The sequence below is a fragment of the Meles meles genome, chromosome X, assembly GCF_922984935.1.
Source record: "Meles meles chromosome X, mMelMel3.1 paternal haplotype, whole genome shotgun sequence".
Classification (NCBI taxonomy): domain Eukaryota; kingdom Metazoa; phylum Chordata; class Mammalia; order Carnivora; family Mustelidae; genus Meles; species Meles meles.
Genome location: NC_060087.1, coordinates 43232328 through 43354749, shown reverse-complemented (window position 1 = coordinate 43354749; position 122422 = coordinate 43232328). Strand labels below are relative to the sequence as shown.

At 48.0% G+C, this 122422-nt stretch overlaps 5 protein-coding genes across 10 annotated transcripts in view; 4 read left to right on the top strand and 1 right to left on the bottom strand.

Moving 5' to 3' along the window:
• GPKOW (G-patch domain and KOW motifs) overlaps window positions 1-16922 on the top strand; it is a 17081-nt gene extending 159 nt beyond the window's left edge. The window contains exons 1-12 of one of the 3 annotated variants that reach the window (XM_045995460.1): window positions 1037-1080; window positions 8343-8775; window positions 9760-9914; window positions 10014-10138; window positions 11982-12091; window positions 12872-13085; window positions 13716-13848; window positions 14528-14657; window positions 14859-14982; window positions 15072-15141; window positions 15664-15749; window positions 15840-16922. In XM_045995460.1, coding sequence (XP_045851416.1) covers window positions 8609-8775; window positions 9760-9914; window positions 10014-10138; window positions 11982-12091; window positions 12872-13085; window positions 13716-13848; window positions 14528-14657; window positions 14859-14982; window positions 15072-15141; window positions 15664-15749; window positions 15840-15974 — 1449 coding nt within the window. In that variant the 5' untranslated portion in view covers window positions 1037-1080; window positions 8343-8608 and the 3' untranslated portion in view covers window positions 15975-16922. Of the gene's footprint in view, window positions 1-1036; window positions 1081-8342; window positions 8776-9759; window positions 9915-10013; window positions 10139-11981; window positions 12092-12871; window positions 13086-13715; window positions 13849-14527; window positions 14658-14858; window positions 14983-15071; window positions 15142-15663; window positions 15750-15839 lie in introns of those variants that run through there. The other 2 variants (XM_045995461.1, XM_045995459.1) reach the window with 2 other exon arrangements.
• A 31498-nt stretch (window positions 16923-48420) lies between these two features.
• Window positions 48421-53811, top strand: WDR45 (WD repeat domain 45). Of its 3 annotated transcripts, none has more exons than XM_045994966.1 (11): window positions 48421-48555; window positions 50175-50246; window positions 50379-50453; window positions 50543-50647; window positions 51539-51647; window positions 51770-51864; window positions 52310-52389; window positions 52506-52714; window positions 52803-52904; window positions 52989-53134; window positions 53395-53811. In XM_045994966.1, the coding sequence occupies exons 1-11, from the start codon at window positions 48522-48524 to the stop codon at window positions 53502-53504; spliced, it is 1137 nt and encodes a 378-aa protein (XP_045850922.1). In that variant the 5' UTR covers window positions 48421-48521; the 3' UTR covers window positions 53505-53811. The 3 variants fall into 3 exon arrangements, with proteins under 3 accessions (XP_045850922.1, XP_045850924.1, XP_045850925.1); XM_045994968.1 differs by having other exon boundaries at window positions 48428-48555; window positions 51542-51647; XM_045994969.1 differs by lacking the exon at window positions 48421-48555 and adding an exon at window positions 48596-48739.
• A 91-nt stretch (window positions 53812-53902) lies between these two features.
• PRAF2 (PRA1 domain family member 2) lies at window positions 53903-57169 on the top strand. Its single transcript, XM_045994970.1, has 3 exons — window positions 53903-54537; window positions 55697-55914; window positions 56337-57169. Exons 1-3 carry the CDS (start codon window positions 54359-54361, stop codon window positions 56474-56476), a joined length of 537 nt encoding a protein of 178 aa, XP_045850926.1. The 5' UTR covers window positions 53903-54358; the 3' UTR covers window positions 56477-57169.
• A 426-nt stretch (window positions 57170-57595) lies between these two features.
• On the bottom strand, window positions 57596-72255 carry CCDC120 (coiled-coil domain containing 120). The gene is given in 14 exon segments (XM_045994965.1): window positions 57596-58733; window positions 59233-60150; window positions 61179-61277; window positions 61405-61579; window positions 61850-61912; window positions 62265-62559; window positions 62914-63054; window positions 63737-63870; window positions 64016-64106; window positions 64237-64268; window positions 64271-64381; window positions 65083-65152; window positions 67734-67893; window positions 71944-72255. Coding segments are annotated over 11 exon segments (2091 nt in total). The 5' UTR covers window positions 64299-64381; window positions 65083-65152; window positions 67734-67893; window positions 71944-72255; the 3' UTR covers window positions 57596-58618.
• An 8969-nt stretch (window positions 72256-81224) lies between these two features.
• Window positions 81225-92569, top strand: TFE3 (transcription factor binding to IGHM enhancer 3). 2 transcript variants are annotated; one of them, XM_045995534.1, is made up of 10 exons: window positions 81225-81581; window positions 83898-84011; window positions 85034-85328; window positions 86136-86381; window positions 86464-86568; window positions 88047-88164; window positions 88530-88586; window positions 88759-88834; window positions 90132-90279; window positions 90728-92569. In XM_045995534.1, the coding sequence occupies exons 1-10, from the start codon at window positions 81466-81468 to the stop codon at window positions 91169-91171; spliced, it is 1719 nt and encodes a 572-aa protein (XP_045851490.1). In that variant the 5' UTR covers window positions 81225-81465; the 3' UTR covers window positions 91172-92569. The 2 variants fall into 2 exon arrangements, with proteins under 2 accessions (XP_045851490.1, XP_045851491.1); XM_045995535.1 differs by having other exon boundaries at window positions 81556-81581; window positions 85090-85328.
• Window positions 92570-122422: the final 29853 nt, after the last annotated feature.

Genomic DNA, 122422 nt, shown 5'->3' with positions numbered 1-122422 from the left:
GTGGGACTGGGCGCGTCCCTGACACCCCATGCCCCGCCTGTCGGCTCCTCACCTTTTCCTTCCGACAGGTGGTAAACAAAGCAGCCCTGGCGCCCAAGTGGCGGGCGGGTGCCGGGTGGCCGGGGTTGGGCTCCAGGTCCCCGACCCGCACCCGCACCGCACCGCACCGCGGGGCTGCGCACCAGACCCGGGGGCTCTCAGGAGTCTCCGGGGAGGTGTGCCAGAGGGGTCTGCCCGGGGTCACTGGGCACACCTGGCCACTCAGGGTCCGTAGTGAATGGCGGGGGGTTAGGCGGGGGCCTCCGGGGCTAAACGGAGCGGCAGTTGGGGCTACGTGGGCCGTCAGGGTTGCCTAGGATATCTGGAAGGGGACTCGGGGGTGCCGGGGCCACAGCGGGGGCAGACCGTCTTCTGTCGGGACATCTGGGGGAATCGGGGTCCCTCTCGCTACTGTGCGGGAAGAGTTTGGAATCTGGGGTTACGAAGGGGCAGTTGGAGACCTCCAGAGCTAGTCCCAGGGTGTTGGGACGTGTCCAGAAATATTTCGGTCAGCTAGGTCTCTCCAGGGATATCGTGGGCGCGGGCGGGGGTCCGCGGGCATACCCGCGATGGTGGGGGGTCGCGGGAGTTGAGAGGGGCCTGCGGAACTATCGAGGGAGTGGTCGGGGGACTCTGAAGGTCTTGAGGGGCATTCTGGGTCTTCCGACGTCGGGGAGAGTGGGGGCTCGCCGAGGCTCGGGCGGGTGCTGACCTGCTCTTTCCACCCGCGCAGGCAGGGGCCTCCCCCTGCAGTCTGGCTCCAGAGCTCGGGAGCTCCTGGCGCGCGCCCCCTGGCTGCCAGAGCTGCGGCCGACGTGGAGGCGCTGGTACGCCCCAAGGCGGGACGGGGGTGGGGGCGGGTAGGGCGGGGCCTCTCGGAGAACGGGATGTGAGTGGGGCCGGATTCAGGAGTGGCAGAACCGGGATTGCTGGTTACTTCTCTGGGTGGGGCCAAAGGGTGCGAAGGGCGGTGGGGCGGGGCTAGGAGGGCGCTTCGAGGAGGCGGAGCCTTGGCGTTATCCTAGAATATTCCTCCGGGAGGTGAGCCTGGAAAAGTGATTGCGATCCGTTAATGTCGCATTGGCTAGTTGTTGGTGCAGGTCTGGATGGTAATCTCTATCAGTTGGGGCTTTGTACGGCATTTCTGAAGAGGTGGGGCCTGGAGAGTTTGGGGGGCGGGCAGTTGGCTGAGGGGCGGGCCTGGAAAAAATGTACATTCTGTGGAGGTGGAGCCTATAAATTCCAGGAGGCGGGACTCGAAATGTCCGGAACGGGTTTAACTTTATAGGTCAGGACCCCAATCTTGCATTTGCACCCCGCTCCTCCAGGAAGGAACTAACGGTGCAATATGAGGAGCAGGATCGTCGCCTTGTTAGATGGATGTAGGAAGGTCTGGAGGTGTTTTCAAATAGCCGGGACCAGGCGTAGTTAGGAAGCGGGGGGGGGGGGGGGGGGATCTGGCTAGTTATTCATGTGAGTGACACTTGGAGAATTACTTGTTGGGGCACTGTCTAGGCAATTAAACTGTGGTCCAGGCTGGATGTGAGTCGGAAGAGCCGAGGCTAGAATGTAAATTTGGAGGGTTGCACCTAGGTTAGGAAAGTCACCAACAGCTTTCTTAGCCTCTTCCTTCCAGCAGTCTTTAGCATGCGATTCCTAAATGAACAGGACGATTACCTGTTGAAGAGGCACTTGCCTCAGGACCCTCTCATCTCTCATACAGAATTCCTGGTGTGGCAAATACAGAAAAACTTGGGAAAACCTGTGGATACTTTTGGAGTACTTGAACAGTCCCTGGTGCTGGAGACTTCCTTAATGAATCTTGGTAGCACAGGTTGAGGGAGGGGGTGGTAGATGACGATGGGAGCTGCAGGAGAGTAACCAAGGACCAGGTTGAGAATCCAGCACAGGGGTGGCCTGGGTGGCTCAGTGGGTTAGGCCGCTGCCTTCCGCTCAGGTCATGATCTCGGGGTCCTGGGATCGAGTCTCGCTTCGGACTCTTTGCTCAGCTGGGAGCCTGCTTCCCTCTCTCTCTCTGCCTGCCTCTCTATCTACTTGTGATCTCTCCCTGCCAAATAAATAAATAAATAATATATATATAAAAAAAAGAATCCAGCACAGGCCCTTAGTATTGCGTGTCTCTTCCTTTGACTTAAGTCTTTGTAATGTTTTTTCAATAAAAAGTTTTGTAGTTTTTGCAGTACAGTTTTCACAGTTCTTTTTTTAAAAAAAATCTATTCTGTGGCGCCTGGGTGGCTCAGTGGGTTAAGCCTCTGCCTTCGGCTCAGGTCATGATTTCAGGGTCCTGGGATGGAGCCCTGCATCCCGCTCTCTGCTCAGCAGGGAGCCTGCCTCCCCCTCTCTCTCTGCCGGCTGCTCTGCCTACTTGTGATCTCTCTCAGTCAAATAAATAAATACAATTTTTTAAAAAATTTTAAAAAAATATGGGGCTCCTGGGTGGCTCAGTGGGTTAAAGCTAAAGCCTCTGCCTTCAGCTCGGGTGGTGGTCCTGGGGTCCTGGAATCGAGCCCCACATCAGGCTCTCCCCACATCAGGCTCTCTGCTTGGTGGGGAGCCTGCTTCCCTTCCTCTCTCTGCCTGCCTCTCTGCCTAATTGTGATGTCTGTCAAATAAATAAATAAAATCTTAAAAAAAATAAAAACCTATTCCTGGGTATCTTATTATTTTAAGACTACTGTAAATTGAATTATTTTCTTAATTTCATCCTTATTTTATCTATAGAAACACAATGGAATTTTGTGTATATTGATTCTGTAACCTTGCCAAACTTGTTTACTAGTTCTAACACCCGCTAAGGGGCAAAAAAATAAAACTAAATGTGAAGATTTAATTTTTTTTAAAGACTTTTTATTTATTTGACGCAGAGAGAGAGAGAAAGTGAGAGAGGGAACACAAACAGGGGGAGGGGGCAAGGGAGAAGCAGGCTTCCCACTGGGCAGGGCACCGGATGCGATGCGGGGCTCAGTCCAGGACCCTGGGATCATGACCTGAACAGAAGGCAGATGCTTAATGACTGAGCCACCCAGGGGCTCCATATTTGGTTTTAGTAAGCGACTCATAAATTGGTGAGCATCTGACCTAACAAGTAGAGAGGAGGTCTGAGAGGAGGTATACAAAATGGAAGGTTTTCTTTTTTTTAAGATTTATTGATCCATTTTAGGGAGAGAGAGAGAGAGAACATGTGAGCAGGGGGAGGGGCAGAGGCAGAAAGAAAGAAGCAGACCCCATTGGGCATGGAGTTAGATGCAGGGCTCCATCTCAGGACCCTGAGATCATGACCTGAGCCAAACTGAAAGTCCAGTGCTTAAGCGAATGAGCCATGCAGGCACCCCCAAAATGGAAGGTTTTTATATGAAGGAAGATGGGGCAAGAAATTGTTAGCAACAGTAAAGAAAGTACCGTTTCAGGCAAGTTTGCTTCCCCTTGTGGGGAGAGGTAGGACAAGGGGGTTCTTACCATCCAGATTACCTGATCTTGCTTTGGGGAATGAGAGGGCCCCATGTGAGAGGTGACCTCTTTGGTGCAGACCAGAAAATTCCAGATTGGTTTAAAATTCCACTCCTGAAGAGGTTGAAATTGCAATTAATTTTGAGTTTGCTCTCCCGAGGGCCAGTGACTCCACCTTGGGCCTGTGGCTTTCCTTTTAACACTCTCAAGAATTCCAAAAGAATTACACCAAAATTCCGATGTGCTTCCAATAATAAAACAAAGGAGTACACTCACTAAGAGAAATGAGTACTGACCAAAAACACCAAAGTATTTAGGGGCGCCTGGGTGACTTAGTCATTGAGCTTCTGCTTTTGGCTGGGTCATGATCCCGGAGTCCTGGGATGGAGCCCCACATCGGACTCCCTGCTGGCAGGAAGCCTGCTTCTCCCCTTTACTCCCCTGCTTGTGTTCCCTCTCAAGCTGTGTCTCTGTCAAATAAATAAATTAAAATCTTAAAAAAAGAAGAACAAAAAAACAACATAAACATTTGAAAAAGAAGTCTTTAAACAGATCCTGAATAAAGTCAGAAAACTCAACCAAAGGGAGGGAGTTCAGAATCTTAAAGGAGACTCACCAACCCGGAAGTAAACTGTAACTCATATAAGTGATTAGGGCAGGGGGTTCCATGTGGGTACTTCACTTGATTCCCTGGATTATCATTCTTTGGGGGTCATCTCTTTTGGCTCCCACTTCTGACTCCGAGGAATGTCAACCTAAATAAAGAGGTAAACTGAGGCAAGCTCACAATGATGAGTTTATTTAGGAATAGCAGAGGAATTGGAATTTGGGACTCATCTGTAGCTTGCTATAGTTCGGGTGTCCAGGGTCAATCTTTGATATTCCCAAATTAACTAATCTTTTTGAGCTTGCCTCAGTTTGCCTCTTTATTTAGGTTGACATTTATAAAAGCTGCTTTGTAGTCTTTATCTGCTAGGTATCTTTAAGGATGCCCATGGCTTCTACGCCTGGAAATATGGCCACGAGATTGACTATTGTGCTTCCTGTTTTCAAGACTGTCCTGTGACCCGCCATATTATTCTGCTTTCCAAACATTGTGACTATGTCCCACTTTCATTTAAGCATACTTACAGCTTTACATTTAGAGATTCAGTATATGTGTTCCATCTAAGGAATGTGCTGTAATTCATTTATTATGTCCCCTTCTGTCCCCTTCTGTTGTTCATTTAAGTGGTTTTCAATGTTTTGCTACAAGAAATAATACCATGATGAATCTCATATAAAGATCTTTTTTGGGGCACCTGGGTGGCTCGGTGGGTTAAGCCTCTGCCTTCGGCTCAGGTCATGATCTCAGGGTCCTGGGATCGAGCCCCGCATTGGACTATCTGCTCAGCAGGGAGACTGCTTCCTCCTCTCTCTCTGCCTGCCTCTCTGCCTACTTGTGATCTCTCTCTCTGTGTCAAATAAATAAATAAAATCTTTAAAAAAATCTTTTTAGGGGGACATCTGGGTGGCTTAGTCGGTTAAGTGACTGCCTTTGTCTCAGGTCATGATCCTAGGAGGCCCTCTTGCTCAGCAGGGAGACTGCTTCTCCCTCTGCCTGCCCTTCCCCCTGCTTGTGCTCTCTCTCTCTCTGACAAATAAATAAAAATCTTACCAAAAAAAAAAAAGGAAAGAAAATACTAGAACTTCTATTTTTAAAAAATATTTTGGGGGGCATCTGGGTGGCTCAATAGGTTAAGGGGTCAACTCTTGATTTCAGCTCAGGTCATGATCTGGGGGTCAGGGGATTGAGCCCCTTGTCAGGCTCCCCAACTGGTGAGGAGTCTTCTTGAGATTCTCTTTCTCCCTCACCCTCTGCCCTCCCCCACCTATCTAAAATAAATAAATAAATAAATCTTTTTAAAAAAATCTTTTCGTGGGGCACCTGTCTGGCTCAGTTAGAGGAGCATGCAACTCCTGAACTCAGGGTGGTGAGTTCAAGCCCCACATTGGGTGCAGAGATTTTTTTTTAATTTTTTGTTTTTTATTTTTTATAAACATATAATGTATTTTTATCCCCAGGGGTACAGGTCTGTGAATCGCCAGGTTTACACACTTCACAGCACTCACCATAGCACATACCCTCCCCAATGTCCATAACCCCACTCCCCCTCTCCCAACCCCCAGGTGCAGAGATTTTTTTTTTAAGATTTTATTTTTATATATTTTTAAAAGACTTTATTTATTTAGTTAGAGAGAGAATGTGGGCACAAGCTGGGGGAGGGGCTGACAGGAGAGGGAGAGAAAGAATCCCAAGCCAGCTGTGCACTGGAACAAAGAGCCCATGCCGAGCTCATTCTCACAACCCTGAGATCACAACCCAAGCCGAAATCAAGAGCCAGATGCTCAACCAACTGAAGCATTCAGGCACCCATATAGATTTTAGTTTTTTAAATAATCTCTACCCACAACGTGGGGCTTGAACTCACCACTCTGAGATCGAGAGTCCCATGCTCTTCCAACTGAGCCAGCCAGGCGTCCCAAGTATAGAGATTTGTTAAATAAACTTAGAAAAATCTTTTCACACATCTTTAATGATTTCCTTGGGATGAATTCTCGGCAGATATCTAGTATTCTTTCTGGTGACTATTTAAGTATCAGTCTTCTAATTTACAAGCTCTTTTTTAAAAAAGATTTTTATTTATTTGACACAGAGAGAGAGACAGTGAGAGAGGAACACAAACAGGGAGAGTGGGAGAGGGAGAAGCAGGCTTCCCGCTGAGCAGGGCACCCGATGCAGGGCTCAATCCCAGGACCCTGGGATCATGACCGGAACCTAAGGTAGACACTTAAGGACTGAGCCACCCAGGCGCCCCTAATTTACAAGCTCTTAATGATGTGTGCAGGCTGGGTCTGAGGACCCAGAGGGGTTCCCGCAGGACCAGCCAAGAGAGTTCTTGGTGTCACACAGAACAGAAATCAAATGTGAGCCAAGAGGACGAAAGAGCAGAGTTTATTGACGATATAAAGAGAGTGCAGATACAGAGTTTCTGGGAGACTCAGAAGGAAAGGAGAGTGTCTTGTTTTTGCTTGGGTCTGGTGCTTTTACTGAGGATTGTAGTCTGATGTAAGTGTCCCCTCAGACACACAGAAACTGGTGAGAACTAGAAGGGTCCAGGTGTCCTCCATAAGTCACTAATAGGGAGTCTTGGCATCAAGATTCCAGCTCCGGTGGTCTAGAATATACACATAATGGCCTCACCTAGTCATTTATTAGAAGTTATCTATTGTGGGGCACCTGGGTGGCTCAGGTCATGGTCCCAGAGTCCAGGGATCGAGCCCCGTGTTGTGCTCCCTGCTCAGCAGGAAGCCTGCTTCTCCCTCTCCCACTTCCCCTGCTTGTGTTCCCTCTCTCGCTGTCTCTCTCTCTCTGTCAAGTAAATAAAATCTTAAAAAAAATAAATAATATGAAAAAAAAGAAGTTATCTGTTGTGCTGGAAGACTCCAAAGAAATCATTAACTCCTCGATCCTTACAAAGAGAACATACGTTGTTTGTATTACTAGGAAAGTGTAAGGCAGGTGTGCTGATCCTAGCAAGAATAGAAGCAGGAAAAGGGGTAAAACAGCAGTTCAAAAAACAGCCTTTGATGGGGCCCTTTCATTTTCCATATCCCTTTATGGTCTGACACAAGAGGAATCTGTCCCATTAATCTTTCAAAGCTTTAGAACCTCGCTCTCACAACATATTTAATGTTGGTAATATAAGCAGAAATAGTTAAGGATCCCTGGAAAAAGAAAGATAAGGCGTAGCTTTTTTTGACATGAGAAGAGTCACGTTAGGCCCCTGATCATCTTGTAATCTATGCCTGACCAGCACTACTTACCCAAAGCACATTTCTTTTTTTTTTTTAAGATTTTATTTATTTACTTGACAGAGACAGCAAGAGAGGGAACACAAGCAGGGCAAGTGGGGGAAGGAGAAGCAGGCTTCCCTCTGGGCAGGGAACCCGATACAGAGCTCAATCCCAGGACCCTAGGATCATGACCCAAGCTGAAGGCAGACGCTTAACGAACTGAGCCACCCAGGCGCCCCTAATTTTCTTTATTTTAAAAGACTATATTTATGTATTTGAGAGACAGAGAGAAAGAGGGATGACGGGGCGGGGGGCAAGGGAGGAGATGCAGACTTCCTGCTGAGCAGTGCGCCCAATGTAGAATTTGATCCCAGGACCCTGGGATCATGACCTGAGCTGACAGCAGACACTCAACCAACTGAGCCACCCAGGTGCCCTCAGCTCATGCCTTGATCTCAGGGTTGTGAGTTCAGGCCCTACTGTTGGGCTCCATGCTGAGCGTGGAGCCTACTTAAAAACAAATCATCAACAACATCCCCCCCCCCAAATACTACATGTAAGAAGAGAAATGTGTGTTAATCTACTGTTTATGTTATCATTAAGCTTTCCAGTTAACAGTAGGTTGTTAGTAATTAAGTTTTGGGGAGTCAAAAGTTACTCAAATTTTCACCTGTGGGGGCAGGGGATTGACCCCCCCAACCCCTGCATTGTTCAAGGGTCAGCTGTGTGTGTGTGTAAAATATCTGTTTAAGTGGTATTGTTCCCCACTGGAATATTTAGAAAGGAGGATGTCTATTTTATTAATATCTGAATCCAGAGCTTGTGTATTAAATCTGGCATTGGTAGGCACCATTTAAATGTCTGTCTGTTATTGTACACAACTGGCATTCACAGATTTTTTCCTTAATGATGTATTTTATCTACATTTCCCCATACCAGCAGGGCACAGTAACATGCACACGGTAGGTAATTAATAAATACTTGTTGATCTCCTATAGGAAGGAATACCTGGCAAGAATGAATCTACTTCTGCCCCACCTACCTCACCCAGGAACTACATTTCCCTTTATGCTTGGCGCGACGCGCTCCTACGAAGTAAAAAGGGCGACAATTACTTTCTAAGGCCCCCTTTTCAACTTCGCGGCTGATACCGCAGTGTTATGTGGGAAAGGTAGTTCCAGCGCTCGTCCTCTGGCCCCGGTCAAACTGAGCGCAAACTAAACTTTCCAGCAAGCAGCGCACTAGCTTGGGAAAGGGGGGCAAGATGGCGGATGCCGAAGAGGAAGCCTTGCGGCCGTCGGGATCTTCCGCTGCCCCAATTTCATTCAGTTTCAGTCGCACATCGGCCCGGAGACGGCTGGCGGACGACGCGGGTGCGGCTCCAGAGGAGAAGGATTTCTTAAAGACCGTGGAAGGGAGAGAGCTGCAAAGGTGAAGCGTCGGGTCTTTCATCCCTTGGAGTTCGGTTCGGTGGGTGCAAGCGGGAGGGTGGAATGTAAGTTGATTGTGTTGGTGGCAGTGGTCTGGAACGCCTGAAGCACAGCTTGGAGAAAGTTCGTGGAGGCGACAAGGAGGCAGTGTGGAACAGGAGAGGTGGGGGAATTGGGCCTGAGAGCCGTGGCATTTGAGAAAAGAGGATGTATTCCTGAGAGGGGCTGTTTTAGGACTTGAGGACCCTGAGGTATGTGCGTTCTGAGAGAAGGAAAAGAGTGAAGAACGAAAGGACCCCTAGTGTCTCAGCCGAAGCGGTGAAGCTTTCTAGTATGGGGAACGGGGTAGAATGGGCAGATTCAGGTTGGGAGAGGCCACAATCTGCTTAATTCAGAAAAGAGAGTCAGGGGCGCCTGGGTGGCTCAGTGGGTTAAGCCTCTGCCTTCAGCTCAGGTCATGATCTTAGGGTCCTGGGATCGAGCCCTGCGTCGGGCTCTCTGCTCACCGGGGAGCGCCCTCCCCCCCCCCCCCCCCCGCATACTTGTGATCTCTGTCTGTCAAATAAAATCTTTAAAAAATAAAAAAAAAAAGAAAGAAAGAAAAGAGAGTCAGAAGGAGAGGCTTCCAGAAGAAAATCAGCCAATTAGGAGATTGATGTGGACCCTGGATCTGGGAAGAGTCTGGGCTGAAGACCGTGATTTGTGAGTCATCATGAAGGTCATGGAAGTGCGTCTTGGGATGAGCAGAGGAGGGTCCAGGACTGAAGGCTGATTCCTCAAAGGCACTGACATTTAAGAGTTGGGGGTGAGGGAGAGAATCCCAAGAAAGCACCGTTAGAGGCCTTACAGGAGAGCAGAGGGTGTGGTCCAACTGGGGTGTGGGGGGGTGAGTTTGGCTCTTTTGTTTTCTCTGGAGGGAGGAGCGTGGCTCAGAACCCACTGACCATGCTACTCTCCCAACTTCACGACTCTGTGTCCACATCAGTGTGAAGCCCTCAGAAACCCCCAAGGAACTCGTCATCCCTTTGATCCAGAATGGCCGTCGCAGGCAGCCACCGACCCATGCTCCTGGGCCATCCACAAATACTGAGGCCTTGATGGATGGGGTGCTGTCCCAGGCTGTGAAGGAGCTCATTGAGGGTGAGTGATCCTCTCTTCGCTTCGCCCCAGTGAAGGAAGAGGGGGAGGAAAATGGAACGATAGGGTGGGACCTCATTGCACCCTCCCATTCTTCTTTAGACTCCAAGAAGTCCCTGGAGGAGAGAGAGAATTCGGGTGTCGACCCCACGCTTGCTATCCCCATGATCCAGAAAGGATGCATCCCTAACGGGGAAAGGGCAGACAGCGAGCCCCGGGCTGAGACAGTGAGCTGGCCCCTAACTCCTCCTACCCCAGCCTCTCTTTGCCCCATCTGCCAGGCTTGCCTCTCTGCACATAGCAGGGAAAGTCTGTGTGTGTACTAGAGGCCTGCTGCCTATCCCTTTCTTTTTCTGCCCTTTTTTGGAAGCATTAACAAATGAATCCAGATGCTGAGGTGTGGAAAACACTTGCATTCTGGGATTATCTAAGCTAGATGAGGAGCTAAGGGAACAGGAAATGCAAAGATCCTGAGGGTAGACTCAACCTGGGGCGTTTAACAACACCAAGGAGACCAGTGTAACTAGAGTGGAATGAATGAAGAGGAGGAGATGAAGTCAGACGTGGCAGGGGCTAAACTAAGCAGGGCCTTATGGACCATGGTGAGGACTTTGGCTTTTACCCTGAATGAAATGAGAGCCATGAGAGGCTTCTGAGCAGAGTGGGATCAGAACTTAAGATTTGACAGGATCTCTCTGGCTACTATGAGCACAATAGAGTAGTAAGCAAAGGCGGAAGCAAGGAGACCAGTAGCACAGGCTGGAAAGGATGGCCTCTCAGACCAGAGTGGTAGGAGTGAGGCCTGGAAGGACAGGTCAGCTTTAGTGAGTGAGGGAGGTGCAGGGTGGGTACTAATGGCAGCAGCAGCCTGAGCAGTGGCACAGTGGCAGTGGGTCAGTGTGGTGTAGGTCCATCAGTGAAGCAACCTGCAGCGTGTCTAGAATGAGTATAAAGAATTGAGGGGGGATAAAAAGGAGTTGAGGGAGTGAGGATGGGATGTGTAGATAACAGGGTACTTCCCTGGGGTGTGTCTAAAGAAGCAACCAAGTCTGTCTGTCATACCCATGGACCCTCCTTTTCACCACTTTATTCACAGTTCTTAGCAATGCTTCTTTGGGGCCTAGTTCTCCCACAGCCCTAGATCACCTCTTTCAACTGAACTGTTCTCATTGGCCTTCAACTGTCTTCTGGTTTCTTTCATCTTTTTTTCAATTTTTGTTTTAAAGATTTTATTTATTTATTTGACAGAGATCACGAGTAGGCGGAGAGGCAGGCAGAGAGAGAGAGAGAGGAAGAAGCAGGCTCCCCGCCGAGCAGCGAGCCCAGTGTGGTGGAGCTCGATCCCTGGACCCTGGGATCATGACCTGAGCCGAAGGCAGAGGCTTTAACCCACTGAGCCACCCTGGCGCCCTGGTTTCTTTCATCTTAAAAAAAGACCGTCACTTCACTTTCCATCCTATTCCCACTTTGGCCTCATTTCTCTCATTTCCTCTCCTTCCCCAGCCTGCAGCATCTCAGTGGATCACAGTTCCATCCATCCTTCCTGTCATTCAGCCTAAAAACCTTCGAGTCACTCTTGACTCTCTTCTTTGTTTCATACACCATATGCAGTCTTTCAGCAAAATCCTATTATCTCCCTTTGCAGAATACATCCAGAATCTAACCACTTCTCACCAGCACCTACCTACCACTCTGGTCTGAGCCACCAGCATCTCTCATCTGGACTGTTGTAGTAACTTCCTCACGGACCCCTTTTGGCGGCCCCCCTCCTACAGCTCCAGCCCAGACCTCCTGATCAATCCCTCACCGCCCCTCTCTGCCTCCACATCTCTTTTTCAGTCAGGTTGACTTTCATGATGCTCTTCCCACATACCAGGCTGGCCCTGCCTCAGGGCCTTTGGTCTTACTGTTTTCTCTGCTTGGACTCCCTGGTAAAGAAGTACCTGGTAAAGAAGCTGGTAAACTCCTGGTAAAGAAGCACCGAGGATCACCCATTGGGTGTTAGTAAGCATGCTTCCAAGGGCCCACTGTGGGCCCAGCCTGACCATCCTTTCTCTGCTGAACCTGTAGGTGCCGGAGGAAGCTGATTACGAGGCAGTCCCCGTAGAGGCCTATGGGCTGGCAATGTTACGAGGCATGGGCTGGAAACCTGGCGAGGGCATTGGCCGCACCTTCAATCAGTGAGTTCTAGGGTAGGGGCGTGGGGCAGCAGACAGGGCAGTGAACAAGACCCCCAAGGGTTACTGCCCATCCAGAACCATCCAGGCACGAAGAGGGCATATTACCACCCTAAGTAATTCGGTAAGCCTTTCCACTACCGTTTCAGTCTCCTCTTTGCCCTTTGAAACTCTGTAATGGGATCCCATTTATGTATTGGTTACCTTCCTGAGTATCCGCTTCCTCATCTGCAACATGGGGACAGTGACAATACTGGCTTCCCAGGTCTGTTGCAGAATTATGTGAAATTATCCACATAAAGTACTTAACAGCAGGGCCTGGCCCCAGATAAACATAGACGAGCCGTTTGCTGCCATTATCACACAGATTTAGGAGCCCTTCTTCTCAGTTCTCGACTCCAAAGAATTCTGAAAATCACACATTTTTTTCATAAGCCACTTAGCCAAAGATGACCTGAATTGATGCGGAACATATTACAGTTGATGTCTCCTGCTTGGTATGAATATTTGTATGACTTCCCCTGTGGAAATATTATTAGGGTATTTGAATTCAGGGCTCTGCCTCAGATCCCACTATAGATAATATGTAGTGGATGGTATACCCAGTGTGTTACTAGGTTGAACCAAAAAACCAGTCCTAATGTGAGATCGGGAAGGATATTCTTGAATATGTTAACAGCTGGGATTTGGGTGGCGTTGGGCGGGGGGACACGGAAGACTTGTGTTTCTCCCTCACCTCCCGTGCCCCCAGGCCAACAAGCTCACATACTGTGTTCCCTGCAGAGTGGTGAAGCCCCGTGTCAACTCACTGAGGCCGAAGGGGTTAGGGTTGGGCGCCAGCCTGAATGAGGTCCAGGCCCTGGTGTTCACTGGCACCCACCACCTACCAAAGCCAGATGAGAAGCAGGAGAAAGATAAGGAAGACCAGCCTCAAGGTCTGGTGCCTGGAGGGGCAGTGGTGGTTCTCTCTGGCCCTCACCGAGGGCTCTATGGGAAGGTAAGGAACCAGGCTATGCCTAGAGCCCAAAACAGGCAACAGAGAAGATTGATGGGAGGGGTCAGAGGGAGGAAGAGTTGGGTTTAGGATGGAAAGGCTGGGTGGGGTCCTTGTCTCTGAGGCCTGCCTGGCTTGCTGCCTCATCTGGTTAACTCAGAACCACTTGCTGGGCCTTTCTCGACCTTGGTTTCCAACTGAAAGAGGGAATGACAGATGCCAACATGTTCCTGTGGCTTAAATTCTTTAAAGTTTATCCTAAGCACACAGTCTGGTGGGGGAGACACATGGGCCAGGCCCAGTTCCAGACCTTGGGCCAGTCTGGTGGGGGAGACACAAGGGTCAGGCCTATTGGAGATAAGACTAGTCGACTTGGTCCTAGGAATGTGGGTTTAGGAGCACCTGGGTGGCTCAGAGGGTTAAGCATCTGCCTTCGGCTCAGGTCATAGTCTCAGAGTCCTGGGATCTAGTGCCGCATCGTACTCTGCTCGGTGGGGAGCCTGCTTCCCCCTCTCTCTACTTGTGGTCTCTCTATCTATCAAATAAATAAATAAATAATCTTTTAAAAAAATAAAAGGAATGTGGGTTTAGTCCTTTCAACCCCTGCCTAACTTCTTCCCCCCAACATTTCAGGTAGAAGGCCTTGATCCTGACAATGTCCGGGCCATGGTTCGCCTGGCTGTGGGGAACCGCATGGTGACTGTTAGTGAGTACTGCCTGCGGCCTGTCCCCCAGCAGGAGTTTGAGAAGAACTCCTTGGATCTCAGTGAGTGAGCCTCGTACCTTGCTGGGAGAGTTGGAGAAGCATTCCAGGGGGCGGTAGGGCCTGTCTCTGGGGGCAAGGCTTGGGCGGGGGGCAGGTGTCAGATCCGCAGAGGGGAAGGACAGCGGTCTGCCTGGCAGGTGTGATTTCTGGTCAGAAGTCAGGAGGTGAGAATGAAGATAAGTGATTTGAAGAAAAATTGATGCCGGCGCTTTAGCCTCTTTCTGAGAGAGAGAAAACAGGTTTGGAAACCTATGCCTGTGCTCAGGAGGTCTCTCTGTTCAAGGTGATGAGCCTCTCTTCTTCTAGAGCGAGAGAGCAGCTGGGACTAGGCCATGACCAAGGAGGAAGGCATTCTAGGCATGGCAGCAGGATGGGAGCAGTTTGGCAGATGCGAGACTGGTGCTGTCAGAGCTCTCGAATTTCCCTAGCCCACACTAGGGCATGGTGCCTCAGATCAGCACCGTGAGCACATGCTGGAGTGGCTGAGGAAGGTGTTCTGAAGGAAGCCCAGCAGTTGAGGGGAAGGGGAGAGCCTTCTAATGGCACCGACAAAGTTGTGATGGTGGGAGGGGACACTGAGGCAGCTGGGAGGAGGCCGGAGGCCAAGGTGTAGCCTCCCTGGTAAGAGAATGGTGCACTGAGGCTCCTTTCTGGTTCTCCTCCACATATCCTTGTACAGACCAGATGAACAAAATTTCCCCAGGACAACAGAACGGAACAGCCTCGTCATCATGGAAGGCCCTCCGGGATCAGGAGCTCCCCGGCCGGCGGGAAGACTCAGAGAGGAAGCGGAAACACTTTCCCAACCGGTGGGACCCTGGGCATCTGGGATTGGGGGAGAAGGCAAGGCTGTGGAAAGGTCCTAGCAGCCAGAGAAGGCTTCCAGGGCCAGGCAGGCACATAGAAGAAACTAGGGACGGCACTATGGGTGGGTGTCACAGCCGCAAAGGTGGGGTGACTGGAACGTGCCTCTGATCAGTTAAGCCTCGTGTTGGCCCCTTTTTGCACAGAGAGGGGGAGCCTGTAGCCAAGATTGAGAAGGTCGGTTCCCGGAGCCAGCACTGGTTGCACAGGGACCTGCGCGTGCGCTTTGTGGACAAGCAGCACAAGGGTGGCCAGTATTACAACACCAAGGTGGGAACCCTGCAACCTGGTGCCCCCTCCACCCCCAGGGACTAGGCCTTGTGAGTCTGACATTCTCACACCCCCGACCCTCTCCCCAGATGACGATTGAAGATGTCCTGAGCCCAGATACCTGTGTGTGTCGAACAGAGGAAGGCCGGATCCTGGAAGGTGAATGTGAGGATAATGTGGTCATTATCCTCCTGGAGGCCAAACGGGAAGCCTGTCTTCGACCAAGAGGCTGGCGTGGGCAAAGGCTGGGGGTTGGGCAGAACTCGGGTATTTTGCAAGGCCCAGAATCTTCTGACGGAACACGAGGCGCTTCTGAGATGGTGATTATCTGAGCCTCCCCGGGCAAACACTGGCATGGAAATGAGCTGTTTTCTCCCTCTGGGGACTGGGCCTTGTGCGGATTGTATGGAACTCCCCGTGCAGGGCAGGCGGCTGACATGCCCACAGTAAACGGGATCTGTTGTTGTCACCCATCATCTTCATGCATAAGTGCTCCCTTTATTAAGTTATTTCTACAACCTGCTCCTTAGGTGTCCTCACCTGTGAAATGGGGTGATGGGACCCCACTTGTCAACAGGGTGCAGGGTGTCTCTGGGGAATACAAGAAAGGCCTTCCGACAGGACCCTGGGTGGGCTGGCCCTGGCTAAGGGCCTCACTCAGTCCCCTTTCCTCATCTGCAGGCGTGAAGGAAGGCATGCTGGAGACCCTCGTCCCCAAGGTTGAGGGCAACCGGGTGATGGTGGTGCTGGGGCCACAGGCTGGAAGGGTGAGTCCCAGACCTGGGTGTGGGGGGGGCATGCCAGGGCTGCCTCAGTGTCTGGGTTGGCCTTGCTGACTCTCCCCACCAATGCTCCAGGTGGGCCGTCTGCTGGACTGGGACAGAGAACGGAACCAGGCTCTGGTGCAGCTGCGGAGAGAGAATCAGCTGGTGGAGCTTCACTATGATGCTGTCTGCCAGTACACGGGCCCCAGTGACTCCGACGAAGACTAACCTGCAGCCCCACCGCCGGGCTGCTGCCAGCTCTGTACAGTGTGCAAAGCCTGTCTTCGCAGAGGTGGGGAGGTCGTCATTCTGCCATCTGCTTGCACTGCAGCTCCAGGACAAGGACCGGGACAGGGCACGAGACAGATGGACCAGAAGAGAGGCTCGAAACTGACTGAGTCTTTTCCAGAAGTTAGCGTGTAATAAAAATCATTTCCCAAACTTAGCAGAATGATGAGATCGTAAATGTGTGCTGAGCTGAGTGGAAGCGGGAGCTGGGCTGACTGCAGTGGGAGCCATGCGGGCCTTCAGCCCCACCGCCCTGCAGGGCTGACAGACAAGCGAAAGGATCCGCCTGCTCACGAGCTCATTCTCAGAACACCAAAGCTAGGAAGTGCAGATACTTGAGCAGATACTAAGGAGTTTGGAATGCCACGTCTGCACAGCTTTCCAGGCGAGAATCCCAGCAGTGGCGCTGCTTTTACTCTTGGTCCAGATCAGATGTCCAGAGGCTATCTTGAGCCGTTGATGAGAGAGTCCAGAGGAAAGGGAGGCTTCTGCCCAACAAATAGGATGTGTTTGCTCTACCTCCCAGAGCAGCCAGTTAACTTTGGGGCCCCCATTTTAGTCCCCAAACTTAGGCTTGATGGTAAAAAAATTTTGTGTGTCCCGGGTAAAACTTCTCTGATTCTTCCAGGTAACTGGACTCTGAGAAAAGTTATTGTCGTACAGTCCTTAAACTTTTTCCTGTTTAACAGGCGGAGATAGAAAAGCAGCAAGGGAAGCCAGAACTTTAGGTACAATTGCTTCTAAATCACTAAGTTGTTGATGTAATAAACGGCGGTGAAGTTAGAGCTACGTCACTGGTATAAACTCATGACAGGACAGAACATGGCACAGCACTGGAGAATTTTTGTTTTAAATAATTGAATTATCACATTAAAGTTCTTACAACTCTTTTTTTTCTGATTAAATCTTCTTTAAAATGTTTTTTAATTGTTGAAGTATAATTGACGTCCAGTGTGATCTCAGTTTCAGGTGTACAGTGTAGTGGTGTGACAATTCTACCCACGACGCCGTGCCCAGCGCGCAGAGTGGCCTCACCAGACGTTATAACAACATTACCGACTCTTTTCTATGGTATACCTTTCATCTCCCTGACTTATTTATTTATTTGTTTATTTGTTGACTTATTTATTTATTTTTTGGTAACTGGGAGTTTGTACCTCTTAATCCCCTTCACATATTTTGCCCATCTGCCCTCCTCTTGGGCAGCCATCCCCCAGAGCATGACAATAAAAGCTAAGCAGCTGTCCCTGCCAAGCACAGGCCAGCTGTCGCTTCGAGCCAGAATCGAGCAAGTACAGAAAAGCAGCGAGTTGGCCAAATCAGCAGCCATATGCCGAGTAAGGAATCGGATGACCAGAAAACCTTTTCAGTCTCATACCCCACCAGCGTGAAGTACACTTGCAAAGACGAACTTTACGGACTGACTGATCTGTCATCCCTAATTCATTCCAGAACTCATCTGTTTTCAAGATTGGGAGCAGAGGACAAACCCCTAACCCCCAGTTGCTCCAGCTCCTGAGTCATAATGGTGATTGTCTACACTGCCCCCGGAATTCCTGGCTGGGTTATGTTTCTCATGTTGTGGGGAAGGGTCATGCCTTCTCAAGGTTCCCAATCTGACATGTGCAGTAGTCCTGTTGTATGTTCTACGCTCTGTCATGAAGGCCTCCTCTCTCCTCCGAATCATAATAAATTCATCTTGGTAACACCCTCGAGAAAAGCTGAAAGACTTTCAGCTGAGCAGGCTCAGGAGAAAACAGCAAGACTCTTTCTCTGTGTTCTCCCGAGCCTGTCTCCAAAAGACTTTGCAGGAAAGGCAGATGCTTGCTCACCCACATCTTGTTCATCCCTCATGACGCTGAGGAGGCCAGTCTGAACAAATTTTACGGTCATGGTCCTCGGCTTGTGTGTGGCCTGGGGAGAATTCACAGACTCACAGTTGTTGTTGCAGCAACTGTGCCAAAGGGGCGACCTTGGCAGCCGATGAGCACCAGGCAGAGAGCCGAGAGAGAACTGTGCAGCCTTGTTGTCTCTCCTTGTGCCCAATGGACAAGGGACAGATGGGGAAAGCCTCCTGATCCTGTGCACACTTCTTGAGATACGAGGAGCCTGTCTTGGAACTGAGGGATCAGGAGGGATCTACTGAGGGGAAGCACACAAAACCACAATGGTCTGTTGGGGGGCCAGATGCTCTGCTAGGGCTGCGTGTTCTGGACACAGGGGCGTATTTAAGAACTTCAGGCCCCGCGTTTGAAGACAGGCTCGAGAGAAAAGTCAACTCCACGAAACTAAAATCTGATGAAAGATCTGTTTTAAGTGTCATGGCACATGGAGGAGAGGAAGGGACTGTCTGAAACTGCCAGGTTATGCCACACTGCAGGGCAGAGACGGACCAGCGCAGACGGGACCAGTGGCAGCAGACGCAAGAAGCAGCCTCTTTGCCTTTCAGAGAGGAGCGAATTATTGGGGCGATTAGGACTATTGCCCAGGGCTGAGCTTGGTAGCAGAGAATAGGCAGTTAGATCCTCTTCTGACATTCCTTCCTCAGCCAGAGGCTCCTCCCCGCCACTCCCCACATTGGGCCCTCTTTTTTTTTTTTTTTAAGATTTTATTTACTTACTTGACACAGAGAGAGATCACAAGTAGGCAGAGAGAGAGAGAGAGGAAGGGAAGCAGGCTCCCTGCTGAGCAGAGAGCCTGACATGGGGCTCGATCCCAGGACCCCGGGATCATGACCTGAGCCGAAGGCAGAGGCTTTAACCCACTGAGCCCCCCAGGCGCCCCACATTGGGCCCTCTTAAGCTCCATGTTTTAGTACCATGCAGGAGGGGGAAGGATCCAACAACTTGGAAAGCTGCACGAGGGGCAGTCAGTCCCTATCCAGTGCCCTTATTTCCCCAATCCATTCAACAGGCGTCTCTCGAGCTTTTGCTGTGTTCCGGGTACCATTCTGCATGCTCGGGATACAGTAGAGTGTAAATCATTCAACAGATGAGTCCCTACCGTATGCCAGACATGATTCTAAGTACTGGGGATAAAGCCATTTACGAAACAGACAAAGATCATTGCCCCTGTGGAGCTGATATTCCAGTGGGGCAGAGAGACAAGCAGTAAGTACAAGAAGTAACTTACTTAGTAAGCTAGAAGGTGAGAAGAGCCATGGCGGAGAAAGGAAGAGCAGCAGGGTCAAAGGGATTTGGAGTGGGCAGATGGCACTATTTTTTTAAAAAAGATTTTATTTATTTGAGAGAGAGAGCGCAAACGGGGAGGGGCAAAGGGTGAGGGAGACGCAGGCTCCCCACTGAGTAGGCTCCATCCCAGGACCCTGAGTTCACGAGAGCTGAAGGCAGAGTCTTAACCCACTGAGCCACCCAGGTGCCCTGAGCCTATCCCCTTTTAAAAAGTGCTTGAAGGGGGCGCCTGGGTGTCTCAGTGGGTTAAAGCCTCTGCCTTCAGCTCGGGTCATGATCCCAGGGTCCTGGGATCGAGCCCCACATCGGGCTCTCTGCTCAGCAGAGAGCCTGCTTCCCTCCTCTCTCTGCCTGCCTCTCTGCTTACTTGTGATCTCTGTCTGTGAAATAAATAAATAAAATCTTTAAAAAAAAAAAAAGTGCTTTGGGGCGCCTGGGTGGCTCAGTGGGTTAAAGCCTCTGCCTTCGGCTCGGGTCATGGTCCCGGGGTCCTGGGATCGAGCCCCGCATGGGGCTCTCTGCTTGGCAGGGAGCCTGCTTCCTCCTCTCTCTCTCTCTCTCTGCTACTTGTGATCTCTCTGTCAAATAAATAAATAAAATCTTTAAAAAAAAAAAAAGTGCTTGAAGGGCGCCTGGGTGGCTCAGTGGGTTAAGCCTCAGCCTTTGGCTCAGGTCATGATCTCAGGGTCCTGCGATCGAGTCCTGTTTTGGGCTCTCTGCTTAGCAGGGAGCCTGCCTCTTTCTCTCTCTCTCTCTGCCTGCCTCTCTGCCTACTTGTGATCTCTGTTTGTCAAATAAATAAAATCTTTAAAAAAATTAAAACATGAAAAGTGCTTGAAGAATATGTCTTCATAGTGTCTTTACCATATACTATTTATAGATTGTTTTCAGAAAGCACTAATACGAAGATTCAGAATATGAACAGAAAGAATAAAATAACTTCTCATATTTGGGACCTAAGAGATGACTTTTTATGCCCTCTGTCAGAAACGTCGCAAAGAGACACGTGCACAGGAGATGGTGGTGGCCCAGGAAGGAGGAAGAGGGGTTGTATTATTTCTAAAATAACAGGTATACACCCAATGAAAACATCATCACAATCATGATGGTGAACATATCGTCACCGCCAAGTTTCCTCTGCCCCTTTATAATCCCTTCTTCCCGCCCCAGCCCCAACCCCACGCACCCACTGATTCACTTTTCTGTCACTATAGTTTAGTTGGCATTTTCTAGAGTTTTCTATAAGTGAATCATTGAGTATGTACTCTTTTCTGTCTGACAGACTCTAGAAAATTATTGGAGATTCATCCATGTAGTTCCATACATCAACAGGTCATTCCCTATTCCATTCCAATGGGGTTTTTTTGTAAGATAAAATCCACATACCGTAGAATCCACCCCTTTCAAGTATACAGTTCAGTGGTTTTCGTATATTCACAAGGTTGTGCAACCATCACCACTATCTCATTCCAGAACGTTTCATCACCCCGTACCGGAGGGGGTTGGGGAGAGGGTGACTGGGTGATGGACACTGAGGATGGTATGTGTTGTAATGAGCACTGGGTATTATATAAGACTGATGAATCACAGACCTGTGCCCCTGAAACAAATGCTATGTTATATGTTATTAAAAAAATAAAAAGAAACACTGTAGTAATTAGTATTCACTCTCCATTTTCCCCTTCCCCCAGCCCCTGGCAATTACTAATCTATTTTCTGTCTCTATAGATTTGCCTAGTCTGGATATTTTATATAAATGAACCATACAACATGTGACCTTTTGTGTGTGGCTTCCTTTGCTCAACATAATGTTTTCAAGGTTGGCACATTACAGCAGGTATCCGAACTTCATTCCTTTTTTTCTTTTAAAATATTTTATTTATTTATTTGACAGACAGAGATCACAAGTAGGCAGAGAGGCAGGCAGAGAGAGAGGAAGGGAAGCAGGCTCCCTGCTGAGCAGAGAGCCCGATGTGGGGCTCGATCCCAGGACCCTGGGATCATGACCTGAGCCGAAGGCAGAGGCTTAACCCACTGAGCCACCCAGGCGCCCCGGAACTTCATTCCTTTTTATGATGTAATATTTCATTGTATTGATATACCACCTTTTGTTTATTTACTTATCTGTTGTTGGAGATTAGCATACAAGTCTATGAATGGACATATGTTTCCTTTATCCTGGTAGACTTCTAGGGACAGAATACTGGATCATATAATAAGTATATGTTTAATATTTTAAGACACTGTTGGGGCACCTGGGTGGCTCAGTGGATTAAGCCTCTGCCTTCGGCTCAGGTCATGATCTCAGGGTCCTGGGATCGAGCCCCGCATCGGGATCTCTGCTCAGCGGGGAGCCTGCTTCCTCCTCTCTCTCTGCCTGCCTCTCTGCCTACTTGTGATCTCTCTCTCTCTCTCTGTCGAATAGATAAATAAAATTCAAAAAACATTAACCCTGTCAAACTGTCTCCCAAAGTGGTTGTACCATTTTACATTCCTACCAGTAGTGTACTTATTATTATTTCCTCCACATCCTCACCAGTTTTTGGTATGGTCAGTCAAATAGATTTTATCCATTCCAATATATGTTTCTGATATTCTTTGTGGTTTTAATTTTTCATATCCCTAACAACCAATGATATTGAGCATCTTTTCATGTGTTTAATTGCCACCTGTGTATCTTCTTTGATGAAGTAGCTGGTAAAATTCTTTGCCTCTCTTTTAAAAATGGACTCTTTGTTTTCTTATTGAGTTTTTAGAGCTCTTTATATATTTTGGAGAGAGATACTTTATCAGATAGATGCAAATATTTTCTCCCAGTGCACGGTTTGTCTTTTCATTCTCTCCGTAATGTCTTTTGAAAAGCAGAAATGTTGGGGTGCCTGGGTAGTCAGTCGGTTAAGTGCCTGCCTCTGGCTCAGGTCATGATCCCAGAGTCCTGGGATCAAGTCCTACATTAGGCTCCTTGCTCAGCCGGGAGCCTGCTTCTCCCTCTGCCTGCCACTCCCCCTCCTTGTGCTCTCCCTCTGACAAGTAAATTTAAAAAATCTTTTAAAAAAACGTACATGGGGCGCCTGGGTGGCTCAGTGGGTTAAGCCGCTGCCTTCGGCTCGGGTCGTGATCTCAGGGTCCTGGGATCGAGTCCCACATTGGGTTCTCTGCTCAGCAGGGAGCCTGCTTCCCTCTCTCTCTCTGCCTGCCTCTCTGTCTACTTGTGATCTCTCTCTGTCAAATAAATAAAATAAAAAATCTTTAAAAAAAATTAAAAAAATTAAAAAACGTACATAACAACAAAAAGATATGTATAAGAATGTTCACAGAATCAGCAGAAATGTTGGGGTGCCTGGGTGGTTCAGTCGGTTAAGTGCCTGCCTTTGGCTCAGGTCATGATCCCAGGGTCCTGGGGTGGATCCCTACATCAGGCTCCATGCTCAGTGGGAAGCCTGCCTCTCTACGTCTACCCCTCCCCCCATGCTTTCTCTCTCTCTCTCTCTCTCTCTCTCTCTCTCAAATAAATAATGTATTTTTAAAAATGTCTTAAAAAAAAAAAAAAGAAAAGCAGGGGTGCCTAGATGGCTCAGTGGGTTAAAGTCTCTGCCTTCAGCTTAGGTCATTATCTCAGGGTCCTGGGATGGAGCCCCACATCAAGCCCCGCATGGGGCTCTCTGCTCAGCAGGGAGCCTGCTTCTCCCTCTCTCTCTGCCAGCCTCTCTGCCTACTTGTGATCTCTCTCTCTGTGTCAAATAAATACATAAATACATAAATAAATAAAATCTTTTTTAAAATTTTATTTATTTATTTGACAGAGATCACAAGCAGGCAGAGAGGCAGGCAAAGAGAGAGAGGAAGAAGCAGGCTTCCCGCTGAGCAGAGCCCGATGCCGATGCGGGGCTCAATCCCAGGACCCCGGGATCATGACCCGAGCCGAAGGCAGAGGCTTTAACCCACTGAGCCATCCAGGCGCCCCAATAAATAAAATCTTTAAAAAAACAACAGAAATGTTAAATTTTGATGAAGTCAAATATATTGATTTGTTCTTTTAGGATTGTCCTTTTGATGTCATATCAAAAAGATCTTTGCCTAATCCAAGGTCACAAAGGATTTCTATAAGTCTTATGTTTTTAGATTATACATTTAGTTAACTTTGAATTAATTTTTGGGCATGGTGGGAGGTACAGATCCAGGTTCATTCTTTTGCATATGAATATCAAACTGTTCTAGTACCGTTTGTTGAAAAAACTATCCTTCCTCCACTGCATTGCTTTAAACCTTTGTCAAAAATTGGTTATCTAGGGTGCCTGGGTGGCTCAGTGGGTTAAAGCCTCTGCCTTTGGCTCAGGTCATGATCCCAGGGTCCTGGGATGGAGCCCCACATCGGGCTCTCTGCTTGGCAGGGAGCCTGCTCCCCCCACCCCCCGCCTGCCGCTCTGCCTACTTGTGATCTCTCTCTCTGTCACACAAAAAAACTATAAAAAAATCAGTTATCCACCAGAATGAAAAGAAAAAATTAGTTGTCCATATATGTATCGATTTGTTTCTGGACTCTATAATGTTCTGTTGATATATTTGTCCACCTGTATGTCAATATCATACTGTGTTGATTACTGTAGCTTTATAATGATTCCTGAGATCAGGTAGTGTTGGCCCTTCAACTTTATTATTCTTTTGCAAAGTTGATTTGGATATCCTAGAGCTTTTGTATTTCCATATGAATTTTTTTTTTAAAGATTTTATTTATTTATTTATTTGACAGAGAGAAATCACAAGAGAGGCAGGCAGAGAGAGAGGAAGGGAAGCAGGCTCACTGTTGAGCAGGGAGCCCGATGTGGGACTCGATCCCAGGACCCTGAGATCATGACCTGAGCTGAAGGCAGCGGCTTAATCCACTGAGCCACCCAGGCGCCCCTCCATATGAATTTTAAGAACTGTTTGTCAATCTACAGCAAAAGAGCCTACTGGATTTGGATCAAATCTACAGGTCAATTTGGGAAGAATTGGCATGTTAATAATATTTAGTCTTCTGACCCATGAATAAGGTTCATTTACTTATGCCTTCTTTAATTTCAGCAGTTTTTGTAGTCTTCGATATACAGGTTTTGCACATCTTTTGTCACATTTATCCCTAAGTATTTCATGTTTCTTTTTTTTTTTAATAAGCCCCAATGTGGGGCTTGAACTCACCACCCTGAGATTAAGAGTCATATGCTGTACTGACTGACCCAGCCGGGTGTCCCAGTATTTCTTATTTCTTGATATTATTGTACATATTATTTTAACCCACTGAGCCACCCAGGCGCCCCTATTGTACGTATTATTTTAAATTTCAACTTACAGTTGTTCATTGTTAATATATAGAAATACACTTGCTTTTTGTACATTGGTCATATCTTGCAACCTTGCGAAACATTCATTTTAGTAGCTATTTTTTTAGATTCCATTGAGTTTTCTACTAGATAATCATATTGTCTTCAAATAAAGACATTTTTATTTCTTTCTTATCAATCTGGTTGCCTTGTTGTTTTTTTTTCTTGCCTTGGTGCACTGACTAGAATCTTTAGTAAAATAGGAATGGTGAGAATAGATATCTGCTCCTGGTTTTAGGAAAAAAGCATTCAGTCTTTTGCCACTAAGTATAATGTTAATGGTGGTTTTTTTTTTCCCTCTCCAACATACCTGTCATTCATTAAACAACCATTTGTTACCAAGTAAGCTCAACATATTTTACTCATAAACCATAAACTCATCAAAGTCCCAGCTTCCTGTCCTTCTAGGGACTCTGGTCATACCTTGAATCAAAGAGTCCCTTTGTGGCAGATACAATACTCCAGGAGCAGAGTTCTATTACTTCGTAGTACCAGACAACCAGAGATGCTTGAAATGTGGACCCCAAACAAGCAGCATCAACATCATCTTGAAACAGTGAGGAAATGCAAATTTTCGGGCAACCTTCTGGATGTGAATTTGACATTCTGGGGTAGAGACCAGCACTCTATTATAATGAGGCCTTCAGAGAATTATAATATGAGCTCCAGTTAAGAAATGCTCTTCCAAAAACAAACAAAAAAAAAACAGCAGAGGTAGGTCTGTTTCAGAGTCAAGTCATGGGCAACAGGTCTAAGGACAAAGTCCACAGTCACAACTAGATTCTCACGTCTACTAATGCAAGATTGAGAGGGCCTCAAAAATATTTTAGCGAGGGGTGCCTGGCTGGCTCAGTCCGTTAAGCATCGACTCTTGATTTCTGTTCAGGTCATGATCTCAGGTTCGTGCGACAGAGCCCCATATCAGGCCCCATGTCAAAGTCTGCTTGAGATTCTCTCCTTCCCTTCTTTCTGCCCTTACCACCCCCCCTCACACACGCATGTGCTCTCTAAAATAAATAAATAAAATCTTTTTAAAAAGAACTTTAGGGGGTTACCTGGGTGGCTCAGTCTCTTAAGCTTCTGCCTTCGGCTCAGGTCATTATCTCAAGGTCCTGGGATCAAGTCCTGCATTGGGCTCTCTGCTCAGCGGGGACCCTGCTTCTCCCTCTGCCGGCTGCTCCCCCTGCTTGTGCTCTCTCTTTCTCTCTCTCTGACAAATAATCTAAAAAAAAAAAAAAAAACTTTAGGGTTTCAGTTGGGGCCATGATCTCAGTGCTGTGAGATTGGCCCACTCAGCAGAGTATCAACTTGAGATTCTCACCCTCTTCCCCTACCCCCCTACAAAATAAATAAATAAAATCTTTTTTTTTTTTTAAAGATTTTATTTATTAATTTTGACAGAGAGAGATCACAAGTAGGCAGAGAGGCAGGCAGAGAGAGTGAGAGGGAAGCAGGCTCCCTTCAGTGCAGAGAGCCCGACGTGGGACTCGATCCCAGGACCCTGAGATCATGACCTGAGCCGAAGGCAGCGGCTTAAACCACTGAGCCACCCAGGCGCCCAATAAATAAAATCTTAAAAAAAAAACTTTAGGCAATCCACATCTTTTTTTTCCTTCGAGGAGCTTTTATTTTTTTTAATTTTATTGTGGTAAGAACACAACATGAGATCTACCCTCTTGAAGTGTACAATACATAATTGTTGACTATAGACACAATGTTACATAACAGATCTTGAACTTACTCATCTTTTTTTTTTTTAGACTTTTTTTTAGGCTTCCCTAGAACTTACTCATCTTTTCTTTTTTTTTAAGATTTTATTTATTTATTTGACAGAGATCACAAGTAGGCAGAGAGGCAGGCAGAGAGAGAGGAGGAAGCAGGCTCCCTGCTGAGCAGAGAGCCCGATGCGGGGCTCGATCCCAGGACGCTGGGATCATGACCTGAGCCGAAGGCAGAGGCTTTAACCCACTGAGCCACCCAGGCGCCCCGAACTTACTCATCTTAACCTAACTGAAACTCTATACCTGTGGATTAGTAACTCCCCCTCCCTCTAACCTCTGATAACCACCATTCCAGTCTCTGATTTTGTGAATTTCACTATTTTACACACCTCACATAACTGGAATCATGTATCTTTCTGTGTCTAGCTTATTCACGTAGCAAATTGTCTTCAAGCCCATACACATGGTCGTATATGGCAGTATTTCCTTCTTTTTTAAGGCTAAATTGTATTCTATTGTATGTATGTGCTGCATTTTCTTTATCCATTCATCTGTCAACCCATATGCAAGTTATTTCCACATATTAGCTACCGTAAGTAATGCTTCAAGGAACACAAGAGTGCGTATATCTCTTCAAGATCCTGATTTCAATTCCTTTGGATAAATACCCAGAAGTGGGGTTGCTGGACCATACAGTAGTTCTATTGTTAATTTTTTGAGATTCCTTCATACTGTCTTCCACAATGGCTACACCAGTTTGCATTCCTCCCAACAGTGCATGAGGGTTCCCCTTTCTCTCAACATCCTCACCAGCACTTGTTGTTTCTTGTGTTTTTTTATTTTAGCCATTCTGACAGGTGTGAGGTGATACCTCATGGTTTTGATTCACATTTCCTTAATGATGAGTGGCAATAAGTACTTTTTCATGTACCTGTTGCATAGATCCTCTCCTTCAGGTTAAGGAAGTTATTTTCTATTCCTACTTCCCTTAGTGTTTTATCAGGAAATCATGTTTACTTTTTTTAAAATATTTTATTTATTTGACAGAGAGAAATCACAACTAGGCAGAGAGGCAGGCAGAGAGAGAGGAGGAAGCAGGCTCCCTGCGGAGCAGAGAGCCCGATGTGGGGCTCCATCCCAGGACCCTGGGATCATGACCTGAGCCAAAGGCAGAGGCTTTAACCCACTGAGCCACCCAGGCGCCCCAAATCATGTTTACTTTTATCAGCTTCTTTTTCTACACCTATTGAGATGATCATAATTTTTTTTTCTTTTGTTGTTTGTTAGTATGGGAAGTTACATTGACTGATTTTTGAAAGTTAAAGCAACCCGCATTCCTGGAATAAACTGCACATGGTTGTGATATATTATCTTTTTAATATATTGTTGGAATAAATTTGCTAAAATAATGTTTAGAATTTTGCATGTGTTCATAAGGGATATTGGTCTTTAGTTTTCTTTTTCTGTGATGTCTTTATCTGGTTTTGGTATTGTAGTAATGCTGGTCCCATTGAATGCCTAGGAAGTAGTATTCAAATTTTTGCAAGAGTTCGTGTAGAGTTGTTACTATTTCTTCCCTAAAATGCTTGATGGAATTCACCAGTGACAACTTCTAGGCCTGGAGTTTTCTTTGTAGGAAGGATTTTAACTGTAAAGTCCATTTCTTTAACAGATATAGGGTTATTCAGGCTATCTATTTCTTTTGTTTAATTGTGGCAAAATATGCATAGCATAAAGTTTCCCATTTGACCATTTTTAAGTGTACCATTCAGTGGCATTAAGTACACTTACGCTGTTGAGCAGCCGTCATTTGCCATCCATCTCCAGACTCTTTTCATCTTGCAAAATTGAAATTCTGTACCCATTAATTAGTTCTCATTCTTTCCATCCCCATGGCAACTATCTATGTCTTCTCCAGTGAGCTTTGGTAATTTGTATCTTTCAAGGAATTTGTACATTTTGATTAAGTTGTGGGATTTACTGGCGTAAGTTTTTTTTTAAATAGTCTATTTCTTTTCAGTAGGTAGCTGAGCGTGGGTCTTGAACTGACAACCCTGAGATTAAGACCTGAGCTGAGATCAAGAGTCTGACTGCTTAACCAGCTGAGCCACCCAGGTGCCTCTAAAAATATTCTTTTATCCTTTTCAGTTTCTGTAGAACTTGTAGTGATGTCACTTCTCATTCTTGATATTGGTAAGTAGTGTCTTCATTCTTTTCTTTCTTGTAAGTCTTCATGTTTATCAATTTTATTTATCTCAACTAACCAGCTTTTGGTTTCATTAATTTTCTCCATTGTTTTCCTGTTTTCTATTTTCATTAATTTCCACTTTGATCTTTATTATTTCTTTTCTTCTGCTTACTTTACATTTACTTCACTCTTCTTTTCCCAGTTTCTTTTTTTTTCTTTTCCTAGTTTCTTATGGTGGAAGCTGAGGTCATTGGTTTTAGACCTTTCTTACTTAGTCCTTTCTTCTTTTCTAATATTGGCATTTAATGCTATAAATTCACCTGCAAGTACTTCTTTAGCCATATCCCACAAATACTATGTTCACTTTTCAGTCTCCTTCAGTTCAAGATGTTTTCTGAGCCAATTTTGATTTCTTCTTTGATCCATGAGTTATTTTAAAGCATGTTACTTAATTTCCAAATATTTAGCAATTTTCCAGACATCTTCCTGTTATGGATTTCTTTTTTTTTTAAGATTTTTAAAAAATTTATTGACAGACAGAGATCACGAGTAGGCAGAGAGGCAGGTACTGGGGGCGGGGGGCAGGCTCCCTGCTAAGCAGAGCCCGATGCGGGGCTCAATCTCAGGATCCTGGGATCATGACCTGAGCCAAAGGTAGAGGCTTTAACCCACTGAGCCACCCAGGCACCTCCTGTTAGGGATTTCTAACTCAGTTCCACTGTAGTCAGAGAAAATCCTTTGTATAACCTGAACCCTTTTGCATCTACTGAGACTAATTTTGGGGGCCCAGAATAAAGTCTTTCTTGCAAATCATCTGCCCCTTTTGTTTTGATGTTGTCCTATGGGCCAAAAGATATGGGGAGCTGACATCTTTGCTACTCTTGTTTTTGCTATCTGTGTAAGTAATAAACTGAGTCTAGCAAAGGTTTGTTGTTTCTTGACTCGCCAAATATTTCAGCCTTGCAAATGTTCTGTGTGCCTTTGAGATGACTGTTTTCTGCTGGTGTGGGATGGAATGTATTATAAATATTGGTCAGGTCAAGTTGGTTGCTACTGTTGTTTTAAATCTGCCATATTCCTGCTGATTTCCTGCCTACTTTTTCTATGAATAATGTAGATAGGAATAAGGAAGTTTGGAACTGTAATTGTGATTTGTCCATTTCTCTTAGCAGTTCTATCAATTATTGCTTCATGTATTTTGAAGCTCTGTTATTATGTGTATGAATGCTTCAGATAAAAGTTTATCCCTAGTAATAGCCTTTAGTCTGAAACCTACTTTGTCTGATATCAGTATAGCAGTCCCTTAAAAAAAAAAAAAAGCTAATGTTAGGGTACCTGGGTGGCTCAGTGGTTAAGTGTCTGCTTTCAGTTCAGGTCATGATCCCAGGGTCCTGCGTTCGAGCCCCGCATCAGGCTCCCTGCTTGGAGGGAAGCCTGCTTCTTCCTCTCCCCTGCTTGTGTTCCCTCTCTCACTGTGTCTCTCTCTGTCAAATAAATAAAATCTTTACAAAGAAAACTAGTGTTAGCGTATCTTTTTTTTAGTGTTAGTATTCAGTTGATTTTTATGCAGTTTGACAATCTTTGTCTTTTAACTGGGATATTTAGGTCATTTACCTTAATATGATTAACAGGATAAGGTGATACAAAGTTGGGAGTGTGTCATCCTGCTGTTTTCTATTTGTTCCATCTCTTCTTTGTTCCCTTTTCTTACTTCTTCTGCCTTCTTTTGGAGTAATCAAATTTTTTTGTCGATTTCTTTTTCGCTCCTGCGTTAGTTTGTTATTTATATACCTTGGATTTGTTATTTTATTGGTTAGCTGGCACTTATAGTATACCTCTTTAACTTATAGTATACTGCTTTAACTTATAGTATATATTTCTTTAAGATTTATCTATTCAGGGGCACCTGGGTGGCTCAGTGGGTTAAGCCTCTGCCTTCAGCTTAGGTCATGATCTCAGGGTCCTGGGATCGAGCCCCACATCGGGCTCTCTGCTCAGCGGGGAGCCTGCTTCCTCCTCTCTTTCTGCCTGCCTCTCTGCTTACTCGTGATCTCTCTCTGTCAAATAAATAAATAAATAAATCTTTAAAAAAAAGATTTATCTATTCATTTATTTAAGGGAGAGACAGAGACAGAGGGCACAAGCAGGGGGAGGGGCAGAGGGCGAGGGGGAAGGAGAGAAGCAGACTCCCTGCTGAGGGCAGAGCCAGACACTGGACTTGATGCCACAACCCATGAGATCAGGACCTGAGCTGAAATCAAGAGTCAGATGCTCAACTGACTGAGCCACCCAGGCCCCTATGCTGCTGTCTTCATGCATTTTACTTTTACATGTTATCGACACCACAAAGTGTTGTTTTTGATTAAATGGTCAATTGTCCTTTTTTTTTAAGATTTTATTTGTTTGTTTGACACAGAGAGAGAGATCACAATTAGGCAGAGAGGCAGGCAGAGAGAGAGGGGGAAGCAGGCTCCCTGCTGAGCAGAGAGCTGGATGCGGGGCTGGGGCTCCATCCCAGGACCCTGAGGGCTTGAACCCAGGACCCTGAGATCATGACCTGAGCCGAAGGCAAGGCTTAACCCATTGAGCCACCAGGCGCTCTTCTTTTTCAGTATTTCAATATGTCATCCCATGGTCTTCTGGCCTCCCTGGTTTCTGGTGAGAAACCAATAGTCAATCTTATTGAAGATCATTTGTATGTCCTGCTTTTCAGATTCTCTTCCTTGATGCTTTCAAGATCCTTTTTCTTTGTGTTTTGAAAGTTTGCTTATGATGTGTCTGGGTATGGATCTCTTTAAATTTATCCTACTTAGAGCTCTTTAGTTTCCTGGATGTATAGATTGTTTTTCATTGATTAGGAGTTTTAGACCAGTATTTATTCTTTCCCTTTCTCTCATCTCTTCTTCTGGGACTCCCATTATGCATCCATAGGTACATTTGATAGTGTCCTACAAGCCTCTGAGGCCTATTTCTATTTTCTTCATTCATTTCTTTTTGTGTCTCAGACTATATACTCTCAACTGATCGATGTCGAGTTCAATTATTCTTTCTTCTGCCAGCTCAAATCTTCTGTTGAGCCACTCTAGTGAATTTTCATTTCAGTTATTTCAAATTTTCTTTCCATGTATATTATTTTAATAGTTATTTTAACTCCTGAATTTCTATTTCATTCCTTTTTTAATATTTTTTAAAGATTTTATTTATTTATTTGACAGTCAGAGATCATAAGTAGGCAGAGAGACAGGCAGAGAGAGAGGGAGAAGCAGGCTCCCTGCTGAGCAGAGAACCCAATGCAGGGCTTGATCCCAGGACACTGGGATCACGACCTGAGCTGAAGATAGAGGCTTAACCCACTGAGCCGCCCAGGCACCATTTTAAGATTTTTTTAAAAGATTTTATTTATTCATTCGAGATAGATACAGAGAGAGAGCATGAGCAGGGGGAGAGGAAGAAGCAGATTCCATGCTGAGGCAGGAGCCCCTATGTGGGACTCGATCCTTGGACCCTGGGATCCTGACCCGAGCCAAAGGCAGACACCCAACCATCTGAGCCACACAGGCACCCCTATATTTTCTTACTTTTTTTAAAAAAAATTATTTATTTATTTTTAAATTTTCTTTTCAGTGTACCAGAATTCATTGTTTATGTACCACACCCAGTGTTCCATGCAATACATGCCCTCCATAATAGCAGGCTCACACAATCTCCCAACCCCTGCCCCTCCAAAACCCTCAGATTGTTTTTCAGAGTCCATAGTCTCTCATGATGCGTCTCCCCCGATTTCCCCCCACTCCCTTCTCTTTCCCATCTCCCCATATCCTCAGTGTTATTTGTTATGCTCCACAAATAAGTGAAACCATATGATAATTGACTCTCTCTGCTTGACTTATTTCACTCAGCATAATCTCTTCTAGTCCCGTCCATGTTGCTACAAAAGTGGGGTATTCATCCTTTCTGATGGAGGCATAATACTCCATAGTGTATATATGGACCACATCTTCCTTATCCATTTGTCCATTGAAGGGCATCTTGGTTCTTTCCACAGTTTGGCGACTGTGGCCATAGCTGCTATGAACATTGGGGTACAGATGGCCCTTCATTTCACTACATCTGTATCTTTGGGGTAAATACCCAGTAGTGCAATTGCAGGGTCATAGGGAAGCTCTATTTTTAATTTCTTGAGGAATCTCCACTCTGTTTTCCAAAGTAACTGCACCAACTTGCATTCCCACCAACAGTGTAAGAGGGTTCCCCTTTTTCTACATCCTCTCCAACACACGTTGTTTACTGTCTTGTTAATTTTGGCCATTCTAACTGGTATAGGGTGGTATCTCCATGTGGTTTTCATTTGAATCTCCCTGATGGCTAGTGATGATGAGCATTTTTTCATGTGTCTGTTAGCCATTTGTAGGTCTTCATTGGAGAAGTGTCTGTTCATGTCTTCTGCCCATTTTTTGACATGATTATCTGTTTTGTGTGTGTTGAGTTTGAGGAGTTCTTTATAGATCCTGGATATCAACCTTTTGTTTGTACTGTCATTGGCGAATATCTTCTCCCATTCCATGGGTTGCTTCTTGTATTGTTGACTGTTCCCTTTGCTGTGCAGAAACTTTTGATCTTGATGAAGTCCCTAAAATTCATTTTTGCTTTTGTTTCCTTTGCCTTTGGAGACATATCTTGAAAGAAATTGCTGTGGCCGATATCGAAGAGGATACTATCTATGTTCTCCTCTAGGATTCTGATCGATTTCTGCCTCACGTTGAGGTCTTTTATCCATTTCAAGTTTATCTTTGTGTATGGTGTAAGAGAATGGTCAAGTTTCATTCTTCTAGATATAGCTGTCCAATTTTCCCAGCACCATTTATTGAAGAGACTGTCTTTTTTTTTCCCACTGTATATTTTTTCCTGCTTTGTTGAAGATTATTTGACCATAGAGTTGAGGGTCCGTATCTGGGCTCTCTACTCTGTTCCACTGGTCTATGTGTCTGTTTTTATGCCAGTACCATGCTGTCTTGGTGATCACACCTGTGTAGTAAAGCTTGAAATAAGGCAACGTGATGCCCCCACTTTTGTTTTTCTTTTTCAACATTTCCTTAGCAAATCGGAGTCTCTTCTGATTCCATACAAATTTTAGGATTGTTTGCTCCAGCTCTTTGAAAAATGCCAGTGGAATTTTGATTGGAATGGCATTGAAAGTTAGATTGCTCTAGGCAGTATAGACATTTTAACAATGTTTATTTTTCTGATACAGGAGCATGGAATGATCTTCCATCTTTTTGTGTCTTCTTCAATTTCATTCATGAGTGTTCTGTAGTTCCTCGAGTACAGATCCTTTACCTCTTTGGTTAGGTTTATTCCCAGGTATCTTATGGTTCTTGGTGCTATAGTAAATGGAATTGCTTCTCTAATTTCCTTTTCTGTGTTTTCATTATTAGTGTAGAAAGCAACTGATTACTGTACATTGACTTTGTATCCTGCCACATTTCTCAATTGCTGTATGAGCTCTATTAGTTTGTGGGTGGAGTCTTTTGGGTTTTCCCTATAAAGTATCATGTCATCTGCAAAGGGAGAGAGTTTGAGTTCTTCATTGCCAATTTGGATACCCTTTATTTCTATTTGTTCTCTGATTGCTCTTGCTAGGACTTCTAATACTATGTTGAACCAGAATGGTGAGAGTGGGCATCCTTGTCGTGTTCCTGATCTCAACGGGAAGGCTGTGAGCTTTTTCCCATTGAGGATGATATTTGCTGTGAATTTTTCATAGATAGATTTTATGAAGTTCAGGGATGTTCCCTCTATCCCTATACTTTGAAGCATTTTAATCAGGAACGGATGCTGGATTTTTCAAATGCTTTTTCTACATCAATTGAGAGGACCATGTGGTTCTTCTCTCTTCTCTTATTGATTTGTTCTATCACACTGATTGATTTGTGAATGTTGAACCAACCTTGCAACCCAGGGATGAATCCCACCTGGTCCTGGTGGATAATCTTTTTAATGTGCTGTTGGATCCTAGATGTTGAGAAATCTTAGCATCCATATTCATCAGGGATATTGGTCTGAAATTCTCCTTTTTGGTGGGGCCTTTGCCTGGTTTGGGGATCAGGGTAATGCTGGCTTCATATAATGAGTCTGGAAGTTTTCCTTCTGCTTCAATTTTTTGAAACAGCTTCAGGAGAATAGGTATTATTTCTTCTTTGAATGTTTGGTAGAATTCCCCAGAGAATCCGTCAGGTCCTGGGCTCTTGTTTTTTGATCACTGCTTCAATCTCATTACTAGATATCAGTCTATTCAGGTTCTCAATTTCTTCCTGGTTCAGTTTTGGAAGTTTATAGTTTTCCAGGAATGCATCAATTTCATCTAGGTTGCTTAACTTATTGGCATATAACTGTTGATAATAATTTCTGATGATTGTTTCTACTTCCTTGGTGTCAGTTGTGATCTCTCCCTTTTCATTTATAATTTTATTAATTTGGGCCTTCTCTCTTTTCTTGTGGATTAGTTTGGCCAATGGTTTATTAATCTTATTGATTCTTTAAAAAAAACCAGCTTCTAGTTTCATTGATGCATTCTACTGTATCTCTAGTTTCTATCTCATTGATCTCTGCTCTAATCTTGATTATTTCCCTTCTTGTGTATGGAGTTGGCTTAATTTGTTGTTGATTAGGTTTAAAGACAGCTGGCATATTCTGGATTTGTCAGTTTTGTTTTTTGTTTTTTTTTTTTTTTGAGTGAGGCTTGGATGGCTATGTATTTCCCTCTGAGGACCACCTTTGCTGTATCCCATAGGTTTTGGACGGAAGTGTCTTCATTCTCATTGATTTCCATGAATTGTTTAATCTCTTCTTTGATTTCCTGGTTAATCTAAGCATTCTTAAGCAAGATGATCTTTAGCTTTCAGGTGTTTGAATTCCTCCCAAACTTTTCCTTGTGGTTGAGCTCCAGTTTATTTATTTTTTTTTTTATTTGACAGAGAGAAATCACAAGTAGGCAGAGAGGCAGGAAGAGAGAGAGGAGGAAGCAGGCTCCCTGCTGAGCAGAGAGCCCGATGCGGGGCTCGATCCCAGGACCCTGAGATCATGACCTGAGCCGAAGGCAGAGGCTTTAACCCACTGAGCCACCCAGGTGCCCCTGAGCTCCAGTTTCAAAGCACTGTGATCTGAGAATATGCAGGGAATAATCTCAATCTTTTGGTATAGGTTGAGCCCTGATTTGTGACCCTGTATGTGGTCTATTCTGGGGAAGGTTCCATGTGCACTCAAGAAGAATGAGTATTCTGTCATTTTAGGGTGGAAGTTCTGTATATATCTATGAGGTCCTTCTGGTACGATGTGTCATTCAATGCTCTTGTTTCTTTCTTTTTTTTAAAGATTTTATTTATTTATTTGACAGAGAGAGATCACAAGCAGGCAGAGAGGCAGGCAGCGAGAGAGAGAGGGAAGCAGGCTCCCTGCCAAGCAGAGAGCCCGATGCGGGACTCGATCTCAGGACCCGGAGATCATGACCTGAGCCAAAGGCAGCGGCTTAACCCACTGAGCCACCCAGGTGCCCCAATGCTCTTGTTTCTTAATTGATTTTCTGCTTGGACGATCTGTCTATTACTGAGAGTGGCATGTTAAGATCTCCTACTATTAATATATTCATTTCAATATGACTCTTTATCTTGATTAACAGTTTTCTTATGTTATTGGGTGCTCCCATATTGGGGGCATAAATATTTACAATTGTTAGATCTTCTTGGTGGATAGTCCCTTTGATAATTATGTAGTTTCCTTCTGTATCTCTGACTACAGTCTTTAGTTTAAAATCTAATTTATCTGATATGAGAATTGCTACTCCAGGCTTCTTTTTAGGCCCATTGGCATGAAAGATGCTTCTCCATCCCTTTTCTTTCAGTCTGGATGTATCCTTAGGTTCAAAATGTGTCTCTTGTAGACATTATATGGATGGGTTCTGTCGTTTTATCCAATCTGCAACCCTGTGCCATTTTATGGGCGCATTTAGGCCATTCATGTTGAGAGTGACTATTGAGAGATATGTTTTTATTGACATCTTGTTACCTGTGAAGTCTTTATTTCGATAGATTGTCTCCATATATGTCTGTTCAATGATATTCTTGGTTTTTTTCCTCTTTTATAGAACCCCCCCTTAATATTTCTTGCAGTGCCAGCTTGGTGGTCACATACTCTTAAACCTTGCCTGTCTTGGGGCGCCTGGGTGGCTCAATGGGTTAAGGCCTCTGCCTTCAGCTCAGGTCGTGGTTCCGGGGTCCTGGAATCGAGCCCCGCATTGGGCTCCCTGCTTGGTGGGAAGCCTGCCTCCCCCCGTCTCTCTGCCTGTCTCTCTGCCTGCTTGTGATCTCTCTCTGTCAAATAAATAAATAAAATCTTTAAAAAAACAAAACAAAACAAAACCTTGCCAGTCTTGGAAGCTCTTTATCTCTCCATCCATTTTGAACATCAGTCTTGCTGGATAAGGTATTCTTGGCTGCGTGTTCTTCTCATTTAGTTCCCTTAATACATCTTTCCAGCCCTTTCTGGCTTGCCAGGTTTCTGTGGACAGGTCTGATGTTATTCTGATGGGCTTTCCTCTGTACATAAGGAATCTCTTCCCCCTAGCTGCTTTCAAAAGCTCCTGTCTAAAATTATGATTCATCAGGTGTCTCGAGGTCTTTCTAGATTCTATGATCCTGGGGGAGACCCTTCTGTCTCTAGCACTTGAACGCTGGTTCCATTCGCCAGATTGGGAAAATTTTCATGGAGAATTTGTTCAACTATATCCTCTAGTCTTCTTCAGGAATTCCAATAATTCTAACACTGGAACCTTTCATGGTGTCATTTATTTCCCTAATTCTGTTTTCATGGCTTCTAAACTGTTTGTTCCAGGTTTCCTCCTGATGCTTTTTCTCTATCAGTTTGTCCTTCAGATCACTAATTCTATCTTCTGCCTCCCTTACTCTAGCTTATAGAGAATTTAGATTAGATTGGAACTCATTGAGGGCATTGTTAACATCATCCCTGGTGGCTTTCACTTCTGCCCCAATCAATTTCATTTTGTCATCAAAGTCTTTCTCCAACCTAGCTGTTACCTGGATAATTGTTAGCCTGAATTCCCTTTTCAACATACTGTTTATGTCCATATCCAATAGCTCTGATAGAGAGGGCCCAGTCTCTGAATTTTTCCTCTGTTGGGCATTCCTCCTCCTAGTCATTTTGGTGAGAGATGGCTGAATGGATGTGTAACTGAATGTATCAACCATGCTGCAGGCAAGGTGCCCTCTGGAAGTCTTCTGAGCAATCAAGAGTCCCCACCAAAAAGAAAGAAAAAAGAAAAAAAAGAGAGAGACAAGAGAAAAAGAAAGAAAGAAAAAATAAAAGAGAAGGCCCAGCCCAAATGGGCCCCAAAGGTAAGATTTATGAAGTATACAAACAAAAATGGACAAAAAGGCTGACAAAAGTAGATGACAAGAAAATAAATAAATAAATACATAAATAAAAGAACTCAGCCAAAATGAACCCCAAGTATAAGATTTATACACTACCAGAACAAAAACATACACAGAAACACTGACAGAAGAAAAAGCTGGGAGAGTGGTTATAAATTCTCAGTGTGGGTGAGGATGGTTATTTTGATTCTTCCTGGATGTATCTTGATATATTTGTTAAAGGACTCAACTTTCCTGAGATAAAGGGGGATTAAAACTGGTTTATATATAGGGGTAGCATTGATTGGGGAAAGGGAACTTTGAAGCTTATCTCTATATGAATATTAAAAATGAAATAAAATAAATAGGAAAATAGAAAAGCAAAAGAAAAACACAGGTATACATATCAAAAACATTCAGGTTAAAAGGTTATTATGGAATTTGATGTACTGAACATCTCATTGTGATGGTAAATAGGCTAAAAAGTTATATAAAAAATGAAAAGAATGAGAATAGTGGGAACGAATTAAAAATAAAAGTTGTATCTATGAAGTAGTGGTGGTTGTCCTCTTGTTTGTTTGTTTTTCTGGCTGGCTTTCTGGGGGAGGGGCCTGCCATATGGTTTTTCAGGGAGTCTTGCTAGAGTTAAGTCTTCCCTCCCCCATCAAGGGGCTGGACTCTGAAGAAACCGGTTTTTCAGGCTTTTGTTCTCTGGATGTTTGTTGGTTTGTTTGTTTGTTGGTTTGTTTGTTTGTTTTTTCTCCCCTTGGCGGCTTTTGGTGGTTCTTTGGAGGTTCAGAGGAAAGCAAACTGCACCCAGACCTCCCTCTCAGAGAAGCCTCAGTCTGTTCCCCTCTGGGTGCACCGGAGCACATAAATCCCCCCTTGGCCGCTGGCAGAGCACGTTCCCAGTCATGGACTCTGGGGTCACAGGAACTCCCGCTTGTACCCAAAACCACGAGAAATCCTAACCACGACTGTCTGGGCATGTCCAGACCACCAGAGAGGTCCCAAGCAGCGATATAGCACACTGAGACTTTCCCTCCAGTTGGCCGAGGCACGGAATGCTCAGGCTCTCTGGGTCCGAGAGCGCCAGGGTGGCGCCTGCACGCACCTCTCTCAGGGGACGTTGTGGGGCACGACTCAGACTCTGGTCGTGCAGTACACGTGCAGACTGCAAAAGGCTGTGGTTCTGCCAGCTGGCGTCCACCCCAGACTCCCTCATGGGCGCCGCCACCCAGACACTCTCAGGCACGCCTGCGGCTCAGGGGCCGTCCTGGGTCCATGGGCTTAAGTCCCTTTCCCTAACCACCTAACTCCACCAATTTCCCCTTAAGATCCTTTGCTCTTTTTGAGTGCTTTCAACCAGACTCCAAGTTAATGCTGGTCCCCAATTGCAGGGCACTCTCGTATTGGGGTATTACTTTCCAATGGGTCGTTTCTGGTGACTCCCTCCCCCTTTTGTTTATCTTCCAACATCAGTCCAATGTTTCCACTCTGCTTTACCTGCCCACTGGCGTCTTCTGCCCCTGTAGAGATCCAGAAGTGTATAATTCTGATCTCAGGCTGATTTCCTGGGTGATCAGAGTTCTTTGGTTGGTAATCAGCTCACTTTAGGGGACTGGTTGAAACGGCGCCTCCTACTTCTCCATCATCTTATCTCCCCAGCTAATAATCGCCCCTATATTTTCTTTATTTGACACAGAGAGAGAGCAACAGAGGGAGAGGGAGAAACAGACTCCCCAGTGAGCAGGGAGCCTGATGTGGGACTTGATTCCAGGACCCTGGGATCGTTACCTGAGCCGAAGGCAGACATTTAACTGACTGAGCCACCCAGCTGCCCCTCATTCCTTTTTTAATTTCTATCTCTTTACCAATATTTTCTATTTGGTAAGACACTGTTATTAAACTTCCCTTTAGTTCTTTATTCGTGGTTTCCTTTAGTTCCTTGAGCATATTTAACTAGTGATTAAAAATCTTTGTCTAGGGGGTACCTGGGTGGCTCAGTGGGTTAAAGCCTCTGCCTTGGGCTCAGGTCATGATCCCAGCGTCCTGGGATCGAGCCCCACATCTGGCTCTCTGCTCAGCAGGGAGCTTGCTTCCTCCTGTCTCTCTGCCTGCCTCTCTGCCTACTTGTGATCTCTGTCTGTCAAATAAATAAATGAAATCTTTAAAAAAAAATCTTTGTCTAGGGGCGCCTGAGTGGCTCAGTGGGTTAAAGCCTCTGCCTTCTGCTCAGGTCATGATCCCGGGGTCCTGGGTTAAAGCCTCTGCCTTCTCTCTCTGCCTGTCTCTCTGCCTACTTGTGATCTCTGTCCATCAAATAAATAAATAAAATCTTTAAAAAATATATTTGTCTAGTGCTGGGCACTAGGCTGGGCTTCCTCAGGGACACGTTCTATTTATTTCTTATTTTTTGCCTATGTATGGTCCATACTTCCTAGTTTCTTTGCAATTTTAAAATCTGGACATTTAAAATAATGTGGAATTCAGATTCTTTCCTCCCTGGACTTTGTTGCGGCTGCTTTTTGTTGGTTTTGTTTCTGCTGTCAGTTTAGTGACTTTTATGAAGGAATTCTGTGAAGTCTGTATTTTTTTTTTTTTAAGATTTTATTTACTTAGGGGCGCCTGGGTGGCTTAGTCATTAAGGGTCTGCCTTCCGCTCAGGTCATGATCCCAGGGTCCTGGGATCGAGGCCCACATCGGGCTCTCTGCTCCGCAGGGAGCCTGCTTCCTCCTGTCTCTCTGCCTGCCTCTCTATCTACTTGTGATCTCTGTCTGTCAAATAAATACATAAAATCTTTAAAAAAAAGATTTTATGTATTTATTTGAGAGAGAGAGAGAGAGTACGAGGTAGGGGAGGGTTAGAGGAAGATGCAGACTCTCCACAGTATATATCTATATGTGTGTACATATAGATATATACACACACATATACACACACAATGGAATACTATTTAGCCTTAAAAAGAAGGAAGTACTGGCATATGCTACAGCGTGGATGAACCTCGAAGACATGATGCTAAGTGAAAGAAGTCAATCATGAAAAGACAAATATTGTATGATCCCACTCTTAAGAGATTAGTCAAATTCATAGAAACACAAAGTCAAATGGTGGTTTCCAGGGTCTGGGGGGAGGAGGGAGGGAATGGGGACTTGTTTCGGAGAACTGTTTCCTAACAATGAGAAAATACTAAACACCACTGAATGGTACACTTAAAAATGCTTAAGATGGTAAATTTACATTGTGTGTATTTTACAATTAAAAGTACATGAACAGGGGCGCCTGGGTGGCTCAGTGGGTTAAAGCCTCTGCCTTTGGCTCAGGTCATGATCCCAGGATCCTGGGATCAAGCCCTGCATCGGGCTCTCTGCTTGGCTGGGAGCCTGCTTACTCCTCTCTCTCTCTCTGCCTGCCTCTCTGCCTACTTGTGATCTCTGTCAAATTAAAAAAAAATAAAAGTACATGAACATTTACTCTGTGTCTGGCATTCTTTTTTTAAGATTTTATTTATTTATTTGACAAAGACAGAGACAGCAAGAAAGGGAACACAAGTAGGGGGAGTGGGAGAGGGAGAGGGAGAAGCATGCTTCCCACTAAGCAGGGAGCCTGATGCGGGGCTGGATCCCAGAGTCCTGGGATCATGACCTGATCCTGAAGCAAAGGCTTAAGGACTGGGCCACCCAGGTGCCCCATGTGCCTGGCATTCTTTGGGTACCCAGTGTCTGCGTGTAGTGGGTGCCTCTCGTCTTTCCCTCTCAGCCACATTTGGCAGCTGACACATCACCACCTTCTTGAAGTGCTTTTTCACTTGACTTCCAGGAATCCCTTCTCCGTTCTATCCTGCCTCACTGGCTGCTCCTGCTGGGTCTTTTGAGGACTCATTGTGCTCATTGTGCTGACTTCTGTACCTTGGGAATGCCCCAGGGTTTAGGACTCTGACCTCATCTGCACTCACTCCCTAGGGTATCTTCTCTAGTTTCATGCTTTAAATAACATTGATATTCTGGCCGCTCCTGTATGTGTATCTCCCTCCAGCCTGTAGCTCTCTTCCTGATCTTCAGTCATCTCCAACCACCTACACAACATCTCTGCATGATTATCTCATAAGTATTTCAGACTCCAGAAAAACAAAACCAAACTCCCAATTTCCCTTCTCAAATCTGCTTCTCCAGCTGATTCCCAGGTGAATTAAAGCCTTTTGAATCATTCTTAACTCCTATCTTTCTCACACCCTATCTCCAATCCAACATGTCCTTTCAGCTCTACCTTCAAAATAATTCCAGAATGCATCTTATCTCTTCCACTGCCCAGTATCCAAGCCACCAGAAACCATTGTCTGATTTACTGTAATAGCCTCCTATCTGCCCTCCTTGCTTACCCTTTCCCTGCTCTCCTTTGGTCTTCACAAAACAGGCAACGCTCTTTGAAAAGGCAAGCCTGGTCATGTCTCTGTCCTCACCTCCAAACTCCCCAGTGGCTCCCAATCTCACTCATAACAGGAGCCAAAGCCTTCATTTATTTTTTTTTAAATTTTGACCTACGAAGCCTAGCATGATCTGCTCCTGACCCCATAACTCTGCGACCTCCTCTCTCGGGCTATATCCTTGCTGTTCCTTTTGCCCACACTGCTCTTCCCCCAAATTTCCATATGACTCATTCCCTCTCTTCAGGTCTCTGCTCAAATGTCGCCTTATCACAAAAGCTTCTCTGACCACCCCAAATAAAGTAGCAACCCCTGCCTCTACCCCAGCTCTTCCTATCTCCTAATCCTTTTTCCCTCCATTAGCAGTTAAGTATATGTTCATCAGCTTACTCCTTAGAGGACAAGGATATTGTTCTACTTCCTGTTCTATTCCCCGCATTTCATACAGTGTGCCTGATGTGTTGCAGGGATTTAATAAATGAATGACTGAATGTTCAATGATTCGTTGTGAAATGGAGGCCTGTGGAAATCAAGATGATACTTTTCAAAACACCAGAGTTAAACAATTCTTCAAGCCACAAACAATCCACTTTCCAGAATGCATTAAAGAGAAAGATGAATTTGGTGAGCCACACTCACAAAAGAAGATGAAATGTTCGAGGAGAGATGCTTAATATTGAAGTTGGCCCAACTGGATCTGAGCAGTCGTGTTAGCTTCAAGATCCATGCTTTGAACAAGATGTTGACAGAGATGTGGGGCGCCGGGTGGCTCAGTGGGTTGGGCCTCTGCCTTCGGCTCGGGTCGTGATCTCAGGGTCCTGGGATCGAGCCCCGCATTGGGCTCTCTGCTCAGCGGGGAGCCTACTTCCCCCTCTCTCTCTCTCTGCTTGCCTCTCTATCTACTTGTGATCTCTCTATATATATCAAATAAAATCTTTAAAAAAAAAAGATGTTGGGGTGCCTGGGTGGCTCAGTGGTTTGGGCCTCTGCCTTCGGCTCAGGTCATGGTCTCAGGGTCCTGGGATCGAGCCCCGCATCGGGCTCTCTGCTCCACGGGGAGCCTGCTTCCTCCTCTCTCTCTGCCTGCCTCTCTGCCTAGTTGTGACCTCTCTCTCTGTCAAATAAATAAATAAAATATTTAAAAAAAAAAAAGATGTTGACGGAGATGTAAGTACTTAAAATTTGTTCCCACAAATCTGGAATGCCTAAACATTCATCCAAGTTTGGATTTCTTCATCAGGTTACTTAGTCATTGAAACTTGATCCTTTTGATCCTGAAACCCTTCCTCACAACAACTTTGTATGACAGGAATGTGCATCATTCTTCACTCTCTGGTGACTGTCTGATTAACACACAGCATTAAGAAAATAAACAGACCACTGGTTCGAGAAGCAAACTGAAGAGGATTTAAACACTTAGGAACCCATCTTCATTCAAATAAGATGTAAAGCCCTATTTGCTTCAGTGTAAAGGTGAGATTAAACATTCATTGTGGAGGTGAGGATGGGTTGATAACTTTATAACCAGAAAGTTTAACAGCTTTGATTAACTGTTCTAAGTGTGGTCTGGGATCTCTGATGGAGGTCCTTGAGAATCTTTCAAGGGGTCTGGAGGTCAGCAGTGTTTTCATGATACTAAGACATTATTTGCCTTTTTCACACTCATTCTCTCACAAATGCATAGTAGAGTTTTCGGGAGGACATCAAATATGTGATATCACAAGAGATTGAACTCAGGAACATATATGAGAATCTAGCTGTTTTCTATTAAACCAGACATTAAAGAGAGTTGCAGACATGTAAAACGATGCCATTCTTCTCACTAAATATTTTTTGTTCTGTTTTGGAAAATGCTGTTTATGTTAACACGTGATTTTTATTTTTATTTTTATAAAGATTTTATTTATTTATTTGACTGAGAGACACATAGCGGGAGAGGGAACACAGGCAGGGGTAGTGGGAGAGGGAGAAAGCAGTCTTCCCCCGAGCAGGGAGCCCGATGCGGGGCTCAATCCCAGGACCCCAGGATCATGACCCAAGCCAAAGGCAGACGCTTAATGACTGAGCCATCTAGGCGCCCCAACATGTGATTTTTAAAAAGCGTGACAGTTCGGGGCACCTGGGTGGCTCATTCGGTTAAGATTATGCCTTTGGCTCAGGTCATGATTCTGGGATCCTGAGATGGAGCCCAGCAGCATGAGGCTCCCTACTCAGTGGGGAGCCTGCTTCTTCCTCTGCTGGCCGCTCCACCTGCTTGGGCTTCCTCTCTCTCTCTCTGTCAAATAAATAAAATCTTAAAAAAAGAAACAAAACCCAAAAACTAAAAAGGATGACAATTCTTTAAGAATGTAGCTTTTGGGGGAGCTCCGAGCCCATTTTCCTCCCTCCATCCTGTTAGGCTGCTGGTTTTCATTGGTATGATGGAGTGGGGTGAGGAGGACAGGAATAAAGCCATTAAAATGTCACAAAGCTCATCCTTACCAAGATTCAGACACTTTTCTTGAATAAATGCTCCTCAGATTGTTTCAAGCTAATGTCTACATTGGCTAATTGTCTACAACTCCCAGAAAGTTAATTCGGATCTTCTTTTGCTATTGTTGTTGGCCAGTGTTTTCACTGCTTGTAAGGAGGAATGGATTTGGGGGTTCCTTACTCTACCATTCAGAAAGTGCTATCCTCATTATTTTTTAAAGATTTTACTTATTTATTTTGAGAGAGAGAGTGAGTAAGAGAGAGCATGAGAGGGGAGAAGGTCAGAGGGAGAAGCAGACTCCCTGTGGAGCTGGGAGCCCGATGTGGGACTCGATCCCAAGACTCCAGGATCATGACCTGAGCCAAAGGTAGTCGCTTACCCAACCGAGCCACCCGGGCACCCTGTGCTATCCTCTTTTAAACATATTGCCCTACTGTCTTCTTGTTTGCATTGTTGCTAATGAGAAATCTGATGTCATTCTTCTCTTTTTTCTCCCTTACGTAATACATCTTATTTCTCTGGCTGCTTTTAGGATTTTCTCTGTTATTATTGGTTTGGAGTAATTTCATTACAATGTGCCTTTGTGTAATATTTTCCATGTTTCTTACAGTGGAGTTCTTTGAACTTCTTGGATCTGCGGGTTTATATTTTTCACTAATTTGGGGAAGTTTTTTTTCCAGTGTTCCAACATTCGTTGTTTATGCACCACACCCTTAGGACATTACTTCTTCACATATTTTTTCTGTCCCCCCTCCTCTCCTTTGGGGATTCTATTTCCCTGCATATAAGGCCATTTGAAATTGTCCCATAGCTTATTTATGCCCTCTTTATTTATTTATTTATTTAGAATTCTTTATTTTTATTTTTTTAAAGTCTTTATTTATTTGAGAGAGAGAAAGAGAGAGAGCACAAGCAAGGGGAGCGGCAGGCAGAGGGAGAGAGAGAAGCAGGCTCCCTGCTGAGCAGGGAGCCCAATGCAGGGCTTGATCCCAGGACCCCAGGATCGTGACCTGAGCCAAAGGCAGACATGTAACCAACTGAGCCACCCAGGTGCCCCTAGATTCTTTATTTCTCTGTTCCATTTTGTTAGTTTCTATTGCTATGACTTCAAGTCACCCATGTTTTCCTTCTGTTATGTCTAGTCATTAATCCTATGCAGTGTATTTTTCTGTAATTCACATACCACATAATTCATTTAAAGTGTAAAATTCTCTTAGTATACTGTTGTGCAACCGCTACCACAATCAGTTTTAGAACATTTTCATCCCCCCAAAAAGAAACCCCATACCCCTTAGCAATCAGTGCCCTTTTCATCCCAATCAATGCCCCACCCCTGCCCCCATGCCCCCTTCGCTGTCTCCATCCGCCCTAGGCAACCACTAATCTATTTTCAGTCTCTGTGGACTTACTTGTTTGGGAAGTTTCATAAATGGAATCACACAACATGAGGGTCTTTATTGACTGGCTTCTTTCACTTGGCAAACTATTTTCAAGGTTTTTTCATGTTGCGATATGCACCTCCTGCTTCTTTTTATGCCTGGTCATGTCTGTTTGGAAAACAGACATCATAAATTTTACTTTTGGGGGGGGCCTGTATTTTTTTTTAAAGATTTCACTTATTTATCTGAGATAAAGAGAGCACAAGCAGGGGCACCTGGGTGGCTCAGTTTAAAGCCTCTGCCTTCGGCTCAGGTCATGATCCCGGGGTCCTGGGATCGAGTCCCGCATCGGGCTCTCTGCCTAGCAGGAAGCCTGCTCCCCCCTCTCTCTCTGCCTGCCTCTCTGCCTACTTGTGATCTCTCTCTGTCAAATAAATAAAATCTTTAAAAAAAAAAAAAAGAGAGCACAAGCAGCGAGCGGGTAGGAGCAGAGGGAGAGGGAGAGGCAGACTCCCTGCTGTGAGCAGGGAGCCCAACGTGGGGCTCCACCCCAGGACCCTGCAATCAAGACCTGAGCCTAAGGCAGATGCTTAACCAACTGAGCCACTCAGGCACCCAGAGAGATCTGTTTGGATGTGTTAAGTCTGACATACTTTATGAGACATCCACAGGAAGATGTCAAACAGGCCACAACACACGTTAAGTCCTGCATTCAGCAAAAAGGTCTAGACTAGAGGCCTAAATTAGTGGATCTCCCAAATATTTGCAATAATTAAGGGCTATGAGACAAAATGAAGTCACCTAGGGACTAAAAAAGCAAGGGAGCCAGTCATACCCAAGGATACTCTAATATTTGGGAATCGGATAAAGGTGTAAGAGTAGCAAGAAATATAGAAGAGTGATGGACATTGGGGAGGGTATGTGCTATGGTGAGTGCTGTGAATTGTGTAAGTCTGACGATTCACAGACCTGTACCCCTGAAACAAATAATAGATTGTACGTTCATAATAATAATAATAATAATAGAAATGTAGGAGAAAAACCAAGAGAGTGAGAGTAAGAAACTGGAATGCACCAGGCAGTCACAGGAGAGGGTGCCTGCCGGTAGGAAAGTGGCTGCTGGTTTGACAGGATTATTATTCCCGGGTGATCTGGTTAAGAGCAATCTCAGAGACATGGGAGTGGCATGACCCAAACGGAATTAAGTTAAATATGGCCTGGGACATGAGGAAGTAGAGACTGAAGAAAGCCAGAAAATTGGCTTTGCCAAGGATCATAGTAGTGGAGTCACGCCCAGAACAGGATATGGAGCCCAAATTCACAGTATGTTGACATCATACTTGAAATCACCTAGATGGCCATCAGTAAGAGAAGAGTTGAACAATGCTACATTTATTCCATGGAATGCCACGAATCGGTTAAAAAGTTGGGATGCCTGGGTGCCTCAGTTGGTTTAGCAAAGATCTTGGGGATCTGCTGCCTTCCGCTCAGGTCATGATTCCAGAATCCTGGAATCGAGTTCCCGCATCGGGCTCCTTGCTCAGCGGGGAGCCTGTTTCTCTCAATGCCTTGCCTACAGCTCTGCCTGCTTGTGCGCTCTCTGACAAATACATAAATCTCTAAAAGAAAAGTTGGAATTGAAACAGATATCCATTATATATTAATAGAAACTTTAAAAAGCATCAAAGCAATACTTGAGAGAAAGTAAAGCATGGGTAGACGGTATCAACGTCAACACCTTGATTGTAACATTTTACCATCATTTACATGTTAATATAAATGCGGGAAACGTAATGTAATACGGGAAACCCTTAAAAGTACATCTGATTTCTCTGTATTATTTCTCAAAACTACGTGTGAATCCAGTTACCTCCAAAGTTAAAAGCTGAATTAAAAAGTATTTCCAGTATGCACACCATTGAGCTTTTTTTCCCGCAGTAAGCACGTATACCTCCCCCCGTTAAAACCTCGTTTTTCATTCTGTAAACAAAATCAAGCGCGAGGGGAGGGGCTGACTTCCCTTCGGCAAAAGGAGTTTCAGCTTTCAAGGTCTCCAGGTCCGCGCCCGCCTCCGGCCTCCCCCCACTCGCCTCTCTAGAAATCCCGGAGGACTAGTATTTCCAACAAGAAAGGCCACTCTAGCCCACCTCGGAGGGCCAAATCTTGTTAGCCCAGAAAGTTAACGCCTCTCGCTCTCAGAGCAGGAGCGAGCTGGGGAATGGTCGGCCCTATTCCGCTCAGCGACGCCAAGTCTCTGTCGCCCACCCGCCTCGGCTCCCTCAGACAGCCAGGCTCTCGTACAGCCTCGCCGGGGGATGCAGCTATGGCTCGCGTTGCTCCAAAGGCCTGGAAACCCGGTGAGCAAGGTTGCCGCCGCATTTTCCGGCCGGGATGAGTCACTTCCGGCTACAGACTCCCTCCCCCCGGAAGTGAGACCTGATGTAAACACCGGAGCCGGGCGTCAGGGCCCGGGAGGTCAGAAAACCGGGCCGCGGGCGGCACCGACAGCAGGGGTTGGGATCGGGAACGCACGGAGGTCAGGTCAGTGCAGGCAGCAGGGAACTGGGGCATGATCCCAGAGTTGGTTGGAGTCTGGGGGAGGGTTGGGGCGGGAGGGGCCCATGAACAGTGATCTTGGTAGATGGGGGCGCGGCTCAGACAGGAAGCTTAAGTGGGCGCCTGGGTTGGAAGTAGTATTAGGGCGGTCTTGGACTTGAGGAAGTGGAGGGAAGTGAGGCATCCCGGGGCAGGGTTCTTAAGTGGCAAAGATCTTTGGAATGGGGGTCCAAAAAAGGGTCTTGGAAGGTGGGGCTCTCCAAAGAATGTGTCTTTGGGGACAGAGGCAGTCCAGTGGAGGTGGTACAAAGTGGGGGAAGGTAGGTTTGAGCTCCTGGAGGATGGAGAGGGGGTGTGCATAGGCAAAGATCTTGGGGGAGATGGGGGTTTGAAGGCTGTAGGGGGGCTCTAGGACAGGAATCTTAGAGAGGTCTGGGGCAGGTGTCTTGGTGGGGTTGAGCTGTGCCAGGTATGGGTTTGGGGAGGTGTGTCCTGGGCAAGTCTTGATGGGGAAGGGTTGCCCTGGGGCAGGGTGTCTGGGGAAGAGGATGGAGAATCTGGAGGAGGAATGTAAGGGGAATGGGATTCCTGGGAGTAGGTTCAAGCCAGTCTGTGTTGGAGTCAGGGACAGAAAAGCACACAGGAGGGGATGTCCCGAGGTGTGTGATTTGGAGTGATAGGGGAATCTGATGTAGGGTCGTTAGGGCATAAGGAGGTCTGGTAGGACATCCAGGCTGGCCCTGGTCAGGCAGAAATTAGCATGGCACGAGAAGGGGTCATCTGGAGCGAGGCATGGGGTCCCCAAGGGGTTTGGAGAAGCCTGGGAGGAGGTAAGGTGTGAGAGGACTCTGAGGTGGTGGAATAGGTTGGGAGCTTCAGAAGGGCATGAGAAGGGTAAGGCCTATGGGTGGTGGAACAAACATGGCAAGCCTCAGGGCCAGGTCAGGGAGGTGTGGAATCCTAGCCCTTTTCTCTGTTTGTTGACAGGTGGAGTTGGATGGTAGGTCCAGGTGTGAAGATGAGAAACGAATGGTTGCAGGCCATGTGGGGCATTAGGGCCAGGGTTGGCTGGCGGTGGGGAGGAGATATCACTAGGGCACCCTCTACCCCATCACTTCCTGGCACACAGTGAGGGCCATGGAGTAAGAAGGAGGTGGGGAGTCCAGCCAAGTCAAGGTGGGCCTGGAGCTGGGGTCAACCAAGTGTGAGAAGATGGAGGAGTTCCTGCCATGCCCTTTGGGGTCTCGGGAGCATAGAGTGGAGACCCCAGAACTATCCTCCAGTTTTGTTGTCTTTGTAGTCCCACTGGAGGCAGTAAGTAGCAGAGGAGGACGAAGAAGAAATCATTTGGGGACAGGAGTTCTAGGACTTGGAGGGCAAACACCAGACTCTTCCCAACTCTACCCCCATTTGTGTTCAGGGAAGAAATCCTGGACCATGACTCAGCAGCCGCTTCGAGGAGTGACCAGCCTACGTTTCAACCAAGACCAAAGTGAGAGAGGCTCATGCTTTCACCCTTGTGGTTGGGAGGGAGGAAGGGAAAGAATGGTCAGAGGTGGGTGTTAAGTCCCTAGCTTCTACCTGGGCATCAGCCGAGGCAGCCTGAATTTCCCCCTTCCACCAGGCTGCTTTTGCTGTGCTATGGAGACCGGTGTGCGCATCTACAACGTGGAGCCATTGATGGAGAAGGGGCATCTGGGTGAGCTGTTGGTGGGGGAGGGGCAGTGGACAGAAGGGACGGGACGGGCATTGGCTCCCACCCCTACTGACACCCTGGTCCTTGTCCAGACCATGAGCAGGTGGGCAGCATGGGCCTGGTGGAAATGCTGCACCGCTCCAACCTGCTGGCCCTAGTGGGTGGTGGTAGCAGCCCCAAGTTCTCAGAGATCTCAGGTAAGTGCCTTTATCCCTCCTGCCCTTGGCCCCGACTCCCTGGAATCCTGGCTTCCTCAGGCACCCCCGAGGCGTGGGCAGATGAAGATGTTAGAGCACCTCAGAGTCACACAGTGAGGCCTACAGCTCAGAAGTCACAGAGCTCATTGCTTGAGAAGCTTGGTGTTTTGCTTTTGCTTAACACTTACTGAATGCCTCATGTATGCCTTGTCCTTCCCTCCAGAGCACTTGCTGTGAGCCTGGTACTGTTCTAAGCACTTTACAGATACTAACTCATTTAATCCTCACGGTACCTCTATGGAGCAGGAAGTATTGTTATCCCCATTTTTACAGTGAAGAAACCGAGGTCCAGAGAGGTCAAGGGACTTTTCCAAAGTCACACAACCAACAGGTCTTAAAATCTTGGAGACATCTCAGCCGTGCCCTCTTGCTTTGGGCCTCAGGAGCCATCTTGCTCTAAGGCTTTTTGCTAATCCCCTTGGGACATGGCAGGAGAGGCTCTAGGCGAGTCACAGAGCTCTAGGATTCATCGCAGAAGTCTCCTAGAGGTATGGACTGGGAGCCTGGAGGCAGAGCTAATTACTGATGGGAAGTTCCAGGCCTGGGTGTGAGTCCCTGCTTGGTTGCTGATGGGCAGTGAGGTCCTTGGCCCAATAACTCAGCCCCCTCAAGCACCGGTTTCTTCATCTGTAAATGAGTATAACAGTCTGAGCAACCTGCGCTCTTGGGAATCACACCCACAGGTGCTCATGCCGCATGAGGCTCACACTGGTGTCAGCAGAAGTTTAAGCGAGTGGGCTGAGGTCCCATGGGGAGTAGGGGTGGGTCTTGTATCACCAGCGCTGCCCCTCACCCTAAACCTTGGCCCCGACAACATACCCACCTGCCCAGCAGTGCTGATCTGGGACGATGCCCGGGAGGGCAAGGACTCCAAGGACAAGCTGGTGCTGGAGTTCACCTTCACCAAGCCAGTGCTGGCTGTGCGCATGCGCCATGACAAGTGAGCCTGAGGGGGACTGGGGTGGGGGAGGTGGGAGGTCCCCACAGCAGGCAAGAGGGCTAGTCCTCCATAGCCATCCTGTCCTCCCTTCATGGACCTCCTCCATTGTGTGATGCCCACAGAATTGTGATCGTGCTGAGGAACCGCATCTACGTGTACTCCTTCCCTGACAATCCCCGAAAGCTGTTTGAGTTTGACACTCGAGACAACCCCAAGGGTGAGAGGACCCGGATGTGCAGGTGTGAGGGCAGGAGGCAGTGGACAGGGTAGAAGTGAGAGAAAGCCAGGGGTGCCCAGAGAAGCTAGGAAAGGGGCAGGGAGAGAGTCCCTGTGCAGAGAGGCTCATATTCCCAGTCTGTCTGTCTTTCCATCCGTTAGCCAGTTCTGTCTTTCCACTCCTGGGGGCCCCAGAGAGCCGGGAAGGAGCACCCAGTAAGGACATTGCATGGCTGTGCCAGGGATCCTTGGGCCCTCATTGGTGGCAAGCCGGGCAGATGGCGGGCCCTCTGAGAGTTCTTTGGGGGCCATATATCGTGGAAGGTCAAAGTCTGGCCCTTACCCAGCTTCCCTCCATTCCGAGACCCCGCCGGGCCCATGGCCTGGGCCCTGCCTCCCCTTTACTGGCCTACCCCCTCCCCCAACACTTTGTCCTCACACCCTAGGGCTTTGTGACCTCTGCCCCAGCCTGGAGAAGCAGCTGCTGGTGTTCCCTGGACACAAGTGCGGGAGCCTGCAACTTGTGGTGAGCCATCCAGGGGGCAAGTATAGGTGTGTGGGCGGCTGGGCTGGCCCGTTCTGTGGACGCTTGGCCTCCGCCTTCCATACTACCCCAAGCCCAGACTGCTCCTCCTCCCACAGGACCTGGCAAGCACAAAGCCTGGCACTTCCTCTGCTCCCTTCACCATCAACGCCCATCAGAGCGACGTGGCCTGCGTGTCCCTGAACCAGCCAGGCACGGTAGTGGCCTCCGCCTCCCAGAAGGGCACCCTGATTCGCCTTTTTGACACACAGTCCAAGGAGAAACTGGTGGAACTGCGCCGAGGCACTGACCCTGCTACCCTTTACTGGTGAGCACAGGGTATGTGCAGCGGGCTGCGTGACCCTGTGACCCTCTGCCCCCTGACCTGTGTGCATCACTGCTGATGTGTCTTCCAGCATCAACTTCAGCCATGACTCCTCGTTCCTCTGCGCTTCCAGCGATAAGGGCACAGTCCATATCTTTGCTCTAAAGGACACCCGCCTCAACCGTCGCTCTGCGTGAGTACTCCCTGCCCAGCCCCACCCTGTCCCCCGTCCCCCTGCCTGTGTCCCACACCTGGGCTCAGCCAGTGCTGCCTGCAGGCTGGCTCGCGTGGGCAAGGTGGGGCCTATGATTGGGCAGTACGTGGACTCTCAGTGGAGCCTGGCGAGCTTCACCGTGCCTGCCGAGTCAGCCTGCATCTGCGCCTTCGGTCGCAATACTTCCAAGAACGTCAACTCTGTCATTGGTGAGTGGGAATAGCTCTTGCCTCTCGACCAGGGGTGCTGCATGGGCAAAGTCCTGCAGTTTGGACCTGCAGGAATTTCACGGCATGGGAAGCCTGAGAGCTAGAGTGGGTGGCTCAACTCCATCACCAGAGGGACGGCCTGAACAAAGGCCTGGAGGTAGACTGTAGGCCATGGGACACTGGCGAGGATTGGAGTGGGTCGCTTCAGCAGCCTTTAACCTTTTACCTGTTCTCCCCCCGCCCACCCTCCCCGCTTTCAGCCATCTGTGTAGATGGGACTTTCCACAAATATGTCTTCACTCCTGATGGAAACTGCAACAGAGAGGCTTTCGATGTGTACCTTGACATCTGTGATGACGATGACTTTTGAGGACACTGTGGGTTGTGTGAGGGACCTGCCGTGCTAGATTGCAAAGCCTTCAGGGGGTCAGGAGTGCCGTGGAAGCTACCAGCCAGCAAGCATTAATGGGGCAGGTGCCCACCTTCCAAACAGCAATGCAATGCCTAAACAGCTCACTTCCCCCAAAACACTTCGTGGGGACTGTGTGCCTGCAGGACCAGGCCAGGGACCCATGGAGGGAGGAGACCCCCCCCTGGGACTCCCAGCCTGAAGACTGCTAGCGACCTAGAGGGAGTGCCCTAATTCACCTGTGGGGATTAAAAAACCTTCCCAGAAAGAGACATCTCTGATGTGGTGAATATGAATTTTAAAAAAGCCCTTGATAGTATTTATGGCCGGACCTGAGGTGCAGGGGTGGGGCCGGAGGAGATGCAGCTGAAAAAGCCCTGCGGGAGTTTCCAAGTAGGTGTGGCCCTCTTGGACCCTAACAGTGGGATCCTGCAATCCTGCCCGAGTCTGACAGTCCCTATCTGTATGACCCAGAATGTGTACTGCATGTCCTAGAAGGTCGGGATTACTGTGTTCTTGAGCCATCAGCACGGCTAGGAACCGCCCCTTGGGCGCCCCCACCTGGGGGTGGAAGGGAGTGCCTCGCCCGGCGGCGAAGACTTGATTTCCCGGCAGCCCCTGCTGCCTTGCACTTCCGGCGTGTTGCTGGCATTTCTGGTCACGTGCATTGCTGCTGCGTAGTCCGCCTAGGTGGCTGAGAGAGCAGCTGCGGGACCCAGACTGCATTTCCCGGTGTCCCTCGCGGCGGCGCAGGGTATAACGGGGGTTGTAGTCCGGCCTCTCTTCTGGCTGGTCCAGCTACATCGACCGGCAGGATGTCGGAGGTGCGGCTGCCACCGCTACGCGCCTTGGACGACTTCGTTCTGGGGTCCGCGCGTCTGGCGGCTCCGGATCCGTGCGACCCGCAGCGATGGTGCCACCGCGTCATCAACAACCTCCTCTACTACCAAACCAACTACCTTCTGTGCTTCGGCTTCGGTCTCGCTCTGGCTGGGTGAGGGAGGGGGACGCCAGTTGGCCGGGGACGACTGCGGGCAGGAAGGGTGGACCAGTGGGGTTTTGAGGAATGGGAGGGGGATGAAGGCTGGAAGGGCGAGTTCATTAGAGATGGGAAATCTCCAGGGCCTGGGAGGGGAGACTTGAAAGAAGTCGAACGTGGTTATAAGGAGTGCCTTGGGTGGGATACGGGCTGGGGATAGAGTGTCGGGAGAATGGAGAATGTGGGACTGGAGAGGAAACTGGGTAAGGAGGTGGACCAGAAGATAAGGAGGGCCTGAAAGTGAAAGTGGGGGTGGAGGGGGAGGACATGAGTGATGGGGCCAGATTAAAGCGGCCTTGGAGGACTTCGGGCAGAGACAGACAGGGACAGGGATGTGGTCAAGTTGAAGGGTTGGGAGGATGGGCTTGTGGAGGCACTAGGCGTGGAGGGGAGCCTGGTTGTGATTGGAACATTCCAGGAGTATGTACCTCTTGGGGAAATTGAACGGAGAGGGAGGACCCAGTGGTGGAAGGCTTGAGACCAGAGAAGGATGGAGAATCTGGAGGGACTTGGGCAGGGTTGGAAGTTAAGAGTGGTACTGAAGGCATGGAAGGGGTGCTAGCAATAATGGGGGGAGAGATGTACAGGGAGTGGGAACCTGGATGGGGAATTTGAAGGGGAGGAAGTCTGGAACGGGTCTTGTAAAGACTCTGGGCCCGCGGAGAGGGAAATGTCTGGAGACAGAAGGCCTGGAAGAGGAATCTACAGGGATGGGCCGAAAGGGTGGATTTGGGGGCGGGTTGGGGTGGGGTCTGAGGGGTTGGAGAGGGGGCCCCGCCAGGGTAGGGCTGGAAGAAAAAGAGCTGTTAAGGGCTGGGAGCCTGAAGGCCTAGCGGGTTGAGAGGACCTGAAACGGGAGAGCTCAGGAAGATGGGACTGTAGGATTGACGGAAAGGAAATTAGGGCCTCCAGGGCTCCTGGGAGTCGGAAGCCCTGGAGGGTGGAACCTTTGGGAGACTGGCTGGCAGGAGTTATCTGCCGGGCTGGAGGTCCCTGAGAGGGGGGAATCAAAGCTCTTGGGGTGCGGGACAGGGTGGACGGGGTGCGGGAGGCTTGGAGGCTGGGCAGCCCTCTTGCCGTCGCCCGGGCTAGCTCAGTTCCATTGCCCTTGCAGGTACGTGCGCCCGCTGCACACCCTCCTAAGCGCGCTGGTAGTGACGGTGGCCCTTGGCGCGCTGGTGTGGGCGGCTGAGACTCAAGCAGCCGTGCGCCGCTGCCGCCGCAGCCACCCCGCCGCCTGCCTGGGCGCAGTGCTAGCCTTCGGCCTCCTTGTTCTCTGGGCCGTGGGCGGCGCTTGCACCTTCCTGCTGAGCATCGCCGGGCCCGTGCTTCGTAAGTATCCGCTACCCGTCGATAGCCCAGTAAACAGCCAGCGCTTGCGCACAGTGGCAGGCCAGCCCTTCCCTAAGAGGGGGCGGGGACACCAGGCGGGCGTGGCCACACCTCCTTCGCAAAGCGCCTTCCCTGGCTTTGCCTTCCAGCTTCTGGGAACGCCCCTCCTCCTACCGCCCTTTTTGGGACTTGCTCTGAGTATTGAGCGTCCTTCCCCGGCCGCGTCCGGGTTACCCTGCGCCCTCCCTGGCCACACCCCTGTTGCAAGGCTCATTACTCGGCCACGCTTTCAGATCGCAGGCATTCTGGCCCCTGACCACTCTATTGGCCTGCCCGTGCTCCAGTTCCCCTCTGTGGGCCCCCATTGGCCAAAAGCTGAGGTCTCATCCCACTGACCCCACTCCTCTCGGCACTGCCCACAGTGATTCTAGTGCACGCCTCGCTGCGCCTGCGAAACCTCAAGAACAAGATCGAGAACAAGATTGAGAGTATTGGTCTCAAGCGGACGCCCATGGGGCTGCTACTGGAGGCGCTGGGACAAGAGCAGGAGGCTGGATCCTAGGGGTCTGGGATCTGAATCCAAGACCTGGAGAACGCCACCCCCACCCTGGTCCTGTAGAGGGACCCAAAGCCCTTCCCAGCCCTTGAAATAGAGGGCCCCGTCCAGTTCAAAAAGCAGAGGACATCAGCGACCCTCCCCACCCCAGGTCCAAAATTGGGATATCCCTGCTACCCAGTGCCTGTTACCTAGGGGACCACACTTCCCCAGCCCTGAACTTGGGGCGTGGAGCCCAGAGCATCCGTGGCCAACCTCAAACTCTGGACCCAGAGATACTCCCTCCACCCCCAATCTGGGACCCACCCATCTCCCATGCTCAGCCCCAAAGCTGGGATCTGGGACCAAGGCATTCTCTCGAACCCAGGACTAAGGCTTTTCCAGACCCTACCCCGGCTTTGAAACCAGGTCAGGGCATTGCCAAATCTCGAACCTGGGACCCAGTGTTCCCAGCCCCCATCAGGACAGAGAATTCAGGCATCCTGACACCGTTGAACCCTTGGTTCCGTGTGACCCAAACACTCACCAGTCCCACTTGCCTCTTTTCAGCTCTGCTTAGGGGTTCTGCCCCCCTCTCCAAAGTTCCACAGTGATGAGGACCAAGGGGTAGGGTGGGGAGGGGTGGGGGTAGACCCAGAATGGGGCATCTATAACCAGTGTTACTGCAACAATAAAGGCTGGTGCATCACTCAAGCCAACGTGGGCTTCTGGGGTCAAGTCCATGTGCTTCAGTGGCCAGAAGTGGCCTTCTGCTTTTCAGTTTTGCTGGACTTTTCCTGACTAGGTCTCTTTCTGTCGAGTATGCAGACTGAGTAGGGAAGCTCTCCATTCCTTCATCCAAGTGGCTCCCTCTGGGACAGAGCACAGAGCAGTTAAAGGCAGAGTGTTTCCTATCATTTGTATTACTGACAGCTCCTGTCTGGGGCTGGTGAGGAATCAGAGCACAGACAGGCGAAGCTATTGCCCCACATCACAGCAAGTGAAGCCCAAGTGGATGACATTAGGCTGTTCCCAGTGTTTGTCTGATAATCTGGCATCATAAAAATATCTTAACCTGGTCTTAACTACTGGTGTGACCCCCCCCCCCCCAAGGCAAGGCAGACAGTGGAGTGACACATGGGTTCAGTTTACACATTTATTATAGAAATCCCCTTCCAGTGTGGGTAGTGTCTTGGGCCCAGATCCATTGGTAGAAAAAGAAAAGTTTAACACCAGGTAAAGGAGGTCAGGGGACCCCTAGCTCCAGAAAGTCACAGATAGGTATCATAGAAAACACAGCTTGTATAGATTTGTTTAAAAAGTGGTGGATGGAAAGAAAAGTCAAGGAAGACGTGACGCAGCCTGTGGCCAGACGTCACCTGAGGATTTTCCTGGCATTGAGCCGATGCCAGGCTCCACCACCGCAGCATCCCAGGACACAACACACCCGGCGGCTCTGCCCTTTAGCCTTCCTGCAGGGCTGGCTTCCTGACCGGGATAGATAGGGCAGAGGCTGGGCCATCTCAACCTGTGGGCAGAGGCAGCGGGCACAGACAGGCAGACAAGGACTGGGGCTCCCTTGGGCACACCTGGGAGTAGGAAAATGAACCCAAGCCCCCTAGCCAGATTTCAGTCCTTCCAAATGGGGGCAGAGAGCCCACCTCCCCAAGAACTGCCCTGGTGGGGGGATGGCAGGGAGTTCTGTTCACACCAGTCTCCTGGCTGCCCCAAACAGGGCCCTGAGACCCTACATTGTCCGGGTTTTCTTGGGGGGGGGGAAGGGGAGAGGTTCCTAAATCGAACAGGCTGGGCGTGGGGATAGGAATGAACCCAACCAGGACGAGATCACAGTTTCCCTTTTATAAAATGTCTAGTGTTGGGGGAAGACAGTGAATACTTAAATCACAAGTGTAAACAGAAACGGAAGAAGGGGCCTGGAGCCCCCATTACACCATCCCCTCTTTTTTCAGCTGGCTGAGGGCCCCAGTTCCCAGCACAGCGTAAGAGGGGAAGCAGGGAGTCAGACACCTTCGTGGGTCCACAAGGAGCCAGGGGCCTTGGAAGATCAGGTCGGCACCCCCCAAGGACTGAGCAGTCACACCCCGGGGTTCAGCGAGGTCAGCCGTGTGTTCCTCAGACTAAAGTCATGCCTGGGACAACAAGAAGGGGTCAGACCAGTGTCCCCGGGGTCTGGGGGTCAGAACTGGAGGACTGCTCCCCCTCTAGCGTCAGGTCACTTAAACGAGAGCTCAGCTCCGAGGGGTACAGGAAGTCCGCGTAGTATCTTTAGAAGGGGTAGCAGGAATCCGGATAGGGTGGCAAGACAGAGAAGAGAGGAAAAGACAGACAAGACACAGAAAGAAAGGAAAAGAGGCTCGTTAAAGAGGTGGAGGCAGGCACAGGACAGCACCTTTAGGCTCACAAGCATGGGGGCATGGCAAAAGGAAGAAGAGAGAGGCGAGGGGCCTGGGAGGCCCTTCCTCCCAGCACCCTGCTTTCAAGGCTCATTTCCAGCAGACATGCACTGTTTTGTTCAAATATCAGAATTCTTCTACAGCTTGGTAGACAGCTGCTGCTGCTGCTGCCAGGGCCCAAGACACCCCTCCACAGAGACCCCGTGGATTCATGCAGGTCAGGCAGGGCCCAGGACCCTGAGGCAAGGCTGTGGCTAGTTCTCTCGCGGTCGGAGTCACTAACTCCCGTGACTGGCTGCTCCCCAGCCTGGATGCCTTTGCCATCTGCCTCCAGAGACCCCTACCCATCAGTAAAAGCCCCCCCCATACCTGCCGGAGACAGGGGGTGCCGTGAAACTCCTTGAGTGCGGGAGCGGCGCCTGGCTGGGGGCCCCATACAGCGCCTGGCCCACCTCATAGCAGCGGGCATGGAGGAAGGGCGGGTGCTGCGGGCCCACGTGGGGCAGCACAGGCCGGCGCGGGGGCCCGGCGGCCAGTCCCGAGTTGCGGATGTACCAGTCCCGCAGCCCCTCCAGGGCGAGGTTCTTATGACCGCTGCGCTCACCGGCCGGGGGGACACGGGTGGGCGGGGGCATCCACAGCAGAGAGCTTGGATGCACCTCAGGCCCCTCGGCGGCCTCCAGGGATAGGCCACAGGGCTTGGTGCGGGTGGCACGGGAGTGCGGGTCCTTGCTGCGGAGGAGGGGGCTGCTGCCATCAGCTGTGTACATGGGTGGTGGGCCCGGGAGCACGGTGAGGAGCCCATCCCGGCGGGAGAGAGGTCCTTGGACCTCAGCTGCAGGCAGCAGCTCCCCCCAGCCCGCCCCACCACCAGCGCTGCGGGGCAGGCCCCGGTCCAGGGAATAGTCCAAGAGGAAGTCCCCACACACAGGTGGGAGCCGGGGAGCCCCACGGGAGGCAGGGGCAGCTGAGCTGGGCCGGGCAGCCCGGGGAGGGTCTGGGGGGCCAGCTGTGCGGGAGGAGAAGGCAGGGGTTGGTTGTGGGCGCTCATACAGCACCTCGCTGCTCTTGCAGACCGGGGGGCCAGCGGCAGGGGGAGCCAAGGGTGCAGGCGGGGAGCCAGCTCCCCCACCGGCTGCCCGGTCCACAAGCAGGGCTTCAGAGCTGTTGCTGCGACGGGTGCGGGCTGCGAAGAGGGAGGCACGGTCGGAAGCAGGGTCTGCCCGGGGGAAGCCCATCTGGGAGTCCTGGCTGCCGGACCACTGGCGAGAATGGAGGCCTTCTGGTCTGGGGACACAGAGGTGGGGGTGATGGGAGTGTGACTGATCGGAAATCTCAGGCGGAGTGCCTGGCCCGCCATGCCCCACCTCTTCCTGAGCTCCCACTTGCACATCTCTGAAGGAGGCCCAGGATCAGAGACCTCGTGTATAAACGGGTCAGGTGGGGGCGTGTAAAAGGCAGCGGAGGTTCTGTCCCACACTGGGGGGCAGAGGGACAGAAGACGTGTGAGGAGGTGTTAGCGCCAAGAGAGATATAAGCGTGTACAGGGCTGGAGGGGAAAGACTGGCAGAGGAAGGCCAGCAGAGGGCTCTTCCCAACACGTGGGGCCCCCTGCCCTGCGAGGGTGTGTGTCCCAGCTCCCGGCACCTCAGCCTGGCCCCTCACAGTGGGGTCCTAATCCCTGGGCCTGGAATCCAACTTCCTGAACTCTCTGCTCTCCCCAACCCCCACCCACCCCCACCCCTCACCCCCGTGTCTGAGCCACCCTGAACTATCAGCCCCACAGCTACGGTTCACAGGATGCGAGTGCCATAAGGATAGGGACTTCCTTGGAAAAGCAGGTGCTTAGCAAGGATTTGTTTGAGAAGTAGGAGGGTGCAGTGATTAAATGCATGGACTCTAGAATCAAACCAGCCTGGGTTTGAACACCAGGTCTTCTGTTTACCACCAAGTCACTTAACCTTTCTGTGCCTCAGGCTCCTCATCCACAGATTGGGAATAAAGACAGCATCTACCTAGCCGAGACCTTATGGCAATGACCGTAGTCATACCTTGCAGAGCACGGACTCCCAGAAGGTATTAGGCGCTCAGTGCACGTGAACCAGAACTCACTATGCCCACAGTGTCCTTCAGATGCAGATATCATACCCACCTCACAGATGAGGAGACAAGATTCAGAGAAAGGAAGTGACTTGTTCCAAATATACCTTTCAAAGCCCAGCCTCTCACATCCCATACCCTTTGCTAATGCCCCCCTCGTCAGAATGAACAGTTACTTCTTCCGGTCCTCAAGCCCACCCTCAGAGTCCCCTTACTTGCAGAGCTGGGGGCCAGCGCCCCGGGTGAGGACAGGGGTAGCAGGCACGCTTCGCCCCTCAAAACTGGAGGCACTCCTGGGCAGCGAGCGTGTGGGGCTGAGCAAAGACAGACAGGCCCAGGTGGGGGTCCAGGTTAGACGCCATACCCACCAGCAAGCTGTCCTGCCCACCCAGGCTCAGGATCCCACTCCTGGCTCTCGGGGAAGGGGGGGTTCACCCTCACCTGGTGGGGCTGGCCACAGAGTTCCGCCGGCTCTTCAGATCCCCGTAAAGATCTGACGGGGGTGGTTTCCATGGGGTTCGCCGCTCAGGGCTGCCCCCAGATACGGCCCGCAGCTGGTCCCAGGCCTTGGGTGGTGAGGGGCGCTCAGCCAGAGGGAAGCAGCCACGGGGCTCCTCTGGCAGGTAGGCAGAAAGTGCGGGAGAAGTCAATGAGAGGGGGCCTGATGGGCTGTGGGCAGGGGCGGGGGAAGTGAAGCAGGTAGTGGCAGAAGGAAGGGCAGGAGCTAAAGCACAAGGCTGGAACTGGGGATGAGGAGCTCGGCAGCATGAAGCAAGAAAGATGGGGGCCCCACACGAGGATGGGGCACGGCTCAGGAGGGTTTAAAGAGAGAGTGGAGGGGCTAAGCATCAAAGCAAGGGTGGGTGTGGGAGCTAGAGGTCCTCACCATTATCATGGCTGGCCCCAGACTCCGAGAGGGAGCTGCTCTCCGAGTGCAGGACTCCATCCTCTACAGGCGAGAAGGGGAGACCCAGGCCTATCAAGGCAAGGCCTGGGTGCAGTCCCCTTACACCCCCGGATGGTCTCCTCCCTGGCCCGTTCCTTCCCAAGAACCCACATTTACCTAAATCCAAGACCACCTGAGGCTTGGCTCCTGGTTTTCTTGGTGCCATCTGGTCAAGTTCCCAGCAGCCCGCCGCCGCCCCCCCCCCCTCGCGCTGTAGAGCCCATTTATCTCAACTCCTCTTGCGGGCTGGGTCCCTTCAGCTCCACCTGGCTCCCACTTTTCACTGGCCATCCACCCCTCCCTGCCACGTTGCTCGGCCAATGCCTACACTTGGGCATTGACAGGGCCGGCTCACCTTGGCTGAGTTGGGCGAGGCGCGTGCCCAGGCATACTCCCTGGGTGGTGATGAGCGCCCCCGGGGCCAGGGCCAGGGGCTGCGGAGGGGGGAGCCCCGGGAGGCCGAGGCGGGCCCGGAGGTCCCCCAGCTGTTCTTCCAGCTCGTGCAGCCTCCGCAGCGCATCTGCCTGCACCTGGCGCCGGCGCCGGCGCTGCTCAATGCTCAGCTCGGGGGCCAAGGCCAGGCGGCGGGCTGCGGCTGCAATCTGCTGCTGCACAGACACCTCCCGCTCCAGGGCCTCGAGAGCCAGCTCCTGCGGGCGGGCGAGAGAGTGGGACAGGACCTAGTGTCAGTGTTGGAGGGGGCCCAAAGCCCGGGCCCAGATGTGGGCAGAGCCAGCCAGTGCAGGGGCGGGGCCTGTTCTTGGGTGGAGCTCATTTCTCCAGCAGGCAGGGCCATCTGGGGAGGGACTAGACAGATTTGGCTTCCAAGGGATGAGAGGTTTAGGACCAGGACGAGGCCCAGCCTCCTCCCTCAGAGCCAGAACCCACCTTCCTCAAGCCATTCCCTTCTCACCTTAGCCTCTCCTTCCCCTGGTCGCGACCCCGACATGGCAATCTGTACCTGTCCCACCCCCATCCTGCCCCCCCTAGGCCCATCTGTTCACCTCAGCAGGGCACAAGGAGTGGTGTGCTGGGTTGGGGTGCGATGGAGGGTAGGCGCGGGCTGCAGGGGGCCGCCGGCGGACCAGCTGGGGCCGTTCCCCAGGTTCCAACGGGCACTCGGGGGGCAGCTGGCCAGTCAGCTCCTGGAGGGGGCAGGGGTCAGAGACTACCGAGGGTTAGCTGGGGAATGGGGCCAAGCAGGAATGACTACAGAAGCTACAGAAGTCCTACTAGGAGCTCAGTAATGCTCAGCACCCCACGCCTGTTACTTCTCCTCCTCCCTCCCAGTTTGCCACCCAACAGGGGTGCTGTGGACTCTCAGCCCCTCCGTGGCCCAAATCCCTGGGGCAGTGGGCATGGGAGGTCGGGAGACCTGCTCTGGAATCTGGAACTTCTTATCTTACGTAAAGGCCACAGGTCTATATCCTGCATATGACGTCACCCTCCCCTCAGGGCCTGGGGCTGCACGCTGTGAACTGTGTTATGGGTTCTGGCCAACTGCGTAGCTTTTCACACCAAGAGGGGTAAATCAAAATGGTAACTCACCCCTTGACAGTTCAGGCCAGGTTTTACTGCCAGATTTTGGAAATGACTATTGTTTTGAAGGGTTTGGGGATTTCAAATTGCTGATAGGGAATTGAGGGCCTGCTCCGCCATATTTTACTGACTCTAAGACATCGAAGTTGAGCTTTGAGGAGCTAGAGGGTGACAGGGAATCTACAGCCCAGACAAGGTAGCTCGGCACTCGCCACTCCAACCTGTCTGCCTAGGGCCTCCAGGTCCTCACCGTGCCCCACCACCAGACACTTAGGGCCCGGCCCTCACCGCCTCCTGCAGACACACTTTGCGGAGCTCCTGAAGTTTCAGGCTCAGGGCCTCCTGCAGGGCCCGCTGCCGGTCAAGCAGCCCCCGCAAACGCTCTGACTTCACCTGGGGGGCAGCCTCTCCGAACAGGGCAGCTGGACACAGAGGGAGCAAAGTTCCAGGCAAAGATCAGCCAGGCCATCCCGCGCAGCTGTGGGGCCAAGGACCAACCCTTTCAAAGTAGGCAGGCAGTGACTCAGAGGTGGGGGCAGAGGCAGAGAAAGGGAACCAGCCACCTACCTGAGGCATTGAAGGTGGGTGAGCTGATCAGCTGACCTTTGACTTCCATCCTGGTGCTGTCGAGAGGCCGTGACTGATGGCTGGGCAAGGCCTGGCAGTGACGCACAGGAGCTGTTAAGGAAGTGCATCCCGCGTTTCCCCCAACCCCTGCCCCTGCCCAACGCCCCGCACCCCAGCTGGGAGTAAGGGGAACCCTGACCCTGCCCGCCTGATCAACCTGCCCTCTCAGAATCCGTATCCGCGTCTGGCCCCCTGGGCCCTGGTACCTTGGTCCCCTTCCCATTGAGTGGACGCACAGCACGTGGGGAGCTAGGCGGACTTACGACGCCTCCTCAGAGGCCCATGGGCCGTGGTCAGGAGTCCTGCCTAGGGAGGGAAAATGAACTGTACAGATTCAACCAACTCTAACAACGGTGGGCACTGATGAAGCACCTGGGTCCTGAACAGTCACCTTTCCTGCCACACCCAATCTTCCAACCACCCTCTGATGGCAGTTCTGTGATCACTGCCCCTTTTCTGAGATGAGGACTCTAAGGCACAGAGGGGTAAATAACCTGCCCACTGGGGCGCCTGGGTGGCTCAGTGGGTTAAGCCGCTGCCTTCGGCTTGGGTCGTGATCTCAGGGTCCTGGGATCGAGTCCCGCATCGGGCTCTCTGCTCAGCAGGGAGCCTGCTAACCTTCCTCTCTCTCTGCCTGCCTCTCTGCCTACTTGTGATCTCTCTCTGTCAAATAAATAAAATTAAAAAAAAAAAAATAACCTGCCCACTGGCTAAGGATGTGGCCCAGGCCCACCCCTCCGGCCTGACCCTCCCTCACTGGAGTTGCTCCAAGCCCATCAATTCCTCATAAGCTCCCAGCCCGGCAGGCCTCAGGGCCTTTGCCCAGGCTGTGGCTGCTATCTGGAATGCTCTTGCCATGTCTCGCCCCTCCGGCCCCAGGGGGCAAGCTTACACATCGGGGCTTCCATGTCACTTCCAGAGGTGGGCCCCTGCCCAGGTCCCCTCACAACTGCTGTCCAGCAAGAGACTATTCTTCCCTTGCATGTTCACAAGGACAAGAAACATACCTGTCCTGTTTTCACCGTATCTCTGGCACTCTGAACACTCCTGAGCCAGCAGTGAGCACTCAATGAATGGCTGTCGCGTAAGTGAGAGAATGCCAAGGGAGCTGAGATAAGGATCTAGCCCAGATCTGTGGGTCTCTACTCATCCCGACTCCATCCTGCGGCCCCGATGCCACAGGGAGAGTGTTCACTTAGCCCCACAACCCCTCCAGTCCCTCTGCCCACCCCAGTCAGTCCTGGTCCTGTACCAGCAGAAGGGAGTCACCCTGTTGGGACCGTGAGCAGCAAAGTCCACAGCTGCAGATAACAAGCCTCCTGCCTCCTGCTTCCTTCTCTGCCCCCAAACACCCTGGCTGACCACAGAGCCTGCCTTGGCTGGCCGCCAGCCCTGCCCTCATCCCCTCCTCTGGAGTTTGCTCCTTCCCTCCCACATCCTGCTCATTCCCCAGCTGGGGAGCCAGGTGACATCACCTTCCACCACCTGGCTTGACCTCGGGCAGGCGGGCGGCAGTAAACTGGGAGGGCCTCATGAGGCCACAGAGGTCCCCTCCCTTCCTCATCCCAGCTTGTCATGCCGCAGGGGCCAGGTGTGGTGGAGACCAAGGCGGCCAAGGAGGTGAGGGTTCGAGCCCCCTCCCTGTCTATCTGCTGTGGAATGCGGCCAAACTGTTAATATGGGGCCACCAGGCCTGCTACTGCCTCCCGGCAAACGGTGGCCCCCTGTCCTCACTCTCAGGGGCAGGGGTCAGGCCCGAGAGCCTTTCTGCACAACCAGGCAGCAGCATGTACTCTGAAGCGGCCTGACGTCGCCTGGCATGGCAGGGCTTCCTTGAGGTCCCGGCTCAACCTCTTGGGCCCCTAAGCTCCCGGAGCTCCTTCTTCCTCAGCTCCCAGCTGAGTCTGAGGCACTCTCCCAGGGCTCCACCCCAACAGGAACTTCAACTCCTCCCCGGTGGGCCCATTCACCAGGATAGGTCCCACATCCCATGCTGGGCTGCCTTGAACTTTCCCTCCCTGGGAGCTCACGGCATCCTGGAAGTCAACATGGGGTCTAGACAGGAACCCCGACTCCACCCTGTCAGCCTGACCTCGGGGACATAGCTAGGGCCTGAGTCACGGGGTCACTGGGTAGGCTAGAAACAGGGTCAATGCCCCACACCCCCACAGCCAGCTCCCAAACCTCAGCCTCTGCTTCCCTGCCCTCTGCACATTTGCCTTGGGGTCCAGAATGGCCCTGTCCCCACCTAGAGAGGGATGGAAGGGGGATCCCAGCAGTCCCCTTCCCTAACTTCCCTCCCCCCAGCCCAAGTCCTGTCCCAGGCTGGGCCGCAGCAGGAGAGCTGAGAGGGTACCCCCCACACACACCCAGAGGCGGGCCCAGCAGGTTTTTCAGGTCTGCCCTTCTGACACCACAGCCGAGAAAGAAATTCCTGGCCTGGCCGTAATGACTGTTTACAACCAAGACACCTCACCTGGGTGGCACCCTAACACCTCAGTGGGGACCCCCATTTCCCTATCTTGCTACTAGTGGGGCAAATACAAACTCCCAGTGTCTGGGACTGCTCCCCACACTGCCCTAGAGCCCCCCCCCACCGCCCCCACTCTGGGTGAACAGATCGGGGGCAGGCAGGTGTCGGGAAGCAGTTTCTCAATAGCCCTGTCTGGGCTTCCCCCAGGGCCCCAGTGGAGAAGGAGGACTCTGGCTTCTCTTCTCCCCCATCCTTTCTCCTCATTCACTTCCGGCAAGGAATCGGTTTCATGCCACGAGAGGAAATTGAACATTTTGGGCTTCACTCCTCTACTCAGGCCCTCCTTCTTCACTGTACTCCTCACACAGACCTGGCTTTCTCCCAGGGGAAAGCTCAGTACACCCTACACCCTTCTCCCCGCCACCCCACCCCGGGGCCCCTTGTTCCCAGGTGCTCACCAACGCCAGAGAGGTGCTATGGGGTGGCCTCAGGTACCTCAAAAAAAAGATAGTTGTCTCAGTCAGGCCCTGTTCCAGATGGTAGTGGCAGTGAGCAGTGAGCACAGTGGCGGATGCCTAGGCCGCCTCCCACTAGGCAATAGCCCAGCCTACCTGGCCAGGGCCTGGGCCAGCCCATACCTCTTAACCCTTGCCTGCCTGCCACCAGGGCTCAGGACACCCTCAGGGACAATCTCAGGGCCAGGTCCTTTCAGGGTGTTCGGCATGACTAAGAAAAGAGCCCAAATGTCCCCGCTCACCCCAGTCACCTAGTAGAGAACAAAGGAAGAAGGGCCAAGGGTCGTGGGAGTGGGGCTGCCTCTAGTGCTACCCAGGAGCCCACATCAGACCCTGCCCACCCAAGGGCATTGCCTGGGAGCTGAGGACGGAGTTCTGGGGACTTGTTAAGCACATGGGTATACATCGGGTGTGTATCTCTTGGCAGCAAGCATCACGTGCCTGAGGCCCCTACCCTTCCCTCCCAGGGCAAGGCACAGGCGGGAGAAGGTCTTGGGGCAACCACCACCCTCACTGGGGTAACAGTTTGCCAAACTCAGGACAGAGGAGGCCAGCTTCTCCAAGGAAAGATCGGGGTGTCAAGACCCATCGCCTTCTGCATCTCCAGAAGAAATCATCCCAGCCAACTGACACAACGTGCACATTTTCACCCCTACCGCTCCCTACAAACCTGGATGACGCAGACCCAGCTCTTCGCAGCCAGCTCATAGATGTGGAAGCTGAGGCTCGGAGAGGTGAGGAGGCCTGATTTTGATCACAGACGCTTAAGAGCAGGTGGACTCAGAACTCGGGGGGCCGGGTCCTGGGCTGCAGGTAGACAGGGGCTACTCCTGCAAGGGAGGAAAAGTGGGGAGGGGGCTCATGCTTCTTCACATCCAGGCTGGCTCTGCCCCACCCCTCCCCCTTGAGCATTTCTGGCCAGGAGTCAAGGAAATTGAGGGCTCTGGCCTGCCCTGGCACATACCACACATCCTGTGCTCCATTTGGGACCATCTGCTCTGTGACCTCAGGGCCCAAGCCCAACCCGGGCCCCTGCAGCAGCCCATGCTGTGATGTGAAAGAGCAGAGTGAGGAAAGCTCCCTCCCCACTTGGTAGGGGGGGCCAAGCCTGGAGGGGAGCGCTGTACCAGCAATGCCCTTCCCCGTATATGTAGACACGCAATGCGAGGCCTCCCGCCACCCTGCCCACCTTTCTTCCTGGGAGTGAGATTTCTGGCAAGGGACACAAAGGCTCCTTTCATCCGCCCCCTTCTCCCCTCTCCACTGCCTAGGGCTGGTGGAGGCAGCAGCCATAAGGTGGGTGGCTGAGTGTCAATGAGGAGTGTCCCCTCAGCCACGGCGTCTCTCTTGCCTCTTGGGGGACAGCAAGAACACTGGGAAGAGGGACACTTATGAAACCAGAGCTGAGAGGGCCAAGGGTATCTGGCTGGCAATGCAGACCGAGCATCAAGGTTTAGCTTTCCGTATCTGTAAAATGGGTAAACAGCATTGCCAGGACCAACAGAGGCCAGAGTCACTTTGGAAGGCGTTTCAAAGGAACAAGGTACAAGGAACTCACACCACGCCATTAATGTCTGTTAATAATAACAATAATAAACCCGTGCGGAGATGGGTTTATTATCCCAGGAGTAAGAAGGGGAGAGCAGGTAACTGGGCCTCTTGGGCCAGGCCAACAGGTGGGGCAGAATCACCCACACACATCGTCGTCCTGCAAGATGGCCGACCTCCAGGCCCCATCACAGCTGGGACTGGAGACCCATGTGGCCTCCTGTAGGGGTAGGAAGCCGTGGCTCTGGGATTCAACCCTGCTCTGCCACTTAGGGCTATGTGGCTGCCCAGACAAGTCACTTACAAGAGGATAAGTGTCTTTATCTGTAAAGGCCTCAATGTCTTTATCTGTAAAACAGGGGTGATGACAACAATATGCACTGCACAGGACTGTTGTGAGCGTGACATGAATTAAGACACTTTAAGATTGCTTAGGACAGTAACTGGCCCTTGGTAAGTAAGTGCTCGATATATATTGGCTGTCATAATTACAACATTCCTCCCAATCCAAACTCGGGAATCGTGTGTGTGTGTGTGTGTGTGTGTGTGTGTGTGTGTGTGTGTGTGTATGTTTGTGTGTGTGTATGTTTGTGTGTGTTTGAGACAGAGCTGGTACCACCAGCTCCACCCAATAAATTTCAAATAGAGCTGTTTTCCCTCAAATAAGCATGTCCAAACTCTTCACTATCCAAAATCAGAAACTAAATGTATGCAAATGCACTGCTAAGACAGAGCTGGTATCCCTCAGCCTCCACAGCCTCCCTACTTACCACCCAGACATTGAACCCTCCCTAAATATCAAACCAGACATATTTGAAACAGAGCTGTTTTCCATCATTATCAGACCTCTAGCTACTCAACATCAAAAATGCAGGAACCAAACCTATTCAGGCACATTCTCCAAAAGCTCACTATCCACATACAGGAACTGAAGGGATCTGGATACACCTTTGAGATAGAATTGGTGTCCCGTACTCTCTGAGCTTCCCTTACTCACCAGGCAAAATGCAGGAACCAAATATATTCACACAACACAGTCCTCTTATTGTTCCAACTCCTGCCACTAGAGTTCAAGGAAATGAATTGATTTGAATATATCTTTTAGTTGGAGCCATTATCCCTCATCATCTGAACCCTCCCCACTATGTAAAATGCAAAAACAAACAAACAAAAAACCTCTTCAGATAACTTGGTACCTTTCACTGTCTGAATTATCGGAGTGCTCCCTCTCAGAAGTCAGGTGTTAGACAGACGCTGGAACAATGAAGAATGCTTGTGTTGTTGTTAGTAGGTTTGGACAGGGGTGCCTGGGTGGCTTAGCTGGTTAAGTGTCTGACTCTTGATCTCAGCTCAGGTTTTGATCTCAGGGTCATGAGTTCAAGCCTCATGTTGGGCTCAAAAAACAGGTTTGGATAAGTGTTTCTGATAAATGAGAGGGGTCTAGTACCTCATTATTCAAGCTGTTACTACTCTCTATGACAAAATGCAGGAACAAAACACAATTGAATAACACGTTACCTTCTTGCTATCCAAATTCTCCCTGCCTATCCTCAGAATCAAGGAGATTCAGTGAAAGAAACTTGTATTGCTCTAGCTGTTATTGTCACTACAGGGACTAATTCTAACACCCAGCGACACACATGCCCCCAACACACACACACAGAGATGGGATGGACTTAGCACCGAAATTTGTATTGCTTACAGCAGAGAAAGGGGGATAGAACCCCTCTAACCCCCATCCCACCCCCATCAAGCCCTGAAGCCTCTGGACTGGAATGGATTTTTTCAGGCCAGGAAAGCAGAGATCATGCACATCCAGGATCAGGACTAGCAGATGGGGGTTAACACAACACGGAAGATTCACACATACTCCTGAGTCTCCCACCCCTGCATGTTTGCTCACCACACCCCCCACCTTGACATGGGGCAGCCCCCAACCTAGCCAGGCTGGAAACATGATCCAGACCTCACAGACTCCCAGAGAGTCACTGAATAATTTAGGATGTTCTTTCACACTTAGGTAGGGTGGGGGGACATAGGAACAGTTCCATGCCCTCCTGGGGCAGGGAGACAAATGCAAGCTGTGTGTGAGATCACTGGGTAAGGGTGAAGGGCATCACATATGAAAACCCCCTTAGCCACACAGGGCCAAGGCTGTTTGCTCTTGCTCATGCTAAGAGAAGCATTTGGGATGAACTTGCAATCATGGAAACAGTAGAACCTCTAAGTTCAGGGGCAGGGTATAACAGGACCCTAGTTCTTCTGGGCTGAGAGGAGATGGAAAGTGGATGTTAGGAAGAGGGAGATCTGAACAGGGTGGAGGTGTGTGGTGAGGGGTAGAACAAGGGCCTGGAGTTGGGAGGGGATGAAGGAAGAGAACAGGAAGGAGTGTAGGGGTCAAGATAGAATCAGAGTCATCATAGGATGGAGGTCAGGAGGCAGGACGGAGAAGGAGCCAAGACACTGGCCAGGGGATGGGATGGAGTGAGGTTGTGGACAAGGGTCAGAGGAAAACGTAGGGGGCAGCAAGGAACAAAAGAGCAGGGCAGGGTCAGTATAGAATGGTAGTCAGAAGACATGATGGGGGACAGGCCAAGATGGTGGTCAAGGAAGGGGAGAGGGAAAAGGGCCGGTTCAGGATGGAGGTAAGGAACAGGAAAAGACTGGGACAGAATAAGGAGAGGAATGAAGACAGTGATAGGACAAGAGAAGACAGGGGAAACAGCACAGGGCTGGGGGCAGGGACAGGGCAGGAAAAAGAGGGATGGTCTAAAGGGGGTGGGCCAGGAGGGAGATGGGGAGTCAGGAGGGGACCAGGAGGATAGCACAGGGTGGGGAGAAAGTTTAGAAATCAGAGATCAGGAATCCAGACAGACCTGGATCAGACTGTGGTTAGGGGGACAGGACATGACTGAAAGGGGATCAGGGGCTGGACAAGAGTTTAGGGAACAGGTCAAGCATCAGGCCAGAAACTGGGATGATCAGGACAAGGCAAGATGAGCTTCAGAGATGGAGCAGGGGCAGGCCAAGGATCCCGAGAACAGAACTGGGTGGGGTTTGGGGTCAGGGCTGGGTTTAATGGAACAAAACAGGGATTGAGGATCACGCCAGGCCAGAATATGGTTAGGTTGGGGGTGAGATCGGAGGTCCTGGGGCCAAGACTGGCCAGAGCTCGAGGTTAAAAAAAGATGTAGTCAGGTCAGGTAGGGGTCGGGAGTGAGACCACAGGGTCAGAGGTCGCGGGTGCGCGCGCAAGTACATCCCCTGTTGGCGTTTCCGAGCCCTCACCCCGCCCTGTCTCCTCCCTTCTTCTCCAAGCGGGTGTTACTCACCGAAGGTCCGTGTCCCGCGACGTAGGCGGGGTCGCTGCAGGCCAGGAGGGGTGGTGGGCGCGCCCCTCCCTCGCCGCCCCCCCCCTCCGGCTCGTCCCGGCCTCGCGCTTACTCCCCCTTCCGCGCCCTGCCCGTGGGCCGCGTTCGGCCGCGCGACTGTTAGCCGTGGGGGCCAGACGGGGGGCGCGGGGAAGGGGGGGAGAGGCGCGCCGGCTTGGCCGCGGCCGGTAGACCCCGGCCCCCCCCACCCTCACCTCGGGTCCGTCAGCTCCCGGCGGCACGGACACAGCCGCCGCGGAGCGCGAGCCTGGGGGAGGTGGGGGGACGGGGGGCGGGGCGCGAGACCACAGCAGCGGCGGAGACCTAGTGCGCAGGCGCCAGTTTGGGTCTTCGATTTTCCTGCCCTCGGAGCGCCAGGAGCGAACCAGCTGGGAGCGCGTGCGCACACTCTTTCTCGAGGAGTGGTGGAGCGCTCTCCTACGGAGGCCACGCCCCCTCCGTGATCAGACTGGCGCCCCTCACTCCAAGTCACCCCCAAAGGACCACCAAGCAATACCCCAAACTGCCTTATATCAGCGACCACCACACCTCTAAACTCTCCTCTAAACTTGTGTGTCTCCAAACCACCCTCCATCATCCCCCTAACTGCATCCCCAAACTGTGGTCCACTGATCCCAAGCAGTACTCCCAATGCATCCTCCGTGGACTCCCGAACTGTAGGAATAAACTACCCTTCACTAACCACCCCCCAACCCATTCCCCTAAACCATCTGCAATCAGCCATGAAACCATTAACCTCCAAAGAGCACTTCCAAGTCACTCTCCCGTCCAGCCCCAGTATGCACCGAAAACAGCCCCATGGACCTCAAATTGCTCCCCATGTATCCTCCCAACCATACTCTGCAGCACAAAACTATGCATCCAAACCACTCTTCAATGATCACTATACCCAACCTTGTTTTAAATTACATGCAACCATACCCACAAAAACTCTTCCAGTTTTTTCCATACCACCCAAACCACCCTCCAAAAACTCCCAACTACACCCTAAACTTCCGTATAATAGTCCCCAATGTTATCTGTAAACATTCCCCATTTACATTCCCAGTCTCCCAACTACACCTCCAAACCACCTTCCAGTGACCCACCAAACCCCTTCAGTCTTCCCTTTGATAGCTCCAACAATCCCCAAACACTTTCCAATGGCTCCGAATTATACCTTCAAACTGTCTTTTTCTTTCCAAGATTTTATTTATTTATTTGAGAGAGAGTGAGAGAGAGAACACAAGTGGGGGGAGGGGCAGAGGGAAAGGGAGAAGCAGGCTCCCTGCTGAGCAGGGACTCCCCCACCTCCCATGCAGGGCTGGATCCCAGGACCCCAAGATTAGGACCTGAGTTGAAGGCAGATGCTTAACTGATTGAGCCACCCAGGCGCCCCTCAAAGTATCTTTAATAATCTCTGAGCATCATCCCTCCAACGATCACCACATCTACCCCAAGCCATTTTCATTAGCTTCCTGTGTCTACTGTAATGAATTTCCACAAACTTGGTGTCTTACTACCTAAGAAATGTATTCTCTCACAGTTCTGGGGGCCAGAAGACCACAGTCAAGGTGCCAGCAGGGCCATAATCCCTCCAGAGGCTCTAGGGGAGAATCTGTTTGTCACCACTTCTTACACTGGGGACTGTCAGCATTCCTTGGCTTGTAGCCACATCAGTACAATCTCTGCTTTGGTCGTGATTGCCATCCATTCCATCTCTGAAATCTGCCTCTGCTTCCCTCTTATAAGGACCACTTGTTATTACAGTTAGGGTCCTCGTGATAGTGATAATACAGTATAATCTCCCCATCTCAAAATCCTAACTGTAATCACATCTGCAAACTGCAAAGTCCTTTTTCTTTTCTTTTCCTTTTTTTGTTTTTGCCATCTAAAGTACACCCACATGTTCCAGGAATTAGGATGTGTGTATCTATGGGGGGGGGGCATCATTCAACACTATACCTTTTGGTCCCCAAAGATACACATCTACCCCACATGCAAAATACATGTACCTCATCCCAATACCCCCCAACTTTCATCCATTACAGCATCAACTCAACTTCAAAATCTCACTTTTTTAACAAAAGGTTTTATTTATTTATATGACAGAGAAAGACACAGCGAGAGGGAACACAGGCAAGGGGTGTGGGAGAGGGAGAAGAAGGCTTCCTGCCGAGCAGGGAGCCCCATGCAGGGCTCAATCCCAGGACTCTGGGATCATGACCTGAGCTGAAGGCAGATGCTTAACGACTGAGCCATCCAGGAGCCCCTCAAAATCTCACTTAAGTTTCATCAGCTCAAAGGTTCCAAATTTTATCATCTGAGTCAGGTATAAGTGAAACTCTGGGTATGATCCAACCTGAGGCAAAATTCCTCTCCATCACCCAGCTTGTGATACTAGAAAGTAAATTATCTGTCTCCAAAACACAGTGGTGGGACAGACATAAGATAGGAGTTATAGGCATTCTTAATCCAAAAGGGGGAAAAAATGGACATAAACAAGGTGTCACTGGTCCCAAGTAATTTTGAAATCCAACAGGGCACGTTCCATTAGGTTTCAAGGCCTGGGACAAATTCCCAGTGACGTGGGGCTCCATCTCTGGGCCCATCACTCTGCCCTCAGAATCGTTAATCCTTTCTTTTGAAGGGTAGCACATGTTTGCTGCTAAGTAGCTTTAGCCCTGTGTCCTTCCAGTAGAATTTTGGGAGTCCAACATCCTTCCTTCATTTCATCCTATCTCCATTTCTCGCAAGCCAACTGGGCCAGTGTTTCTCTCAGTATAACATTCATCCTCAAAAATGTTGTGGGTCTTCCATGGAAGTCCCAAGGATTCACACCAGTAGACCAAAGGATCTTCCACAAAACTTTCATGGATGATTCCATCCTCATTCCAAACTTCTGCTGAAATGGTTGAGAGGATCCATGAGTCACACATCTAATCTCTTTAGTACCAGCAAAAGGCTGTCCAGTCACACCTTTGGCTCTCTCTCCAGAACACACTTTGCTGAAAGTAAATCTCCTAAATTCTGTATCTTCTGCAATCTGGACAGCCAGAGAATTTTCCAGACTACCCAAATCCTGGAGCCATTTTGCATAGCAGTTCTTCCCTCAATTTATCTCTTTCCTTTCACATGTTACTAAAAGCAGTATGAAGAATCAAGCAGTACCTCCGACACATTCCTTGGAAATCTCCTCAGCTGAATAGCCAAGATCATCACTGATAAGCTCTGCTTTTCACACAACTGCAGGACACAGTTCAACTAAGTTTTCTGCTTGTATATATATAAAAAGGATTGGGGTGCCTGGGTGGCTCAATCTGCTGGACATCTGACTCTTGATTTTGGTTCAGGTCATGATCTCAGGGTCATGAGATCAAGCCCCGGATCAGGCTCTGCATTCAGCATGGAGTCTGCTTGAGATTTTCTGTCTCTTTCTCCCTCTGCCCCTCCTCCTGATGCACACACACTCACTCTCAAATAAATTAAGAAAAGAGGAAGGGAGCCCCTGGGTGGCTCAGTCGTTTGGGCGTCTGCCATTGGTTTGGGTCGTGATCCCAGGGTCCTGGGATCTAGCCCCGCATCAGGCTCCCTGCTCAGTGGGGAGTCTGCTTCTCCCTCTGCCTCTCCCTCCTGCTTGTGCTCTCTCTCTCTCTCTGTCAAATGAATAAATAAAATCTTTTTTCAAATAAAAATAAATAAATAAAAACCAGGAGTGCATGTGCACAAAGGAAAGACCATGTGAAGACACAACAAAAAGCAACTATCTGCCTGTGAGAACGACAGTCCTTATCAGAAGTGAATCCAGGGGCGTCTGGGTGGCTCAGTGGGTTAAGCCTCTGCCTTTGGCTCAGGTCATGATCTCAGGGTCCTGAGATCAAGCCCCGCCTTGGGCTCTCTGCTCAGCGGGGAGCCTGCTTCCTCCTCTCTCTCTGCCTGCCTCTCTGCCTACTTGTGATCTCTGTCTGTTAAATAAATAAATAAAATCTTTAAAAAAAAAAGAAGGGAATCCAGATGACACCCTGGTCTCAGACTTCTGGCCTCCTAAACAGTGAGAAAATACATTTCTGTTGCTTAATGTGCCCAGTCTGTGGTATTCTATTAGGACATCCCAAGCAGACTAGGACAAAGCCACAATCCATGTGCGTGCATGCACCAAAATCTGTGTTCATTTCCTGTGGCTGCTATAACTAATTACAACACACTTGATGGCTTGAAACGTAAGAACTGTATTCTTTCATGGTTCTGGGGCCCCAAAGCCCAAAATCAGTTTCACTGGGTCAAAATCAAGGTGTTGGAAGAGCTGTTCTCTCTCTGCAAACTTTGGAGGAGAATCTTCTTGTTGCCTTTTCCCGCTTCTGGTGGCGGCTTTCATTCTGTGTCTTGTGGCTACATTACTAAGATCTCTGCCTTAGTGGTCACATTGACTTCTCCTTTTCTTTCTCTTCTATTTAGGATTTCATTTATTATTTGGGGGGGGACAAGCAGGGGGGACAAGCGGGGAGCAGCAGAGGGAGATGGAGAAAGAGAGCCCAATGTGGGGCTCGATCCCAGGATCCCAGGATCATGACCTGACCCAAAGGCAGACGCTTAACCCATGCAGGGGGTCTGCTGAACCACCCAGGCCCTATCTTCTCCTTTTCTATCAAAGCTGCCTCTGCCTTCCTCTTATAAGGACACTTGAGATTACAACCAGATTCTATTAAGATAATCCGGGATAATCTCCCCATCTCAAAATTCGTAATTAAATCACATCTGCAATGCATTGTTTGCCACACAAGGTAACATTCATAGGTACCAGGGATTAGGACATGGACGTATTTTGGGGAGCCATTAGTCAGCTGACCACACCATCCTATGACAGTGAACAGCTCTGTCTTTAATAACTTTACAGAAGACCGGACTTTGTCTCTAATAACTCACCAACTTCCCATAGTTCCTTCCAATCCTCCAATGGTATTCCCAGTTCACCCTTCAGTGGCTCCCGCCTGCGCTCTTAAACTTGCTTCTAGCAGCCCCATTCCCCTGAAGCCCTTCACGTGATCCTTTAGTTGTGTACAAACTGTCCTGTAATAGATCCCAACCTCACCCTAAGCCACCTTTGATCTCCACTCACATCTGTCTCTAAACATCCCCAACTTCACCCTCCAATTGCCCTCTCTTTTCCCTCCATATTTTCTGTTAATCCCACTCCACAATTGCCTTGCAATGAGACCCCAGACGCATGAGAGAGAGAGAGAGAGAGAAAGCACGGTGTTGAAAAAGTTGTAAAGATGTGAGCAAGAGATTAAGAGAGAGACTGAGGGAGATGAAGAATGGGTTTATTGTGCAAGTGATGGGGAAGCATTTGTTATGGACATATCTGGGGTATGTGTATGAAGCTGGTGTTTGTAGAACTGGGATGTGTGACAGGATAATTAACTAATGCTGTATATTTTTTTTCTCCCAGTCAGCTGCAAGTTTTTTTTTTTAAACTTTGTAGCATCTTGCAATGGACTACGGTTTTATATTTCCATGGGATCAAACTGGAGAGACGGTGCAGCGGGGTGGTAAAGAACGCCTGGGTTCTAATTCCAGGTTTTATAAATTGGGGTGACCTAGGGCAAATGACTTAACCTAGCTGTACCCTGGTTTCCTGATCCGGACGTTGGGATAATAAATGGAACCTTACTGTTGTGAGGTTCTGTTGTAAGGATTAAAACGAATTAATGCAGATAAAGTACCAAGAATGACCACTTAATGTTGCTTATTGCTATTTTCTTTTAAAGATTTTATTTATTTATTTGAGAGAGAGAATGAGACAAAGATTGAGAGAGGAAGGGCAGAGAGAGAAGCAGACCCCCTGCTGAGCAGAGAGCCTGATGCATTGCTGAGCTTGATCCTGGAACTCCAGGATCATGACCTGAACTGAAGGCAGTCATTCAACCAACTGAGCCACCCAGGCGCCCCCAGCTTATTGCTATTTTTAAAATATCTTTTGCCTTGGGGCCCGAGGGATGCTTAGTCAGTTAAGTTTCTGCCTTTATCTCAGGTCGTGATCCCAGGGTCCTGGGATCCAGCCCTGAATGGGGAACCTGCCTCTCCCTCTCCTTCCGCTGCTCCCCCTGACGGTGGGTAGCAATCCCTCTCTCTTTCTCTCTCAAATAAATAAAATCTTTTAAAATGTATCCTTTACCTTTTCTATCTTAAGAAGGACTTTTTAAAAAAAGGTTTTATTTATCCATTTGACAGACAGAGATCACAAGTAGGCAGGGAGGCAGGCAGAAAGGGGGAAGCTGGCTCCCTGCTGAGCAGAGATCCGGATGTGGGACTCAATCCCAGGACTCGGATCATGACCTGAGCCCAAGGCAGAGGCTTTAACCCACTGAGCCACCCAGGTGCCCCAAGAAGGCTTTTTTTTTTGCCTAGGTTTTAAACAAATTCTCCAAAAATATTCTGTTCTGATGTGTTTTTTTTAAATGTTATTTATTTGAGAGAGAGAAAGAGAACAGGAGCGAGGGTAGGAGCAGAGGCAAAGAGAGAAGGAGACTCCCCCCAAGCAGGGAGCCCAACGTGGGACTGGATCCCAGGATCCTGGGACCATGACCTTAGACGAAGGCGGATGCTTAACAGACTGAGCCACACAGGTGCCCCTGTTCTGATGGTTTTTATAGCTTTTTTTTAAATGTTTAGGTCTTTAACTAATCTGAAATTCCTTTTTCTTTTCCCTTTTTAAAGAAGATTTTAGGTTTTTTTTTTAAAGATTATTTATTTATTTATTTGACAGACAGAGATCACAAGTAGGCAGAGAGGCAGGCAGAGAGAGGGGGGGAAACAGGCTCACCACTAAGCAGAGAGCCCGATGCAGGGCTCGATGCGGGGCTCGATCCCAGGACCCTGGGATCATGACCCAAGCTGAAAGCAGAGGCTTTAACCCACTTAGCCACCCAGGTGCCCCCAAAAGATTTTAGTTATAAGTAACTTCTTTACCCAACATGAGACTCGAACTCACAACCCTGAGATCAAAAGTCGCATGCTCCACCAACTGAGACAGCCAGGTGCCCCATGGAATTATTTTTTTCTGAATTGTGTAAATTAGGAGTCTGATCCCTTTACCCAAAGATAATCATTTCTCCCCAAACCATTTAGATAAATTAGTCCATCTCCCTCCCAGTTACTTGAAATATCGTTCTTAAAATATCATTTACTAATTCTCACAAGTACCTAGGTCGATTTTTGGACTTTTCCTGTGCCATCGATCTGATTTTCTATTCTAACTCCCATATCACAGTGTTTTAATTACTAGTGCTTTGTGATATACTCTGAATTTGTTAAGATTATGCCTCCCCCTTTCTTCCTCTTTCATAAAATTAGATATTCTTTATTTAAAGGATTTTATTTATTTATTTGAGATAGAGAGATACACAGAGAGAGAGCATGAGCAGGGGGAGATGGAGAAGCAAACTCCCCGTTGAGACTCCATATCAATATGCTGGGATCATGACTGGAGGGGAAGGCAGACCTTTAAACATCTGAGCCACCCAGGCGCCCCTCAAATTAGATATTCTTACATATTTAAGGCACCATAAGAATTTTAACAACAGGTCTACCAGTTCCATTTTGGAATTTTTTTTTTAAATATTTTATTTATTTGACAGAAATCACAACTAGGCAGAGAGGCAGGCAGAGAGAGAGGAGGAAGCAGGCTCCCCGCGGAGCAGAGAGCCCGATGCAGGGCTCGATCCTAGGACCCTGGGATCATGACCTGAGCCGAAGGCAGAGGCCTTAACCCGCTGAGCCACCCAGGCGCCCCCCATTTTGGAATTTTTATTGGTAATGTGTTGATTTTTTTTTTTAAGATTAATGGAGGGGGCGGGCCTGGGTGGCACAGTCAGTTAAGCACCAGACTCTTGGTTTGGGCTCAGGTCGTGATCTCAGGTTCCTGAGATCAAGCCCCAGGACCAGCTGAGACTCTCTCTCCCTCTCCCTCTGCCCCACGCATGTGCTCTCTCTGAAATAAATAAATAAATCTTTTTTTAAAAAAGATTAATTTGGGAGCTAATTGTCATATTTATTATGTGGATAATGGGGCTGGTGTTGTGCGAGCATGTGGGGATGTGCATGTTTACTAAGCCAACGTCCTGGGCCAATACGGTAATGCGCAAGACGATTGAGAACTCAGTGAAGTTATCTGAGGTCCAACAACTGGGAAGGGTCTTGGGATGTTCGGAAAGAGGAAGGGAAGGGTGCCGGTCCAGATGTTCTTTGAGCTGACTGTGTATGGCTGGGGCATCCTCTGCTGTGTGTGAGCCAGCTTGCCTGTATCTGGAACACAGAGGAGTTCAATAAATATTTGTTCAAGCAGAGCACAAATGAGTGAATCAAGTTTTGGAGAGCTGATTGCATGCCAAACAACCTGCTAGCACTTTTCATAACTTATCTCTAATCCTCATAACAATCCTGCCAGACAGGTAATTATGTCCCCCATCTGACAGGCCAGGAAAGCTGAGAATCGGAGAGGGGCAGTCCCTTGCTCAAATCCAAACCCGGATCTTTATTATTCTAGAAGTTATTCACCAAAGGGACCAGATTTCCATCCTTTCACTCATTCATTCATCTGTCAGGGATTTATTAAGCACTCACTATGTAGTACAACGACCTAGTACAGCAACTGCTCTAGGTGACACAGAGTAGGCGGAATGCTCCCGGGAAGACCAGCTGGGCAGTTAGTTTATGGGTACCGAAAGGGCGGGGTTTCTGGTGCGCACCTCTGGGGAACTTAGCTGCCTAGGCCTCCCAGTTAAGGCTTAGGCTGAGGGGGCACGGCTGGATGGAGGTTGCCTCGCGATCTAGGGAGCTGTCATTACAAATATCGGCCAAGAGGGGGCGCGGTCCTGCTGCTAGAAGCGTGGCCTGGAGACCCTCTGCGTGCTGACAGGCCATCGGTGCGCAGGCGCAGAGGACTCAAGGAACGGCTTAAAAAAATCCTGCGGAGGGATCCCCTGCGAGGGGGCGTGGCTTAATCAAAGTATGTCTTGCTGATTGGTCACTGTCTCTGAGGGCGTGGCCTAGATGCGTCCTTCTCGGAATGAGGGCCGGCCGAATCTAGTTTTGCCTCTGTGTCGGAGGCGTAGCTTAGGGCGGGCCCTCGAGCCGCCCCTCGATGATTGGCCGCCTCACTCAGAGGGGTGGCCCGGCGACCCGTCCATCCTCCGTGCGGTCACTTCCTGTGGAGTTTCCCCAGCCCAGGGAGGAGGGGGAAGAGGACGAGGGGGAGGAGGGCGGTCGTCCGGGGTTAGGTTGGGGGGGGGGGTGTTGGTCCGTTCAGGGCGGGGGATGACTCACGGCCCATCCCATCGTCCCGACGGCGCCCGCCCGCGCAGAGCTCCCTCCATGGCTTAGCGGAGGAGGTGGCGAACGGGGGGGGAGGGGGACTCTTATTTTGTTAGGGGGACCGGGCCGGGGCCCGACCGGCCTGGCAGGGCTCGCCCGGGGCCGGGCGTCATGTCTCATGCAGCCGAGCCAGCTCGGGACGGCGTAGAGACCAGCGCGGAAGGCCCTCGAGCCGTGTTCGTGCTGTTGGAGGAGCGCAGGCCAGCCGACTCGGCCCAGCTGCTCAGGTGCGGGGCCGCCTGGGACCGGTAGTGCCGACTGGGGTTCCTGGGGGGCCTGATCTGGGAGGGGGGACAACGGGAGCCCGGGCCTGGGATTGCAGGCCCTCGGCCTAGGCTTGGAGGACGTCGGGGCGCCGGTCTTGGGAGGGTACCTAAGGAATCCGCCGGTGGCCTGCTTGGACTGAGGCTTAAAGAAGTCATGGAAGTGCCTTAAGGGAGGCCTGGTTCCAATTTGGGGGGTTCTTGACTGGGTTTAGAGGGGGAAGATTCTGTTGTGTCCAGAGCCTGGTCTGGGGCAACTGAACTTGGGGGACTGGGGCTGAATTTGGGGTCCTTGAGTTAGGCGTGAGGGGAATGAATTTGAGGGGGTACTCTGTAGGCAAGGCACTGATCTGAAGGGACTTTTCCCCTCAGTGTCAGAGAAGGGGTCCTGGGAGATAGAAGTGCTGTCTTGGAAGCTGGACGATTCCCAGTGGCCAGTTGCTTGACTACGTTTGGGGGTAACAGGAATCTGGAGGGATTTGGGGGTATCTCAGATATGCTACGTGGGACCAGCTGTGTGTGTGTGTGTGTGTGTGTGTGTGTGTGTGTGTGTGAGCAAGAGAAACAACATTCATCAAGGCTTGACCAGAATAATGACTTTACCCTTGTCCGCCCACCCAGCTGGGTCAGATCCCAGGGATAGTGGAAAAGCCCTCTTCCCACACCCCCACAGGGGCTTGAATGGGAGACAGTGAGGCAGAGGCAACAGAGATGGTCCTACTTCTTAGCTCGGAGAAGGCCTCAGACCTTACTTGGGAACCCAGAGGAGGGTTTCATTCCTGCTGCCACCCATCCTAGCACCTCAGCCAGCCTGGCTCACCCTCTGCGCGTGCCTGGATTCTTTTTCTCCCCCTCCCACTCAGACAGTCAGACCCTGGAAATCAATCATCTCGAATCTGTCCCTAAAGCTGAATGAGGGCCAGGTTCACCATCCCTGCCTGGGTGGGTCCTCTGTGGCCTCTTCACATTCTCACTTCGATCAGCAGGCTTGTAAGCCCCAGCCCACTCTGTCCTCACCCTGCCCACCCCAGTGCTGGTCTCTTCAAACTTCTGTGCAATGGGTGTGTGAGCAGGGATGGGGCTTTGCCTGCTTCCTTACTGGGATTGTGCTGAGCCCAGCAGCTCCCCAAGCTTCCTCTTCTCGACTTCCTGGGTGGTTTTAGGTCCCCATCTGAGGGTGAGGAAAGGAAGAAGACAGATCCTTGGAGCCGGGTGAGAGTTCTTGTTAAGCGAAGTCACCCACAGTGTTTCAGGATTCTAAGTCTTTGACTCCATTCAGGATGCATATCCATTCACGTGCATGTGAATGCTCCCTACACACGAGGGTCTTGCCCCTGGCCTGGAGGACTGGGTGAGAGCCTTTGCACCCAATGCTTGCCCATTTTCTGACGCCTTCGAAACAACCTGGCTCATCCCAGTAGTGGGAGTAGTTGAAAGGGAGGAGTGTACAGCTTTTTATTTTGTGTCAGTGGATGTTGGTTTTAGAGGTAGGGGTGTGTGTGTGCGCGCGCGCGCACTGTCACAAAAAAACCAGGAGAGTGCTGGACAGGCTCCTCCCGCCAAGAAAAGAATGCTTGCGGAAACGGATCACCCACCCCAGCACTCCCTCTTTTAAATCCAAATTACCGGAATGAGGGGAGCCCTTGATATTTCCATTTTGTATTTGGGGTGTGTATTGGTTTCCCCTGAACTCTGGCGGGGGGGGGGACTTATTTGCAAAAATGGTGGATCCTTCCGTCCAGTGAATCGTTGACCCCAGTTCTTTGTGATGCATTCAGTTTGTGTTACAATGGATTGTTGTGCTGAAGGGTGCCCCCACAGTGCTGGAAGTGTGTAGACCAACGTGGGCTCACACTGAGCTGCCAGGACCCCAGGAGCGGGTGTGGGGGCTGGAACAACTCTGAATGCAAGGTCAGGACTCCTGCAAAGTGAATTGTCCTTCCTAAATTCTTTGCTTCTCTTTTCCCTCCAACCCAGGTCATTACACATGATTGTGTTAGAGTGAGGAGTTGGGATCCAGGCACTGTTACTATTTTGAATCCTAAGGGACTATGGGTAACAGCAAAAGCAAGTGGGGAAGGAAGAGGGGTGTGGGGAGAGAGGAAGACCTGGGAATTCCCGATGGTGGTGCCCAAGGAGTAGCCTCTTCTGCAGCCTGCGCTCTGTTCCCCTCTCCCCTGATGTGTGTCTCTCTCCTTCCCACCGCCCACTCTTTCTTGGAGGGGAGTGAGGTCTCCATATACTCACTGACCATCACCCTTCCCTCCCTTCCACCCTCAGCCTCAACTCTTTGCTTCCGGAATCTGGGATTGTTGCTGACATCGAATTAGAAAGCGTCCTCGATCCGGACAGCTTCTACGAGCTCAAAAGCCAGCCCCTACCCCTACGCTCAAGGTCTGTCTCCTCTGACTCCCCTCCCAATTCCTCAGGCCCCTCCATCCCCTCTTGACAGGCAGAGGCCCTCAGTGCCAGGGCAACCCTTTCGGCAGAGGGCATTTTCCAGAAGATAAAATTAAGGGCCTGAAAGCGTACTTCGCACAGGAAAGCAGGTGGCCACGCTGGGATTCCATTAGCTTGAACCAGACCTCCCCTGCCTCCCTCCTCCCAACCCGAACACCCATTCATACACAAATATTGCTGGAAGCCTTGGTTGGCCTGCGGGTCCCCAGCCGCCAGGTGGGCGGAGCTGTACCCACAATCCCTGCTCACCCCTTTCCCCACTCAACAAACTCACCCCCACCAGCCCTTGAGGAACCCCTGCTGGTCTCTTCTTTCCCCCAGCTTGGAAGTCTAAATGTGCTGAGTCATCGGCCTGGGCTCTAAGAGAGGGGAGGGGACCTGGAAGAGGGGCAGGAAGAGAGGATTGTGAAATCTCTGAGATTTTCAAGACTGCCTAGCTCCTGGGTCTAGAGGCCCAGGCTGGGGCCGAGGAAGGCCCTTTGCTTGCCCCTGTAGCCAGATGCCCACAACCAGGAGCTGAGCATCCTCAGCCCCAAACAGAGCTTTAAGAGCCCTCTGTACCCTAACCTACTGCCATGGCCCCCATTTGGCATCCTTCTGCTCTCCTTTAAATGGGATGGACCCCCTCTCTCACAGCCTAGCAATGGTATCTCTCCTCAGTGTTTGAACAGGCGCAGATCCAGCCTTCACCATAAGGATCGAAGGCTAAACCTTCCCCCCAACCAGACTGTGACCTCTAAGGGCTGGGACTCGGCCTGGCCCCAGTGTCTCCCCCGTCAGACTGTGAACCCAGAGAGCCCTGAGCAGGTGTGCTTTCTGGGTGTCCCCCTCCATGTTGTGGCCCCTGAAGGCAGAAAACAGGCCTAATTCCAGCATCTGCTTCTTCCCATGATGACTCCTTAGGCTCAGGACGAGACTTTTAGCTTACCTATGGCCCCGTATTTCCCATTCCACAGCCTCCCAATATCACTGCAAGCCACCCCAGCTCCACTCTCTGCATCGTCTTCTGCAGGGGGCTCCAGGACCCCTGCCATGTCGTCCTCTTCTTCATCGCGGGTCTTGCTGCGGCAGCAGCTCATGCGGGCCCAGGCCCAGGAGCAGGAGAGGCGTGAGCGACGGGAACAGGCCGCAGCCTCTTCCTTCCCCAGCCCTGCCCCTGCCTCTCCTGCCATCTCAGTTGTGGGCGTCTCTGCAGGGGGCCACACATTGGGCCGTCCTCCCCCTGCTCAGGTGCCCAGGGAGGTGCTCAAGGTAAGGTGACATCCGGAGGCCCTGGGAGGGATATCAGTGACTGAGGAGTGGTTGTGGTAGCTTTTGGGCCGAGGTCCTAGGGGCTCTCAGGAAGGTCCCAGTTACTGTTCAAATAGGCTGTGTTAGTGTCCCATTACATTTAGGGGTTCCGAGGCATTCTCGTGCAGCCGTGAGGGGTTCTAGGTGGGCCCTGGGAGGGTTATCAGTGACTGAGGAGTGGTCGTGGTAGCTTTTGGGCCAAGGTCCTAGGGGCTCTCAGGAAGGTCCCAGTTACTGTTCAAATAGGCTGTGTTAGTGTCCCATTACATTTAGGGGTTCCGAGGCATTCTCGTGCAGCCGTGAGGGGTTCTAGGTGGGCCCTGGAAGGTTTTAAGTGCCTCGAGTGGGCCCTAGGGCCTCCTGTGAAGTAACCCCGGGAAGAAATTTGTAGGAAGAGCTTCCTGTGTACGTCATACATTAGGAGTTTGGCCATTGGAGTGACTTGGGAAGCCATGTGTGGCTTCTAGGTCTCCTAGGTGATGTCAGAGACTGGAGAGGGAATCTTGGGACCTGTGCCAGGGTGCCCCAGAAACTGAGGGATTCTGTCAGCCATGGTGGCTCTTGGGGGCTGTGAGGGATTTCTGAGAAAGAGTTTGGGTCCCTGGGGGAGACTTCCCAGTATTTGGGGAGGTAGGAGGGGTTTCTGATTCTGGACCGGGTTTGCTGGCCTGAGTCTAGAAACAGGTGACCTCTGAGGGTCAGCCTGGGGCGCAGAGTCAGCCCATCCTACCTTGTCCCCTTCCACCCCTCCTCGCCCCCTTCCCACAGGTGCAGACCCACCTAGAGAACCCGACACGCTACCACCTCCAGCAGGCACGCCGGCAGCAGGTGAAACAGTACCTGTCCACCACACTCGGCCCCAAGCTGGCTTCCCAGGCACTCACGCCACCAACGGGAGCTGCTAGCGCCCAGCCGCTCCCAGCGCCCGAGGCTGCCCATGCTGCCGGCCCCACAGGCAGCGCCCCCAATAGCCCCATGGCGCTCCTCACCATTGGGTCCAGCTCAGAGAAGGAGGTCAGTAGCTGCAGACAACCTTACCACACTCCCCGTCGTCCAGCTTCCTCTAACCCTCGTCTGTATTCCTTTCTTCCCCCAGATTGACGATGTCATTGATGAGATCATCAGCCTGGAATCCAGTTACAACGATGAGATGCTCAGCTATCTACCCGGAGGCACCGCAGGGCTGCAGCTCCCCAGCACGGTGAGGCCCTGAGATGGGAGGCTGGCTGACGCTTAGTCGCATCCCTCTGTCCCTGACATGACACCCAGGCTGGCTGTGTATATAAGACCCTTACTTTGGATTGTACGAAGATAGCGAAGGAGGCCGTAGGGATGAGAAGAGAGCACACCAGGGCCCTGGTACCTTGTGTTAGGCTGTGTGGAGAGGTTGACCTGGTGGATTCTGAGAGATACAAGGGCAGGGACTCTGGGGAGGTAATCAGGGCATACCCAGGCAGTCAAGCTGCAGTGTGGGAGGGACTGAAGAATGGGACTCTTGTAGCAAGAGATTCAGTTCATTGGGATATAGCCAGACCATGTAGCGATTGGAACATATCAAAAGTCTTAAAAACCCGGTATGGCTGAACCTCGGGGTGATCGGAAAGTACAACATCTCTTTCAGTGAACCATGCATGCCAAGAGGCTGGATCCTTGTGGAGAGTGGGTAAAACTCTCTAGAGCAAGGAATATGCCAATAAATTATACCATTCTGGCTCTGGAACATTCCAGGAGTCCTATAACTTGCTTTGGGACATACCAAGGGGGCTGTGGCTTTGTTTTCTTTCAACACACCAAAGGGACAGAAGCGTGTATAAATATGGCACCAGCTTATCAGAACTTTTTATTGATTTGGACACAGCTAGGGACTGGGACCTTATATTACGTGGATCCAGCAGACTAGCAGGGGTTTCAAGAGATGATAACTCGTTAAGAGGTGGGATTAATTACTCAGGGTTTAGTGTGTTGCCATGGAGTAGATCCAGGAGAGGGTGAAGGAAAGAGAACAAAAAAATCAAGGCTGGCACAAGAACAGTGCTCGTTGAACAGCTGGACAAGAAATCCAGAGAGATCAGAATGCGTAGGAAGATACTAGAAGTCAGGAGCTCCGTGCATGACCTTGTACATGATAAGGTGGTGCAACACAACAGCCACGGCAGAAGGCTAGAGATTGGGCTGGAACTCTCTGAAAGGCCAGATTTTGGATAGAATGTTACCATGACAATTTCCCAAGGTCTGAGAACATTGAGCTGGAGTGTTCCAAGAATGCCGACTTGGAACGCTGTGCTAGGAGGGGCTGACGTGCTGGAAGGTTGCATCGTAGCCGACAAAGACCTGAGAAGAAGTGGTTTTCCAGCACTAATCAAGGCCAACCCCAGAGTTGGGGAGAGGGGCCTCCTAGGTTGCTGAGGTATTTGGGGGCACGCAGGGGCACAAGAAAAAAGGGTCCAGCAGACTCCGGTCCCCTGACCAAGCTGGGTGGGTCCACGTCATCCTGTCCTCCCCACTGAGTCGCCCCGCAGATTTCCCTTGAATGAGAGGGCAGGGTCCCTGTGTTGAGCCAGCCAGTCCTTGTGTTAGGGCATCTGTGGAGCGTGTGGAAGGGTGGGGGCCAGGTTCTGAGAAGGGGGCCAAGCCTGGGGCTGGTCCGAGCCGTCGTCTCTCTGCCCTCCCTGCCCCCAGCTGCCTGTGTCAGGGAATCTGCTTGATGTGTACAGTAGTCAGGGCGTGGCCACACCAGCCATCACTGTCAGCAACTCCTGCCCGGCTGAGCTGCCCAACATCAAACGGGAGATCTCTGGTAAGGGCCAGGGTCTTGGCCCCAGGCGCCCATTCTGGACCCTGGGGTGAGCCCTTTGTCAACCAGGTGGGCCTGATGCTGGGGGAAGGGGCTTAAGCAGACAGAAAGGGGCTGTTTGCCCTCTCCTTCCACACGGCCTATGGGCTTGCTTTCACCCCATTTCCTCTTGTCTTGGGTTTAACAAATGACCAGTCACCAGGGCTCTTTTAAAAAAAACTCATGAAAGTGGCACTTTAAAAAACAAAAAGTCACTTCCCTGCCTCCACCCACTAGCTCCTACCCCCGGCAGCCAGCCGTACGTGCTGCCCTCTGTCTTTCCCACATCCAGAGGTCCTAACTACCCGCCGCCCCCACCTCTCTTCCAGAGACTGAGGCCAAGGCCCTTTTGAAGGAACGACAGAAGAAAGACAATCACAATCTAAGTGAGTGGGCTCCCGTGCCCTTGCCAGCATGCTCTCCAGCCCTGCCTCGCTCCCCGCCTTAGCCTTCCTTGAGGGGGGCCTGTCCCCGCAACAGCCTCCCCATCCCCAGCTCCTTCTCCCTCCTCAGCCTGTTGACAGCTTTCCCACTCTTCTCCCCACCCCACGCCCAAAGTTGAGCGTCGCCGGCGATTCAACATTAACGACAGGATCAAGGAGCTGGGTACCCTCATCCCAAAGTCCAGTGACCCGTGAGTCTAGGATGGGGGGAGGGCCTTGGGCTGGCAGAAAGTGGGATGAGGGCCCTGTTCCCCTAAAGCTGTTCCTGGGTGGGAAGCACCTGGCATTTCTGCTCCTGGTGCAGCTTTCAGGACCGTGCATAGGGGCGTAGCCCCTTGTAGCCCCTAACCTACAATTGAGTGCATAACATTGCAGTCTGTGTGCCTCATCTGGTCCCCATCTGACATAGGCACTCATTTTGGGTTCATTTAGTACTAATTATTCATTCAAGGGACACATCGAGCTGCTTTGGGTCAGGGACTGTGCTAGGCCTTGAGGATATCAGAGGGACAAAACAGACAAAGATCCCTGAACTCCTGGAACTGATACTTTAGTGGAGGCAGACAGACCATAAACAAGATAAATAAATAAAATCTGGGCAGTTACAGAGGAGTGTTGTGGAGAAAAATAAAGAGAAGATGGGGGCATGCCAGGCTGGCTCAGTAGAGTGTGTGCCTCTTTTTTTTTTTAAAGATTTTATTTATTCATATGAGAGAGAGAGGGAGCACAAGCAGGGGGAGAGGGAGAAGCAGACTCCCTGCTGAGCAGGGAGCCAGATGCGGGACTGATGTAAGGGAACTGAAGATTGTGACTGAGCCAAAGGCAAACGCTTAGCCATCTGAGCTACCCAGGCTCCCCAGTGTGTGACTCTTGACCTCAGGTTTGTGAGTTCAAGCCCCATGTTGGTTGTAGAGGTGACTTTAGAAAAAGAATAGAGGGGGCGCCTGGGTGGCTCAGTGGGTTGGGCTGCTGCCTTCGGCTCGGGTCGTGGTCTCGGGGTCCTGGGATCGAGCCCCGCGTCGGGCTCTCTGCTCAGCGGGGAGCCTGCTTCCTCCTCTCTCTCTCTGCCTGCCTCTCTGCCTACTTGTGATCTCTCTCTGTGTGTCAAATAAATAAATAAAAATCTAAAAAAAAAAAAAAGAATAGAAGATCGGGGAATGTTGGCAAGGGTTAAAACTTAGGGTGAGGAGGGTGGGCACAGGGCAGGCCTGGACTGACAAGCAAACATTGGCGGTGAGGCAGGAGCCATCTGGGTGTCTGGGGAAGAGTGTCCAAGGTGGAGGGCACTGCTGGCCTAGAGGCCCTAAGGTGGGAGTGGTTTTCCATGTTCAAGGAGCATGAATCTGCTCTTCCCCCCAGAACAACTGGGAAGGGCATGCCCCACCCCTGAACTCCCCATCTAGGCCTGTGCTGGTGCAGTTGCCCCCTCAGTTCCCGAGAGCCCCCCTACGCAACACTGCCTCCTTTCCTCCCTGTTGGGTCCTACAGGGAGATGCGCTGGAACAAGGGCACCATCCTGAAAGCCTCTGTGGATTACATCCGCAAGTTGCAGAAGGAGCAGCAGCGCTCGAAAGACCTGGAGAGCCGGCAGCGTTCGCTGGAGCAGACCAACCGCAGTCTGCAGCTCCGAATTCAGGTTTGGGACAAGGAGGCCGTGGCAGAGGGGACGGGGGATCCCTACAGGCAGAGGCAGAGGAAGATCAGGCCAGGATTTCCTGGCCTACTTGGGGGATCCCTGGGCTTCCCCAACTCACGCGACAGTGATGCAAGTAGTGATCATAACCTTACCGAGAACAGCGACGAATACTGGCTAATGTCTATGGTCTTTGTCTCGTGCAGCGCACGGCGACAGGAGCCTTTTCTCCATTTGCTAAGGTAGCCCTCGTTATGATCCCATGAGGCAGGGACCATTATTCCACTCGTTTTACAAAGTGGGACTCTGAGGCCCAGCGACGTTAAGCAAAACTTGCCTCAAGTCACACAACCCGTGAGCAGCAGCCTGCCCTTGGCACCATCAGACTTCTCTGCCTCTGAGGAACTGTGAACCCCATCTGATCCCGTCTCCCACCCCCTACTTTTCGCAGGAGCTAGAATTGCAGGCACAGATCCACGGTCTGCCGGTACCTCCCACCCCGGGGCTGCTCTCCCTGGCCACAACTTCAGCCTCTGACAGCCTCAAGCCAGAGCAGCTGGACGTTGAGGAGGAGGGCAGGCCAGGCACAGCAGCATTTCACGCAGCGGGGGGCTCTGCCCAGAGTGCCCCCCATCAGCAGCCCCCAGCGCCACCCTCGGATGCCCTTCTGGACCTGCACTTTCCCAGCGACCACCTGGGAGATCTGGGGGACCCCTTCCACCTGGGGCTGGAGGACATTCTGATGGAGGAGGAGGAGGAAGGGGTGGTGGGGGGACTGTCGGGCGCCCTGTCCCCACTGCGGGCTGCCTCTGACCCCCTGCTCTCGTCGGTGTCCCCCGCTGTCTCCAAGGCCAGCAGTCGCCGCAGCAGCTTCAGCATGGAGGAGGAGTCCTGATCAGGCCTCACCCCTCCCCTGGGACATCCCCACCCAGGAAAGGAGGACGCCTCAGGATGAGGCCCCGCCTTTCCCCCCCCCCCCTCCCGTGAGACTGCCCTGCCCAGGTGTTGGGGGGAAGAGCAGACGTGATGAGGTCCCACCCCTGCAACCAGGCAAGGAGGAGGAGTCAGATGAGGCCCCGCCCCCTCCCCACCAGACCAGCCGGTGAAGCATTTCAGCCATGGAGAAGGCGGTAACTTCGGGCCATTCCCCTGGAGATTGCAGCCTCGCCCCGCCCCGTGGGACCCGCCCTTGCCCAGGTGAGGGAAGGAGGCAGAATGGGCTAGGCTCCCGTTGCTTAGGGACTTTCCTAGCCAGGTCTCCTGGGGTAAGGAGGTAGCAAGATACTGGCCCTCGCCCTCTCTTGGAACCACTAGTCTAGTCCATCCTGGCAGGGAAATGGAGTCAAAATAATAGAGGTCTCATCCTGGGGATTTAAGCCCTGCCCTTTCCCCTGAGCCCCGCCCTGTCCAGCCAAGGAACTGACGTGAGGAGAGCCCTTCACCTGGGAGCGCAGTTCCGGCCTTCCGGCTGTGCGGGAGCCAGGCCCCGCCCCTTCCCTATAGGCACAGCGGAGCGCAGGAGCGCAGGTATTTCAGGCACGGAGGAGTCCGTGAGATCAGGCCATGCGGAGATCACAGACCTTGTCCCTTAGTAACATCCCATCAGAGCATTCCACGCTGCAGGGAGTGGGCGAGTGGTACTTCAGCTCCCCAGCCTTAACCTGGGACCAATGGGACCTAACCCAGTAGGGCTCTGAGCCGACCTTGCCCTTGGAGAAGAGGGCTGATCTTGAAATCTTGTGGGGCTACATTCCAGACCTCGATCAGGAGAACTAGACCCTCACTGTTGGGTAGAGTCCCACCTCCTACTTTGAAGGGCAGTTTAGGGAGGTGACAGGAGTTAGGGGGTACTGAGTCCAGGTTCCCAGAACCAGCACTCTTGCAGTCTATAGAGGAGCAGGATGAAGGAAAGGGCCTTTCTGGGGAGTTCCCAAGCCCAGGGAAAAGTGGAAGCCTACCCCACCAAAGCAGAGGCTTGGAGGGAGGGTTGCAAAGCATATGTACCCCTCTTTTGTTTATCTGATTTTTTTACTGACCCCCCCCCCATTTCTCAGAAGCTAGGTCACCTCCAATCTCCGGCCTCCATCCACACCGTTCTCCATTTGGGAGGACTCCTCCCCATTTCAGAGCTGTGAGACACTCCCTGCCCATGCCCACCCTTCCTACCACATACACCCAAGGTTGTCAGCTTCAGATACTTGGGATCAAGGCCCAAGGAGGGTGTACTAAGGGGTCTGTAGGTTTGTGATTAAAATAATAAATGCTAGGCGTGTTTGATGCGCTTTTAACTTTGGCAGAGGGTCTCTTATCCTTGCTTTTGACTGTACAGTGAGCATGGTCGGGTCTGGCCAGGAGGAAGAAGGTTCTTGGAAGAAACAGATTTATGTGGGATGGACTAAAGAACTTAGAGGGGCTGGAGGAAAATAACCTGTGAGCAAAAGCAATCAGTCCTTAACTACCTGCCAGGCACCCTCCTGTTATGAGTGTTTCCCCAATTGTTTAATCCAAGGACTAATTATGACGAAAGTGCCGCTTCTTAGTCCCATTCCATGTTGGAAGAAGCTGAGAACTAGAGTTTAACCCCTTGAAGATACACAGCTGGTAGATGGACGAAGAGCTAAATGGTGAAGTTAGGAGAGCGAGAGATCTGCTGCAAAGCATGTCATCACTGAGGGCAGAGGGAGCAAAGATTTTCTTGCAGGCTCACTTTTGGAAACCGATAGGGAAGCGTATTAGGATAACTCCTGGCAGGCAGTAGAAGTCTGCCAGATGGTCCAAAGGGCACAAACAAAAACCATAAGGGTGGAGGGACAGGCAAGCAGTTCCGTTTGGGGACAAATGTTGACATTTGGGGGGGTGATTTAAATGGAGGTAAACAAACACAAATACTCTTCTTGAAAGTTGGGGAAAAAATATTATTTTTGGATCTCCTCCACCAGACTCTGACTCCCAGGATGGGCATCAGGCCTGGCCTTGCATCTCCCCCAGCAGATTGTGAATGCCACCCTTCCTACTCCTTTCTGGCCTATCACACTGACCACTAAAGCCTGGTTGCCGAGCCTCTGGCACCAGACTGATGGCTCCCTGATAACCTTTTCTGGACTTCCTCCTCCTCGAATCTGCCATGTTCTCTTTTTCATTTTGTGAACATAACACATAACGCCCAGAAGTGTTTTTCTCAAAATTTGTATCCTGAAGGAAGTTGAGCTTACGGAAGAGCTGCGAGAGCATTGACGTTCCCGGACCCATCAACCAGCATCCTCTGATGTGAATATCCTACAGAACCATGGCATATTTATCAATGCTAAGAAAATAACATTGGCACAGTACCAGGAACTCAACTTTCAGGCTTTATTTGGATTTGACTGTTTTTTCCACAAATTTTTTTTTTCTGTTCTAGGATCCAAGTAAGGAAACTCTGTTATCTCTTCCTGTGTAGCAAATTACCACAATCTCAGTGGCTAAAAAAACACACGTTCACATTCTCCCAGATTTTGTGGGTCACGAATCCAGGCTGGCTTAGCTGGGTCTTCTATTCCAGTGGCTTTCCCGAGGATACTATCAAGGAAGGTATTGGGCAGGATTCAGGACTCCTCTGGAAAGCGGGACTACGGAAGGATCTGGTCTGAGCTCCCATGAGTTTGGGCAGGCCTCAGCTCTATAGCCTGCTGAACTGAGGGCCCCAGTTCCTCGCTGGCTATCAGCTGGGGAGCTCCCAGTCCTTCACATGTGTTCTTTTCCTTCCATGAGGCGGCTCATGCATGGTGGTTTGCTTTGTTAAACCAGCAAGAGAGTCAACTAGCAAAACGGAAGTTGCAGTCTCTTGTAATGTAATCACAGGAAGTGACACCTCCTCAAAGGCTAGGCATTTCTTGGTTAGAATCAAGTTACTCCAGGGGAGGGGATTACAAAAGACCATGAATATCAGTAGGTGGGGACCACTGAGGGACCATCTTAGCAGCTCCCTATCGCATTGCTCTTAGCCGCCATATTTTGGTTTCCTCTGACAGGTTCGTGCTTTGTCCTCAGAGAAGGGCTAGAAGCTGCTCTTCTAAAAACGATGAGCATCTTTAGTACCCAGATCTTGGTTTCTACATGACACTATCCAGTAAAAAGAACCAGGGATCACTGGAGAAATGGCTGGTCATAAGGCCAGGGTAGGGAAGTACAGGATGGGACTGGAGCCTCCTATAGTCCCACAGAGTAAGGAAGTACCAGAAAGAAAAAAAAAAGGAATATGTCTTAAGGATAGAAGAGCCATCCTGAAAGCTCCCAATGGCCAAAGCTGGCACAGCTTAAGCAACAAAAGAATAATGATAGTACTGGTTTATAGTCCCCAAAACGAAATATCTGTGATGCCACACTTATATAAATCAGTGATATGATTGAATAAATAAATGCTGGCTACTGGACAACTCCATAAGAATTCCAAATAATAATAATTATAGAAGGAATGAGGGAAATAGAAAATTACTGTTAAAATACCACAGTAATAACTGCTGTGGACCTGATCCACTAAATGCAAATATTAGTGGGCAAAACTTTAAGGTGAACAGGATAGTTGCAAGGCCTTAAAGTATCACTCCAAAATTTTTTTTAAAAAGATTTTTATCTATTTATTTGACACAGAACGAAGGATAGTGAGTGAGTGAGCACAAGTAGAGGTAGTGGCAGGCACACAGGCAGAGGGAGAGGGAGAAGCAGGCTCCCCACCAAGCCAGGAGCCTGATATGGGGCTTGATCCAGGACCCTGGGATCATGACCTGAGTTTAAGGCAGCCACTTAACTGACTGAGCCACCAAGGTGTCCCCCAAAATTTTATTAAATACTTGATCCCCCCACACACACACCCAAAAGAGTTGGAACTTAATTCTCCTCCTCTTGAACCCAAGCTGGGTTCAGTCACTTGTATCAAAAGACAAGAGTATAGAAAGTGAAAAACAGTAACTTTGCAGTAGAAAAATCTGACAGACCCCAACTTAACCAAGAGATGAGTTAACATCACCACTTGTAAGACATATTGCTGTCAGGTATCCCCGGAAGTGATACAATGAGAAAGCATTTCACGTTCATAGTATTCTTCCTCAAAACCCCATAACCCCTGTGTAATGATGAGAAAATAGCAGAAAAAAACGAATTGGGACAAGGACATCCTACAAAATATTTTACCTGCATTCTTCAAGTGTCAAGATCACACAAGACAAAGAAAGATTGGCTGTATATTTAAGCAAACTCAATCATGTTTGTCTCCATATATCAATTCTGGCTTTTTTTTTTTTTTTTTTTTTTTGGAGGCGAGGAGGTGCTGAGACCCAGAAGCTGACGTCATTCTTCGGATAAGTTTATCAAGGCTATCTGCTGTCCTATGCTCCACTGGTTGGAACATGATGACTAAGGGAAGAGAAACACGCAGTGAGCCTGGACTGTACCTTCTTTCCACCTGGGTCATTTTCAGGACCTCCCTGTAGGGAAGTAGAGCTTAAGCAGAGGAAAGCAATGGAGCTGATCTGGGAGGGACTGATTAGATTGCAGGGCGGCTGGGATTTCAATCTACTGGAGAAAAAGAAGCTTTGTAGAGGTGGACTTCCAGAAATCACATAGACATTGCTGTAGGTATTTGGCCAAATGCTAGGCTGTGCAGGCTCACAATAAAACACTGGGAGGTGGGGTGCCTGGGTGGCTCAGTCAGTTAAGTGACTCCCTTTGGCTCAGGTCATCATCCTAGGGTCCTGGGATCGAGCCCTGCATCAGGCTCCCTGCTTGATAGAGCTCCTGCTTCTCCCTCTCCCTCTGCCTGCCACTCTGCCTACTTGTGCTCTTTGTCTCTCTGTCAAATAAATTTTTAAAAATCTTTTAAAATAAAGTAAAACAAAACAAAACACTGGGAGGTTTAGCAGAGATCAGTCCTGGGATTCTGTGAACTAAATGGATACTCTCACAGTTCAGGGACACATAAGTCTTTTGGACAGCCTGAGTAGACAGTCCTCATCCAATACCCCTAATGAGAAACAAACACCCCAGAAAGACCATGCCTCAAGAGTAGGCCAGTTCAGCCCTAGCTAGAGTAAGGGTTACTGTAGATCCTCTCTAACATATCCTTAAAACATGTCTTGAGACAATCAAGCTGGGAAATGCCTAACTGGCTCAGTTAGTAGAGCATGAGACTCTTGATCTCAGGGTCCTGAGTGTGTGCCGCACATTGGGCATAGAGTTTACTTTAAAGAAAAAAAAAAAGAGGCTCAAGCAGAATTGTGGTATTCACAATGTATGTAGATGTAATATACATAACAATGACAAAAAGGACAGAATTTGGAAAACTATACCATTGCAAGGATTTTGCATTTCATGTGAAATGGTACAATATGAACTTTCAGTTCACTGTGATAAGTTAAGGATGCACTTTGTAATTATCAAGGCTACCTCTAAAGAAAATAATGAAAACAGGGACAGGTGAAAAGCCAATAGAAGAATAACAATTGAATATTAAAATACATTTGGTTAACTCAAAAGAAGGTGGGAAAGGAGGAACAGAGAATGAAAATATATACCAATATGGTAGAACTTAATCTGACCATGTCAGTAACTCCAAAAAGTGTAAGTGGACTAGAAACCCTCTTTAAAGGCAAGGATTTTAAGACCAGAAAAATGAAAAATATGACCCAACTGGATCTGGGTGCAAAACTTAAATGGATGTCAAAAAAGTCAGTAGGGGCACCTGGTGGCTCAGTCTATTAAGTGTCTGACTCGATCTCAGCTCAAGTCTTGATCTCAGGGTCATGAGTTTAAGCCACGTGTGGGGCTCCATGCTGGATAAGGAGCCTACTTAAAAAAAAAGAAAGAAAGAAACTACTAAAAAACATCAGTAACCAAGATAAATAACATTTTTTAAAAATTCCAGTATAGTTAACATAGGGATAACTAACATTGCACTGCAATTTTCTTTTTAAGATTTTATTCATTTAATTTGTTAGAGAGAGAGCGAGCACAAACAGGGGGAGCAGCAGGCAGAAGGAGAAGCAGGCTCCCTGCCAAGCAGAGAGCCTGAGGGCCTGATGTGGGACTCGATCCCAGGACCCTAGGATCATGACCTGAGCATGACCTGAGCATGGCAGACGCTTAACCGACTGAGCCACCCAGGCGTCCCTGCACTGCAAATTTGAAAAAAAAAAAATGAAAATCAATGCAAAGCAATCCATGGTGCACACAATATCAAAACTTGGCATCAGGACAGAATTCCACCCTGAACTTGTACTGCCCCAAGGAATCATGCAACCTGTGGGAGGTGGGCAGGCTTAATGACATAGAAGGAAAAAAATCTGACAAACTGGCAGTTGCCGGAGTGGACAGGTTGCAGAGAATGGACAAAATAGGTGAAGGGGATTCTTTTTTTTCTTTTTTGTTTAAAGATTTTATTTATTTGACAGAGAGAGATCATAAGTAGGCAGAGAGGCAGGCAGAGAGAGGGAGGGAAGCAGGCTCCCTGCTGGGCAATGAGCCCAATGCAGGGCTCAATCCCAGGACCCTGAGATCATGACCTGAGCCGAAGGCAGAGGCTTAACCCATTGAGCCACCCAGGCGCCCTGGTGAAGGGGATTCTTAAGAAGTAGAAACTTCTGGTTATGAAATAAATCACAGAGATGAAAAGTATAACATAGGAAATATAAACAATAATATTACAGTAACATATAATGACAGGTGGTGACTATCTTATCATGGTGAGCCTTGCATAATGTATAGGCTTGTTGAATTCACTGTTATACACAAAATAAATATAACACTGTATGTTAACTATACTTTGATTTAAAAAATGTCTCTCACTTGCAATTTCTTTTGAAGATCAGTGTTCATCCTGAGGAAAGCTGACAGGTTTTTTTCATTGTTTATACCTGCCATCTACAGTATTTCAAGGTAAAAGGGAAAGGTCTATTTTATTCCAAACACATGCTTGTGCGATTTTTTTTTAAGTATTAAGAGCACTTAGGAAAGTAATACAAATTTGGTCTATTGATATATTTGACTTTTCATCAATTAAATCTGATCAAATATCAAACATTTGCTGAACAAACAATATTTTTTACCAGGAAAAATAATTGACCAGGAAACATTTATATATTATTCACTTAAAATAGTTAAAGTTTGCTATTATTAAATTCTTTCATAAAAAATTTATTATTCTTTTTTTAAAAAGATTTTATTTATTTATTTGAGAGAGAGACCACAAGGAGGGGGAGGGACAGAGGGAGAAGCAGACTCTCCACTGAGCAGGGAGCCTGATGCATGGCTCTATCCCAGGGCCCTGGGATTATGACCTGAGCTGAGGGCAGATGCTTAACCAACTGAGCCACCCAGGCACCCCACAAAATTATTTTTCAATATTTGTTTCTCACCAACATTGTCTGGAAATAGGGTACATAGTTTTCTGGTTTTGTAATGGTTGATTGTTGTATTTATGATATAAATGTTTTTGCACACCTGTTTTATTAAATATTATAATTTATAGGATCTTAATATATATTAAGCATATATTATGTATATTTACTAAAAACATTGTTAGTAAAAATAAGAATATCTTAAATTTATACTAAAAATATTCTAGGCAAATATGGCATCTAAAAAAATCAAGTGGTACAATGTTCAGGGGAAAAAATGTGTTAAGAATGAGAAATGTGTTAAGAATGAGAATTAAGAAAATTGAGATGCCTGGATGGCTGGGTGTGTGTTTAAGGTATACAACATGATTATGTCCTATATGTATATATTGTGAAATGATTTGAGAATCCAAATAGTAGATGGGATATCCTTATGTCTGGCCTAAAAACAACGTCAAAAAGAGGTACAGGTATTTAATGGGCACCAAGATCAAATATAATCAAGGCATTTTGCTCACAAATAAAAAACATTTATCATATATTAAGATATATACTATACAATGATGAAATATATTATTCTGAAAACAAAAGAATCTTGGTGAAAATCAATTACAAATTTGTATGGGACTTATCTGTGTGGAGTGATATTTTTTTTTAAAGGTTTTATTTATTTATTTGACACACAGAGAGAGAGAGAGAGAGAGAGAGAGATCACAAGTAGAGAGGCAGGCAGAAAGAGAGGGGGATGCAGGCTCCCTGCTGAGTAGAGAACCCAATGTGGGGCTCGATCCCAGGACCCTGAGATCATGACCTGAGCCGAAGGCAGCGGCTTAACCCACTGAGCCACCCAGGTGCCCCTGTGTGGAGTGATATTTTGAGCCAAGTGGGAAAAGTTAGTAAAGTTCTGTAATAAAAAAATAATAATAAATAAATAAACATGACTGGATGCCTGGGTATTTCAGTCCATTAAGCATCTGCCTTTGGCTCCAGCCATGATTCCAGGGTCTGGGATCAAGCCCCACGTTGGGCTCCATGCTCAGCAAGGAGTCAGCTTCTCCCTCACTCTGCTCAGGCTTTCTCTCTCTGCCTCACTCAAATAAATAAATAAAGTCTTTTTAAAAAATTACTATATAAAAAGCTGCATGCTTCTGCTTAGAACAAAGAAGAGAATGTAACTTTGAAAGAAATTTTACTGAATGTACAATGGGAGCACAAGATATGAATGTACTTATCAAATTTCTTTTAATTTTTTTAAAGTAATCTCTATACCCAATGTGGGGCTCAAACTTATAACCCCAAGATCCAGAGTCATACACTCCATCAACCAAGCCAACCTTATAATTACCCTATAATTATCAAATTTTAAACTAAAAAGAATAGTACAGAATTTGAAAATGTAAAAAAAAAGAAATTGCAAATGTATGAATCACTGAGAATATCAAATATTATGGAGAAAGTGCATATCAAACAGAAATTAATGAAATCATAGATACTCTAATTTCACATTTCAAATGGTAATAAGAAAAATTAGTGGCTTCAGATTTTGGATATTATCCAGAGATAAGTTATTTTCTACAAACACATCTGATTAACAAAAGGCAGCCATTGACTTAGCTCTTAATATTTTGATCTAAGTCCTGCAGAAATTTATCCAAAATAGTTTGAAGCAGCATGTAAAATCAATAATTTGTAATATAAATTCAGCCTTATGTTTAGCTCTTCTAAAACTGATTCACGAATTTTGCTTAGTGCAATCTTTTATATTTTTTTAAGATTTTATTTATTTGAGGGGTGCCTGGATGGCTCAGTGGGTTAAGCCTCTGCCTTCAGCTCAGGTCATGATCTCAGAGTCCTGGAATCAAGTCCCACATCGGGCTCTCTGCTTAGCGGAGAGCTTGCTTCCCTTCCTCTCTCTGGCTGCCTCTCTGCCTACCTGTGATCTCTGTCTGTCAAATAAATAAATAAAATCTAAAAAAAATTTATTTATTTGAGAGATAGAGTGAGTGCGAGCAGAGGGAAGGGTAGAGGGAGAGGGACAAACAAACTCCATGCTCAGCACAAGCCTGACGTGAGGCTCAATTCCATTACCTGGAGATCTTGACCTGAGCTGAAGGCAGATGCTTAACTGACTGAGCCACTCAGGTGCCCCTGCTTAGTGCAATCTTATCCAAATTTAGAAATTGGTTGAGAATTTTTTTTTTTACATTTAATGGTCTTTTATTTGTTATTGTTGTTGTTGAAGTATAATTAACATATAGTGTTATATTAGTTTCTTTTTTAAAAAAGATCTTATTTATTTATTTGTCAGAGAGAGAACACAAGGGGAGCAGCAGGCAGAGGGAGAAGCAGGCTCCCTTCTGATCAGGGAGCCCAATGTGGGGCTTGATCCCAGGACCCTAGGATCATAACTTGAGCCAGAGGCAGTTGCTTAACCAACTGAGCCACTCGGGTATCTCATGTTAGTTTCAGGTGTACAGTATAATGATATAGCAATTCTATACATTATTCAGCACTCCTGATGACACTTGTACTCTTAATCCCCTTTACCTGTTTCACCCATGCTCCCACCCACCTCCGCTCTGGCAACCACCAGTTTATTCTTTATATTTAAGAACCTGTGTTTGGGTTATTATTGTTGATGTTGTTTGTCTCTTTGTTTTGTTTCTTAAATTCCACATAGGAGTGAAATCATATGGTAATGGTCTTTTTTTTAAAGATTTTATTTATTTATTTGACAGACAGAAATCACAAGTAGGCAGAGAAGCAAGCATAGAGAGAGGAGGAAGAAGGCTCTCTGCTGAGCAGAGCTGGGCTTGATCCCAGGACCCTGGGAGCATGACCTGAGTCGAAGGCAGAGGCTTAACCCACTGAGCCACCCAGGCGCCCCGGTAATGGTCTTTCTGTGACTGACTTATTTCACTTACCACTATACCTTCTAGTTCTAACCATGTTGTTGCAGATGGCAGGATGTCATTCTTTTTTATGGCTGAGTAATATTCCACATTCCATTATAGCACCTCTTCTTTTTTTAATTTCTATTTTTACTTTAAAAATATTAAGTAATCTCTATGCCCAAAGTGGGGCTTGAACTCACAACTCTGAGATCAAGAGTCATATGCTACACCAACTAAGCCAGCCAGATGCCCCATATACAACTTCTTTATCCATTCATTGATCAGTGAACACTTGAGCTGAAGGCAGACGCTTAACTGACTGAGCCACCCTGTTGCCCCACCATTTATTTATTTGTTTGTTTGTTTGTTTCTTAAGATTTATTTATTTTTTTAAAGATTTTATTTATTTATTTGACAGAGAGATAGAGATTACAAGTAAGCAGATGGAGGGAGAGGGAGAAGCAGGCTCCCTGCTGAGCAAGGAGCCCAATGTGGGGCTCCATCCCAGGACCCTGAGACGATGACCTGAGCTGAAGGCAGAGGCTTAATGCACTGAGCCACCGAGGCGCTCTGTGGATTCATTTTTTTTTAAGATTTTATTTATTTATTTGACAGACAGAGATCACAAGTAGGCAGAGGGGCAGGAAGAGAGTGAGAGGGAAGCAGGCTCCCCACTGAGCAGAAAGTCTGATGTGGGGCTGGATCCCAGGACCCTGAGCTCATGACCTGAGCCAAAGGCAGAGGCTTTAACCCACTGAGCCACCCAGGTGCGCCAAGTCTCTGTGTCTTTCAAATAAATAAAATCTTTAAAAACCCAATGCTTTATTTAAAAAACAGAAAAAAAGAAATTTAATGCATAGAAAAACATATATTACACAAACATTAAACTTAAGAAAGCTGGAATGGCTGTATTAATAACAGACAAAATATACTTTAAGACTATGAGTATTACCAGAGATAGAGACCTTTCATAATGATAAAAGGGTGAATGCATCAGAAAGACATAACATCATAACTATGTAAGACACCTAATAACACAATTTCAAAATATATGACATAACACAAACATAAAGAGAGAAATACAGAAATCTACAATCATGATTGGAGATGTTAATACTCCTGGTTTAGAAGAAGACAGAATGATAAGATTAGCAAAACAATAAGGAGATTTCCACTTCCAACCAAGATACAGTAACGGGGACCAAATTTACCTTCCTGCCTGAAAGAAATAAAAATCTAGACAAAATATATGCCCCAACAAATCTCAAGATATTGGACATCAGGCAATGAAGCAAAGTGATCCCTGAGAGATAGGGAATAAACAAGGTGAGCCTTATGATCGCCCAGCTTACAGCCTGAGACAGAGAGGGCCAACTCGGGAAAAACCTATAAGCCTAGGGGCATTGGCTGGTTCAATTGGTAGAGCATGCGACTCTTGATGACTCAGGGTGGTGAGTTTGAACCCCACAATGGGGGTAGAGTTTACTTAATAAGAAAACATTCCTTTAAAATATCTAGAAGTCTGCCCGTGTTGAGGAGACAAATCTCGAGAGTCTGGTGGAAGCCAGGGCGATTAAAGTTAGCAGGGCAGGATATCAGAGTACAGAGGGATTCACAGAGAGGCAATTCCAGAGACCTCCAGGGGATTTCCACTGGTATTCAGTTGAGTGTTAATCAGCACAGGCTTGTGAGGAAACTACCCAAGGCCAGGGAAAAATACACGAAAGGATTAAAAAGAACAATAACTGGAATTCATGCTGAGCAGGAAATAATATCTTTTCCCAAAAGCCTGAGAGGAAAACTTCATAATTCATGGATTATTGGGTAGAGTACTGAGAAGGGTCTTGCCTTAGTAGTGGGGACACTTAACCCAAGTCTCAACACTGCTGTGATCCTAACAAAGCTTAAAAGCTGTAACCTGAAAGTAACAAAATGTTCCCAAGTAACTTTATCACATCCCCAAACAAAACTCAAGAATAGTTAGAGGAATACAAAAATGGCCAGTACCCAACAAGGTCAGAGTCACAATGCCTGGCATTCAATACAAAATTATTAGGTATGCAAAGAAACAGGAAAATACAAGCCATAATGAAGAGAAAATTCAATAGAAACAGATCCAGAAATGACACAGATGAGGGAACTAGTAGACAAGGACATTAAAAGAGTTATTGTGACTATATTGCATATGTTCAAGAAGCTAGAGGAAAGATTGAACATGTTAAGTAGAAATGTGGAACATATATAAAAGACCAAAATTGAACTTCTAGAACTTTTTAAAGATTTTCTTTACTTATTTGAGAGAGAGTGAGCATGTAAGCAGGGAGGAGAGGAAGAAGCAGGCTCCCCGAGAGCAGGGAGATAGATGTGGGGCTCGACCCCAGGACCCTGGGATCATGACCTCACCCAAAGGCAGATGCTTAACTGAGTGAGCCACCCAGGTGCCCCACAATATCTGGTTTTAAAAGTACACTAGAGGGGTGCCTGGGTGGCTCAGAGGGTTAAAGCCTCTGCCTTCAGCTCAAGTCATGATCCAGGGTCCTGGGATTGAGCTCCGCATCGGACTCTCTACTCGGCAGGGAACCTGCTTCCCCGCCCCCCCGCCTGCCTCTCTGCCTACTTGTGATCTCTGTTTGTCAAATAAATAAATAAAATCTTAAAAAAAATAATAAAAAGTAAAAGTACACTAGATGGGGCATCTGGGTGGCTCAGTTGGTTGAGCATCTGCCTTCGGCTCAGGTCATGATGCCAAGGTCCTGGATTCGAGTCCCACATCAGGCTCCCTGCTCCACAGGGAGTCTGCTTCTCCCTCTGCATTTGCATCTGCCCCCCTCTCTCTCTCTCTCTCTCTCATGAATAAATAAAATCTTAAAAAAATAAAAGTACACTAGATGGAATTAATGGCAGATTAGACATTCTGAAAGAAGAGTTTAGTGAAAATGAATGACAGAAATTATCTGAAATGAAATACACAAAGGGAAAAAAAGACTTAAAAAATGATTGTTGATAATAGCCAAGGGATGCCTGGGTGACTCAGTCAGTTGAGCATCTGCCTTGAAATCAGGTCACAATCCCAGGGTCCTGGGGTAGAGCCCCACCCACATCCGGCTCCTTGCTCAGCGGGGAGTCTGTTTCTCCCTCTCCCGGCCACTCTCCCAGTTTGTGCTTTTGCACATTCTCTCTCTCTCTGACAAATAAATAAATAAAATCTTTTTTTTTTTAAAGTAGCCGAAAGTGAAAACCCAAATGTCCATCAACTGATGAATGGATCAATAAATTATGGTATACCCATACAATGGACATTATTCAGCAATAAGAAGGTATGAAGTAGGGGCGCCTGGGTGGCTCAGTAGGTTAAGCCTCTGCCTTCGGCTCAGGTCATGATCTCGGGGTCCTGGGATCCAGCCCTGCATCGGACTCTCTGCTCAGCAGGGAGCCTGCTTCCCTCTCTCTCTCTCTGCCTGCCTCTCTGCCTACTTGCGATCTCTCTCTCTGTCAAATAAATAAATAAAATCTTTTAAAAAAAGAAGGTACGAAATACTGATAATACTACAACATAGATAAGCCTTGAAACATTCTGCCTAGTGATTGGAGCCAGTCACAAAAGACCACATATTGTGTGATTCTATTTATATGATGTATCCAGAAGAGCAAATCTATGGAAACAGAAGGTAGATGTGTGATTGCCTAGAGTTGGAGGGGAATGGGGAATGGCTGATAATGGGTAAAGAATTTTTTTGAGATGATGAAAATGTTCTAAAATTGTGCTGATTATTGCACAACTCTGTGAATATACTAAAAATCATTGACTCATACACTTTACTTATTTTTTAAAGATTTTTAAATTTATTTATGACAGAGAGAGATAGTGAGAGAGGGAACACAAGCCATGGGGGAGTTGGAGTTGGAAGCAGGCTCCCCACTGAGCAGGGAGCCTGAGATGGGACTCAATCCCAGGATCCTGGGATCATGACCTGAGCCGAAGGCAGAGGCTTAACCCACTGAACCACCCAGACACCCTAAATCATAGGTTTTAAATAAGTGAATTGTATGGGATGTGAATTACATCTCAATAAAGCTATTAAAAAAGAATACCATTTAGGGAGGGGGTAACTGGGTGATGGACATTAAGGAGGGCATGTGATGTAATGAGCACTGGGTGTTATATAAGACTGATGAAGCACAGACCTGTACCTCTGAAACCAATGATACATTATATGTTAATTAATTGAATTTAAACTTAAAAATATTTAAAATAAAAAGAGAAACACACACAAAAAAGGAAGAAAAGGTAGATTATTAGATTATTTACAAAAGAATGATAACTTAATGGATGTCTCAATGGCAAGATTGGAGGCCAGAATACTGAGGAATAATATCCTTGCCATGCTGAGGGAAAAAAATTTCAACCTAGATTTCCATAAACAGCAAAAATTATGCTTCTTTTTTTAAAGGTTTTATTTATTTGAGAGAGAGAGACAGAGTGAGCCAGAGCAGGGAGGAGGGGCAGAGGGAGGTGGTGAGGAAGAAGCAGGCTCCCTGCTGAGCAAGGACCCTGATCTGGGACTCAATCCCAGGACCCTGGGGTCATGACCTGAGTCAAAGGCAACCGCTTCACCGACTGAGCCAACTAGGAGCCCAAAACTATTTTTCCTCTATACAAGCAAGAATAAATAATTTCAGAAAACAAAAACAGAGTTAATGGAGTAAAGGGAAAATCTTTTTTTTTTAGATTTTATTTATTTATTTGACAGACAGAGATTACAAGTAGGCAGAGAGAGAGAAAGGGAAGCAGGCTCCCCACTGAGCAGAGAGCCCAATGCTGGACTTGATCCCAGGACCCTGAGATCATGACCTGAGCCGAAGGCAGACTGCTTAACCCACTGAGCGACCCAGGCTCCCCGTAAAGGAAAAATCTTAAATTGTCTCCTTTGGGCACATGAAAAATGATTCCTATGGAAACCTGATATGCAAATAGGATCAGTGAACATTATGATAATGGTAAATACATCTGCAGAGGTACCCAAGGAATGATAATATAAAACCATGATATCAGACTTTTTTTGGCAGGGGGCTAGGACATAGAAGAAAATACTGCACAACAATTCAATAAAAGTATTGAAAGTTGACAGAAAAGAAAAGGAATAACATTTAAAAATTAAAAACAAAAAGGGGTGCCTGGGAGTTTCAGTTGGAAGAGCATACAAATCTTCATCTCTTGGTTGCGAGTTTGAGACTCAGTTGGACGCAGAGATTACTTAAAAATAAATAAATAAATAAACAGAAAAATACTAAGAGAAGGGCACCTGGGTGGCTCAGAAGGGCCCTACCCATGCCTGCCTTCCACTCTGGTCATGATCTCCAAGTCCTGGGATCGAGACCCGTGTCAGTCTCTCTACTCAGCGGTAAAGTAAGTGTCTCTTTATCCCTCTGCCCCTCTCTCTGCTTGTGCTCTCTCTGTCTCTCTCTGTCTCTCTCCCTCAAATGAATAAATAGAATCTTTTTTTCTAAAGATTTTTATTTATTTATTTGACAGATCACAAGTAGGCAGAGAGGCAGGCAGAGAGAGAGAAGGGAGGAAGCAGGCTCCCCGCTGAGCAGAGAGCCTGATGCGGGGCTCGATCCCAGGACCCTGAGATCGTGACCTGAGCCGAAGGCAGAGGCTTTAACCACTGAGCCACCCAGGCGCCCCAATAAATAGAATCTTTAAAAAATATATTAAAACAAAACAGGAAAAATATTAACATATAATTCTGATGGTAAAGTGTTCAAAATAAGTTACCCAAATATGGAAGAAAAAAAAAAAACCTGAAGGAATTCATCACCAGAAGACCTGCAGTATAAGAAATGTCAAAGGACCCCTGAAACAAATAATTCATCATATGTTAATAAAATAAAAAATAAAAATACAACAGTTATTGTTTAAAAAGCTTTCATCACAAGAAAAATTTTTTATAGAACTCTGTATGGTGACAGATATTAACTAAAGTTATTGTGGTGATCATTTCACGTGTGTACAACAATTGAATCATTATGTTGTACACCTGTCACTAATATAATGTTAAATTTCAATTATATTTCAATAAAAACATTATTTAAAAAATTGCAAAAAAAAAAAGAAATGCTAAAGGAAGTCCTTCAGACAGAAAGAAAATGATACCATATGGAAGCCTAGATCTACACAAAGGAATGATGAGCACCAGAATTGATAATTACATCGGTAAACAGAAAGACTTTTTCTTTTTTTTTAAAGATTTTATTTTTTTATTTGACAGAGAGAGACAGAGATGGAGCACAAGCAGAGGGAGTGGGAGAGGGAGAAGTAGGCTTCCCGCTGAGCACAGAGCCTGATGCGGGGATGGATCCTAGGACCCCAGATTCATGACCTAAGTCGAAGGCAGACGCTTAACCAACTGAGCTACCCAGGCACCCCATAAAGACTCTTTCTTACTATTTATATATCTTTAAAAGGCAACATAGCTTTAAAGCAAGAGAGAGAGGCAGAGGAAGAACATCATATTGTGAGAAACACTTGTAGAAATAAAATATATGGCCATCAAAAAAATATATATGGCCATCAATGGCACAAATGTTGGGAGGGGAGAAATGGAAATGTACAGTTTAAAGCTTCTTATACTGTGGGAGTGCCTGGGTGGCTCAGTTGTTTAAGCATCTGCCTTTGGCTTAGGTTATGATCCCAGGGTCCTGGGATAGAGCCCTGCAGAGAGCTCCCTGCTCATCGGGAAGCCTGCTTCTCTGGCTCCCTCTGCTGTTTCCCCTGCTTGGGTTCTCTGGCTTTCTCTCTTTGTCAAATAAATAAATAAAATCTTTTTTAAAAAGAGCATATGTTAAGTTTATTATACTATACATGAAATAGTACACTAACATTTGATGGCAAACTATAATAAGGCAAAGATTAATAATAAGTTAAAGATAAATGCTAAGGCAGCTACTAATATGACAGAGTTACAGCTAATAAATCAACAAAGGAAATAAAAAACTATCATAAAAAATACCCAGTAAATTCAAAAGGCGAAAGAGAGAGGGAACAAAGAACAAATAGGACAAATAGAAAACAAAGAGTAGATTTAAACACAACTATGTCAAAAGTAACAGAGCTTCGGGGCTCCTGGGTGACTCAGTGGGTTAAAGCCTCTGCCTTTGGCTCAGGTCATGATCCCAGAGTCCTGGGATCAAGCCCCGCATCCGGCTCTCTGCTCAGTAGGGAGCCTGCTTCCTCCTCTCTCTCTGCCTGCTTCTCTGTGATCTCCGTCTGTCAAATAAATAAATAAAATCTTTTAAAAAATTTTTTAAAATAAAATAAAAATAACAGAGCTTCAAAATAAATGAAGCAAAAGTTTATTGGAATGCAATGAGAAAGACAAATCCATGAATAAAATCAGAGATTTCAGCGCTTCTCTCTCAATAGTTGATAGAACAATCAGATGGAAAATCAAGTAAACAGAAAATCAGTAAGGATGTAGGAGAACGGACTAGAACTATCAACCAGCTCAACCTGACTGACGGTTATGGAACACTTCACCCAGTAAATGCAGAATACACATTTCCTCATGTGCACATAAAAGATTTATGAAGATAGACCATGTTCTGAACCACAAAACACGTTTGAAGACATTTAAAAGGATTCAGGTCTTACCATGTTCTTTAACCAAAATTCATTTAAATTGGAAGCCAGTAACAGAAGTAGATCTGGGAAGTCCCCAAATACTTGGAAACTAAATAATACATCTTTAAATAACCTATGGGTCAAAGAGGAAATCAAAGGGCAAATTATAATGTGAATTATAAAGGGAAATTTTTAAATGAACTGAATAAATGAAAACAATATATCACCTAATGTATGGGGTACAAGTATTTCTAAGCAATACTTAGAAATTAGAAGATACTATAGAATACTTAGAAATACAAAAATGCCTATATTAAAAGAAGACTTAAGGCTCCTGGGTGACTCAGTTGGTAAGGCGTCTCCTTCGGCTCAGGTCATGATCCCGGGGTCCTGGGATTGAGCCCCGCTTGGGCTCCTTGCTTGGCAGGGAGACTGTTTCTCTTTCTGCCTCTTCCCCACCCCTACCCACGCTTGTATGCTCTCTCTCTCAAATAAACAAATAAAATATTTTTTAAAAACTAGAAAAATAAGCAAAAGAAACAAATAATAAAGGTCAGAGTGGAAATCAGTGACATGGCAGATAGAAAAACAATAAAAGACATCAATGAAACCAATATTACTGAGAAAATCAGAAAAGCTGATAAACTTCTAGCTAGATAAGTCAGGAAAAAGAGAAGACATATAAATGACCAATATCAAGAATGAGAAAGGAACATCACCACAGTTTCTACAGATATTAAATGGATAAAAGGAGATACTTGTAAACCAACATTCTTTTTTTTTTAAGATCTTTAATTATTTAAGATAGAGCAAGAGCTAGTGAGAGAGCATCAACGGGGGAGAGAGGCAGAGGAAAAGACCGAAGCAGGCTCCTACTGAGCAGGGAGCCCAACACGGGGCTCGACCCCAGGACCCTGGGATCATGACCTGAGCGGAAGACAGATGCTTAACCGGCTGAGCCACCCAGGTGCTCTTTCACCAACATTCCTAGCATTATTCGTAACAGCCAAAAGGTGGAAACAGTCCAAGTGTCCATCAACAGATGTATAGATAAACAAAATGTGGTAGATGTATATAGTGGATTTGGCCATAAAAAGGAATAAAATTGGGGTGCCTGGGTGGCTCAGTGGGTTAATGCCTCTGCCTTCAGCTCAGGTCATGATCTCAGGGTCCTGGGATGGAGCCTCGCATCGGGCTGTCTGCTAGGCAGGGAGCCTGCTTCCCTTCCTCTCTCTCTGCCTACTTGTGATCTCTGTCTGTTAAATAAATAAATAAAATCTTTTAAAAAAAGAAATAAAATTATGACACATGCTATACAATGGATGAGCCTTGAGGACACTATGCTAAGTGAAATAAGCCAGACACAAAAGGATTGTAGGTAATGTGTAATTCCACTTTTATGAGATGTCTAGGGTAGGCAAATTCCCAGGGACAGAATGTAGAGCAGAGGGTTGGGGGTTGGCAGTTGGGGGGAGAATGGGGAGTTATTGCGTAATGGGTACATAGTTTCTATCTGGGATGATGTAAAAGTTCTGCAAATGCACAGTGGTGATGGTTATACAACACTGAATTTATTTAGTGCTACTGAATTATATGCTTAAATATAGTTAAAATGGTAAGTTTTATGTTATGCATATTTTACCACAATTTATTTATTTATTTTTATTAAAATATTTTATTTATTTATTTGACAGACAGAAATCACAAGTAAGCAGAGAGAGAGGAGGAAGCAAGCTCGCCACTGAGCAGAGAGCCCGATGCGGCACTCGATCCCAGGACCCTGAGATCATGACCTGAGCCAAAGGCAGAGGCTTTAACCCACTGAGCCACCCAGGCACCTCTAATTTACCACGATTTAAAAAAAGAATAATAAATAGAATAGTATGAACATCTTTATGACAATAATTCTGGCAACAAATTCCTTGAAAGACACAAAATACCAAGGCTCGCTCAGGAAGAAGTAAATAACTTGGATAACACTGTATCCATTAAAGAAATTGAATTTGTAAGAAGACATCTGCCCACAAAGGAAATTCCAGGCCCAGATGGCTTTTTTGGGAAATTCTATCAAATAAGTTAAGGAAGAAATAATATCAATTCTACACAAACTTGTCCAGAAGATTTAAGAGGAGGGAATACTCCCTACTTCATTCTATGAGACTAGCATTTCTCATCTAAACCAGAGAATGTCATTATAAGAAAAGTACTGTTGGGGCGTCTGAATAGCACAGTCCTCTGAGCATCTGACTCTTGGTTTTGGGTTGAGGTTGTGATCTCAGGGTCATGATCCAGGGCTGTGACATGGAGGTCAACAATGTGCTCAGCGCTCAACCCAGAGTCCTCTCTCCCTCTCCCTCTCTCTGCCCCTCCCTACTGTGCTGTCTCTCTCAAATAAATACATCTTTCAAAAAAATAAGAAAAGTACAGTTGACCCTTGAACGACATGTGTTTGAACTGCACAGTCCACTTATATGAGGATTTTTTTAATACAGTACAGTACTGTATATGTATTTTTTTCATCCTTATGAATTTCCTTTTTTTAAAAGATTTTATTTTTTTATTTGACAGACAGAGATCACAAGTAAGCAGAGAGGCAGGTGGGCGGGGTGGGGGAGGAAGCAGGCTCCCTGCTGAGCAGAGAGCGGATGCGGGGCTCCATCCCAGGACCCTGGGACCATGACCTGAGCCGAAGGCAGAGGCTTAACCTACTGAGCCACCTAGGCGCCCCTGAATTTCCTTTTTTAAAAAAGATTTTATTTTTATTTATTTGACAGAGAGAGAGAGAGTACAGGCAGGGAGAGCGGCAGGCAGATGGAGAGGGAGAAGCAGATTCTGCACTGGGCAAGAAGCCTGATGGGGGGGCTCTGGATCACAGGACCCCAGGACCATGACCTGAGCTGCAGGCAGAGGCTTAACCAACTGAGCCACACATGCACCTCCCTTTTGAATTTACTAATAACATTCTGTTTTCTGTAGCTTTCTTTGTTGTAAGAATATGATATATAACACATAATATGTGTTAATTAACTGTTCATATTATCAGTAAGGCAACAGTAGGCTGTTAGTAGTTAAGATTTTGGGGAATCAAAATTTCTATGTGGATTTTCAACTGTGCAGGGGATCAGTGCCCCAACCTCTGCATTGTTCAAGAAGAGCCCATTGTAGGGGACCCTGCTGGCTCAGTCAGTGGAGAATGTGATGCTTGATCTCCGGGTTTGTGAGCTCAAGTCCCACGTTAGGCATAGAGCTTGCTTAAAAAAATAAATGGGGTGCCTGGGTGGCTCAGTGGGTTAAGCCTCTGCCTTCGGCTCAGGTCATGGTCCTGATCTCAGGGTCCTGGGATCAAGGCCCGCATCGGGCTCTCTGCTCAGCAGGGAGCCTCCTTCCTCTCTCTCTCTGCCTGCTTCTCTGCCTACTTGTGCACTCTCTCTCTCTCTTTCTCTGTCAAATAAATAAATAAAATATTTTTTAAAGATTTTATTTATTTATTGACAGACAGAGATCACAAGCAGGCAGAGAGGCAGGCAGAGAGAGAGGAAGGGAAGCAGGCTCCCTACTGAGCAGAGAGCCAGATGTGGGGCTCCATCCCAGGACCCTGGGATCATGACCTGAGCCGAAAGCAGAGGCTTTAACCCACTGAGCCACCCAGGCGCCCATAAATAAAATATTTTTAAAAAAATAAATGAAAAGTTTTTTAAAAAGAGTCAACTGTATACACAAGTATCCTTCACAGAGATGCAAAAGTTTTAATTTTATTTATTTATTTGTCAGAGAGTGAGATAAAGAGTCCAAGGCGGGGGGAGAAGCAGGCTCCTCGCTGAGTAAGGAGTCTGATGTGGGACTCAGTCCCAGGACCCTAAGATCATGACCTGAGCTGAAGGTAGATGTTCAACCCACTGAGCCACTCAAGCGTCCCAGAGGTGCAAAGGTTTTTAGCAACATTTTAGTAAATCAAATCCAACATTATATACAGAAGAGAATACATCAAGAGAAAATTGAATCTACTCCGAGAATGCAAACAAAACCATATGATCATCTCAACAAATGCAGAAAAAGCATTTGACAAAATCCACCATCCATTCCTGATTAAAAAAAAAAAGAAAGCTCTTAGAAAACTAGTAAAAGGTAGTATCTCCTCATCATGACAAAGAGCATTTACAAAAGCGTATAGTAAGATCAAACTTTTTAATGTTTTTTTTTTATATTTTATTAATTTGACAGAGAGAAATCACAACTAGGCAGAGAGGCAGGCAGAGAGAGAGGAGGAAGCAGGCTCCCCGCGGAGCAGAGAGCCCAATGCGGGGCTTGATCCCAGGACCCTGGGATCACGACCTGAGCCTAAGGCAGAGGCTTTAACCCACTGAGCCACCCAGGTGCCCCTTATGTTTTAATTTTGATTCCAGTTAGTCAACATACAGTGTAATAGCAGTTTCAGGTATAACAACAGAGTGAGTCAACATTTCCATACAACACCTGGTGCTCATTACAAGTGCACTCCTTAATCTTCATTGTCTATTTCACCCATCCCTCCACCCGCCTCCCCTCTGGTAACCATCAGTTTGTTCTCTATAGTTAAGAGTCTGTTTGGAAAAAAAGAGAGAGAGAGAGAGTCTGTTTCTTGGCTTGCTTCTCTCTCTCTCTTTCTCCCCTTTGCTCGTTTGTTTTCTTTTTTTAAGACTTTAAGAGAGAGAGAGAGAGAGTGAGTGAGAGAGAGCGAGCACGAGCAGGTGGAGGGGCAGAGGGAGAGGGAGAAGCAGACTCCCAGGGGAGCAGGGAGCCCGACACGGGGCTCAATCCCAGGATCATGACTTGAGCTGAAGGCAGAAGCTTAACCAACTGAGCCACCCAGGCGCTCCTTTTTTTTGTTTCTTAAACTCCACATAAGGGGCGCCTGGGCGGCTCAGTGGGTTAAAGCCTCTGCCTTCAGCTCAGGTCATGATCTCAGGGTCCTGGGATCGAGCCCCGCATTGGGCTCTCTGCTTAGCGGGGAGCCTGCTTCCTCTTGTCTCTCTACCTGCCTCTCTGCCTACTTGTGATCTCTGTCTGTCAAATAAATAAATAAAATCTTTTTTAAAAACTCTACATAAGAGTGAAATCATATGGTATGTATCTTTCTCTGACTGACTTACTTTGCCCAGCATCACACTCTCTTGGTCCATCCATGTCGTTTGCAAATGGTAATAACATCAAACTTAATGCCGTAAGGCTGAATGTCTTTTTCCCTAGATCAGGAACAAAGCAAGGATGTCCACTCTCATCACTTCAATTCAACATTGTTTTGGAGGGTTGGTCAGTGCAATAAGGCAAGAAAGAAACAAAAGATACATACGGATGGGAAAGGAAGAAACAAAGCTGTCTTTATTTGGAAGTAACAGGTATGTATGTATTCATCAACGTAGAAAATCACGTGGAATCTACCAAAAAACCCACTAGAACTAATAAGTGACTTTGGCAAGATTGCAGGATACAAGATCAATGCACTGTATTTAACTATATTTCTATATACCAGCAATGATCCGTAGGGAATTGAAAAAATTTTTAAAAGATTTTATTTCTTTGAGATAGAAAGAGTGAGACAACAGGAGCAGGGAAGGGGGAGCAGAGGGAGAGGGAGAAGCAGACTCCCTGCTGAGCAGGGAGCCCAGTGTGGGGCCAGATCCCAGGACTTCAGGATGACGGCCTGAGCAGAAGGCAGACACTTTACGGACTGAGCCACCCGGGGGCTCCAGGAACTGAAATTTTAAAATAACATTCATTGTAGCATCAAAAATATGGAAGTACAAGACCTACATTGAGTATTGGCTAAGAGAAATTAAAGATTTAATAAGTGGAGAGATAACAAAGTTCATGGATCAGAAGACTTAGTATAGTAATATGTAAATTCTCTCAAGATTCATCTATAGTTTCAGTGCAATCTCAGTCAAAATCCTAGCATGTTTTGTTTTGAAGACTTGGCAAGCAGATTCTAAAATTTATATGGAAATGAAAAGGACCAAAACAACTTAGAGGGGAGCCTGGTTGGCTCAGTTGGAAGAGCATGCAACTCTTTTTATTCTATTTTTTTTAAAGATTTTATTTATTTATTCGACAGAGAGAGATCACAAGTAGATAGAGAGGCAGGCAGAGAGAGAGACAGGGAAGCAGGCTCCCTGTTGAGCAGAGAGCCGGATGCGGGACTCGATCCCAGGACCCTGAGATCATGACCTGAGCCGAAGGCAGCAGCTTAACCCACTGAGCCACCCAGGAGCCCAACTCTTTTTAAAAAATATTTTATTTATTTATTTGACAGAGAGAGTGAGATCACAAATAGGCAGAGGCAGGCCAGGCAGGGGGAAGCAGGCTCCCTGCTGAGCAGAGAGCCGGATGCAGGGCTCGATCCCGCAGGGCTCAATCCCAGGACCCTGAGATCATGACCTGAGCAGAAGGCAGAGGCTTAACCCACTGAGCCACCCAGGCACCCCTCTTTATTATTTTTTTTAAGAACATGCAACTCTTGATCTTGGGGTCATAAGTTCAAGCCCCATGATGGGTGTAGAAGTTTGTTTAAAAGAAAACCAACTTAAGGGCACCTGGGTGGCTCAGTGGGTTAAGCCTCTGCCTTCAGCTCAGGTCATGATCTCAGGGTCCTGGGATCGAGCCCCACATCAGGCTCTCTGCTCAGCGGGGAGCCTGCTTCCTCCTCTCTCTCTGCCTGCCTCTCTGCTTACTCGTGATCTCTCTCTGTCAAATAAATAAATCTTTAAAAAAAACCAACTTAAAGAAAGAAACAACTTAGAAAAGCAAGAACAAATTTGGTGGGCTTCCTGACTTCAAGATTCATGGTAAAGCTCTATCAATCAAGACATTGTGGTATGTGTGTCCAGACAGCAACATATATCAATGAAAGAAAATAGAAACTCCTGAAACAGACCCACACATGTACGGTCAGTTGACTTTTTTAAAAAAGATTTATTTATTTGAGAGGGAGAGTGAGAGAAAGCGAGAGGAGGGGCAGAGGCAGAGGGAGAGAGAGAATCTCCATGCTGAGTGTAGAGCCTGGCACTGGCGCGGGCACCGGGCTCTACCCCAGGCACCTGAGATCATGACCTGAATTGAAATAAAGAGCCTGCCGCTCAATCATTTGAGCCATCCAGGCACACTAGTCAATTGACTTGAAAAAGGCGTAAAGGCAGTGTAGAATGGATAACGTTTTCTTTCTTTTTTTTCTTTGTTTCTTTCTCTTTCTCTTCCTTCCTTTCTTTTTTTCTTTCTTCTTTTTTTTGAGAGAGAGAGACAAAGAGAGAGAGAGAAAGCACAAGCAGGAGAGGGAGAGGGGGGCAGGGGCAGGGAGAGAGGGAATCTCAAGGCAGCTCCAGGCCCAGCACAGAGCCGAACCAGGGCTCAATCCCATGACCCCATGACCCCATGACCCCATGACCTCAAGATCATGACCAGAGCTGAAATCAAGAGTTGGATGCACAACCAACTGAGCCACCCAGGTGCCCCTGGAATGGGTAATATTTTCAACAAATGAGGGAACAATTGAATATCCACATTCCCTCCAAAAACAACTCAGAAGAGTAATTGCTCCATTGGGGAAGAGATTGGTTGGCAAAGGGTAGGAGGGAAAATTCTGGGGGAAATGAAATAATCTACATCTGGATAAGGGAATGGGCTATTTGAATATAGTCATCATTTGTCAGGATGCTATAAAGTTTGATTTGTGAATCTTACTGTATGGAAATTTTACCTTTAAAATGCCTGTAGGGGCACCTGGGTGGCTCTGTCAGTTAAGTGTGGGACTTTAAAAAAATATTACTTAATTAATTAATTTCACAATAAGAGAGAGAGAGAGTGCATGCACAAGCAGGCATAGTGGCAGGCAGAGGGAGAGGGAGAAGCAGGTTCTCTGCCGATCAGAGAGCCAGACATGGGGCTTGATCCCAGGACTCTGGGATCATGACCTGAGGTGAAGGCAGACGCCTAACTGACTGAGTTACCCAGGCACCCCAAGTACACCCCAGGACTCTTGATTTTGGTTCACGTCATGATCTCAGGTTCATGAGATCAAGCCCAGCATTGGGCTTCACACTGGGCATGGAGCCTGCTTAAGATTCTCTCTCTCCCTCTCCCCCTTTGTGCCCCTTGGTTCTCTCTCTCTCTCTATATATATATATTTTTAAGATTTTATTGATTAATTGGAAAGAGAGTAGGAGCTGGGCTGGGGCAATACAAGAGAGATGAAGAGGCAGAGGAAAAGGGAGAAACAGACTCCCCCCTGAGAAGGGAGCCCAAAGTGGGGCTGGATTCCAGGACCCTGGGATCATGACCTAAGACAAAAGCAGATACTTAACCAACTGAGACACCCAGGTGTCCCTCTCTCTTTGTTTAAAAAAATAATAGGGGTACCTGAGTGGCTCAGTTGGTTAAGCATCTGCCTTCAGCTCAGGTCATGATCTCTGGATCCTGGGATCGAGCCCCACATCAGGCTCCCCACTCTGGGGGGAACCTAGTTCTCCCTCTCCCTCTGCCTGTCACTCCCCTTGCTTGTGTGCATGCTCTCTTATTCTCTCAAATAAATGAATAAAATATTTAAAAAATAAATCAATAAAAATAAATAAATAAAAATCAGGGCTGCCTGGGTGGCTCAGCTGTTAAGCATCTGTCTTTGGCTCCGGTCAATCAGGTCACGATCCCAGAGTCCTGGGATGGAGGCCCGTATTGGGCACCCTGCTCAGCAAGAAGCCTGCTTCTCCCTCTCACACTCTCCCTACTTGTGTTGCCTCTCTTGCTGTCTCCTTCTCTATCAAATAATGAAGTCTAAGAAAGAATGAAAGAAAGAAAAAGAAATCCAAAGAATATTTTTCACTTAAAAATACATAAATAAAAATTAAAATGCCTATAAATAAATATTGATCTCTAATAAATAGGTATGCTTCTGTGAAAGTATGAGTTAACAATTTCAAAAATCCCTTTTGTATAATCTAGGCTTTAGGAAACATGTAAATATATTAGAATTAATGGGAACTAGGTACTTACTAACGGAGTTACAAGTGTAAGAAGGAAGTTATAAATATGGATGGAGGAAGAGAAGAATGTACCCTGAAGTACTGAATTAGAATTGAAGGTAACAAGATGATCTCCAGATTTTAGATAAGATGGAGGAAGAGAATTGTGTGTGTCTATGTGTGTGTGTACTTCCCATGTCTGTTCACAGAGAGGGTCTGAAAGCAGATATACCTCTAGCAATAAGCGATATACCCACTTAAGATACAGATTTGATTTCATTTTCCATTTTTAAGTTTTTATTTTGAAATAATTTTAGATTTACAGGGGCGCCTGGGTGGCTCAGTCGGTTAAGCGTCTGCCTTTGGCTTGGGTGGTGATCGCAGTGTCCTGGGACCCTGCTCAGCGGGGAGCCTGCTTCTCCCTCTCCCCCTACCCCTGCTTGTGCTCATTCTCTCTCTCTCTGCTAAATAAATAAAATCTTTTTTAAAAAAGATTTTATGTATTTATTTGACAGAGAGAGATCACAAGTAGGCAGAGAGGCAGGCAGAGAGGCAGGCAGAAGGCGGGGGTGGGGGGGTGGGAGGAAGCAGACTCCCTGCTGAGGGATGTGGGACTCAATCCCAGGACCCGGAGATCACAACCTGAGCTGAAGGCAGAGGCTTTAACCCACTGAGCCACCCAGGTGCCCCAAATAAATAAAATCTTAAAAAAAAAAAGAAAGAATTTCAGATTTACAGAAAAGTTGCAAAACAATTCCTGTATACCTTTTATTGGGATCCTCCTCTGTTAACTTTCTGCCACTGTCCTTTATCATTCCTTCTTTCGGTGTATGTGTGTATTTTTGTGTCAGGGGTCCCCAAGACCATCCCCCAGTATGGTGATTCAGCAGGATGACTTAGAAGATTCAGCATATAGCTGTACTCCTAGCTAAGGTGTATTGCTGTGAAAGGACAGATACATGACAAGATCAACAAGATAAAAGGGCACAGGTGGAATCTGGAGAAATCCTTGTGTGGACTTCCTTAGGCTCCCCACCTGCCTTGAGCAAAGGGAAAAGCGACATGGGCTGAGGTCCAGAGGAAACCAGGCACAAGCTCGTAAGAGTCCTCTCCCAGGGCGGTCACACAGGATGCATTTAATTTCTCTAGCACTGAGCTGTGACAACATGTGTAATGTTTTGTGTACCGGGGAAGCTCCTTAGAGACTCAGTGCCTAAGGTTTTCACTGGGGGATGGTTAAGAGCCCCCCTCTACCTACCATTTACTAAAATTCCAGGCTCCCCAAAGAAATGCAGGTGCTCAGCCTAAATCACATTGTAGGGGCGCCTGGGTGGCTCAGTGGTTTAAGCCACTGCCTTCGGCTCCGGTCATGATCTCAGGGTCCTGGGATCGAGCCCCGCATCAGGCTCTCTGCTCGGCGGGGAGCCTGCTTCCCTCTCACTCTCTCTGCCTGCCTCTCTGCCTACTTGTGATCTCTCTCTGTCAAATAAATAAAATCTTTAAAAAAATAAATCACATTGTACAAATGGTTTGGCACAGTGAACCATTCTTACCATCTGGAAAAACTTCTGTATCAGGGTAGGAAACTCTTTGCCACCCAAGTTACCAGATGCCAGTCAAGGGCTAACCTTGCAATCAAGTCTTTGTAAGGATAGCCAGTCTCAGGCCACTGTGTCAACTCTTTCTTGTACAAAGATATGTAAGAGAAAGACATTCCCCTACATAACCACAGTTATCATTATCAAAATCAGGAAATTAATTCTGATAAATTCCTGTGATCTATTTTGGAATCACTATTCAAAGTTTGCCATTGTCCCACTGACACCTTTTTTCCCCCCAGATTTTATTTATTTATTTGAGAGTGGGAGAGCAATAGAGAGAGCAAGAGAGAGTGAGAGCAGGGAGGAGAGGGAGAAGCAGGCTCCCAATGCAACTTGATCCCAGGATACTGGGATCATGACCTGACAAAGGCAGATGCTTAACCCACTGAACCACTCACGTGCCCCTGACATCCTTTACAGTAAAATAAAATCCTTTTTTTTTCTGGTACAGGATTCAATGCAGAAATCACATGTAGCATTCAGTTGTCATGTTCCTTTAATCTCCTTATATCTGGATCACTTCCTCAGTTTTCCTTTGTTTTTCTTATTATGACCTTGATATTTCTGAAGAGTACAAACTGTTATTTCGTAGAATGACCCTCAATTGGAATTTGCTTGGTATTTTTTCATGATTAGATTCAGATTTGAATTTTTGGCAGAAACACCACAGAAGTGACGCATCTTTCTCAGTGCCTCACATCAGGAGGCAGGAAATACCAGTCTGTCCCCATATTCATGATGTTATTATTGTCCTCTTGGTGAAGGTAGTGTCCATGAGGTTTCTTCACAGTAAAGTTACCCTTTTTCTCATTATAATTAAGAAGTAATTTGTTGGGGGGCACCTGGGTGGCTCAATTGGTTAAGGGTCTGCCTTCAGCTCATGTCATGATCCTGGGGTCCTGGGATCAAGTCTAGCATGGGGCTCCCTGCTCAATGTAGAGCTAGCTTTTCCCTTTGCCTGTGGCTCCCTGTGCTTGTCCTCTCACTTTCTCTCTCTCTCTCTGACAAATAAACAAAATCTTTTAAAATTTTTTTAAAAAAGAAGTAATCTGTGGGGAGATCCTTTAATACTATATAAATATAGCATTCCTCATCATACTTTCACCCACTGGTTTTAGCACCCATTGATGATTCTTGCCTGAAGCAATTATTACAATGGTGTTTGCCATATAGTAATTTTCTAATTTCATCATTTCTTCTACATTTAGTAGTTGACAACCCACTGTAAGGGAGTTTTCCCTTGTCCTCCATTCATTTATTTAAATTAGCTGGGACTTGTGGATTCTTTTTTTTTTAAGATTTTATTTATTTGAGAGAGAGAGAGAGAGGCAGAGATGGTGATGGAGATAGGGAGAGAGAGCGCAAGTGGGGCAGAGGGAGAAGCAGGCTCCCCGCTGAGCAGGGAGCCTGGTGTGGGACTCAATCCCAGGACCCTGGGATCATGACCTCAGCCAAAGACAGACACTTAACTGAGCCACCCAGGTGTTCCTCATGGATTCTTTTTAAATTCAAATTCATTCAATGGATGGTAAAACAAGATGCTCCAGATTCACCTTGTACTTTTCTTGCCTCGGTCCTGCAATCAACCATTTCAAAAAGGATCTCTGGTTCCTATTAGTGGAAAATGATAATTAGACGAGAGAAATCAATTAGAGGTACACTAACTGGAGGAGAAGAAATAAAGATACCTTTATTTTCAGATGATATGATTTTGTACCTGGCAAAACCTACAGAGTTGATGATAAAATTATAACAATAAAAGTATTCAGCAAAGTGGAGGGAAGTAAAATTAACATAAAGAAGTCAATGGCCTTCATGGGGCACCTGGAGGGCTCCGTTGGTGGAATACATGACTCTTGATCTCAGGGTTGTGAGTTCGAGCCCCATGTTGGGTGTAGAGCTTTCTAAAAATACATGAACTTTCAAAAATAAATAAATAAAATAAAATATTTTTAAAAAGATATCAATGGCCTTCATATATACAAATAATAACCAGTTAGAGGATATAATGATAGAGAAAACCCCACTTACAATAGCAGCAATGAGGATAATATACCTTAAGAGGGAATCTAACAAGAAATGCAAAAAAAAAAAAATCTATGGGAAGAAAACTTTAAACTGTGTTTGTCAAAACCCATAGATCTTTATAGCACACACAAAAATGAATCTTAATCTATGAAAATTAAAAAAAAAATCAACCAGGAGGTCAGGGAATCCCAGGGTGGAATGCAGACTGTGACAACATAATCTAACTGTATTACAAATAAAGGACATGACCTCACTGAAGGGGGCAGGAGAAGGCATGCTAACCTAAGTAACCTTGGAAAAGGGTCCTTTGACTGGAAACACCAATGTTAAAGACAAAAGGAACCACAGAAAAACATTTAACTCAATTTTGTTAAAGTTATTTCCCACAGAGGTCCAAGTTAACAATTCTGATATTGCTAGACATGTTTATAGCAATTATATAATTACATAAATGGGTGGTGGATGGTTGGAGCCAGGTTTCTCATGTTTGGAGTGGGAAGACAAATAAACAAGAAGAGATAGAATGAACTATGAGGTACTGGAATATCGGTATGAATTCATGTTTGTCTTAAAATATATACAGATGGATAGATACAGAAACCATTGTAGATATGTGTACGTGCATGGGTTAGTATACATACCT

What these genes read in the sequence shown, in the direction of transcription:
- PRAF2 (XM_045994970.1), top strand. Translation starts at nt 54,359, where the DNA reads ATGTCGGAGGTGCGGCTGCCACCGCTACGCGCCTTGGACGACTTCGTT. An exon ending in TTCGGTCTCGCTCTGGCTGG is followed by an intron (nt 54,538 to 55,696) that starts GTGAGGGAGGGG and finishes TTGCCCTTGCAG; the next exon opens with GTACGTGCGCCCGCTGCACA. An exon ending in CATCGCCGGGCCCGTGCTTC is followed by an intron (nt 55,915 to 56,336) that starts GTAAGTATCCGC and finishes CACTGCCCACAG; the next exon opens with TGATTCTAGTGCACGCCTCG.
- TFE3 (XM_045995534.1), top strand. Translation starts at nt 81,466, where the DNA reads ATGTCTCATGCAGCCGAGCCAGCTCGGGACGGCGTAGAGACCAGCGCG. An exon ending in GGTCCAGCTCAGAGAAGGAG is followed by an intron (nt 86,382 to 86,463) that starts GTCAGTAGCTGC and finishes TTCTTCCCCCAG; the next exon opens with ATTGACGATGTCATTGATGA. An exon ending in ATCCCAAAGTCCAGTGACCC is followed by an intron (nt 88,835 to 90,131) that starts GTGAGTCTAGGA and finishes TGGGTCCTACAG; the next exon opens with GGAGATGCGCTGGAACAAGG.
- WDR45 (XM_045994966.1), top strand. Translation starts at nt 48,522, where the DNA reads ATGGCTCGCGTTGCTCCAAAGGCCTGGAAACCCG. An exon ending in TCCAAAGGCCTGGAAACCCG is followed by an intron (nt 48,556 to 50,174) that starts GTGAGCAAGGTT and finishes ATTTGTGTTCAG; the next exon opens with GGAAGAAATCCTGGACCATG. An exon ending in GCGGGAGCCTGCAACTTGTG is followed by an intron (nt 52,390 to 52,505) that starts GTGAGCCATCCA and finishes CTCCTCCCACAG; the next exon opens with GACCTGGCAAGCACAAAGCC.